This window comes from Gallinula chloropus (genome assembly GCF_964237585.1).
Source record: "Gallinula chloropus genome assembly, chromosome: 5".
NCBI classification, from domain to species: domain Eukaryota; kingdom Metazoa; phylum Chordata; class Aves; order Gruiformes; family Rallidae; genus Gallinula; species Gallinula chloropus.
The window spans coordinates 39,665,435-39,809,121 of NC_140090.1; the positions used below are offsets into that span (position 1 = coordinate 39,665,435).

The 143,687-nt window shown below is 40.4% G+C and overlaps 6 protein-coding genes and 2 long non-coding RNA genes across 10 annotated transcripts in view; 4 read left to right on the forward strand and 4 right to left on the reverse strand.

The window, feature by feature from the left end:
• Window positions 1-7,204: 7,204 nt before the first annotated feature.
• Window positions 7,205-22,907, forward strand: WDR75 (WD repeat domain 75; the record flags this gene model as incomplete). Its single annotated transcript, XM_084264582.1, has 20 exons — window positions 7,205-7,228; window positions 7,329-7,394; window positions 8,063-8,156; window positions 8,777-8,901; window positions 9,240-9,310; window positions 9,847-9,963; window positions 10,477-10,565; window positions 11,374-11,532; window positions 11,860-11,919; window positions 12,006-12,121; window positions 12,593-12,765; window positions 13,557-13,720; window positions 14,979-15,162; window positions 16,814-16,908; window positions 17,324-17,419; window positions 17,994-18,163; window positions 18,762-18,821; window positions 19,900-20,043; window positions 20,123-20,214; window positions 22,179-22,907. 20 exons carry the CDS (start codon window positions 7,205-7,207, stop codon window positions 22,384-22,386), a joined length of 2,307 nt encoding a protein of 768 aa, XP_084120708.1. The 3' UTR covers window positions 22,387-22,907.
• A 1,834-nt stretch (window positions 22,908-24,741) lies between these two features.
• On the reverse strand, window positions 24,742-29,639 carry LOC311191922. The gene is made up of 3 exons (XR_014617313.1): window positions 29,508-29,639; window positions 26,480-26,558; window positions 24,742-25,493 (listed from the first exon to the last, which is right to left on the reverse strand). It is a non-coding gene; the product is annotated as an uncharacterized lncRNA (long non-coding RNA).
• Window positions 29,640-29,962: 323 nt separating this feature from the next.
• LOC311192286 lies at window positions 29,963-42,700 on the forward strand. The gene is made up of 3 exons (XR_014617326.1): window positions 29,963-30,200; window positions 39,092-39,136; window positions 42,622-42,700. It is a non-coding gene; the product is annotated as an uncharacterized lncRNA (long non-coding RNA).
• Window positions 42,701-54,034: 11,334 nt separating this feature from the next.
• Window positions 54,035-69,090, reverse strand: SLC40A1 (solute carrier family 40 member 1). The gene is made up of 8 exons (XM_084264933.1): window positions 68,972-69,090; window positions 68,644-68,711; window positions 64,197-64,356; window positions 63,264-63,379; window positions 62,808-62,934; window positions 59,408-59,650; window positions 58,290-58,955; window positions 54,035-57,225 (listed from the first exon to the last, which is right to left on the reverse strand). The coding sequence occupies exons 1-8, from the start codon at window positions 69,012-69,014 to the stop codon at window positions 56,906-56,908; spliced, it is 1,743 nt and encodes a 580-aa protein (XP_084121059.1). The 5' UTR covers window positions 69,015-69,090; the 3' UTR covers window positions 54,035-56,905.
• Window positions 69,091-94,909: 25,819 nt separating this feature from the next.
• LOC311192345 (asparagine synthetase domain-containing protein 1-like) lies at window positions 94,910-102,524 on the forward strand. 2 transcript variants are annotated; one of them, XM_084264805.1, is made up of 5 exons: window positions 94,910-94,985; window positions 96,721-96,774; window positions 97,323-97,398; window positions 97,905-98,004; window positions 99,233-99,300. In XM_084264805.1, exons 1-4 carry the CDS (start codon window positions 94,911-94,913, stop codon window positions 97,973-97,975), a joined length of 276 nt encoding a protein of 91 aa, XP_084120931.1. In that variant the 5' UTR covers window position 94,910; the 3' UTR covers window positions 97,976-98,004; window positions 99,233-99,300. The 2 variants fall into 2 exon arrangements, with proteins under 2 accessions (XP_084120931.1, XP_084120930.1); XM_084264804.1 differs by lacking the exons at window positions 94,910-94,985; window positions 96,721-96,774 and adding exons at window positions 101,108-101,289; window positions 102,195-102,524 and having other exon boundaries at window positions 97,386-97,398; window positions 97,905-99,479.
• Window positions 102,525-110,292: 7,768 nt separating this feature from the next.
• Window positions 110,293-114,729, reverse strand: OSGEPL1 (O-sialoglycoprotein endopeptidase like 1; the record flags this gene model as incomplete). The annotated part of the gene is made up of 7 exons (XM_084264396.1): window positions 110,293-110,446; window positions 111,394-111,465; window positions 111,609-111,739; window positions 112,199-112,347; window positions 112,424-112,628; window positions 113,506-113,893; window positions 114,518-114,729. 7 exons carry the CDS (start codon window positions 114,727-114,729, stop codon window positions 110,356-110,358), a joined length of 1,248 nt encoding a protein of 415 aa, XP_084120522.1. The 3' UTR covers window positions 110,293-110,355.
• A 907-nt stretch (window positions 114,730-115,636) lies between these two features.
• Window positions 115,637-122,982, reverse strand: ORMDL1 (ORMDL sphingolipid biosynthesis regulator 1). Of its 2 annotated transcripts, none has more exons than XM_084264789.1 (4): window positions 122,792-122,982; window positions 121,657-121,837; window positions 118,527-118,678; window positions 115,637-117,086 (listed from the first exon to the last, which is right to left on the reverse strand). In XM_084264789.1, the coding sequence occupies exons 1-4, from the start codon at window positions 122,881-122,883 to the stop codon at window positions 116,951-116,953; spliced, it is 561 nt and encodes a 186-aa protein (XP_084120915.1). In that variant the 5' UTR covers window positions 122,884-122,982; the 3' UTR covers window positions 115,637-116,950. The 2 variants fall into 2 exon arrangements, with proteins under 2 accessions (XP_084120915.1, XP_084120916.1); XM_084264790.1 differs by lacking the exon at window positions 122,792-122,982 and adding an exon at window positions 122,549-122,626 and having other exon boundaries at window positions 121,657-121,850.
• A 604-nt stretch (window positions 122,983-123,586) lies between these two features.
• The window catches only part of PMS1 (PMS1 homolog 1, mismatch repair system component), a 47,741-nt gene continuing 27,640 nt past the window's right edge, over window positions 123,587-143,687 (forward strand). The window contains exons 1-6 of the mRNA XM_084264851.1: window positions 123,587-123,606; window positions 124,402-124,520; window positions 126,222-126,376; window positions 130,699-130,881; window positions 132,943-133,045; window positions 134,655-134,818. Of these exons, the coding sequence (XP_084120977.1) occupies window positions 126,245-126,376; window positions 130,699-130,881; window positions 132,943-133,045; window positions 134,655-134,818 (582 nt within the window). The 5' untranslated portion in view covers window positions 123,587-123,606; window positions 124,402-124,520; window positions 126,222-126,244. The remainder of the gene's footprint in view (window positions 123,607-124,401; window positions 124,521-126,221; window positions 126,377-130,698; window positions 130,882-132,942; window positions 133,046-134,654; window positions 134,819-143,687) is intronic.

Genomic DNA, 143,687 nt, shown 5'->3' on the forward strand with positions numbered 1-143,687 from the left:
TTGCATCAAATATCTGTGAAACTCCACCAGTTCTGTAACTCCTAAGTTTCTTTTACAGTGTGCTTGTCCAGAGGGACCAGAAGCAGGGTTTGCAGCAACCCCAAGTTCTTCCTACAAGCAGACATTTCAAGACTGTCATGAAATAAGTCCAAAGGTCAAGCAAGTACTTGCAGTCTGATCCTTCAATGAGACATGCCATCATTTGGTGACAACAAAGATGTTGCTACTTCTGCCTGCAAAAATATGGTGATATGCTTATTAGCTGACTAGAACAATACCTTCCTGCTAAGCCATGAAATCAGCTGGAGTTCATTAGTATGAACTTTCTACTCTGCCAATGTCCTGCAAGCACACTGTGTGGATCAGAAGCACATTGTGCCAACATAACATCCAGACTCCAGAAAAAAATGTACCAATAAAGATTACAAAACATTAGCAACATGAATGATAACAACTGCTAAAGGCAACAGGAACCTAAACCCAAAGACAACCTTTGCTCCACCAGCTACCAAGCTCCAGCAAACTTTGGGAATGGGTATGTAAAGTATGCAATGGATTAATAAGTGAGTACCATTTTATTAGGGCCTTTAGATAGAGTTATGGCTAATGAATTAAAGCTGTGAAAAGAGCAACTGCATCTGGGTTAGGTATGAGAGCACTTGGAGGGTGTCACCTCACACATTCACATAACCTGTTACTTGCAGGTAAGCTAGGAGGTATTCTGTTCCCTTAGGCGGGTCAGTCCAGCAAACTTTAAAATACAAAGCTACCCCATCATGAATGACTGTTGTTTCTAATAGTTAAAGTGCCCTGGTTCAGAATACCCCACAGTCTGAGGTGTTTATGCTGTTTTTCTCCTGCTACTTAAAGCAGCGACGTTTACTCAGAATAATAAACAACATTGTGCATTAAAAGACACCACATAACTCTGAAATAAACAGTAAATTTGGACTCTCCCCTCCAACATCTTTCTCTCAGTAGAGATCATGGTAACAACTAGTTGGCAATGAAACAGTTTTCCCTGCTATGAAACTCAATACAACCGTTCAAAAAAAATTCACTCCGCAGCTGCTGCAAGAAAAAATACAAACCTTACCAATAGGCATCTGTACTTGGCCATTGGAAATAGTTCAGCAAATCAGCTTTACCTCCACTTGATAAACTAGAATTCTGTTGGCATTCTTTGTCTCAGAGGAGACCTGTAAATAGGACAGGGTACATACCCTTCAGCAAGCATCAGCCCGTGTGTGTCAGACAAATGCCAAGGCATGAGAGAAACATCTGTGCAAAGTGCAAGAAGAAAGCAGAGAATACATTTCTCACAGGAAATAGGTTTGGGAGAGGAAAAAACATGTAACCCTACTAGTTGCAGTATCAGACAATGGGAAGGTGGATGTGACCTGACCTATTATACTACCTTACCTAGGACATACCTAGGAGTTCTTTCCCATTAAAGATAACCACATCTCTCAAGAAATACTTTTAAAAGGAATTAATGAAAATATTACCAAAAAATAAAGTATCTGTGTGCTTTCTGGATTGCTTCTCACAAAATAGCACAGTTAATCATAATGAAGTAATGCAAAAAAAAAAAAAAGTTCCATTTTTCTCTATGAGTTGCAGATTTTTTTACAATGAGACTTTTCACAAAGACACTTAAAGCTGCACCAATACCCCAGTCTCTTTGACCTTCATCCTCACAGTCACTAGGTACATAATCCACTGCTGGGTCCTGTTCTTGCTGGTTTCAACAAGAACAGGATGGGATTTTAAAAAAATGAGTGATTATCCGTCACACAAGTCAGTTGAAAAGAACAGCAAAGCTAGCAATCTGTCGCTTTGTGGTTGGAATCGCTAAGAGCAGGAGAACACTGTTTACACACAGTAATGCACAGTTACAGCTGGTTTGTATCAGAGGAAAGGACATGAACAGTTGTTAGACTACATACACAGAATTTCTAAAAGACTAAGACTCTCTTTTTAATCCAGAATCTTTTTTGTAAATACTGCAGTATTCACCTTCCCTAGCTGGACAAAGCTTGGCCTCCTTTGCCATCAGGAAACACTAGAGATTCAGCAGCTGCTTGAGGTAAATAATCTCACAAGGTTCATTCAATCCCCACTTCTCTGAAACCATATACTTGCTTACTAACAGCCACTATTTAAAGAGAACAAAACCTCAAAGCAAGACCTTCATACAAAATACCATGTTCTCAATGTCTGTCTTCCTATAGATTCCCGGTTTCAGTTCAGAAAAAAAAAAGTTCGAGATGCAGGCTCAGTTTTGCTTTACTAGGGTATCTTTGCAATACTCAACATCTGTTTAGGAAGTTATAACTTGCTCTGTTTTCATTTTTTGTGGAAAGGAAAGAACATCCAGCAGCAGCCAATGCCTTATCAATAAAGAACTCATTTAGTGTCATGCCTGATTATGAAGGACTTGTTCTCATTTATTTCAGAGCTTCTTTTTGTTTCCAGAATAGTGGAGACATGACAGACCATAAAACCAGCATTGCACCTCTACATCTGGCTGATAGTAATAAGCAGTAAATAACAATGGGATTTGACTGGCATTGCCCTCACTGAAGCATACAATACATAATATCTATTTTTCATTGAGCAAAAATGAGCTGTAAAATGCACATGGATAAACACTCTGGCTCCACTCTCTACTAGGTCAATCTAGAAGATAGTCCTAGCACTTCTCTATCAGGCACTTGTTTGCTTAGCTGAAGCCCTGACTCTTCTGTGATTGCACTGGTATAAGGTACATGCAGATGCATAAAATGGGGATGATGCACTGCTTTTAAAAGCTGCCAGATGAGACAACACATACATAGGAATGTATACAGGTCCCATACAAAGGCTGGAAGACTATTCACATCCTACATTCAACAGCACAGCTGTACCTGTATGAAGTTCAGTTGGTACAGTATGTCTCTTCCAAAGGCAAAGGCACAATCCACTGAATGAAGGAAAGGCTAAGTGTATCCACACCACCAGAAGGTGAGCGAGGTTCTTCTGGCCTATCACAGTTTTTTCTATCTCCATAAAAGGAACAGATTAATAGCTACTAGAAATGGCCAGAAGACAAAGCCTATTCCCCTTCTTTCCCACCTTTGGCTGTAGCAGATGCAGTGGCTGCAGACGACAGGGCTGTTCAAGGCAAGACCCGGTTGGAACAGAGGTCTCCAAGGGACATCACAGCTCGAGCACGGTCCCCATTTCAGTTGGGCTAGGCTTTAAATACCGAGTTCTTAGCGTTGCAGTCATTCTTCTAGCACCCTCTAGTGCTCACTGAAGCTACGAATCACTATCGTAACAAGAACGTGATCTCTAAAACACGACGTTCCCCTACAGAAGAGCTTCTTTACCAACTTGAAAACTACCGACGTGCTCCACTGTAGGAGCTTTCCATCACACACACTCAGTTGTAAGCTCTGTCATCTTACATTTTCTTTCAGCAAATAAATGAGATTGATGCTGGTTTTCATGTACCACAGAGCAGAAAAAAAACCACATTTTTGCTTCAAATAAATATATTCCCCAAACATGAAATTAATGTATCATTTCACTGCCTTTTCTTTAAGCATGTTTACACACACAACGCAGTAATCAATTACTTCAGTCAGTAACATGACCTTTACAACGTAGAAGTTGACAACCCAGGCACAGTACATAAACATAACTAGTAACATTTACCTAGAAAGAACTTGCCTCAGCCTGGAAGGCTTTCCTTCTAAGTGTAGAATTTATTTAAATGTAGTTCTATTTTAATCTACAAAATTTAAAATAAATGTTTCAGAAGTACAAATCCATTCTCTTCAACTAGTTTGCCTGCAACTACCTGCACAATCACACAGTGAATTCTAAACGTAAACAAATCCTTGGCCAATACACCGATTATTTGCTTGATTCATTGCAATATATTAAAAAAATAGTAGAAATTAGACCTTGTAGTACTTCTAGTCACTTTTGAAAGAGTGAAAATGAATTCCTCCTAAATAACCACCAGGCTGAACACACTAGAATTCTTACTGAATCAAAACATTACTTTGCAAGACACAATGGCAAATTTCTTTACACTTACACAAACACATAAATTTTATATACTGGAAATGTAAATTTAAACAAACAAACCAGAAAAGCACACAAAGCCCCCACTTCAACCAAATGAAAACAAACAACATGTTAGCTTCATTTTGCTCCTTAGTCATTTGAATACCACAAACCAGATACTTTGAGCATCTCCTACTACCTCAACCCCCAAAATTGCTGCAACTAAGTTTTGGATCTTTATACCTGTGCACCAAGATACATTTTCCTCACTTAAAAATACACTGCACTAGAAGGCAATGTGCATTTCAAAAACAAGAACAAAACTCTTTTTGCCTTTTTTTAAATACACACAGGACTGCAGGACTCCATTCTAACTCTGAATACAAAAAACTTAAATGAAACTCTGGCAAAACACTATCAGTTTTTTCCATTAAGTGAGATCTGACCATAAGCTGTCTACACAACCTTATATTCATTCAACATGAGACAAGGTTTTCAGGATCAAATTTCTTTATTTATTTATAACATCATACTAGAAAGATTCTCAGATGAAAAAATACAGCAGTACAAAGTTTAAATAAAAAAAAAAAAAAGGAGAGCAAAGATATGTGAAATAAACCATACACAGCCAGCACCAGTGCAGAACACCCTTCCCATCAGCACAGTCGCTGCTTTCAGCACAGGTTCCTCTGCTTCCGGCAGCACAATTAATTCATAGTTTCTTTGCCACACTTAAGCATTCCAGCCTGTTTACAATTAGTGTGATTTCAGTAGCAAAATACTATTTGGTAGTTATGATATACAGGCTTCTTTTCATTTGAAGGTGCATGGATTGTTCTAAGTAAAGCTGTCCAAAGATATTAGCAGCACTATCCTAAATACAGAGTGTTACAGTGACTTGGATTGTGTCACTGTAGCAGACCTGCTACTTACCCTCCTGGTCTGGTGGCAGCCTTGAGTTCTCTGTGATTTATTATCTTCAAAGTTTATGACTGACTTCTTAAAGTTTTAAAAGCAAATGTGCATTACAACAGTATAATAATAATAAATGTATTAAGACATGCAAGGTATTTGCCTTTCTCCTTCATCAAGAAGAAAGCTAAATGAGCTAAACAGGCCAAGTTTCTGGATATTAACTAGGTTTGACTAGATTTAGGGTAGACTTGGACTAAAGACTTATCCTACTTACATTACTGTGGATTAAATTATAGGGACTACCTCTTCCTAGAGACCCCACTTTCTCCCCCCCCCCCCCCGCCCCCCAGACAGATCTCTGACTTTACTCAGGATCTGTGCCTCAGAAATCCATCATGGCATGGTACCACATAGGAAAAGCACGTGTGCATCTGCCTTCACTTTCTAAAATACCAGAATGAGGGAATGGCACAACCCCTAAACCCCAAAACTGTGATTAGGCACAAATTGTAAATTCTGCCCCCGCTTCCAGAAAGTGCATACTGTTTAAACTGGTAAAACATTTGAGATTAGGAGCCATGTTTCCGGATGCATTATGCTCTCTTACACCCATACCCTGTTCCTTATAACCACAATACTCCAATGTATTTGCTACTCTACCCATATGATCCTCACTTAACTGCCAAACTAGAATCAAATCAGCAATTAAGAAAAGGACCTAATTGCTCTACAGCAGGATAACCACAGCTAACCACCAGAATGCACCTGTTGCTGTTATTTTAAGTGGGGGCTGTTAAAAATCAATTACAAGGATACCAAGGATTGTTTCAGCAGTGTAAACAGCAGCCAAAAATACACAGCTGTGCAAAAACTGTAACTGCTATTCTAAAGCAGCAGTGGGCGACTCAGACACCGTAAGCCGCACCTTATCCCACACCTTTTGATTGCTTCTGAGTATTCCTTCAGACAGGACCGCTCCATGTCCTCGGTAACTCAGCACACTTCAAAGTTCCCCAGCTCAGCCTTTCTGAAGGGCGTTACGCGTTTTCCCCCTCGGTTTTCTGGGGCAGTTTCTGACAACTCGCGCAGTCCCAGCTCCAGCGAGAGGGTTTTCCCTTGCAGTCACCCTGCCGCCCGCCGACCCTCCGTGGCACCGGCTCCGAAGCCGCCCCCCAGGGACCAGAGGAGACCCGGCTGCTCGGGTGACAGGGAGCAAAGGAGAGGCGGGGCGCCAGCCGCCACCGGCGGAGCCCAGCAGCACCGTTCCTCCCGGGCTCCCTCCGTCGGGGGCGGAGAAGCGCGGCCGGGGCCCGGGGAGGGCGAGGGGACATTTCCGCAGGACGGGCGGGCTCAGCGGACAGCCGGGGCCTCGCGGCTCCCCGCGCTCACCGCCTCCGTGAGAGACGCCTAACGCGGCCGTTAGCTGGCGGCGAAGCGCCCTGAGGAGCGACAAGTGCGCGCGACCAACTCTCCCATGACGCGAGACCAGCGAGCACGAGACCCAACCCGCAAACAGCACAAACCCGCCCCAGCTGCACGCACGGGAACCATAGAGTCGCGGCGGAGGGCGGGGCCAGAGCGGCCGCTCTCGCTGGGACAGGGGTGAAAGGTTGGCGGTTCCGTCCGGGAAAGATGGTGGCGCCGGCGGCGCTCCGCGTGGTGCGATGCGGTGGCGGGACCCTCCACGGGACCAGGGCCGTTTTCTCCGCCGACTCCAAGTAAGCAGCGCCTTTGGAGGGGGGGTTGAGCCCCCGATCTCTGTGTCGGGGGCGGCGAACTCACAATCTCTGTGGTGGGTACGGCTGCCGGCCGGCGCCGTCGCGGCCCGGCGCTCCTGGGGGTACCTGGGGCGTCGGGGTGACGGCGTCCCTCCCCGCAGGTACCTGCTCTGCGCCTCCGGAGACTTCGTGAAGATGTACAGCCTGGCCACCGAGGAGACGCTGCAACTGATGGGGGGCCACGCCGACCTGGTGACGGGCGTCCAGCTGAACCCGCACAACCACATGCAGGTCCCGGGAGGGGAGTGTCTGGCAGCGGGTGCCGGGGGGGTTCCCGCCAGCTCGGCCCGGCGTGCGTGGGGCCGGCTGGAACCTTGGGGCGACCAGCAGAGCTTGCAGTGCTGCTGATGGAACGGTTCCCTGGCATCTGCGGGAAGGTGAACTGCCTTGCCAGTGCCCTGTCCCGCATCGCCGTGAGGCAGCACTGAGCCGGCCTGTGGCCTCTGCTCGTGATGGCTCTGCCGCTCAGAATCATGGTTATGCTGTCCAGGCCTTCAGCTTTAAAGTCCTGATTTCGGGCAAAAGACAGCTTTGGTGTGTGACTTTAACTTACGTGTTTTATTTTATTTCTCTCAGCTGTACTCCTCCTCTCTTGATGGCAGCATTAAGCTGTGGGACTTCATGGATGGGATTCCCATTAAAGTATGTTGAGTTGTTCCTGTTGAGCGCGTGTTGAAGTTATTCTTGGCCCGCTGATAGCAGAATAAGGATTTCCACAGCTGTTACTAAAAGGGGGCACAAAGCAGTCTGAGAGGTGTTCTGCCACACAGCCTGCAGACCAGCTGCTAAAGGTGGCAGCAGGGTGTGGGGATTGAAGTTCATGGTGATGGACACTTGCTTTGGGGAAAAAGATGGGACATGTACTGACATACTAACTTCTGTCACTTGTGTGTGCGGCTCAGCATCTGGTGTGGCAGCTGGAGCGCGCTACAGTGTGCGATATGCCAATAGGAATCTGTGTGATGGCTTGAAAACGTGGGCTGATAACTGTCCTGTTGCTTCTGTTTTCTGCTACATTGAGGCGCTTCTCTATAGGGAGGGGGCTTCTGTTTTCTATTAGGGGCAAGATTTCTCCAGTTTTTAAGTAAACCTGATGTCTCCTGTTTTATTGGTACTGTTTTAATGTTTGTATCAGTCCTTGATAGAATAAGGGTCTTTCTGTCTGTCCTGGAAGTGAGAATTGTAATTGGTAAATCAAGGTTTTTTTAAAGCAACTGTGTTTTACTTCTTGTACAAACTCGGCATCGTTCGCTGCTGAAAACCGTGCACACGATAATCATCGGCCTCCTGCTCTTTCTTTTTTCCTTCAGACTTTCACTGTAGGACCCAGGATTTTGGCACTGTACACACTTGCTAGCTCCGAGGACTCAGTGTTTGTTGTAATTCCGAAGAGTGGTGAAAGAGGTACTGTGTGATGTCATTCTGTGTCTAAGATACTGTCGTGTCAGTGAATGGTATGCTGCAAGCACATGCTTCAGTATTTTAATTTTGATAACGTTTCTTCATTCCTGTGAGAGCTGTCTGCCTGTCTTTACTTTTGAAGCATATACTGCGTGTATCTGATGTTGTTAGATGCAACAAGTAGAGCTTGCCATGATACAGGGTATGCTGCAGTACTGGAGACTACTCTTCTACTTTAAGCTGCGTTAACATAAGTAGACAGAAATCCTATTTAACAGCCTTGGTACTTTTTCCTAGAAATAAATACAGCTTGACTTTACTCTTACTCTATAGGTACCAATGTTACTTCAGAGCAAAATAAATATTGTGCAGCTTTGCCTGGTTTCCGCTTATACCTGCACTGGTATCTGCTGTCTGGTCCTTAAGCTTCAATACTATTGTTTGAATCAAAGTATCTGAAACAATTGGTTTTTAAACATAGTACAAAGCTTTCCAAACTTATACAAAACACTGGAAGGTAGTAAGATTTTAGTTTTAAGGTTAAAGGGTTGTAAATCACCTTTGTAAGGGGCGTACATAAACTTGTTCACAAAAGCCTTTTGCTGATGGATTTTCTTTGTCAGATACATTCCAGCTGGTCTCAGTTAAGCTGACAAAAGCAGCAGGTCAAGATTTGGAAGCCAAGGAATTGTTAGTGGTTTTGGACGGTGTGGATGAATCACCAAAGTCTATCGCATTTGGAAGAGAAGTAAATTCATCCTTTGTTTGGGCTTTTGGTGGTTTTTTTAGTTCTGTTGCTTGTTGGTTGGGTTGGCGTGTTTTCCCCTGTCACGTGAACTCTGCTGCTCATGCTTTCATATGAGCACAGCAGCACTCTCACAAAATTGAAATGACAAGAATCCGTGTAAGACCTGTGCTTTCTTTTATTAAAACATAAGAAACAAGAGCACTTGTAATAGGAAAACATTTACTTACTTACTCTCACTTTATCTCCAGTTTTACGTACTTTATAGTGAACATGGGGTTTTTTTCTTTCTTGTGTAAGAACATGACCTGTGTGTACTAAGTTGTGTTTTCCTGTAACAGGGTGAATATGTGGCTTCAGTGAAGGAGTTTAATCTCCAAGTTTATTTTTTTAAACGGAAACTGTTGAACAGGTAAGAATGAAAATGTCAGTCCAATACACTGTAAATACTAGTTAACTTCTGATGTACACACCCGTTGTTTCATAGTCATCTGCAACCAGTTAGTTGTATGCCAGAGGGCCTGTAGTCAGCATGTAAGAAGCTTCCCGTAGAGGCAGACAGCGAGGTGCTGCGGTGGCACTGGTAGCTCATCTTGTCAGCTTGGGCATGGAGTTTTTTCAGGTAAATGCTTAGGCTGATGCTCGACTGAAACGAATGACATAGTTTGGTCAGGGCGGAAACAGGGGTGGGGAAGGAAGAGGGCTTGAAAGAAGTGAGAGAAGGAAAAATCTTTCAGCTTGATTGAAGACCAAGAACTGTTGAAATAAAAGAGAAAAATAGGCCTGTTACTGTTCTTTTTTTGAGGGTGTGTGTCACTATAAAAATTTGGAGATGTTGAATTCTGCTAGTCGGAATTACTATGTGCATTAGCTGATCCTTTTGAAGCTTTGTTTAAAAAGCAAAACCCAATTCGTGTAACTAAAGTTACTTTCTTTTAACTCTTGAAGGTTTTCTGTGAGAGCAGTGAAGATGAAAGGTGGAAACAATCGCTTCACTTGCATAGCATGCCATCCTAGAGAGGACTGTATTGCAACTGGCCATGCTGATGGAAAGATTCGCCTCTGGTATGCACGTTTTGATACTTCAGGGTACCCCCTGTGACCACAGGGATTAGGTGAAACCCAAGCAAAGCAGTCACAATCACAGTAGGGGTTGGAAGGGACCTCAAGAGGTCAAGTCCAACCCCAGTCCAAATCATCCTCAGTGTTGCCATTTTCAGGAGTCACAGTAGGCAGAGGAGGGCCAGCCCTGTGTGCCTGCAGTGCTGAGGTGGACTTCAGGGGCCAGCTTCAGTTTAATGCCAAGTGGGAAAATGTCCCTGTCAAACTGCTCCACAGTCTAAACTGTGCTTGAAAAAAACATGCAGGGGCAGCTGAATGACCTCTGTGTGGGCAGGCAGAGTCCTGGACAGAGCAGAGCAGTGGAATTGCATGGCTCACAACAGCATGCAAGTTGCTCTGCAGTGCTGAAGTCTAGAAGTTCGAGGAGGGGATGCTTGACTTTAATTCAGTATTTCATTTTATGTGCTGTGTTTTTGATGATGTGCATAAAGAACTGTTGTATTCCACCCCACATAGGAGAAATTTCCACCATAAGAAAGAGTACACGTTTTCCACACTGCACTGGCATCATGATGCTGTCAAGGATCTTGCTTTTTCTATCGAGGGTGAGTTCAAACAAACACAAAAACCTACCCAAAAAATCCCAACAAAAATCCCAAACCCTGAAAACCTTTTTAAGTGGAACAGTTGCAGTAGGGAGGGAAAAATCAACAGGAGTTAGAGTTTGTGCACTTACTAATAATTCATAGAAATTTAAATGTCTCCAGGTAGGATCTGAAATAAAAATAGAAACTGTTGTTATTTTTCTCTGTATTTTGATTGATGTTCATAATGTCAGATACCTACACCCTGTGGTAGAATGTCAAATCTGAACCTTCCTTTTTACCTCTTTCACTCCACCTCCACTGTCTCCTGCTTCCCCAATCCCCTTCATCAGTAATACTGACTAGTTCTTGCCAAAGTGTAATTTACATCCAAATAAAACAACCCTCTCTCTTCTGAGCTCGAATACAGTGGCAGGAATACAGTTATCTAAATTGTGTGGTCTAAACTGTTCTCCTTCGGATATTTCTTACTGCAAAGTACCTGTGATAGAAGAGCGGTTCAGCTATGTTCTGACACAAATACCCAGCTGATTCGGAACATGATTTAATCTACTACTCCCAAAGCATTGTTTAAATTTTACTGTAAGCACAATTTCCTGATAGTTAATCCAGTTTTCTTCAAGAATTTAACATGATAAAGGATTATATCTATGTGTATTGCCCATGCTAGATACAAGCAATAATTGCTCTGTGTGTGACAGCTCAAGAAAGGTTTCTGAGGAACCTATGCTTGTCATTGTAAATACATTTGCTGATGATACCTTTTTTAACCAAAATTTTTATAACTGCATTTTTATTACTGAAAAAGGATCCAGCCTACTGAGTGGTGGAGTTGAATCTGTTCTTGTACTGTGGCACAACGAATCACACTGCCAGAAGGATTTCCTTCCTCGTTTGGGATCTGCTATTGAGTACATCTCCATGTCACCTGATGGCGCGTTCTGTTGCACCCTGCATCCAGACAACAGTAAGCCAAATCATATTCTTAGTATCACTTAATGCAAATCTGTGTGAACTTTATTTTGTTCATTTCAAATTAATTAACTAGATACTACGATAAAGTTCAATATTGATCTGAAAGATGTTTGAAGAAGCCTCCTGTTCTTTCATCAACTCTGTGACTTCACCTGACAGCTGCTGTAACTTGGCTTTCTACCTTGATGCAGGGGTGTCACAGATTGAGAAAAGCCATGTATGTAGGATTATGGACACTTGGTTAAGGTCTCTTCCCCACCACAAGATGCAGCTACACTGCAGAAACCTTTTGCAACACTTTATCTGCTTTTTGTTTCAGGAATTACAATAATCAACAGCAACCTAAGATTTTCCAAAAGTATTCAAGGATTAATCAAAAGTAAGTGCAGTAAAATTTGTCTTCCACTTAGAGGGTAGAATGTTACTTCCCATTTTGTGTCATTTCTCACCTTACTTTGTTTCCAGGTACGGATGTCAAGACCGGACTAGTTGTTGATCCCAGAACCAAAGCTTTGGTCCTCAATGGAGAGCCTGGCCACTTGCAGTTCTATTGTCTCCAAAGTGACCAGCAGCTGTTCAGTGTAAGTTGGACAGGCTTTTGCTAAACTAGCCTAATCCACTAAGTTATGTATCAGAATTTATTTGAAGACTTAATATGGCATACAAGAAAAAAGCCAGCAGCTACACCGTGACACTCAAGTCCAAGCTGAGATGTGTTCAGCTTTATCGGAAACTTCTACTTATTAAGTATAGCTAAATGTTGACAGGTGCATAAATACTTTAAAACAGTGTGCTGTTCCTGTTAAATACCAGACATTTCTAGGTAAAATCCCTCTGAATGTCTTTTTCTTTTTTTTCTTCCTTCCTTCCTACACTTAGCATTATTGTGGAATGCACGTTCCTTAATTACTGAATTACGTTTTCCCGACAGTTTATTATGTTGTAGCCCAGTCAGTTTTAATCTGTGCTCTCAGAACATCTTTCCTGTATGGTTTTATGAGCAGTATCTCTGGGCTTGCGATTTGAAATTTAGTTTTGGTCTTGTTTTGCAGCTGGACATTGTGCAGCGGCAGTATGTTCATCAGGCAGGTTTGAACCAAGCTGACTTGGTAAAAGTTGCGTTTAGTGCACGTGGCAAGTGGTTAGCAACAGTAGAAGAGAGAGAAGAAGTAACTGACCCTGAGTTGCAGTTGAAGCTGTGGCTCTATGATGAGGAAACGCAAAGGTAATGATTGTGGACCTGGCCTTCGAGGTGTCAGAACCCATCTCAAGTATCACACAAACAGCTACACACGCTTTGTCTTGCAGAGATTGTCCACATCAACTAATAAAATTCTAGGGAAGACCCTAGGGAGACTTTACCATGCATCCTACGTGCATCTGAAACTGTGCCTACTTGAAGTAAATACAGACTGGAAATGATTGCCCTGAGTTTAATTTACTTATATGAACCAGACGGGTTGTTTTAACCATGGGACATAAATTCACATATTTGCTTAGTATTAAAAATCATGGCCTTGACGGAATGGTTCTATAGCTTGTTTAGTTTCCCCACCTCTATCTAATCCATCAGTAATCTATTAGTCCTTTTAGGCTACAGAAGATTATGACTTAATTGTGATTTCCCCCACCCCGATTTTTCGTATTAAAAAAACCTGCCTATAAATTGTTACTTTTCTTAAAGAAGCAGCAAAGCCAAATAAAGCTGGTCTGTGTAGTAGCTGTGCGACTGGTTGTCTACATACTAGAAAGACTGCCCAGAACTCAGGCTGAGCATTTGAGAGTGACGCCTGCTTAGTGATAATCCTTTCTCAGTGTTGGGCTACAGTCTCTCTTGGGATGTGGAGGTGATTAGGGAAATCCGATCTGTAAATGCGATACCATTTAGCTATGTAATTAGACAGAATTTGCTCTGATTCCTCTTTTCTCTGCCCTTTCCAGAGTCATCTTAAATGTAAATCTCCCGCAAGTTCAAAATGAAATAAAACATAAAGCTTCTGGTTTCTTTTCCTCTAGCTTCAAGCTGAATACTAGAATAAACGTGCCCCATGAGGACCACATAACAGACATGTGCTTTCGTGACATGGATGAACTGGAAGATGATTCTCTGATACTGGTAACAACTGGCAAAGATTGTGTGTTTAAAGTCTGGGTCATGGTAGAAGACACTGATCCAGAGGGTAAGTATGGTCCGAGTGGAACTTCCTCTCACTTGCCACTGCGTAATGTGCTATTAAAATTGACCCTAACTTCATCCTTTGAGAACTGGGCCCTCAGGTCCCATGCTTCTATCTGTGCTGTTGCACAGAGTATTGTGTTCTCCTGAGCATCCTCTGTGATGGAGTGTTCTCTTAGTTTTGCAGTATTGATAGGGAGGTTCCTGAAATAGCGAAAGACTTGCTGAGCCTACTGCAGAGGGAATGGCAGCCTGTGATGATTGTTTCTGTTTCATACTCGTGATTTTCCATGCTGGGAAAATGGATTTTTGTCATTCCTCTGTATGGTCTTTTTATCTGAGACTTTTGCTCCAGGAGACAGGATGATACAGCAAGGTGTTCACGGAATCACAGAATTGTACAGGTTGGTTGTGCTCTGTGGAACACGTATTAATTAAATTAGTTAATTCTGCTGTAGAATACACTCTGGCACGGTGTTATTTGTGGCACATCTCTCGCTGTGCCTCTAGATGGTGCCATGGAGTTTAGAGTCATGAGTGGTTTCTGCCTTTTTTACAGGCAGTTCTTTTAATCATCAACTCGTAGCCATTATATAAAGGGTATCTGATCATAGGGTGAGCTTGCTTTCCTTTCTTTCCTCATCCTACTCACATGTTTCCCAAACATGCTGTGTGAATTTGTTGTGTGGTAAGTACATCACTTTGCTGCTTCTTATTTTATGACAGTTATCACCGCTGGGAAAGGTATCCCAGCTAAACACACTGGCAGCTTACCCAGGACAGGGAAGCCTGCTGATGAGGATCACAGAGTGACCCAAACTTTATGTAAATGAACCATGAGCTTTGCTGGACTCAAATACAGCTTGTGCTCCAGTTTTCAGTAATGCTCATATTCTTGCTACAGTTCTAAAAGAACAGTGAGTTTTTGAGAACACTACATGTTGAGTCTACTTCAGTATCTTTTTTCTTCTTTTACCTGACATCTGCCTGTTTGAGAGCACAGCTAATGTAATTGGCAGAGTAAACACGACTATTGTACCACGTCACTCTTAGGATTCGCTGTTCAGATGCCAAACTGAGGACAAGAGGAAAACCTTCTAGATGTTTCCTGTACTAGAACAGGACAGATTCTCTGTACCTCTTAGTAATGTAAGCCTTCTCAAACAAAGCTGTCTTGCTCTTCAGCCTGTTTTGCAGCCCTAATACTCAAATGCTTTATTCTTATATAGCCTTTAACTAACTAGTTTATTTATTCAATGCAGCACAGCAGAGTGTGAGCTGGAGCTGTGACTTCGTAGGGAGCTACCACAACTACCAAGCTACTAACTGCTGTTTCTCAGAAGATGGCTCGTTGCTTGCCGTTAGCTTTGAGGAGACTGTCACTGTATGGGATTCAGTTACTTGGGATCTTAAGTGTACATTTTGCCATCCACCTGGAAAAATAAGGTATGGTTTTCATCTGGCTTTTTCTGTCTGTCTGCCAACTCTAGAAACAGAAAGAATCAATTCATAGTAGTCCAAGACCTCATGTATGTTTATACAAACATTGAATTCAAGTCTTAAGTTCACACATAGAAAAGACCATAAAATGACTCTTAGGTGGCTTTGAACTTAGCAGTAAAAATAATAAGGTCAAACTTTGCAATTTCATCATCGTCTTTCTTATGACTCCTTTACCTCCCATACTCAAATATGTATCCCTGGGCACACAGTAGTGTGTTAACAGCCTTTCTTTTTCCCCATTACACTGGTGATGAATCAGAGTACTGAAAAAGCATGAATATGAGAAGCTTGTGCTTTATTTATATACCCATGCATGCAAGTAGAAATTACATCAATAAACAACAAAGCCATATTGACCTTACCTGCATTTTATGATATATACCTTGCTCCTTGGTAACCTCTGTTGAAAAATCCATACTTGCCTGGCAGACTACCCCAGCATGCTTCATTGTATACTGTCATGCTGAGAGACATCCTGAAGCTCTAGATACCATTCTGTTGTGTAAGGATAATGAGGGATGGCATAGGTCAATGGTACAGGTCAAAGATAGAGGCACAAAGAATAGAATGGCCATAACATGAGACTCCTGGACTGTGCAAGTATACAGCAGTTTCTGATCCAAATACAGTATCATTTTTCTCATTATATTCTTGGAAAAATAGGGCAATAGGTGATCTTACTGTTTCCTGTGCTTAATCTCTGTGCCACATCTCTGGCAATTTCTAAAACAGGAAGATTCTACAAACCTACTGTAGCATTCCCTTGCAGCACTAAAGTTTTCCAAGTGCTTCGCAAACTTGTCTCTCAAAGTCATTACTGCAGTAATAATTAGAGGTACTTCATACACCCACTTCCAGGCTGGTTTTAGAATCGTGTTTCCTGGAGGAGAGTCGTGGGATGTCAGCAACATTTTTACTGTATCTATGGAGACTTCTCTTGACAGCTTGGCACAGCAGCAAGCTTTTCCCACGCAGCTGCTCCTTCTGTGGCCCTTACTATGTGCTGGATTAAAAGGAAATAAATTACCTTAGGACTCCGATAAATGACTGTACTAATTACACTGCTTCAGAGGGATATGTTTTAATAGAGCAATCCCATCACTTACAAGCTTTTTTTGAAAATATTCTATAGCATTAGAAATCAAAAGGCCATTCTGTTATTTTCAAATGAGAATGAGAAATAAAAGTGAAAACACATCACACACTTCCTTCAGTTGGGGCAGCCTGTATCTTTCTTTTTTACTACTCCTCCCTTTCTAGTGCTTAGAGCAGCAGTAGGAATTCTTCAGATACGCAATTTGTTTTCCAGTCCAATATGAACACTTACTAGTACTGATGGGTTTGTAACGTGTAAGAGCTTAAAATCACTCCTTGAAATGAGAATGTTGTAGGAATGTGTGCTCCGCATAGGTTTATGTGTACTTTTACATCTCCCAGACAGATCTGGTGGTTGGGTGTGAAGTGCCGTACCACAACAGGTGAAAGCAAAACTACATCTTAACCAAATGGTTTTGTGACTTGTCAGTCATTTACATAGAGAAGCAAAGATGAAATCTGAAGGTCATTAACTTGTTTTCACTTTTTACTTCTGTAGGAACATCTGCTTTGGGAGACTAACGTGTTCCAAGTACCTTATTGGCACCACGGATCACGGCTTCCTGTGTTGCTGGAACCTGCTCAGTTGTGCATGTAAGATCAGCTTAAACGTATGCTAGAGCGGTAACGTGTTAACACTTGGGTTTACTATGAAACCTTAAAATCATTCTAGTTTGATTCCAGATTGATCCACTACAGAATGCCCTGTGGAAATGTAACAATTTTCATGTGTCACTCAAGACAGTATTCTGTCCAGAATGAACATCCACTTAGAATGTGCCTGGTAAATTCTGAGTGAGATGAATGATAACACAATAACCACTGATATTTCCTGCATTGATAATATCTGTGTGTTTGTTATTTAACTGGGAATAGGTGAAGTTGCTTGCCTCTTGCAGAGGTTAAGGCCCCATGTGTTGTTCCTGTTTGACCCTTTGTTTGGCAAAGCAGTGGGATGGAACTGAATGCTGCCTTGTCATGTCTGGCTGTTGCTATGTTTGCTTTTCAGTGGAGTGGAGTGCCCATCTCAACATCTTAGTTCTGCAACCTGATCCCCTTTCAGAATACATTGCTGCTGTTTCGTGGCTCTCAAAAGAGTCCAGCTGTAAGTACAAAGGCTTCTTTGAGAAGTAACAGTCAGTGGAATTTAAAACTGTGAAAGTGTAATTTCTGGGAGAGGTTTTCTTAGAATTCAGGCTCGTGAAAGCTGGGAGACAGACGTGAGTCTGTTTGCACCTGTGGAAAGCTGAGCCATGTCTGACAGCAGCAGTCAGTAACGCAGGTTGGTTCCCCATCACTTCTTCTGACAGTTTGCAGTTCAGGATGCAGCGCAGGATTAAGCCTTCTCAGGGGGAGGATCTTAAATGTTCTTGACCCTCCCTGTAAATTCAAAACTATGGTGGCACTGCTGAACTAGTTATGTTCTACAGCTTTGTCTAGAAATCCTGGTTACTTTTCCTAGAGCTACAGTGAAGAGTTAACATCCAGGTGTGTTGTCTGGAATACTGTGAAAATTACCTTCTATCATGCAGTGAGGTTATGTGCTTACAATTCCTGCAGACTAGTGCTTCAGGGGAAGCCTGCCCAGGCCTTGCTGGCTGTGATACATGGGGCTTTGACAGCTATGCAGGAGGGTAAGGATTTCATAATTTAAAGATAAGATATTCTTGGTTTTCCAGTGTTTGTGTTTAAACCAAATGAGCCACGGCCAATCTATATCCAGAGAAACCTTTGTAAGGAAAAGATCCATCTCGCTGCCTTCGTTCCAAGAGATGAACCTGAAACAACTGGCTCAGAAAAATACCTTTGGCTAAGAAGATCCCAGTTATTTTTTCTTACGGATACACAAGTAAGAAAATAGTGATTGGCAGGTCCTTCCTGGGGAAAAAGTGTTTTCCTGAATGAGGATTGATGTAAATGCAGAGTTCTGCTGTTGATTGTAAGAGGTTTGGGTTTGGTTTCAGATATTTTTGTTATTTCAGCATGTTCTTTACTAAAAGCTTTCAACTGCCAAAATGGCTTAAGTAAAAGATGATTTTTTTTTTAATGTGTATTTTTTACTGTATTTCTACTGCTGATAGCTTTTACTGCCTCAGTCGTACAAGAAGCTAGATAATGTGGGAGCATGCCTCTGCTGCTCAACCAAGCACCAAGGAGCTGTGTCATTGCTGATTATACAAATGCTTCATACGATATTCCCATTTTCCCTGTAATATGTGGGAGAGATTTTGCTTGTTTTCCCAAAAAGTCTGTATAGATACAGACTCTAGGTCCACTCGTGCTTTCTTTCAGTTTCTTTATAAGATAAAGAAGAAGAGATGCGTTTGCCCTTTCAGTTGACTGACAAAGCTTTTGGGCCAGTCTGAAGCTTCTGTAGTGCAATGCATGGAACTCTGGAAAGCAAGTTCCACGTACTATCACTCTGTTAACACCGTTGTGTCTCTTAGGAGCTGATGACGCTTAGCGCAAAGTCTCTAGAAGAAAGGCTTACGCCATCAAGCAAACAGGTACCTCTTCCACAAGCCCTGGCATGTACAGAGCAGCTCAGATTTCTGTTGGTGTTCGGTTTGTCAGGTTCAAACTCCCTTCCAGCATAAAAACGCGCACCAGATCCTTAGGTGGAGTCAGAGGAACTTAGCTGAAGGGGCAGTAATCTGTGTTTCCTTATTTTTTGACAGAATTGCTGTTTGTGAAAACCTTCACAAAAAGAAGCATTAGTAAGCTTGTCCTTTTCTCACTTCCCCTGAACAAAACCAAAAATTATACTTTTCTAAAAGGATTAGGTCACACAAATGAAGCCAAATCACTTGACACTCCAGTAAGCTTTTTCCTTATCTTGGCTTCTTCAACATTCAGAACCTTGAGTGCAGCCTGAACTGCACGTTCTGCTGCAGATGAACAGTTGTCAGTCAGTTGTGACTTACCAGTGAGAAGGAATTTCAGAATTGCATTCCAGTATGTACTCCTGTGGAGAAGTAGTCTGGGAAATTCGATCTTTTAAACATGTTGAATTGTTTAATCCCCACTGAACAGAATAAACCAGCAGCACTTGATTGATTTGGTTGGATAAAACAGATCAACTTGGAAGTTAGGCTCTTTCTAATATGAAATCCAGTGGGAGTGTGGTCATAAGCCATCAGTTTCTTTGAGGGCAGGGGAATAGTTTGGTTCTCAGAGTAAGTTATATGAATCTAGGGAAGTGTCAGAAGAGAACTTGTCATGTTTTGTTTCCAATTATATCATTAAATCACTCAGCAGATGACCTTTTAGGCATTAAGTGGAATCTGAAAGCCACACTTCATTTTTCTGGCACAGACACCAACTTCTGTATTGGGAAGTTAATTGGTAAGTGAGCAAACTAAAATGTGGTGTCCCCAAATCCAGATACTGGAGAGTGTTAATACCTCTCTGTAGGACTCTCTGGGGATGCCTGATGGAGAGTGAGAACAAAGAGCCATCTGCCTCAGTTGAGTTAAACTTGAGTGTAGAGTTTTGTCCCCTAGGTTGATTCAGAATTTTGTTAAAATGAGATAGAATTGTTTATGTGACACTAAGATTCGACATTAAACTTTCATCTTTTTCAAGTTGGCAGTAGAAGAAAGTCTTCCTGTGACCCCATTTAGCTTGCTGTTGGGAAAGCACGGGCGTCAGCAAGCACAAGAGGATACAAGCCTTGGAAAACTAGTTGTTCATAGTAAGCATGAGCAAGAGTCACCTGCTGTCAAAGAGGTAGGTGTAATTACAGTAAGTGCACAAACAAATACCGACAAACAAAAGCTTTCATAAAGTTTCTGTTTTATCTTTTCAGCTTTTGCACACTCCAGCACATGTTTTGCCATCCGCTTCCTTCCTCTGTCCTATATTTATTAATTCGCTGCTCCTCTCCAAAGAGAACAAAAGGTAAGAAAAGTTGAAGAACTCTCCTTGGTTATTGACATTATTTTAAATTACATACGTGATTGTTTACAGAGTAAAAAGAGTTTTCCAAGGCTCTCCATTCTTCTGTTGACCTAAGTTAGTAGAACATTTTATTGTGGCAAGATTTTTTTTCATAACCACTATTTTTTGGCGACCTGGGGACTGGCTGTTCAATCTGTTGGCTCTTCTTTTGCTGTTACCTGTACTGCTGTTTGCCATAATGCACTTATAAACAAAGTGTCGCCTTTAATACTCAAATGTTCTTTATGAATTTAGCTTTATTCCAGGGCTTTAACATTTTTAGGTGTATTTTTGGATAAATGTCAGATTCTCACGTTCACTTGATGTTAGTATGACTTTCTGCATAATTCTTGGTTCAGGTTTCTGGGTACGCGGAGTTGTTAGTCCTTCAGTTTAATCTTAACAGCTCATTTAGAACTCAAATTTCATTCCCAGTTAAGCCACAAACTACGAGTTTGTGCTGTGAACACAGCCAAGCTTGTCTTGCAGCGTGTTAATCCCAGTGTCGTTTGATGGGTACTTAATGTATTGTAGCCTCCTCCTCTGAGATGCGTATGTGCTGCTAGAAAATGAGTGCAGGCACAGGGGTTATGACTGCAGGCTTGTATTAGGGACAATTATCTTGTCACACTGAAGCCAATTAAATGCTTGCATTTTTCGTGCAATCTGTTCTTGAAAGCGTTCTTTAAAACCTCTGCCAAGGCTTTAATGTGATGAAAATGTGTCATTGGTATCAGCTGCCATTCTGAACGTGCAGAGACAGTGAAAGGATGGTTGGCACTGCCAGGGCTTACCCAGAGAAGACCAGACCGCTTTGAGCAGTTCTTTGCACGTGTGTTGTGTTCTACCATAGCAGCAGTGCAGGCAGTTCTGCTACGTCGTGCTGGCCGGTGTTGCTTGCTTCCTGGATGACGCAAGTAGAAGTTGTTTTGCTACTTCAGCTAAACACTGGCTAAAAGTCTCATCCAAGGAACACAGAGAAACCTGCATGTTGTTTCGGTACTGAAGAATTTGGGAGTTAAGTGGCCTGTGTCAATATTTGCATGTGTAGAGCTTGTACTTTGACATTGGTAATTCCAAGTCCCATACAAGGGCTGTAGGACTGGGCTCTTCAAGTGACAAGAATATATCCACGTATAGATGAATTCTCTTACTCGTGTTCAGTCATTGTGACATTTTACATTATACAGCCAAGAAAAACAATGTGTTACACATGTTTCACCACTTACATTTTGAGTGATAATGATCATCTGTCCGAATACAGACTGTTGAGGAGAACAGTGCTGTTCTGCCACGCACGTCGTTCCTAATGAGATCCAAAATACTTATACAACAGGCAGTTGAACTAATGCTGATAGTAGCCACGTTGTAAATGGTAAATGCTCTATATAATCCATTGGAAGTGGACTTTCTAGCTCAGTGCAAGTTCAGCTCCAGAATTCAGAAGGGAGCAGCCATTTTTTAAAGAAAAATGGAGGGTTTTGGTTGGATTTTTTTTCCTCTAGTAACACTCCAGGCACTGCAGCAACTCTTTAAGATGAAGTAACCTTTTTCACATTTGAAAGAGAAAATGGCCTTCGTGACTATGAGCTCATCTCCTGTAGGAGTGTGAGACACTTAGGGATTTGCATCACGCTGAACTACCCATTCTGACACTTTTTGACATTATTATTTGGAAAAAGAAAAATATTCTAAGCTCATGTAAACCAGAGGACAGCTATTTGAAAAACAGCTTGTAATGGAGCTGGGCAGGAGGAGTAGTTTGTAAGTAGCCCAAGACTAAAAAGCCTCAATGAATCCAATGTTTATTTAGTTATTTGCATGATAACTTGTGTCTTGCCTATAGCATGTGGCACTATAGTATGTGAAAGTACCCATTAATGTAATTAATTGGGTTGTTTCCAATTGTCATCATCTTGTTACAGTGCTGAAGAAGTTGCTGATGAAGTAGAAATGGAAAGTGAAAAAACAGAGGATGACTCGGATGAGGAAGGAGATGTTACTGAAATGGAACAAGAAGACACAAGTCCTGTGGAATTATTAGGAGAGATGACTTGCAAACTGTCTAAAGCCCAGGAAAAAGAGCTACGAAAATTAAGGAAAATGGACTACAGTTGGGTATCAGCATTCTGAACAGACATCTTGGGGGGTTTTATACTGTATGGTGGATAAAATATTTAAAAAAAAATCTTCTGTGTCCTTTGGCCATAAATTTTAGTAGCCTTTATTTCTGTAAGAAAGGAGAACCGGGGCCAGGGATTAAAGTTTTGATAAGCTGATCTGGCTTGTTACTCATTCTCTGTGACCTTAGAAAAGGTTTAACCTGTGGGTAAACAAAAAAAGGCAAAATTTGTCACTTCCATCTGCATCTAGGAAGCAGTGAAATTCACCCTTAAGCATCAAGGAAAGCAACTCCCCACAATGGTACAGGAAGGTTCACCTCTCAGGCTTTCAACAGGAGTGTGGATGTTGGCTTGTAGGAAGCAGCGCTGACCCTTGACATATGGACAAAGCGGCCCTCGTTCACCCTCTGTTCACAGGCTGAAAGCTAAACATGAATGGTGTGACATAGCAACGATTTCACCTGTAAATTTAGCAGTGAGGTGCATTGTCTGTTGGGGCTGCTTCAAGCAGGGCTTTAATGCACCTCTTACCTGTACAGGTAAGAGGGGAGGGTGGAGATACACATGCAGCCCCCCTCCCACCAGAGGCGGACTGACCCCACGAGAGCTCAGTCCAGTCCCCCATCCAGGGGGTTCTTGGATCCCCAAGAAAAGGAGAAGCTGCTTTAGGCAGGCCAGCCCCTACCCCTGAAAGGGGCCTGGCTCCACAGGGGTCAAAAGAGAGCGAGTGCCTCCTGGTTGACCCAGCTCCTGCCCGGCCAGGTTGGGAGCCACAGACGAGGCTATGTGGATGCAGCTTTGCCTGAAGAGCCTTACTTAGAATTTGTTTTGTGTAACTGAGAATGAACTATCCACTGTCATGGCACATGACATGCCCTTTGTATGTCCTTCTAATCAGACATAATTGCAAAAAACACATTATTGATATAATTTCATATTGAACCAGTTAACCCTAACTTAGTTATGTGGCAGCCAAGGGCAGCTGTGGCTCTTCATAAAATAAAGGTACCTACCGTACTTTCTTCAGACGACTGCTTGCAACGTTTTCTTCTCTCATAATTACCTGCATACTAATATTACCATGAATTTTAAGGAAGGGTTTTTATATTGTAGGCATTTTGGTTTGTTGCTTATACAGGTCTTGGTATGACAGAAAAATGTTTTAAAACCTGTAAAGATTTTTCAAAAGCTGTTTGTCTGAAAGTTCACCTATCATTATTTCCTTCCAGCTTTCAGGGAGAGGAGGAGGAAGACAAAACACTGCTGCCATAACTACAGCCAGGTTTCTGCTTTAGTGTTTTTCTCCCTTTTTATAACAGCTGTTTAGATAACCTTCTGGTATACATAACATAAGGAGAAAAATCACAGCTCCCCAAATATTATGCAATTTTTATTTCCATCCCTCTTATCTACAGATCCAGAACTGATACAGCCTTTTCAGAACCTTGGACCGAATGGATTTTTCCCTAAATGAAAAGAGTGTACCCGGCCAATTTTAAAAATGCAGATGTTTTAAAAAATAGAAAGTACAGGGGAAAAAAAAGATAAGTAAACAGACCTGGTTCTCCCCCTCAAAGCAAACACTCTACTAGGAAAGACACACGGAAGGTTTTGTCATTTTTTGAAGAATAACATCTGACTTAGCTCTGTGGAAAAACAAGTGGAGTATCAACGTGCTCTATATGCACGTTGCTTCAAAAGCACTGGCAGCACCAGAACCTGGTATTGCATTATTGTGCCAGCAACACTGAAACGCAGCTTTAAAGGTAAACACCAGGATTTGTTAGCGTGGGGTTTTTTAAACTTCACACTTCTTCTGAAAGTGAAGCGCTTTACTGGAAAACAAGCAGGTACAAGCAAGAGACCATTTAGATGCAGTAGAATTTTGTGCCTAGGCAGTAGAGCAGTGTGTGAGGAACCTTCATGAAGAAGACAGAGTTGTGAGAGTTCTGTTTTCTGACATGTATGACATTTGGTTTGTTTCACTCAATACTGAAGTCCTTCACTTCTTAGCTTTGAGGTTTTTTCTGCTCAAGCAGGAAACACATTTCTGGTTAGAGTTTTACTACATTTAGCTGGCACATTCTGACCAACCATTTTGAAAACCTTCTGGAAGATACTGCAGTAACAGCCATGAGGAATTCAGGAGGGAGGGCTGCAACTCCTCTGTGCCTGCTTTGGAATGCTTTAAGAACAGCTGTTTTCTGCTCTTTCTCGATATTTCTGTTTGGTTTAAAGCCTTTTGTATCTCACGGGCCATAAAAGTTCTCCACCTTTACTGCAATGCCCCAAGTCCAATCTTAATTTGATTTTGTTTCTGCTTCTTCCTTCTAAAGGCTACTTTATAAGAGTTTTATCAGTCTTTATCATATTTGGCAAAGATCATAGAGAAAGAGATAGAACTTAATCTTGTGATCCTGGTTTCACGATAGGTACAGCAGGTAATAAAACACCCTGCAACACGCAGAGGCCAGCGGTCAGTAACTACAGATGCCTGGTGCATCACCACAGGACAGCAATTTTCACAGCAGCAGTCCCAGCTTTATTTTGGCTGAGGAACCAGTGCCAGCGGCCCAGAAGGGGAATTGCTCACTTCCCAAATCTTCCACTCAGACAAGTGGCGAGATAAACATGAGGACATCAAGCTTCAGCAGCTACAGCAACAACTATCAAAAATAGGTAAGCAAGGCCTTATGAGGTATGTCACAGCAGTGGGATTTGACCGCAATGCTGGTCCCTGTGACGTTGCTCTAAATGCAATTTAACCCCATTGGTTCCAGTCAAGCTCAGCTCCACAGACACTGAAAATCACTGCTGGGCACCAGCATTTCATGGCCCCAGACTGGTTACTAGTGAACAGCAGCTCCAAACCATGCCCTGATTCTCGGTGGGCAGCCTCGGCAGGAAAGCTGGCACTGCCAAACAGGGCTGGAGATGTTTTTCAGTTGTTCAAGAACAGGGGAAAAAAATTAAACCTGCCAGTTGCGCAGCGTTGCTTCAGCATCACCTGGATCTCTGAATTTCACCGTAGTTCTGCCGAGCTGTCATTTGTCTGGCTGCTTTCAGGGGAGCCTCTTGCAGATCTCTCAATCTGCCAAATCCCAGCATGTGGTGAGCCTTGTAAAGCACGTGGTAACAGCCAGAATTAGTATCAGCACAGAATGGGACAGAGGAAAACGGCAACAGCAGCCTGAAATACAACTCCAAGGACTTCAGCAGACCCTTGAGTCCTGCCCCACCCCTTCTGCCCCAAAGCAAAATAGGGCAGGCATACCTATTCCTGACAGATATGTGCCTGCCTCTGTGAACCTCTGATAAAAGCCATGCTACCATCTGTGACCCCTGTTCACTGCCTACCAGTTCCAACAGTCACCGTTTGCCCAAATAAAAGCAATCTATTTTTCCTGCAAAACTCCTATTATTCCATGCTTGTTGTAAGCTTCTGTGATAATAACCTTCATGGAAAAAAAAAGCGAAAGCATGTTACTCCATTTCCTCTAAACAGATGACCTCCTTTAACCTTTAATTTCTGCTTTTCGCTGGGCCCTCGGACACATCAGGATTATTATCCCCCAGACCTTCTTTGGGCTAACTGCTTACACATCTAATATTATTCTGACTGATTTATCATCATTTCAAGAGCAAATTTTGTCAGGGTCAGTTAATGCTGATGGTTTTGGATAGTACCAAAGCCTGTTCTTTCTCTGTTTTGGCTTGTGTTCCTTGTCCATTACCCTCAGTATCTACCACAGTCTTTTTTTTTGGGTGCACAGCAAACACCGCTTCAGATGCGGGATCCCTGCAGGGCAGCATTCCCTGTTCAGATGGAATGGTGTGGGCATTAGTATTGGCCTCTGCAAGGCATTTCTTCAGGGAGTTTAGTAGATTATAATTACATAAACTGGAATTTAGCCGGGGCAGCAGGGTCACTCACCTCTAGGGTTGCAAAAAGCATTTCCATAATACCCTGAACAGCTCCAGATTTTAAACACTTTACAAACTTAGCATGTCAAGGGGAGAACTTGTCTCAGAGCATCTTCACAAGAAGAAATCATTATCAGATAACAGAAATCATGAATGAAATTTGTGTTACCAGAAAGTACCTCAGCGTGAAACCGCGACTCTCCAGAAATCCCTGGCAAAGCACCTTTGACTTGGTGGTCCGGTCACAAAAACACACACCTGACAAGATAAAGTGCTAAATCTTAAAATGCTGCTATAAACAGTGTTCTGAGTGGCAAGCCAGGTTTGAAAATGAATATAGTCCAAACTGGATACGAACAACATCAAGAAGAAACTCTTTACAGCAGAGGGAATGAAGCCCTTTAGGTAAATAAGGGCATGTGCCTGGAAGGAAGCCTTACTGTAGGGCTCGGGAATGTGCGTATCAGCGCTTTCTGAGGCTGCAGGTTTCTCCAAAGCTTTGAAGGCGTAAGTGGCCACCTTGGAAAGCAGCATTCCCACCTTCCAGCTAACATCTGCTGCTGCTTCTGCATTGCTTGTGCCAACACAAGCCTTTGTGGGGAAACTGGGCTGGGGGAAAAGTCTGGCTTGCAACGGAACCAGATCATACGCAAATAAATAGTTTAAGATGGTAACCACAGCCAAGTTCCACTGAGAACAGGGAAAGACTTCTTCAAGAGGTTTTTGTACGCTCAGGAAATGAGGTTTTCACATTAACACACACAAAATCCCACTCTTCTCACAGAGCCTTGTCCTTTGTGCTAGGATAGGTGCAACCACAGCGAGAGCATTCCTGAGAGCATGTTTGGTGTGATACATGGGACACTTCCACTCTGACATGGCAGTTCCCGAGTTCCCCTTATGCTCTCTTCCTCCTCTCCCAAACTAATGGGCCAAACAAACAAATGTCCAAGAAAGCAGTGGCCTGCAACTCAGCGACAATGCTGTTAGCTCGATACCAGCATGGCATCACACTGTTGAGGCAGAATCTTTTCTTAGCTTCCAACATTAAATCAGTTACAGAATTACGAGGTTTTTAACAGGCAATAGAGTACCATTATTGGAGCCATGACCTTCAATCTCTGTTGACCTTCACAGATACAGCTGCGTTGCTAAGAATTAGGCTTATCTTTCAAGAACAGACACTGCTGCCATGAACTCATCTAGTATCTCCATGACAGCAGGAACAAAAGAATAGACTTTGAGATGGAAAAGTGAGATTTTTATTTTTTTTTGCAGGTTTTTCCAAATGTTTTCTGACCCTGCAAAAGCCCTTATTTAAAAATAGCACAGAATTTACATTATCTCAGCCATAAAGCTGGTTATCGGTTTCTGTTATTGATGCCTCAACTTCTGTTTGTTTGCAGTGCTACTTAGTTTATTATATTTTCAGATTTGAGGCTGGGATCAAAGCTTCAGATATCTTTGGGTCTTTTATTTCCTTTAGTGACCAAAGGAGTTTTCATTTCTCCCTCAAACCGGTATAACAAACCAACAATCTCAGTCCCCAGCGTTATCTGAGATGACATCTCTTTCATTTTTAGCCACCTACTTTACAAATACTACAGAAAAAGTAACCTGCACTCTTGTAACGTTTGTTACTCAAGGGCAGTACGCAATTTTCACCAACAAAGGGGAGCGCTTCTGCAAGGAAAGGTTTTGTTCAGGTTAAGCTGCCTCCTCTCCTGCCTTCAGTCCTGGGCCCTGCTCCTCTCCTGCCTTCAGTCCTAGCTCTTCTAAGGGAGACTTACAGGGAAAGCAGAGAGATCTGTCACAGTCCTTTTAATTTTCCACTTGAAAATAAAGATCATTGTAGCAAGAAGTTCAGGGGATTCATTAAAATAAAAAGAAAAATGTCTTTTTGGTATGAAAGAGAACTAAAAAAAAGACATCAAGGACCTGCCTTGGAAGAAGAGGAGTGGGTTTGTCACCTGCTGCATGCACGGCAACCCATCAGGAGCACACGCTCCGCTGCAATCAAGCCTGCTGAGACAGTGATGCACAATTCCAGATCACATTGCTTTAGTCTCCTTATTTTTTCCCCGCAAGCTGACAGGGGCTGCAGATCGTGTCACTTACAAATCATGGAAGGAGAAAGCTAAAAACAAATGACATAAAAAGGAGGGTGCATACCCTTCATACAAAGAGACCATTTAAACCCTGAAATATCCCATACTGAAAAGAGCCCTTTTGCAATGGCACAGTGCAAACAAAAGCTGGATTTCTGAGAACTATCACATACACTAGGAAAGGGAAAACTTTCATAGTGCTTGCTCCATCAGTCAGCACAGCATGTTATTTCTGGACTGCACATTCTCTGAGTAGACTTGGGATACAGTGACAGTTTATCTTTCCTTTTCTATGTGAAATCCAGTAGCTGATCTCAAGAATTAAATGGAAAGAAAAACTCACATCACTTGCAAAATAAAAACCCACTTCTAAATCAACTGGATGAGACGAAGCCAGCAAACCACCCTGAATGCAGATCAGTGCACATCACCTGGAAGCAATAAATAAAAACTTCCTGGTTAACCAGAAAGGAACGTTCCAAGAACATTTCAACCTTGAATCATGCATTGTAAGTAGAACTGCTTTCAAAGCAATCAAAGATGGGCTGGGGTATACAACTGGTAGAGGTTTCCTGCTGCCCTTCTCAGCTCAGTTATAAATCAAGCAACTTCCATAGCGAAGGCAAAACAACACGGTAAACCCCATAGAAATGCTGCAGAGACACATACTGTAAGTACACGGTGTATGCACATAGTATATATATCTGACTTGAGATGCAGATGTTTCATAGAGAAGGCTGCCTAATTACAATGAAAAAAACATTCAGAAGTTCTTGAGCAGTTTTTCAGACTAACTAAATCATACCACTGGATAATTGAGAAATCCGACATCCAGAGAAATATTTTAAGCAAGCTTAGCTCTTTGTTACTCAAGAAACCCTGAATCTACAGAAACTCACAGGTACCTGCTCAAACTACAAGAGCAGTGCCAGCAAAAGAAGGAATAGCAAAGGGGAACCAACAAAAGAAGAGGAGCATGCCTTAAAACTTTAGCAAAAAGAAAAGCAAAAAGGTTCTAGCACAGCGCAGTGTTGCTAGTTTCCCCATTATTTCATGGCTTTGGGTTTCGCTTGATCTCCAATGACTACTTTTTATCTACCTGGAGCATTCAGGTGTCTCTTCCACACAAATTCTCTGGTGCCAAGCCACAGGCTCCTCTTCAGCAGAACACACATGGCAACTCTCTTCTCTGACCAAACACATTTCTCAAGTTTCTGAGTGTAACCTCTTGATCCAACAGGATTAAAACTGACCAAAGGGTTCAAAAGTTATTTGGAAGAGGAGGGGAGGTGAGGGAGACACACACAGACAAATTGCAGGAAGTTTAATTTTTCTAATGGAACCAACCTAGAAATCAATTCTCTCCTTTTGTGTAACTCTCTACTAGACAGTCATGCCAAGTCGGAGAGGCAGCTGCTCTGCCTTTCCTCTGTACTCACCCACTTGGCCACCTCCGGTTCCAGGCAATGGAAGTGACCCAGATGAACACGCGCTGATGCACAGGAATCTCTCATCTAGGTTCCCTTGACCTATGGACTTTAAAAACATATTCAAGAAAAAGAAGCCTAACAAATTCAGTGGAGATTGTAATTTCTAAGTAAGAATGATTAGGAGAAGCAGAAAGGAGGCTTCCTGCAGCCACATCAAATGGTCCTGAAGAGTTAGGAAAATTTGGTCCATCTTTTTATTAGAGTAGTTCAAATGAGTATAAAGATGTTCAACCAGAGACGACTTGAAACAGCCCAAGTGCAACACAGCAGATCACGCAACACAAAACACCGCTGTACAACAGGTAAGGTTTGCCTGTGGGCAATGGGCAATGATTACTTTTTTTATTAACAAAAATTTCTGTTGGCACAAAGCTCTCAGATCTGTGAATGTGGGGCAAGCTATTCAGGTAATTCAAACAGCAACAACAACTGAGATCAAAACGCGTGAAAGTAACTGGATGGCAGATGCAAAAGAGCACTCAAAGAAGAAATTTATGAGACTTCAGTAACTCTGCAGGAAATAGCTGTCAGGTCTATAATCCTCCAATTGATAATCACAGGAATAAAGATTAAAACAAATAGGGATCTTAAAAAAAAAAAAAAAAAAAAAAAAAAAAAGAGCTTTACAGAGAAATAAAGGGTCCCCAAAGGAAGATATAGAAGATATAGATAGCATCTGGGAACTGTTGTTTTTTGTTTCTGTTTTAATTTCCACATATAATCAAGCTGTAGTCCTCCCAGCTGAAGCACGGTTTGATTTTGCACATACAAAGTCCTGGCGGGAAGGAAGATCTGGGGCTGTTTCCAAAGCACCCACACTTTTCCCACTCACAAATACAATGCTACAGCCACGAAGCAGCCACAGCTGCTTGGTACTGGCTCTCCCACGTGAAATGTGGAACAGGCCACTGTGCTCCTTTAAGATGCTAAGCATTCACCATGAGAAAATAGAATTGAGCTGTAGCAGGAGGGCACTTTCACTGCAGAATCTAAACCATATCATTGGTTTAGGCATTTTTTAAAAAAAGATTCAAGAGTTACTAAGAAGCCACATCTAGACCTGTGTAAGCGAAGTTTTAAATATTAACTGGTTGACAGAAAATTAAATTTTTTTACAAGTCATTTGTTAAAATGCTTTTCTACATAGGCAAAAAAAAAAATCTGTAGGGATTAGGTTAATTTTCTTAACATTTTACTGAAGTAATCACTTTAATTGTAATTTTCTTTTAAGTTTCAAAGTGGCTGTAAGGTCAGATCTATAGAATTTAGCAAGAATGATATCAGCAGGGCTCCACAGAAATTATATCAGAATCTTTAGGTGTTGTTATTTCTCAAGAAATTAAAAGAGTAAGGAATTTCATGGTAAACAATCAATCTAAAGTGATAAATTGAAATGTCTACCTTTTTATTAGATCCAGTTAACAGTAATTATTTCTTAAGTAGAATCTGAGAGGTACAAAGCAGCTTTGTTTTATCCCGCGTTCATTTCCCAAATTCAATCTGACTATTCATTAATGGGCTCATGCTGCAAAGAAAGAAATATGAACCAACCCATTGTGTGAGTTTGCTAATCCTGTGTTTACTACTTGCTCAGACTATCAAAACCATTAGGCGTTGCACATTCATAAAGAAAACCCAGCACAAAATGAAGGAAACATATATAAAGAAGGAAAAAACTAGACTATTATAAATCTTTGGAAAAACTTGAATAATTGGAAAACATTGTAGGAAGGCACTCTTGAGGGAAATTTGAAAGAATTGGGTATTTCTGGTGCTATTTTCTGTAAAGTAATAGCAAAATTGGGCTACATTGTGCAGATTTCAGATGAGAGGGGTTGTATTGCCTGTATACAGGGCAAGTATTATGTTGGTCCAAGTTTTTCCAGGGAAAAAGGTCACCATTGCTTCTCCTGACTAGGTGAAGCTGCCTTGGGCTCCCAGGGAGTGGCTGCTGCTTAAATACAGCCCAAACAGGGCCCAGGGCGAAGGGGGGTTTGTGGATGGTTGCTGACACAAGCGGAAATGAGAGTCAAAAGCACTGAGATCTGTTGGGTTTTTATACTCACTTGGGGCCCATGAGGCCAAATACATACTCCAGATCCAGCTCAGAAGGGACCCTGGAGAGACACTCACCTGTGCATTTTGCTGTCACTCTGGCAGAGACAAGATATATCTGAAAATCAAGTACTGGAAGCTCAGTTTTGTTAATTTTATGGCTCCGGGGGCAAGTTACAAACCAGAAGGCAGCAACATCAGAAAAACCCAACCAAAACCCAAGCCTATTTCTCATCCACCTCCCCACCCCCCATTTGGAGAGCAAGAATATTTGTCATTTTTGCTTATGGGCTTTGAAGAAAGAACGTTTGCCAACCCAATGTGTTTTGTTTGCTTGCTTCATGAGTCCCTCATGAGAGGGGTAAAAAACAAGCAAACATATGAAACAGCTGTGTTTGCATTTAAACAAACATTAATTGATTGAAGTAATGAGTAACCTCCAAAATAGTTTAGAAAGTTCATAGCTTCCTCCAAATATTTGTATACTATTAGAATTTAACTAATGTAATTATGTATGTAATCTTTTATTACAACATTATGTGGAAACAAGGAGGGGAAGGTGCACCACCTGTGTCTATCAAAGCATAAATAAATAAAAAACGGTCAGAAATAAAAGAGGTAATGTTTTATACTTTGAAAACTTTCTTGACAGTAAGTCTACCTTCAGTCTCAAGTTTCCAGAGCACCCAGTTCAGTTATACTTCTGCTCTTTCAAGAGAAAAGAGAGGGGAAATATTGTAGAAATCCGACAGCAGTGTCTCTGGCTTACTCCAATACTCCACCTCCTGCGGATCTAGCAATATGTCCAACAGATACATGAGCAGTTGTTAGTATTTACCCCATACTCTCCGTAGAGAAAGATGACAAGTCCTAACTGGTAGCTCGGAGAAGGCCTGCAGACACTCTCTGGAGCCCCAAGACTGGCTGGGAAGGAAACACTGCACCCATTACTAATACAACACTATCTCGTGGCTGTGCTCAACTAGAGAAAACAGAGATGAAATGAGAGCAAGAACAGATTTCAGGCATACACAGTGCATATTTAAGGGAATTTGACAAACCAGTGCTAAATTCCACAGAAGACAACAAGTATTTCTTTACCATAGCCTTTACCGAGCATCATTCCTGGGGTGTCAGATATCACTGCTTAGTCAGATTTTAGTAATCACTTGTGCCATTAAACTCTTTCAGTAGCATACACTATTGCACTCAGAAAACAACCAGTCATTTGGAAAAACAAATGCGACTTTTAGGACTTTTTGGTTTTAATTCATCTACTTTTCTGAACATCTTAGCCAAGAGAAGCTACTAGGATATAGTCTTCTATTTACCTTAAACTTCATGCCTATAATTCATTTCTATTCCTACAATGCTTGAGCCACTTATTTCTGACTTTCTCCTACAGAAATCATAATTAATGTGGAAAGGTCTTTTAAACCCTCCATAAATGCAATGTGGGGCCCTGTTCCATAGCAAAGACCCTATTTCCTTTCAGTATTTTGCCTTCTCTGTAGTTTAATGAATATCAAATCCCAACTGTGTGCTGACAAGGGAGATCAGGGACCTCTGCAATGCACCAGTATGCTCAGAAACCACTGACCTATATGGCAGGCAAGTCAAAAACATGTCTCTCATTAATCAGTACCATGTTTCTGGACTGTTCGTTTGTTTGCTGAATAAGTTCCACCACTATTTAGAAAATAAAATAAAGTAGGTAATCAGAACCAAATGAAATACACAGAGCACTTATGATTGGTTTAATTTTTCTAAAACTCTGGAGCAGATACTATTATTTGCAAGGATAAAAAGGATGCATTTTAATCAAATTTAGCTTGCCATGATGGTGCTTTAGCACACTAAATAGATAATTCCCCCCAAATCAAGCCTGAACTGCAGACACAAAGCTGGACATACAGGGAATGCACACTAGATGACTGAGGGACACTGCTAACTAAATCTACTCAGAGAAACTATCCATTTTGCCAGACACTTAAAGTTATTCCTAGAATACTAAATGTAGTTCTAGCGTGTTGATTTTACCAAAGATCAGCCTTTTTCTGTTCAGAACTTTAAAAGCATTAAAGTTACAACCTAAAAGACGCAGGGCTCCCACATGAGCTACAGCATGAGAAGTCAGACTGATTTAATTTATTGAGACAATTTAGATGCTTTAGAAATTACACACTCGTTTGCAAAAATCAGACTTCTAGAACCCTGCAGAGCGTGGGAAATGGAAGCAGAAGAGGCAGAAAGTCCATGTCAAGGAGGTAGATACCACGTGTTCTCCATGAGCTCCTGGTTTCCAACACCACATCAGTTGAAGAGGTTCCAAAACATTAATCATGTGCTACTGGTCTATTAAGTTTAATGGCATTCTAATGACATGTTTAATGACCCAAATTTCTGGATGTATCAGAAAAGCTTATTTGGACAGCACTTCAGCTGCTTGTGCATACATCCATGTTTAAGATTACAAATAAACCCTACTGAAGCCCACAAGGTGAATCAGGTGGAAGAATCAGGCAGATTTTTTTTGCTAAGCAAAAGTCCCAACTGAATAACCATAGATAGGATCTTCCTGGGTTGCGCTGTATAATAACAACTGAAGATAATCAGGCATGTAATTATATTTGTACTTTGTATCTTTGCATTTCCTAAGGTTGCATGGCTTAAAAGAATTTACAGCTTTCAAACAACTGCATATCTATAGATGCTTTCTCACATTTTCCATTGTAACATACTCTATCTCTGTGCATACAGACTGAGTCCTGCTGTGGTAACATCTAGAGCCACTTCTTGGAGTCATGAAAGATACAGACTGCCTCATGTCCCCAGGCTGCACTGCCTCACTGTCACATGAAGTTAGGCAGTTTTAGGTCATACATAGATAGCTAAAAGCATGAGCCATGATTTAAGCTACCAAGAATGCTGATCTCACACAGGAACGCTATTACTTCTGCGGACAGTATACCAAAGCAGTTCAGGGTCTAGTTTAATATTTGTAATTTTTAATTTTTCACTTTACCTTAATCCCAAGAATATATTCTCCAGATCAAAATCATATGATTAGAATCATATGATTTAAAGGTCATTTTTATTCCTCAACCATTAGCTGAGAAACATCTGGTCATTGAACCAGTCACAAGTTATAGCACTTCTCCTACCTAAACTGGTGAGAAAGCTGACACAGCAAATATGCTGTGGCTTGGATCGCTGACAAAAGGGGATCTTTCATGCTTAGCAATCTTCACAGATGGGCAGAGAAAGGACAGTTTGGCTGGCCACAAAAAAACAAAACAACTATTGAGTAATGCACTGGCTTCATTTTAGTGCTTTCATGGCCTGTTTTTAACATGCTTTTTCAGCTTTTCCTTTAAGTTTTCATACACCATTTATTTATGTGAATTATTCTGCCAAAGAATGAACCACCCAGTAGATAAAGCAAGGGACCCAGTTTTGTGGTTTCGCTGAAATATATTCCCACAAAGACCTGCAGGGCCACAGAAAGGACCAAATCAAGAAACAGAAATAGTCCTTAATCATTTACTTCCCTGGAAGCATAACTTGTGCCATGTGACCTCATTCTGGGGAAGCATCTTTTAGGCTGTCTCAAAGTGCAACTTTTGTCCTAGATAAAAATCTATTTTTAGAAAAAAATCTGTAAAATACCTACAATGGAGAAAGCATAAAGCATGCCTCTCACCAAGTGCTTTTGCCTTCAATTTGTGATCTACAGCCAATGATGTGACTTGAGGAAAACTAGACAGGTTTTCTTGTTAAAAACCAAGCCCATTCCAAAGAGGAAAGGCATTCAGAGATCAGCAACATTCACATCTCTTCATGCTGACCAACTGAAACTTGGTTAGATTAATCACAAAAGTAACTTTAGAGTCTTTGGGGCTAATATGAAACAGGAAAAGTATTTCCTTCCTCTAGTTCCTGAGAGCTGACTTCCCTTACGAGATGAAATGTATTTCATACGGCTGGGCACGGAAGCAGCTCTCCTGCCCTTGGCTGCACCATGTAACCGTCCTGTCAGAAAGTGCCTTGTGGAGTAGAAAAGGAAAAAAAAAAAGCAGAACATACAAACAGACTCTGTCTGCTACTGAGGGAGAACAAGGGAGAGAAGACTTCCCTTGGGCTCCAGTTGCCTGAAATTATTTCCATCTTCAAGTTGTTTCTGACCCTTACTGTGCCAATTAGCTCTCAGACAGATAGAGCCATTAAGGGATCCGACACATGGGAGAATCGGACTATGCATTGAGGTTAACAGAGTTCATGTTATTCCCCTAGGATTTGACCGCAGCAAGTCTGGCAATCTGAACAAGCCAATCTGAAGGCAGGCAAAGATGTCTAAAGGCAGCTGAGGAGATAAGAAGAAAACACAATGTCTAAATTGGACTTCTTAAATATGTGATTTTATATCTCTTTCCAAGACTTGCGCTCTCCTGGGAAAAAAAAAAAAAAGGCATCCTGCTGAAGGGGCTCTATAAGCAGGAATCAAAACCATGGAGGCTTCAAGTAAAAATATAAGATAGAAATGTCAACAGCACTGTGTAACAAGTAGTTAGACACTAGGAACAGACATGTAGTTGTTAGTCCTGACTGGGATCCTGCCCAGACTGAAGTCTGGGGCTCAGAGGGGAGGTTTCCCAGTTCCCAGAGGAGCCTTTGCCCATCTAGGTCACACAGTCAGAAAGACAGAGTTATTTATCTACAACAGCATACATCTCTGCTGTTTCTGTTACACTGGTAACAGCAGCCTGGAAACCAAACTCTTTTCCTACCTCAGCTCCTGACCACAAGGAACCACAGTACGAACAAGAACAATTTCTGTCCTTGTTTCATTCTTGAACCTAACGAGGATGTGACTCCACTTAAAAAACTTCACGTGAATTTCCAAAGCACAATGCTCACGACCAGCTTTCTGCAAGCAATCTGCAGAAGCAGCAGTTTTCACTGACAGAGTGAAGAGTCCCACAGCACAGGGTGGTCATGTCACCACAGTGCCAAATGCTGCGTACACAGTTACACAAAGCGATCACACACGAGGCTTTGAGCTATCCAATGGCTCGGTCAGCACAGAGGCAGTAATATTACTGTCCAGGTTTTTCACTAGCTAACACTGAGCTCTTATTCTGAAGTTGAAATAAACTGGATCAAAAAAGCAGGATTATCATGGAACATTGTCCATGTTCAACAGGTGTCTATATTGACAGAGTCTTACAGTCCAATATGCAGAAACCATTTTTATAATATGGTTTTAATTCATTTTTTTCCTCTTATTTTGGCTGCATCACAAGTGTGATGTTAAACGACCTCTCCAGACAGCAGTTTAATCCACGAAGCATAAGACAACAGGCCTGTTTCTGTTTGGGTTTTGGGTTTTTCGGGGGTTGTTTTTTTAAAAAACCTCTTACCCATAGGAACACCACAAGCAGCATCAAGGGTATGATCCTGAGAGACCAAATTATCCTATATAGGACCAGGCCACCCAAATGCTTCAAGCTGAAATACTTGGAGGTACATCAGACTAGAACCACACCACAGTCACACAGCGAGTTAGGCATGGACGTGGCTGCTTTTATAATTCTTTGCCAAAACAGAAGGAATTTGCACTAACTAGCAGTGGTCCTAATTCTGAAGCAGCAAACAACATTTTCTTTCTGGCCAGCAGCTGAACTTATTCACGTTTGTAAAGTATACCGAGATCTATCAATAGAAAGTGTACTAGGAGCGGAAAACCCATCGCCACCCGAGTGTTACACTGGCGCGCATTAATTTCACTCCTTTGAAACCTAACTTGAATTCAGGGCTACATAAAACTTTGATGTAAAGAGACTAATTGTTCTGCTCAAAACACAGGCTGCTTCTGTGCTTTGAAGATGCGTAGCAGTAAAGAGAGGGAAGTCACAAATGATTTCCATGGGAAACAAATGACTCCACAGTACTCCTATCATTGCTCAGGCATCTACTCCTGGGTCTTCTGATTATGTTGTGAAAGGATGTGAAACCTCAGAAGTATTATTTCTTGTATATTTTTACATGTCACGAGCACAATGAATGTGCATGCTCCCAGGGGCAAACCAGAGAGCATGCTTATTGCTAGAACCAGAATGCACCTAACTCAGGGTTTGATCTATTAAAATAGACTATTTACAGCTAGGGTTTCCTTTATGAAGAAACTTCCCCTTCTGCAATCTCAATTATATTTTTTTCTTTGCACATTTAGAGTTGGATATTACTAATATGCTTACGTGAGGATGTACTGCTCGGCACGGTGCACATATTAGGTTTTTTGGTACCAAATATCCAAACCTGATATTGCATAATCTGTTTTCCCTTGAGAAAGGAGTTCTCCAGCAGGGAGAATGATCAAAAATTTAGCTGAAAAACCAACTTACCCTGTTTGTAGAGGCTTTTTTCAGGTCTTAAAAAAAAAAAAAAAAAAAAAGCATTTCTGATACTACCATGAATAAATTAAAGGAAAGATATTCATTCACTAAAAGACAGAAACAACACCTAACTTTAGCAGATGACACCTAAGAAAATTCAATCTTGAAGCTTTTTAGGCATACTATACCCTTTTATATACCTTAATGGATATTATCCCATTTTCTTAAGTTTTTATCAAGCACCTCTCAAAGTACCTGAACATCTTTGCAGTTCCCCCCTGCACAGTGTCTGCTAAGCAATATGCAGCCATTTCACACCCCTGCATTTCTGGCGAGTTCCTCTATGATGTGAGAAACAACGTTTGACCCATCACATCAATTCTACAAAACCACTTTCTAATTCAAAGGTCTTTTGAAAATCCCTTCTTATCTTATTACCTGGAATGACTTGAAACTAATGTCAGACATATGTAACTCATAAAATATTTATCTTCAATTTTAAGCTTCTCCTTTTAAAACAATTTTATTTAAAGTTCTAGCCTGTGTTAGGTAAAAAACCAACAACCCTTCTCTGAAAGACTGTAAACAGGAGCTAGAGATTCATTCCAGACCACATGTAAGGCAAAAGAGCACATTAGCTCTTTTCAAGGTTAAAATAGAGATCATGTGAGGAATGTACCAACTTTCCATAGATAACCAATAGACAGCAGTTCGACTTCCTAATTGCATTTCTGTTTTTCCAGGGACAGAGGAAAGAGAAGAGCTTCAAGGAAATGAAACTACCCAATGTCAAGTATCAGCATGATTACATTTGCTATATCTGTCCTGGGAAGCATGACTTTTCTTTCTAAGTACAGAAGTAATAGCAAATACTCTAACAAGTGATCCTGAGGCATGGGGTACCATGTTAATTTTTGGTTCATGTAGACATAATGTTAGAGTCGCCAGATCCTTGCATAGTCATAGAAAGCCCTCCTGATGTTGAATAGGAGGCTCTTCAATGGGTGAATGCATCCTTACTATTGACACTCTCTGAGCAAGATCAATCTGCTCTCCAGCACAACGTTCCTTGGTATCAGTGGCTGCATGGAAAACTTATTTCATGGCTGAGGTGAAGTTCATCATATTAAATTCAGCACAGCCTTGGTACACTGCAGATGGTGTTTTATAGTGGCTGACCTCATACCCACATCTTTTTAGCATGCATAGCAATGTTTTACTGTTCCCTGCATCTCTTTTTAAGGAGTTCTTTCCACCATGGTGTCAATAACTTAGTATTTGAAGCCTTACAAAATATAATGAAGAATTGTGATTTTCCATCAAAAATGGCTTAAAAACTTCCAGTAAGAGATGCACTATGGCAGAGCTGGGGCATAAAAACCGGGCCTGTGTCACACTGTTCAGATGCGGTGCTCTAGGGAGGGTGGAAGGGAACGGTGAAGCTGTGGATGGGCTGTGGGCTATTTCTTAATGAATCCTATTAAAGTGCTACCACTGAGATGGAAGCTCAGGGGAGGAACAAGCTCAAGCTAGGATATCAAGCTAAAGATGATCAGCAGGTCCGAGCGTTAGAGTAACCTTTAAAGTTGGTCAACAGGCAGTCAACAGAAAACCTTCTAGGCATATTTTTCAGCTTAGAGTGCATAGATTTCCTGGCTTCTGTTTAACTCAGTAAACCAAACCAATAATGAGCACTATTGTAGGCAAAGGGAAAAATAACTATTTGAGTTGGAGTGCCACTAAGTTCGTAAAGCTTAAATCATTCTCATGATTGCTTCCTCTCATTCCTTGTATCTGAAGCCTAACTTAAAAGAAAAACTTGAACTTGAAAAAAATTTTAAAATCCTAGCAACTGGATTATTACTATTTTACCTCACAGCAAGGAATTGTTTCCTACATAAGGGAATACATTACTGTGTTCTGCAACAGCTGTTTTGGGACTTGATAATAAGAATTCGGGTTTGTGATTTAATGCAATTCACGATAGTAGACAACACACCATTTCCTGACCCTGTGAGTAGAACTTCTACTCATGTCAGTAAAGAATCAAAGTCTGCAGTTGGAAAAGCAGACTCTTACTCTGTGATCAGCTGTAACTGTCATTCTGGTAACACTTTACTACTAAAACAATGCTTTTAGTTCCTTCTCATTCCTAAAGGCAATATTCCACCTAGGGAATCAATTTGTGTAAAGTGTTTGCTGCAATAGTTTAAAGTGAAAATGTACTTGAAATGTAAAGTTTTAGACCTGGAATCAACAGCCTTACCAGGTTTGTGGCATCCAAACTTTATGTTTACATCCTTCTCGTTTTAGTAATAAAGCTTTTCAGAATCTGAAATGAAAGAGAAGTGGTAAAGGTAATACTGGTTTATCTTTTAAATGACGGAAGGTCCTGTGCAGATTTCTGTTTCCATTAAATGGTGTTATCCACGTGAAGTGATTTCAGAGCCTACTTTAAAAGGGTGCTTGGTTTCCCAGGCATACAGAATTGCCTACATGTGCAGTTTGAGTAGCACGATGAAGAGTGAAGCTAAAGCATGTAGAAGCAGGCCATATCTCCATCCAGAAGCACAACATGTGTTGGTAAAGAACTTTCTTACACAAAGAACAAAACCCAGAAATAAAAGGCTGTCACCAGCTAGGAATTTCATGAGAACCTTGCCTAAAAGAATCTAAAATAAATACAAGATATCATAAAATTGTTACCTTTTCTAATGCTCTGGATTGCCATGGATTTCCCTTTAATAGAAGAATGTGTCTGAAATGCTTGGAACTTACAATCAAATTTCAGTATCTACAAATTGCTCAAGAAACAAACACAGCAGTTCCAAGAGTTGAGTAAAATCCCACCCTCCAAAAAACAAATAAAAAATAAATACAGGTATAGCATCAAATGTCTCTGTCAGCTTCTCAGGGACTAAAATAGGGAGACATTCAAAGCAGCCGCGGCAGGGCTCCAGCAGCGATATGAGGGAAGCTCTCTCACTCCTGCCAAGAATCTTAGCGATGGGAAGCAGAGCTGAACTTTGCCTTACATAGTGTCGGACAAGTCCAGAGGTCTGTAAGGCTTTCATATTCTCATTTGGCTCTACGTGCTTACAAAAATTAAACACTGTGGGAATCCAGGGAAAAAAAACAGTTTTCATTCTAAGTTTCATAATTCATACTGCGTTAAGGCAGCAGTTACAGGCCAGCTTTTGCAGTGGTATCCAGCTACTACAGATTTCTTTGAGCATACCTTCTCACAAACACTCCCCCCCCCCCCCGCCAATATTTAATAATAGGGTGGCTTTCTTCATCTCTTGCCTAAATGGCCCTGCTTTGCCAGAAACAGCCAAGAGAAACTCACGTGACATGGGCCACGTTTGCATCTTGCTGCCAAAGCGTTTAACCTTGCCCATGAACAGCTGAGTGAACACAGGAGCCGCCCCCCAAACCCTTCATCTTAAATTCCCTTTGCTGAAGGACATCTGATTTATACTTGAAGGGGTTTTATTTTGTTAACTCTTTGGTTTGTTGCTATTCTGGTGCCTCGATGTGAAATAATATTCATTCTTACCATTTTATTTTCACACATCTTATACCCCCTAAAATACAAGCCAGCAGGCTGGGTTTATAGAGTTAAGGAAGTTTCATTGTGGATTTGGTTTAAATCACAGAACAGCTTCAGCTGAAACAAACAGATTTTCCTCTTCACTTGCATAAAAAAACAAGTTGTTTGGGGTTTGACATTTAAAAACATTTTAATGTTCTATTTTGCAGAGGTAATTTTGTTTAGAAAATGTTGCTTTTTAAGTCATGCTTAGGATAAGGCTAAATACTTTGGCTTTCTCAAAATATATTTTGGAGTGTTTGTTCTTTTGTTCCTAATTTTTTATTGTTTTTGCCAAGAACATTCAAGCTTTGAGCAAGACCCATGTTCAGTGTTTGTTTTTTTTTCCTTCTCAATAAATCTTTTTTTCCCAGTTCAGTCACTGAAGCAATATCCAGTTTTATCGCCTAGATAGAAAGTTTACTTTAGTTCTAGATCACACACCGACTCTGTGAAGGCATTTAGGGGCCTAACTCCCATATCAACAGCTAAACTCCACTGAGAACTGAGCTGATTGTTGGTAGCAAGCCCGATCCTCTCAGGTTGGATTCTTTTGGCCTCTCATTCCTGACCCCTCCCTGCAAAGGAAATACCATGACATTTTTCTCTGAAGGAATATGTTTGATTTCACAGATACTAGAAGCTGCCCTTTACAATCCCACTAATCTTCATTCCCCACAGAAGACAAATGGGCTGGCCAGTCTCTGGCAGGGACACTTCTGTGTGGGACTGGAAGGCCACCTCTCAACTCTATAGATTGTAGCTGCTTCCAGGGGCAACACAGACTTTTCCTCTCCGTGCAAGGAATGGAGTGGACATGTCAAGGGGCATGAGATATGTTGCATCCTATTTTCTCCTGCAAAATTGAAGGGGAGCCACAAAAGCCAAGTTTATGGGACAGTGGGCTACTGTAGCAAGGAGGCCAAAGTCCACTCCCACAGTAAAGCACCATACAAAGATTCCTCTCAGGGAAGCTGATGGAGGAGATGCTCCTGCACGTGCTGTAAGCTAGCTACCCAGTGAGGTGGCAGGGCAATGGCAGGAGAGCAGCCGAGCAAAGTGTTCCTGTGTGAATAAAGAAAGGGGATTTATAAATTGCTAAAGTGTCCATCACACTTTTGCTTCCTTTTTAGTTCTAATAAAGATTTTTATGGCAAAGGCAGCACGGACATTGCTTCCTGTTCATGATGCTGTCTGCTGCCATACAGAATGAACCTCCCCGTGTGCTGGTTGCAGTAACGCACACCTGACAGCAAGCTAAGAATCACAGAGGAGTTTACATATTTGAACTGTTAGAACAAGTGCCAAGATTGCAATTAGGCCTTAATAACTAGGAAATACCAGAATTGCATAAAAATTCTCTACAGCCTCACAGATGTGCATACTGTACTTTTATTCCCCTACTGTGCATCATTTTCTCACAGGACCTTTACAAGACTGACTCTGGTGGCAAGATATATGCTCAGGATGGACTGTACAGTGAAGGGTGACTGTTATTTATTATCTCTGCCTCCTACACTACGGAAGCAAAAAGATCTCCACTGATCCAAGGAGAGGAAAGCTTAATCTCACAACTATATGACTGAACATTGCTCTGTAGAGCTGGGCAAACAAGAGCATCTCACACACACATCCCATACAGTTGAATCCTACCCTCTTCATTATGTTTATGTTCACACGTACACTGTCAGTTTGTATTTCCAGCCTTGCAGCTGACCTCTGATCATTGCATGTTTTTATTTTCAATGACAAATAACTACAACCAGAACCCCGATCCAGGAAACACATACAAGTCGCTTCCCCTATATTAGTAGCCTCAAGAAGATTACTAATCCTCCTACATGTGTGCAAAGTGACATATAAGTAGTATGGTAGAATACAAATGAGTTGACCTTGCTGTGGTTAAATTTCATGGGTTTCAGGTCTTTCTAATTCAAATTTAATTTTCTCATAAGAACTGAAGTACCTTAAAGAGTGCCACAGATAGTTACACGCTATGGAGCACCTCTAGTGTTCGCTGTACCCATTTGCCTGAGCCTTCTCACTATATTCTTTAGCCTAACGTGCTCCTATACTTACTGAGTGATACATTAATAGATTTACCATGGAGTCACAGATAAAGTAAGAGATGAAAAGTGCTATTAAGGAACACATGACAGCAAGTCTCAAAATACCCAGGGATAGGTTTGAACTACTAGCTGGCTAGCAAACTGCTGAATCATGCCCTTAGGCTGATACCAAAAATAGCATTTCATTTGGCAAAGCACGTACAAGCTATTTATTAATGGTCCCTATTGTTGAAAGCCTGCTGAATAGCTGCTGATCACAAAGATGAAGCAGCAGCCTCCTAACTTTTCTGCCTCCTTGAGAGCGAGAATGCAAGTGTTTCCTCCAACCATAGGTCTCCCTTTCACATTAGTTTTTAACAGAACAAAAAAGCCTTCAAAACACTTCCAAAGCACTCTATGGGATTTCTGAGTTTAAGACACCCTACAAGAAACTTTACTTGCCTTTTTACACACATAGCATTAATAAGGAGCATGTATCTCTCAGTTGTAGTCCTCTCTGGTAAGAGCGTGATGATCTTAGTATGTGGCCTGGAAGTTATTTCTTAGATGTAATGGGAGAAAAGAACCTTTCCTGATCATTTACAGAAGACAGAATTAATACAAGGAAAGTAGCTCTCTCTGAGGTCCCAGAAAAGATGACTACTTAATGCCCTTAACAAGAAGGGAGGAGTTTTAAAATGTTGAGTTCAAAAGCTGCAGCTAGAGTTACTTATGTTCTCTAACAGGCTTTGCAATGACTGTTTCCTGGCCTTCAGCATGAGAGTGCAAGGAGAGATGAAAGCTGCCCTCTGAGTTTTTCTGGGTGCCTCCTTCCTTACCTTCTCCCTTATTCCTTCTGCCCTGGTGTGATGGAGTCCTAGACTGAAGTACTGGGTTTATCAGCAGTGCAGTGCAGGCTGCTGGTATGAATTTGGCAAAGTCCGTCTTAGGTGGCTGGGCACCCCTCTGTCAGCAGCATGAGTTTCATCCTCTCTCTGGCCCCTGTGCTGGTGTGCAGGGCCTCTTGCCTTGGCCTTAGCACATGATGGCTGCTGATAGCCTCACCCTGGGAGCGTTAGCTGTGCTGGAGGGATAGATCATGCAGAGCCACCCTGCCATCAGAGCTGCCAGGAGATGGGCACTGGGAAATTGTAGGGAGAAGCCTAAAAATGGAAGAAATGTCGTTGTAGTTCTCTCTGCTCAGTCTGGGGGTATTACTTCACACTTGATCTCCGGTTGACTTGACTCTCTGCAGTGGCTGACTGCTATCCATGCAATAATATCTGACCATTTAAAATAACACTGGTGTTTTTTAGAAGAACAGAAAGTATATTGCCATGTAACCACCTGCCCTGTAACCTTTATACAGAGTTTGGGTATCATCACATAATGAAACATTCTCCTGTGTTTTTATCACAGGAGGGGTAAGAGAACTGTCTGCGGTGACACAGCCACTTGAAGTTGCAGCTCTCGCGTTCTGTCTGTAACTGACGTGCAATCGTGTAATTATCCTTGCAAAGAAAATCCATCTTTGAAACGCAAAATAATCTCCCGGCAGGAAGCGTGGGAAGCCTGGCTCTCCAGTCTCTGTGGAGGGTGGTATTTCCATGCAGGGGCTGTAGGTACTTTGTGCTAATTATTTCTGCTATGTGGAACAAACCCGCAGCACACAGTAACTGCAAATGCCTTGGTGCTATGTATTTTTTGCAAGTTTGTGAGTAATTCACTGAACTCTTGTGCATAGCTCTAACAAGGTCTCTTCATCTCTGCCCAATAGGTTACTCTTTTTCCTGAAATCCACAAACTCATTTTGCTTCTTGGTCCTATTTTTTTGAGATTCCAACAGCAAATGACTACCAAGAGTCCAGAATTGGCGGTCCCCTGTGTTCATCAAGCCCAAGATACAACCAGCCTGTATTAATTTACCTTCAGTCAGTATCATTAGGCTCAACGGCACAGACCCGTCTCATTCCAGATGACTTCGGGTGCAGGAGTAAGATCTAGAGGTGGTTTACTGTAGTGTGACTAACAATGCTTTGGGTAAGGCAGCAGGGAAAGCGGGGAATGTCCCCTGAATAAATGAAAGCTCTGAAGGTGCAGGGATTTAAAGGACTAGAATCATAGAAGCATCAAGGTTGAAAAGACCTTCAAGATCATCAAGTCCAACAATTAGCCCTACACCCCCAAAACACTAAACCATCTCCCAGTGTGCCTCGTCTACCTGTTTTTTGAACACCCCCAGGAAGAAACGAGGTAATAATGTGACACCAAAGCAGCTCATGCTATATATGTGCGTACCTGCCATTCTTCCCATTTCCTTACTCTTCTACACACTTTTATCACCCCAGTCTGAGCTCTCCAACATGCTTTTCCATGGGTGCTGGACAAACATGCCTTTACAAGAAACTGCTTTCTCACATGCTCCTCTTGCTATCAGCCAGCTGCTCTGTGTATCCCAGTCAGAACTGTCTTTTCAATTTCTAACCACGGTTTGTACTTCAGGCTTCCAGAATTGTTTTTTTTTCCCCATCCTATTGTGTGACCATAGCCAAACTTCTAGTATAATTTATTTCACATGATGTAAGATAAGAATTGCTGACTCATGCTGAAGCATATCTAATAATGCCTTGTATCGCTTCCTCAGGATGATCTTGTGAAACTGGTCTTTCCCTTTTTTTAACATTGTTATTCACAGCTGTAAGCAAAGTTAGCTGAAGAAAAAAGGGCTGTAAGAACTGCAGTTAGTACTACTGAGATGAGCTACTCCTACCTGGTTTATTACTTAAGCTTTTACTCAGTTTTCACAGGGATATAATGATTGAATTGGTGTTAATTAATCTAATAAGCAGCAGAATACCATACTGATAGCCTTTTAATTTGAAGCATGAGCAAGGAGGAGGAGAACTGCAATTTTTTGCTCATGACCATGTCTTTTAATGAGGAGGATTAGATGACCAAAATGGTTATCAAGAAATCATTTTCTGAATATATATAGAATCACAGAATGCTTTGGGTAGGAAGGGACCTCAAAGGTTATCTAGTTCCAACCCGCTGCTGTGGGCATGGACAATATATCTTTATTAATTCAGTACAGTATTTACTTGTTGCATGGAGGTCTGCACAGAATGACCTCAAGTTGTGCCTGAGTGTGATGCCACAAAATACTGCACACATTTAGTGAACAACTGAAATGAAACTTGTGTATGCCTTGATCATCTTGGTCGACAGCAGGCTACAGGTAAGGCCTGCACCCTGAGGATTAGTCCAAAAGTACTGATAACCATGCTGAAGTGCCACTGACTGGGTAGCTCCTCGGAATCCCTCTCTTCTGATGTTAAATTTGTCAATCAATACAAAATTATCTTCAGCAAATAGGTAATGCATGAGAAATGTACAGACCCAAAAGTCAGCACCCATCCTGAACACACAGGTGCAATTTCCATGGTTCAGAGCTCTGTGGATGTGGAGGTATGTGCCTAGGGTTGAGGACAATGCTGATCTGTATTTCAATTCCTTTATCAGATTTAAGAGGACTTACAATTGCCAGAAAGTGCTGAGGTTATCCATATATCTTCTAGCACTTCTGTTCCCATGCTCTGATACTCAACTAGCCTACGTCCCCTATGGCCGAGCAGGGAATGCCAACTAGAGAGCAGACACGGTGTGGGAAAGCCATCCAAAAACCAGCCTGAAGGGACAGCTTTCTGCCTAACATCCAGCTCTCTGCCTTAGTCTCTTCTGTTTGCTCTGATCCATTTAGATAAGACCACATTTAGATTTTACCACAGCTATGCAGATAAAATGAAACCATATGTTCCTCTATAGCCCTGAACTTGAACTGGTAACCTATGTGAATAACCCAAGTAAGGAAATCATGTTACCGTATTGTTACTGAAAACCTAGCCTCAGCTAGCAAAGCAGAACTGGAGACCAATTCATTATTTGTGGAGGGAGGACATACCTAAGCATTTTTCTTAAAAAAAAAATAATATTTCTGTTATTGTCTAATCAGGCTGCTTTTGCTATGAATCCAAACATCTGATTCCTCTAGGCAGTGAATTCCTCTTTTCAGAAGATCTATTCCTCCTTGTCAAACAAAATTAAAGAAAGAGAGGAAACAAACAGTGGGAGAACAGTTTCTTTTCTCTCTTTTGGCTGAGTATGAGCCTGATGACACAGATTCAGAGAAAGGGATTAAAGGTGATGAGATATATTTTATTCCTTTGTAGACTGTGGATTTTGCACTGAGGCTGATGGTATCTGCCACCTTCAGGCACTAATTAGAGCAAGCAAGATAGTGGAAAACAGAAAAGCCAATTCATGACTCTACTTATTTGACTACTGAAAAATCCTTGGAAAGGCTATCCTGGGACAGTAAAGGCAGTAAAGAGGTTGTAAAGATAAAGGTCCTTGACATGTGCATGACAAAAATGGCTGTTGCTTCATAATAAGACATCTAATAACAGAAACATTCTGTCTTAAAAAGTAAATAAAGGCTTCTCAATACCCATAATGTTTCTGGTATTTCAGATGGGGAATTAACGTTTTAAAAATACATTCAGGAGACTTTCATGTACGAAACTTTTCACCCTTGAGAATTTATTTTTTTAAACATTCCTTCCATGGGTATCTGCTACTTGTAGTGCTATTTCGTGTATTCTAAATGCTCCTCAGTGTGCAGGGGTTGCAGGGGAGTTTGTTCTTGATCCCATCCACTCAGCCCACTAATACCTTGAGATTACGCTACTGAAATTTGCCGCGGATTTCTGCCAAGTTCTGCCTGCTCACACCAAGCTTCTTGAAAGAAAATATTTCATGGATGAAGTTACTTTTGTTTAGACATCCACCAAGGAAGCTCCACAGCTCTGATGGGCTGTTTAGTGTTTCTTTGGTTCCCAGCTGTTATCACAGTTTGCTCTTTTTGGGCATGGCTGAGCAATGCCAAGGTCAGTACAGGATGACATGCAATAGCATAATGCAGCCAAGCAAATAATAAAAAAAAAGCTCCTGAAGTTTCAAGTAAATAATTTTGATTCCTCTGAAACTTTTGTCAAAACTGTCCCAAAGAATGAATTATCTTGTTTTGTTATCTTTAGAAGATAAATCCACTGCAGCACACTTCATACTGTAAACAGTGACTGACTGGCCTTATTCCAGTAGCAGCTGAGCAAATATTTCTAACACAGACAACTCCTCCTCCCTCTTTCTCAGCTGGACAGACCACATATTTTTATAACTACCTGTCAGTTCTTACATCTAATATGGTCAGCCAGGGGATGGAAGATCCCAGAAATAATGGAATTTAAATATTGCATTTACCTTTACAGCAGACTTTGAACCAAAAGGTGCCCTAAAAACACATGGTCCAAATTCTCCAGGTTAAGGTCTGCAGCACTTTGTTAGCAGCCTGCAAACAGCTAAGAGAGCTCAAAGCAGCAGACTGTAGAGGATATCTGAATGGGAATATTCCCTGTAAACATGTTGGGAAAGTTCTGTCAAGTCTGCTTAATAAAAACACAAAGATTTGCACTGTTGTACGACAATAACTTGAGGGAAAATCTATTCCTAACTGCCGTGCTAAGTAATTCAGAAGACTTTGTTTGTTAAAGAAGATTGTCTGCAGAAATTGCATGAACATTAATCAAGAGGCATCAATTTGATTCCTTTAGTTCAAGAAAAAAATAATCTGAAGTGGTTTGAGCTGTATTAAAAATGTTAATGTGAGGAACGTGTGCTTTCTTCACTTTAGGTGTCACACTTAAGAAGGAGCCTTAGATAAGAAGGTGCTGAAACTGGTTTACTTATACCTTCTAAGAATAAAGAGGATTTTCAGATGAACTATTTGTTCTTTCCACCATGTATTTCAGCTTTCTGTCTTCAGCAACATGCCTCTGAAGATGCACTGTATCACTGCTGTATGAAATCTGACTGAGGTAATTGTGGAGTTTTGACAGTACTAAGAAAAAAGCTTTCATTCTTATACAAGATGCCTGGACACTTTACTAATCCTGCAGAACAGCTTGTAATAGTGAATTCAGAGATTGCTTAGAAACTTAAAGAGCAAACATCAAGACATTAAATGAAAAGATAGATGTATTGATGGACAGGCTATCCATTAGACATATCTCTGGAGGGCAATTATCTGGTGGTTAGCTGGCGTGAAAAGTCACAGTGGACTAGCCTGCTGTCTCAGCAGAGGTTCCAGAGGCAGTACAGTCCTGGAAGAACCACGGAAATATATTCCATGCAGTTGGAGGAAAACAGAGCTAGGAGAGCGGTACCTGCCTTTGAAGACATTCAGGATTAGAAACTCCACCACTTCCAGGGTTTCAAGCATGCTGTAATATGACTTTGTAATGCTTGTCTTCTCAAGCAAGATTACAGATTTTTCACGTCCCCTTTTACATGTCAGGTATTGTTAGCATGACCCTAATTCTGCCACTCTTGTCTCATTTCCTAGAGCCCTAATTACAACTGCTGCATTCCTCTCATTTCTCTCCACTTAGTACAGACACAAAGGAAAAGTGGGATGCTGGCATGCAGTACTCCATTTTTCCCAATTCCAAAGACAACAGCAGCCTATGGGATTCAATTCATGACTTGTACATGCTATGGATCTGTTTCCATTTATTTTTTCATGTTATGTAGTAGTTGACTTTAGTTTGTCCTTTGCTGTGTAACAACCTCACGGTTCTTCTCTGCAAAACCAGACAGGTGTTCCCTGTCCAGAATTCAAGCAGTCAGCTGGTCGTGCCTAGATGTAGTGAGTGCCTGGCACTTGTCTACTTTGGATTTAATGTTTTTTCTGGACCACTTTATCCATATGTTAAGATGTGCTACTGGAAACAGACATACAGCTCTATCACACATCACATTACAGGCATATGCCATTTCACCTGTGTGTTCTAAGGACACAGGACTACTCAATCACACTGTCCTCTGCCACCTCCATCTCTTCCCGACTAAGAGTTTTTGAACCACTTGGTTAATTCCATCCAAATGTCATGAAGGAGGAAAGGTCTCAAAGTTTCACTTCAACAGTTCTGTGAGAATCGGCAGCTGGGTAGAGAAGTCTGAAATGTTTTCCCTTGTCTGAGGGAAAAGCCTCTGGCATGAGCACAAGTCTCATGTGCTGTTTGTCCTGTCAGCTGGCTATCAGTCCCTGTGTACTCATGGGCCCCTTGCACTCACATCACTCCTGAGGATCGGGCAGAGCTGATAAAAGAGGGGAGAGGTGAGCACTGAGAGGACACCTCATGGAAGAGCTGGGATTACACAAGACAGGGGTAGGAGCTATGGTTATTGCAGCTGTGGGTGTGTAAGGACTGAGAAACACGTAGATGGAGAAAACCATGCTTTGCTAGTTCTGCTGCTCAAGGAAGAGCTTATTTCCAGACTCTGGTGTGGTGTCACTGGGATGCGGATATCCTGTATATTGTCTTCCCCTGACTGAAGTGGACAATGGCTTATGATGAACAAAGTGGCTGCATTTTCTGAGCCCATCTGCACAGCTTTAACAACTGTTTTGCTGGTTTGTGGGGTTTTTTTGGTCTTAATGGGCTATGCTTAGATATCTACTGAAGTTTTAATATCAGCGTCTACTGTACATTCTCCTCTTATGTGCCAAAGGTGGGGAATTTCTAAATATAAGGGATTTTCTAAATATAAGCAACTTCCCATGCATTTACAAAGTATTAAGAATTCTTAACACTCTATGTGTGAAAAAAAATTGCTCCATCACCCTGAATCTAGAATAAGAGTGGAAAGCACATGGTTACATGCTTCTCTTTTGACCAAATACAATAAAGTTTAACTAGAAAAAAATATTGACCCACACAAGGACAAGCTAAGTATTTGAAAAAGCATTATTGAACAGCATGCACTTTGTTCATGCACTTTGCAAGTCTTTAAGCAAACATCCTTGTTCAGGTTTTTGTGCCCTTCAGAGTTGCAAAACATAATCTCAGTCAAAGCAAAAGCTAAAGGCATAGTTTTACCCCAGGAATAAAATACTTTTAATCCTGCAGTGATTATTACAGCATGCAGTTAACAGCACCCACAAACAGGAAAAAGAATGTGTGAGTACAGAGGGCAAGGTAATAATTACTCTAATACTTACTACTAGCTTCTCTAGTACTAACTACTTGAGAAAGATACAAATTCAGAGTATGGCACAAAGTATTCCTGGAGTACCTGAAAATAGGTTAATCTTGAAGCAGAAGAAAAAGCATTATCATCTCCACAGTGCGAGATTTAGAAAAGCTACATCTATTAGTTACACTCTTCTCTAGCAGAAACAATCTTACAGACTGCTTGGTTTCTTTCTGAAGCTTTACCTGCAAAGTGCTATCCTTTGCAGATTAAGAGTTTAAGTCCAGGCTTTGCAAAACTCCTTGTGTAGGAAGCTATGAAAGAAGCCCGAGTCTATCAGGAAAGGAGTGTAACACTGCAGTGTGAAAAGATGTGATCTGGACAGGGACCACTGAGCGAACACTCAGCCAACTCTTAAAGGCAATAAGCTATCTCTGCTAAATTGGGACATAGACATCACATACTCTGTAGAGGCAAAACCAGCAGGAAATGTATTATTTTAAACCTACTAGATATGAACCTGCTTACTCTTGTGGAATTTTTAAAGAGACTGTGTTCTTAGTAAAGAAGCAGATTAGGTTTTTTTCAGATCAAAGGGACTGTGTTCGCTCTACGCTTTTTCCTTTAATACAATTCAATTTTCAATGCCTGCATCATCAATGCTCAGTTTTTTAAAAAAAACCCTTTGAAATTAAAAGCAGTTAAGTATTACAGAGCAAATTAGTAAAGTGTAATAATGTAATATGTATTGCCTTCCACGGGCAGGGTTGTTAACTCAACTACCTAGTAAGTAAAGCACTGCGACAAGCAAGTGACCAGAGTGGTGTGTGTCTTTAATCATTCTGCCTTTGGCTGCTGAGCACTGAGTTCCACCAGGTCTTAGAAAACACAGCACTTCGCAAAATGTGAACACCCGAGTAAAGGAAAACCACCAAGTGGCCAACTGTGCAGGGCCTTTTTCACTCAAAGAGTGTTCTTCATTCAGCAAGTATACTACTCAATACCATCCACAATTCTTTTTTCTTTGGACCTACAGGGGTGGATCAGCGTAACTGCATTTTCAAGTGAGTATTCTAACACTCCCCTTAGTTTGTAAGCAGCAGTGTCAGAGGTAAACATTCCTAAAAATTAAATCTGGAAATCTCACGTTGACATTTTGGTAGCTCCTATAAGAGAAGTATATGACTTAACCTAATGATACCAAGTCTAATTCATGCAACAAAGCCTGTAGGTTTTACTCACCACATTCTAATTATCAGATGGCAGTAACTAATTATTACTAACCATTTTAATTCCTGTGGGGGAATAACACCTAATAAATTCGGGACCACCCATTAAAGTATTTTCATGGGAAAACCTCCAGTTCAAAGAGGAATCAGTTCAGGGAAATCCTATTGAATGAACACACTATTCTTCCAAGGACCGATTCACCACACAAACGTATCTTAAATACACATAACAAGAAGCAGTCCTGGATAAAATCAAAAACCCTTAATCAGAACATTAGAAGTATCCTATTTCTTTGTGACCATTCCGATACAGTCTTCTTACCTACAGGTAGCTGCTACAGAAGGCCATCATCTCAACTTCAATACAGTAAAAAGATGAGTGGGAAGATAAAATCATTTGCTTTCTGCTGCTCAGCAAACCAACACACAAAGCTGCGTATGACCAACGCTGGTCCTCCTGAGCTGAGGCTGGAAGACTACAACTCACACCTTTAGCTGTTTTACCGTAAGTTACCACTGTGGATGCTAAACAAAAGTCAGTTCACTAAAGACAGAACTACAGGGTCACTGAAAGGCTTTTACTACTCTTCTTTCCTGTCTCCTCACTGCTATTTGCCTGCAATTCATGACTGCTTCCACCCCATTGTTACAGAAAACCATCAGCTACAGGATTCATGCTAAATACAGCATACCAAGATGTCCCCAAACTCAATAATACAGGACAAATGAAATTTTATGCAAATTTATTCATTAGCTTTAACAACAGTAATACATAAAATCAATACTATGTCCAGCATAAGGTTGTATAATAAAATATGCTATTCTGGCAAGATTGATTTTTAGTGCGCACATTTTAAGGGCAGTTTTCATCCAAATTGGACACATTTTTAAAAAAATAAATAAATACAAGGCCAAAAATGCTTACTTAATTAAAGTCCTGCTAAGGAAGACTTCAGGCTCCACATTGCTTCAAAGCACTACTCAGTACAGGTGTCTGCATACATCTTAGACTTACACACAAACAGGCTGTGCTCAAGCAGCGTACATTTTTGGACAGCTGACTCAGACCTATACATACAAGACTTCCAATTCAGATTTTCCTCTTAAAGGTAACATTCACCTGTCTTCCTTCTTAGGATTGTCTTGCATTCCAGCTGTGTATCTGCACATAAAGAACCTAGAAATATTAGATGTACAAAGGTCCAGCCCCTTCCCAATACTACTTTTTTGTCTTGAGATCCGGATTGCACTATTTAGTGAAACTATTTGTGAAAGAAGTTGCTACTCAAATAAGAATATACTGCTCTTGGGGAAAAAAAAAAAAAAGACTTTGTGAATAGATGGGAACGTGGCATGCTCCCAGCTCTACTTGTTAGGTTTTTGGAGCTCTCTGGACTTCAGGATGACTGGTGCTGAGTGCTTCAGCATTAAGCTGTAGGCACATCAGGTTCTGCAGGCTACAGCTAAAAAACACAGCTTCTTGTGTGCTGGCTTCGTTTCCCTGATGGCCAGCAAGTCCAATATCTACCAGTGGCATTCAGATGTTCAAAGTGCAGTGTAGAGGTATTCATTGGTATTTGGGCTACCTTTCATTATATTCAGCAACATTAAATCTGGTCCCAGTTTAGATTAGATACACATGAGAAAACATATTTGGCAAATCAATTGTTTTATTTACTAGTATACTTATCACATACTCTATAGGCTATCCCTTGGGCGTATTTATTCTACAAATCTAGATAAGCTTGTTTTATTTATCTTCTGACTTTAATTCTGTTGATGGCAAAATTCCCTTTTTCTTAAGAAGTTACTCAGAATTGACTCACAATTTTAAACACTACTAATGTAACATATTTTACTTCATTATATCAAAAAACCCAAAAGCTTGGTCAAAGTATAAACACTTATAAACCTAGTGAAAACATCCCTGAGAAGCTTTCAGTAATATAGCAGTAACCATTAGTTTTGGTCCATTAGAGGAGAAAAATCGTTACATCCAGTTACTGAATACTGAGGGCTACAAGTAAGTTGGATTTCCATTCGTTCACCTTCACTCTGCTTACAAAATGCTGTATCCGAGATAAAAGCCACAGGAGGCTTTTTACATTCTGTTTAGCTTGACATACAGTGTAATGAGTAGGAATTTTAAGACGAATGGCCTATATTCAGCTCTGGGGTAACGCCTTTAATTTGAATGGAGTTCACACGCTTACATTCCAGGGTTGAAGTCTGGTGACATAGATGACTGTGTGAAGGACAGTACCTAAAATAAATAAAGCCTTAAAAGTTACAGAGGATATTTCTCACAAATTCCTGATGTATGCTTTCTCATACTACTTGTTTTGCAAACATTTTACAAAGACTTAAGTTTAGAGTCATACTGTCACGCCACAGGAAAACTCAGACCACTACCAGGTTCAACTCTTAGAAAGCCAAGTGTGCAAAGTAGTTTCCACAGAAGTAGACACAGGGTTAATGACTGTGGAAGTATGGTGGTAGTACGCGTGCAGGGTCAAAAAAATCATGCCAGAACCTCTTGAAAGTCAGCAGTATATGTAATTCTTCATTGCTCCAAAGTTGCTATAGAGGGCCACACAGTCCAACATCTTACTGGCTTAGCTGTATTTTAAAACCGAGTCAAAATCTGTATACATGTAAACCAGATGAACCCAAGCAATCCACTTTTTTACTTCTGCCTGGAATACTAATAATTTCCCAACACATCAGGCTCCATCAATGTTTCTGAAAACTGTAGCATTCAAAAATAAAGCTGCTTGTATTCTGAGGCAAAAACTAAGTTAGCCCTAGACTATCTTTCTGTACCAGTGCTCCTGACCTTATCACTCTCTGCCACAAACCCGAGCAGACCTGTCATTTGCAATTAAAAAAGCCGTGCTTTGTGTTACATCAATAGCTTCTGCAAAAATGAGGCTACGGTTTACTTTATGAAGTGCAACAAAAGTGTAATACAATATGTACCTAGCACTTGCCTAACTTGTAAAAAAAACATGCAAAAACCCAACAAAGGTGTTTCTGTAAAGTTAAACCAGAACAGACAGAAAACTACTAAGGTATTTTGGGGAAAAATATCAGACCTTAAGAGTTTGCTTCAGGAATCCAATATGGATGTTTCTACCAACTTGAGAAAACCGGAGAGTAGAACCGTTCATAGAAAGGAAAAAAGAAAAACCCCACAAAACCAAATACTGTATAGGAAGTTATTCTGAAGCAACTCAAAAATCCTCCTCTTTTGGTCTGCAGGCACAAGAATTATTGATTATGCAACACCACTGCACAGTATCACTGCGGGGTGCGTGTATGTGTATGACAAATTCAACATTATTTTTGTGATCAAATAGTAGATGTATTGCTTGCGGGGATCCTTTGAAACACTGTCAAGATCCAACTAGACTATGATCTGCCAAACATGAAACATTTCTTACAGGTTCTCTGTAAGATCAGTTTTATCTCTCTTGAAACAGCTTCCTCAAGAAACTAAGGTATGCATTCAACTCTAGAGAAACACCTTAAACAGGGTCAGAAAAGGCAGTAACCATGATACTTGTGTAGCGAGTTAAGAGAAGCGTATCCTTCCTTTCAGACAGTAGATGTATTACCAGGTGGTGAACTATCGGGGACTGCTTTGGGATCAGGAGTGCAACAAACAAAAAGTTGTTTTCCCAAGGTTTTTTGGGCATATCTGAAGTACATCATGTGGCCCATCGCAACAAAAGACACAGAAATAAGCACCAATAAACCAAAAGCTTCAGGGTTTGGGGCCAAGATGACCATGATGAAGTGCAGCAGATCAAGAAGATAATTCATGGAGTTTTGGACACCATTTATGATGCCTCTTTCAGACTCTATCACGTTTTCTTGGAGCAACTGTGTGACAGTCAAATCAAAAGACCAAAGGCCTGTGGAGAGAAAGAACAGTTAATCCATACAACGGGGCTTCTCATGGAAAGCTTTGTTACTAACACAACTTCCAAACATTCACTTCTGCCAAAGACACATGGGAGAGGCTAGCCTGTTGTCAGACTAGAACGGTGTTCACACTGACAGTCAAAAGCAATTTACATTCTCTTTCCTATTCTACTATTTCCTGAAAGAATATATACAGCTTGACACAGTAACTTGCCTATCACATCTTGCTTCAACATGTCTATCAAATTACCAATGTTTTGCTCAATTGTTCCTTAAACAGCTGTAAAACAGATATTTAGTGTATCCATGCCAGCTAAAATCAGTTTTGTGTGTTTGAAAAAAACCCTTAAATTATGCAGAATACATAATTTCCAGTCACATTTGTAAATCATGATGCTAACTTCTATACTGTATTGATAATATTAATGATTCAGTTTTAAAAGTTTTCTTCAAAAAAACACGACAAGTATTTTGTTCCTCAAAATGTAGCCAAAACCACAGAAATTGAGTACAAAATTTCTACAGGTAAGAATTTCTCTTCATTACCATTTAAATAATTGACTGCCTCTTCTGTTGACATATATTAATACCACATTAACCAAAAGATTCAGCTGCCATCCAAAGGAAAATCTCTGCTGGTCCCACATTTAAAAGTTAGATAATTTATTTAATGAATGGATTCACTGTAGTAAACTGCTAACTTTGAAGGTTTTAATAGCAGATGTGTTTAGTTCTGTCTCCTATTAACAAATGGTTTTATTTGTTGGTGAACGAAGATCATTGGCATCCAAAAAGGCCAAGTTACGCTAATCTCCAAGCATGATGACTTCTCTTCTATTAGTCCTATGGAAGAAATTAGTACTGCAGTGTCTGCATTGGCTTGCAAGATCATTTAACTTTCTATGTGAACTGTAATGAATTAGCCTTAGAAAAACAGCACTTCAACTGTAGCCTAAAATTCTAAACTCAAATTTGTCTTCAGTTGACAAGCACTGTAATTTTTACAATTAAAAGCAGTGAATAGATCAGATTTTAAGAGAGACATAACACTTACCAACTCTAGCAGCAATGACTCCTGCAAACAGGAGACTAACAGAGATTAAAGGCACAGGCTCAGGACTCATCTCTGGGTCACCGTTAGCAGGAGTAGTAGACCCGTTTAACAAGTTGGGCATTCCAGTTGCAAAAACCATTTCAGGCTTATCTTCTGGAGATGCTATAGTAGGTAATGGTTCATTTTCAAACAGCCTGGCACTGATGTCAGCAAATGGGGAAACAGTCAAATCCAGAGGACTTCCAGGCATGAACACAGAGATGGCACATAAGACCAGACAAGCAAACTGAGCAACTCCAGAAATAAGGCCCGTGCGAACCAGGCCACATTTGCGACGAAGCCAGGTGAAAGCTACTGTTCCCATGATTCCAGTGACTGCCGAGGCACCCATCAGGAGGCTTAGCACAGAGCCACTCAGACCCTGAGTGTATGCATAGCCTGTAGTAATACAATCAAAGCCCAGAACAGTCATATACAGAAATGCAAGACCCATGCCTGCAAGAAACACTGGCTGGTTGTAGTACGCAACCCATCCATCACGAAATGTGACGAAAGGTTCAGCAATCCGGGCAGCACAGCTGACTTCCTTCTCCTGTTGGGGCTCAAAGCCAGTTACATCTTTCTCAACAATTAACTGCACTCCTTCAGCAGGTTTCATGTCACTCTCTGTAAACAGAAATGCAACTGTTAGATACACTCCTGCCTGGAAAGTGCAGACTGTAAACTGCCAGACAATTGTTTGCAGTCAGCAAGTTTGCTGCTGCAGAGTTTATCAGTTAAATTCTCCAATCACCTTCCTCTGATTACTTAAATGTTTTGTAGTGTGGTCGAATCCCACCAGTACAGCAAGATCAAGTAAAGTTTATGCCTATTAATTTAAATTCCCACTTATTCAATGAAACTGTGGTACAAGAAAGCATAGCCTGCTTCTTTTCAACGGACTTAGGACTGAATGCTCCGTTTCCATAAAAAAATTTAATACCAACGTTAGTTAGCGTTTTAATGTAGCTCTTTATGTTTAAATGCACTAATCATGTCATGGTAGAACAACCAAAGCAGAGATATTTGCTGAAGCCTATCAACGCTAAAGGCTTTCAAAACTTCTGTGCTTTCAATACCTTTCTTTGCATTCAGCTGTTTCAGTTCTGATTCTTCAACTTTTGCAGCTTTGAGCGCCAGAGTAGGAGTTTTCTGATAAACCTTCCAGAGCAGCAGATATTCCACACACATTGACATCAGGTTCCAGCCAGAAATGAATCCACAGCCAATCATTGGGGAGCCAAATGTCATTATCTGACCAACTGCCATTGGGGCCAAGATATTGGTCAACTGATCAATTCTTCTTATTGTGGCATTCATATCTGTCAGAAATCATTTGATAATATGAAGTAACTGCTGGACATTTATAGCAATAACAGTCACTAACATAACTGAGGATTGCACATGTATACACATCAAACTAAGAAGTCTTGCTCAACTGAAAATGGTTCCAGCAGGATTTATGAGTAGTAACCAGAGGCACCTTTAGAGTGTACCACTGTTTAAGTTTTCTGGGACCAAGCATGGTGTTTGGAAGCCAAACCCCTACCCCTGCCAGTTTTGCCTGCACGAGGCCTTTCACCTTTAGCACGCTCGGCTTACTGTGGAAGCATACTCCTTACATCCTAAGACATTATGGACTCTTAAGACTATCTTTGTAACATTCAAAGGCAGCATGCACAAATCCAGACATTAAGAGGCGTCTCATATGGTGGAATTAAATTTTAGCAACCTTTATCTCCCAATACAGGACCATGTATTTCTTAATCTCCTCCATTTACTTCCAATAACTGGTGACCACAGTACCCACCACGATAGCAGCAGACCTTTGAAATGGCTTTGAATTTCCTTATCGAGTCACATTGCCTACAACTGCCACCAACCATTCTCTGATCTTACTGAGCAAAGTCCTCACTCCTTTCTGTTCCACACTTTGATGTCTACAGTCAAAACACGCAGTCCATTCTTAGCATGACAGCATCTTCCATTCGCTGGTAGGGGAGGTCTCTCACTCCCCTATGTTGTCAGCTTTACTGACATTACACCCTCTAGGCCCTTGTAAACCTCCAATTAACAGTGCCACTGTTCTAACCCTAAAAGTTGCTACCTCAACAGTTTTGCACATAAGGGCTTCAGGGTGCTTAGAAGTACACCTCAAACCCACTTTAAAGTCCAAATATTAAATCAGAGCTATTGAAGGGCAAATGAAACTGTATTCCAGTATGAAGCTGATTTTCTGAATCTTGAGAGAACTGTTCCTTGCCATTACAATAAATATTTAGGTTATTCTATTTAGAATTCAAAGTTAATTCAATGTTAGCTATCTGACTGATGGTTAACTAAGATGAGTAAGTTAGATACTTGCATAATGTTTGGTTTCAGATATTCCAAGAACTAAACTTTGTTTCTTGAGTTAGAGGAAGGCTAATGCTTCCACTCAAAAGGTACAGAGTTAAGACTGAATGGAAAAATTAATCAAGAACAATTAAGAAGTTGAGGCCATATTTTGTTTTCCTATTCCACTACCTAACTTAAATAAGGCTTCTCTTTGAGGAAAGGTTACAGTGCAGAGATGGCCAACAGTTAAATGCCAGTATTGACTTGGCAGCAAATATTTTTTAAGTTAAGGAATTTCAACAGTCTACAAGTTCCATTATAATTAAACATATAACAACCCTATTAAGCCTGAAAGAGATCCTTTAAACAGGTTTGTGCTTAGTTGAGTGGAGTTTTGGGAGGGATGGGGAGGGGGTGCAGTTTAAATTACATTGCACGAGAATTTAGAGTAACCTCTTGCCTTATTTCTCATTACAGAATGTAAGTGGTCATACAACTCTGAGATCATGAAGCAGTTCAGAGGCAGGACTGCCTCCCATGCAGCAGCACTCTGCAGGTGTGGTCTGCACCTTATCTCATGTGTAGTAAGTAGCACAAGGATTGGGGAGCTGATTTGCTGAATAAGAGCCGACACAAGAAGAAAGGTTAATGAGAACCACTAGGACTTTAAAGCTTTACACGTAGATGGCATTTTTTCCTACTTGTGATTCACACACAAAGAAAGTTCACCTGTACTGCTGCTCTACCAAAGGCATGACCTAGAAAGGCACTACCAGGTCAAAATATAAGACTAGGGTGGAAAATTATTTATATACTGGGAAATAAAAGCAAGACACTTCTAATGCATGTAATTAAGAACAAGTCTCTCCTGGATGAGATGGGGAAATGATTCCTTCACTGGAGATAAACATCAAGAATAAATCTGCAGTAAAGGATTTAAATCCCTAAAAGGACTCTGGCCAGTGAACTGAACTTTAGGGACAATTTAGGCAGCTTCATACAAAATTAAGAGCCCAGAAGCTGAAATGCTGTCCAGGCCTTAACTCCACAAGTACCTGACTTAAAACTTTAGTCCCAGAGTTACTTTAATGATCTATAAGTGGCTTGGAAATGTTAAGCTGCTCTGTGCCTTGTTTGCACTTCAGTATCAGTTCCTCTATCCAGGAAGGCTTTATTCCCTTTACAGGTTTGATTCAGAGCCCATATAGCCTACCCAAGTTCATCGCAAAAAATGCTGCTTCCCACACAGAGCAGCAGCACAGCCAAAGATCAGTAATACATCCCTTGGTGTGAACCCCTCAGCAAAGGAGAGTTAGGTTCAATACATCCTCGGGGTGGATCCCAAGCAATCTATCACATCCACGTAGTGTCACGACCACAAAGCTGCAGTAGAATTTGAATGGAAACTCATTCTCTCTCCTAGTAATGCCATGCTACTGTGCAAGAACGGGGAAAAGGGAAAAATATTTACTAGGCAAAAAAGATTAAGTCTGCAGTCTAATACCAAAGGTATCAGATGTCAAAGGAATGCACAGCTTTCATTTCCAACTGAATAAAAGTGTTCACAGCTCTATGTTAGACATCAAATGCGAGATAAGTGCAAGATTTCAAGTGTATCTGCATGCACAGCATTTCCTACTTGCAATTTCCTCATCCACCTACTTTACTGTTCTGGACTTCATTCTCTTCTACCTCTCTTTTTGATCCCTATGCGAGGAGCCCAGTTACGCAACAGTTTTCTGTTTCATTCCAGGGACCTAAAAATAAACTATTGCAACACTTGGCTTTAAGTGCCTGCAATTTAATAGTTTTCCTATTAAATACTGGTTATTTGGTTTAAGAGTGTGATATATATTTATTTGTTCAACAAGAATAAAGTCTTGCTGAAAAGACTTCAGTAGGACTAAAAGGAGGACCAAAGAAGTTCAGGGACACCTAACTGAACTGGAATCACAACAGTAATTTCTAATTTCAGTAAGTGCAGTCCAGAGCAGGCAAGAGGAAAATAAAGGTTTCCCTTTTTAGCTGTTGTTTTCTCATAATTTCTAGAGTTGAAAGATGTGCTGACCTCTGTAAATTCCAGTCTAAAGTGAAGCTTGGAAAGTAAGACATTTAAGGTATTAAAAAGGCAATGTATTTCACCTGCCAGTTTGCTTCTGTCTTCCCCTGCAACCACAACGATCCAGTCCCTCTGAATTGTGATCGCTGTGGCAGTGCTGGCCAAATTGGCAATATTTGCTATTGTGATAACCAGGATATAGCACACCGTCTAGAGAAATGAGGGGAAAAGTTACAAGGTGAGAAAATCGATCAAGGGAAATCTCCACTCCTACCCTGTACATCCAGAAAAGACACTTTTACATTTGAAATTGTATCTTTCACTGTTATTCTTTAGACAAAACAAAACCAACTCTACTTTACAATTTCTGACAGAAAACAATCACCTCTGTTGACCCAATTAGCTGAAAGTTTCATTTGCCAGTTCTAGCTCACAGGAATGTCTAAACAGACTAGAGAGAATAACAAACTCATCTGTCTCCCATGCTCCCCAGAGTTTCTCTGTAAGCTAATTCCCTATTAACAAGTTCAAGCACTCACAAGAAGCCATCCATGGTATAAGGTCAAAAGCTGTGTCTTAAACAAGAAGACAATCATCAGGATAATACCACACAGGATGACAGATGCGTTCTGTACAACCAAGGATGTCTGGGCAACTGTTTTAAATCAAAACAGAGACCAACAGTTATTAACATAAGAGTGAACTACCTATAAGCTTAAGGAAGTTATAATTAAGCAACATGCATAGATTCTTCAAGTATTTTTATTTTTCTATTCTCTCCTCAAAATATAAGTGGTAAAACTATACTTGATACCACATTTTAAATCTTCCATTGTCTTATAGAAACAAATTAACATCTGATGTAACTTCATAGCTCTTAACAACTCATAGCCCAAGTAAGTCTTTTCTCAATCAAAACCCAAACTGTACCCATTTAAATTCTCACACTATTTTTAAATGGATAAAAACAAGACTTAGCTCAAGTATCTAAAATTTATCTTTAGCATACCATGGAAGTGATGCTACTTTATAAGCTCTTAGAAAAACGTGTATGAAAAACTCGATGCCATGTTATTTACAAAACAGACTAGAACACATTTAAATATGCATAATGCAAATGCAGTGCATGTTTATATTTAACTGGATGTTTGTAACCAGACAGAAGACAACAACATGAGCTAAGTTAGTATTAACCTAAAGAACCTCATCTGTAGTCCTTAACATTAGCTTTTGCATTTCCACACATCTCTATACATCCTACCGGTTTAGCCTGAGTAGTGGACATAAAGCTGTTTTCCCAGTCTTTGACATTACCTCTGTAAACGTTACCACCATGAAAAATTACTCTTCTTACAAAAATCCCACCCTAAGTCCCATTCTCACATTTGACTTGAGAAGTTAAATCAAACAGCTTTATCTTTTACATTAATTGGATCCATGCTTAAGTAAATAAACTGCTCTAGGCATCTAACCTTTGAGCCTGGAGTTCTTGTCCACCCAGTCTCCAATAATGGCTCCCAGGAGAAGAACCGATCCCGCCACAACCAGTCCATAGACTGCAGTCAGGAGTAAGCTGTTTCCATACAGTTCAACCAGGAATACAGACACAGCAAAATGCCACATACGATCTCCCTTCAAGAGCAACACAAAGTACATACACAACATTACTATTTGGACTTTGCAAGCACACATGCTGACTATGTTATTAATGCCCTAAAAAAAGTATATAATCAAATAAATTTTTAATATATACCTTCTTTGTTTGGGTTCTTTTTAGGTGGAGGGTGTTTTGGTTAGGGTTGTGTGGGGTTTTTTTGATTTTACTTTTTGGGGGCTCAGCGTTTTTCTGATGACTATATCCTGTCACCATTTATTTTATCCCAGTATCACTAAATTATCTGTCCTAATCAAGTGCAACATGACTTGTAATACCACATCAAAAAATCCCAGATATTTTCTGTTATAATATTACAGGACAAAGTCCATTACCAGCCACATCCAAGAAGCCTCAGAAAGCTTACACAGACTGTCTAGCACAGATCAAGTATTAGCAAGAGATTTATTATCAACACTATTTAAATAGCTTTGCAAGGCGGCAGTTTGCTGTTAGATGATCAAAGTTTAAATGCTGCCTCAAAACGCAAGAGGCAGTCAAGCCAAAGCAAGTCAATACAATTCAGGACAGATATGGGTAAATCAAAGAAGGTGTTGTCCTAAATGCTAACAAAAGTTCAGTATTCTTGAGTAATAGGCATTAGCCTATTACTAACAGTAACAATATCAGAGCTCATTTAACCTACTGTGAACTCATTCCTAGTTCAACTGATTTAGCCTATTACTAGACTAACCTAGTGCTTAGAATGCAAAACTTTTATGTTCATGCTAAACAATGGCCAAGTAATTTTCATACTTTTCAAAACATTTTTAGGTTTGCTACTGAACAGACCTGTAGCTTGCTAGAGAATACATCGAGGTTTTTATGTTGTCACATCTCATTAATGAAACACACTACGGAAAATGCTTTATATAATCAGTAACAAAGCAGATGAACACAAGTCATACATACATTCTAGGGCACACAGTCCCTGATGTCAGTTGCTTTATAAGCCAAACATGGAACTGTTTTCTTGTCTGCCTTATCTTAAATAAGCAACTGCTGTGTGATACCAGGAACAGCACAAATTTCTAAGGACCTCAAAATATGCTAAAGGGCTGAGGGCAGTGTAACATAAAAGCACTTTAGATTTCATGGACTTTGCTTTCCTAACATATAACACAGCAATCAAGGTACACATAAAAAGCATGCTATTTAGAGGGTCAAAACAACTGCACATTTTTATTTAAGTCTTTAGTGTAGCACAGACACAGAAAAAGAATTTGCCTTTTAGTGTTATTGAAGTTCTCCAAAGTAGTTTTCTTCAAACACTTGTGTTTGTTTCCTTAACCACAGGCAGAAAAATAATTACATCCCGATCACATGGGAAGAAAAATTTCACCCATTCAAGGAAAAACTCTGAGTATCTTGTACTTTCAACCAGAGCCAATGACAAAATGAAAATACAAGCTCAATGAGCTTCAATGTGGCCTCACATACATCATTAACCAATTTTCACTCTCCAGAGATACCTAAATTCTTCTGTAAAGTACATTCCACTTTTATTCCATGGTTAGCCAAGTATATAGAAGTATTCAAGCAAGGAAAATACAGGGATATAATTTCCCATGTCTAGCATTCACTTAAACTTAGTATGAACTGTGGTGCCTCTTTACTGAATTGCACTTAAATCCATGCAGGTGGATTAGCTAAATTGTGATTGGTCTGGGTAACTTCTTAAACTAGAAAAATAAGCAAAAAAAATACCTTCACATAAAATTTTCATATCAGAAGTTTGTTGGGTTTTATTTATGCAGAGATGTTTCAGTTACTGAATTCTGACAAGATGAAAAAGGCGTTTTAAAAAAACCTAAGTATGTGAAAGCCAGTGGCAGCCACTGCTGATCTCACATGAAACTCACAGGAAGATCCTCTGAACTCCAGTGAGAGCATGAATTTATTATACAATTCATTTAAGGAGCCTGTAAACTCTGTTCAACCTTACCCAACACATTTACTCAAAATATTTTCATCTGGCCTATCCACACAGATAATTTAGGAGATAACTAATGCTCTTCTAACCTAGATGCACAAGTGAAGAATTAAAAAACAAAGAGCAACCACAGACAAATTTGCATTACAGAACAGTATTAGCAAATTAACAAAGTTTGAAGCAAGTATATAATTTCAAGCTAAAAACTGTTGAAATTTCAACTGCAAATACTGCCTTCAGAAATGAGCCAAGCCTTGGTCATATATACGTAACCCCCCTTTAAAATTTCTCAACACTCATATATAGGTATACTTTGGCCCTTTGAAATAACTACAGCTGTCTAGCCCCACCATTCTTTTAAAGTGGCTTTTGCTCTTCAGTTATTCTACCTATCTTTATAATTATTTCAGACTAAATGTATACAGTCAGAGCTCAGAGCTGAGGCCACCAGGGTAAGCACCAGTTGGGCTGCTTCCTACTGACAGGCATCCCGAAGTCTGAGTGGCACAGATAAGCGAGTTGCAACCGACCTCCTGGCAAGTATTAGGTCTGGCACAAACAAGGTGAAATCAGTTTCCTTCTGTTCTTTACTGCCAAGTGATAGGCAGCAATGAATGAAAAACATAAAGGCGGCAGCGTAAGGTCTGAGACTCCAGTTCAGCAGTGAAGTCCAGCCTATTACAATCACTGAGGCGAAGCACACATTCAAACGCTTTACTGAACAAGAGCCTAAAGACACAACCTAGACTTTGTTCAAATCTGACCATTTGTGGAGATGTAAAACATCATTTACAGCTTCTCTGTATTTGGGAATGGCTTAGTAACACATAAACCAAACTAGCTTTCTCAATTACAGCAAACCCACATTTCTTGCAGGTTTTGTATTGTGGACATAGCCATTTTAGAACAAAGATGATTTGTTACTGTGAGTTCTGAAGATTAAGGTGCTTGTTTATTGCTCCTGTTAGCAAAAACATTCAGACGACAAGAACACCAAAGCTTAGGAAATATAAAAGGTGCAGTCGGTCAAAAAAAGCTGCATTTCTGTTGTTTCAGCAGGTTTGGTTTTTTGGAGGTTTTTTTGAGTCAAGATTTTCAGCACAAAAGAAAGCACACTGAAACAAGGAGTATATTAATATTGCTAAACAGCTGAACTGACACTGCACTGTCTAATGTTTGTTACAGCATGCAACTGTTTTCAAACTCTGCTTTGTCACCTTTACTCATGGACTCTGAGAGCAGTTCAGATGAGCTTTGAAGCGTTATTCAGAGAGGAATAACTCAAGTTAGCCAAACTGCCAGTTAGGTACTTTGTGGGCATTACTGACAACTGTTGGAGGTAACAACCCTGGCCTCTGAAAAGCAGTGAGCCAAGCAGGAACATGACCACCCTGCTTCTACAATAATATAAATAATTGTTAAAATATTGCACTTGTTTAAACAAGCATTTGATATCACTCCAAACCTTCTTCCATTAACAGAAACACCAATATGACCTTTCAGGTTAGTAAAAGCAAGGAGCTGCCAGAGTTAGGCATGCAGTGCTGTAACTGTTTATCAGCCATTTGCTCAACACTATACAAAGCGCAAATTAAACCAGTCCTAATCCAAGATTAAAGACAAAACAGGGACTACCAGGGAGGAAAGTTTCCATTTCTTTTTCAATCAAGCAGTTGGACACAGCCTTAAAAGTGTATTATACATATGCCTAATTTTCTTACATGGAATAGACCCAAATGGTGTGGTTTAAACATTTTAAGACTTTCTTTTTTTAAGTATCTGTCAAGTGAGTAGAAAGTGTAGTAAGTTTTGTTAGCAAAGAACAGGAGCATTTCAGAAGGCAATTATTTTGACGGAAAAATAGACCAGTCCTGACACTCTAAACAGGTCTGCTAACAAGTGGCAGAAATAGGTCCATTACAGTATTTCCCATTATTAAGTGTAGTAAGTACACAAGTCCATGAAATACATAGCAGAATGAAAGAATTTCCATTGTGACAAGTCCCACGCTTACTTTTTTCCAGTCAGAACTCACTCTTACAGAGTCTCATGGGTTCTGTAATTACTTCAAAAGAGAAAAAAGGTATAGAACCAGGCCCTTTGGGAAACCAAGTACTGCACTGCTCTGTACGAGTGAAAACTGAGTCCACTGACACATATGATGGATGTAAAGGTTATGAAGGCTTTTAAGACCAAGGTGTTGTAACAAGACCTCTGTCTTTGTGGTGGTGTGTTATTTTGTGAAGATTTTTTAGAAAGTATCAATAAGGCTCAGGTACATCACAGGTAAATTAATGAAGACCTGCTTCTACCAGAGCAATGTTTTACTTACCCACGTGGACAGTGCGTGTCCGAGATAAAGAAGAAACTTCGCCGATGTAAAATAGGCAGCCACAGATCCTAAACGAGAAATAAAAAACAAATGCTAAAGGAGATTCGGGCACGCCCACCGCATTTCGGTACACACCGGGTACTATTCACTGCCGTGGAGCAACCCAACGCCGTTCCTCGTCCGGGAGACGCCGGAGCCCAGCATCCCCGGGCAGCAGGGCGCAGCAGCCTCGGCAGGGCCTCTCGCCCCCCGCCCCGCTCACCCGCACCCACTCCGCGCCCGGCAACCGGGCCGCCCGGCCGGGCCGCCTACGCCGCCGTGCACTGACCGCAGCACCGCCGCTCGCCTGCCGGCTCCGGTCCCCGCGCCATGCCGGCCCGCTCAGCTGTCGCCAGAGCCCGATACCGAGAGGAGGCGGGGGGACGCGCGGCTTCGCTCCGTGTTGCCTTCCCCGACTTAGCTAGCACTGTAGCTGAAGTCGGAAAGCCTTAGCCTTATGCGCTGCGGGCGGCCGGGACGCTCCGCCGCGGAGAGGCCGAGCGCCGCGCGACGCCCGGCTGGGTTTGTTTGCCCTCAGCAGCCGGAGGCTTCGGGCTGGGCGCTGCGCCGCGCACCACCCCTTTGTAAGCGGCTGCGGGTACCGCCCCCGCCCGGCCCGCCCCGGGGGCGGCCCAGGGCAGCGCCCCGCGGTGCCCCGCTGCCAGGGGTAGCGCCGAACCGGGCTGCCTGCCCCGTGGCTTCCTCAGCAGCCTCGGCTTCTTGCAGCCAGTTGGTTGCGTGGGCCGTGTGTCCTTCATTAGGGCTGGCTCTTTTTTGCTGACCTTTTATTTTATGACCTTTTAAAAAACGTGAAATTCTTGGCCCGGGTTGGAAGACCAGTGCCAACTCCCACACGACTCTGACTGAAACACCTGCGAATGGCAGTGCTCCTAAGTCACAGCTTTAAAAGAACCCAAACAAAACAAGGTACCAAAAAAGCAACTTATTGATTTAATTAACTGAAACAACCTCTGTTCTAATGAAGAGGGTGTAGAATTCACTCATTTGATGTTGGCTCAGGCTGGCTGCTTCAGATCAACTATCCCAGTTCCTGCTTGCACCCTATGTGACCTATTTTTGGCACTGACCACAAGGAAAAAAACCCCTGCATTTTTATAGCACTTAAAAATAGTCAAACATACAATAGGGTAGGGGTTTCTTCAGGATACTGTGAAAATAATTAAGAAATATCTGTCCTTGTGCTTTGGAAAATACACTGATTGCTCTTGGCTGCCAAGGCTGAAATAATTTCTTCATTGTATAATACTGCCAAGATCCCTCCAGTATGTATAAAAATGGTTTAGGTTCCCCCCCCCCCCCAGTATATAGGCCATTGCAGAAGCAAATGCCTGACGTAACAGACCAATAATCTGTTCTGGTTTTGCCACTCCTGTGATCTTGTTCAAAGTATTTCTTGTATTAATTAGATGACTTTCTATGCATGAATCATGGTTTATCCTTTGCATCAAGGGAACTATACCTTGGGGATAAAGTAATACAGAAATAAAAATCCATCTAAACATAGGAAACCTAAAATTACTATTTTATCCTAGGTGAACTAAGTGTTTCTTCTTAAGGTATGTTCTTTAGAAAATGCTCAAAATCTTTTCTCAGATTGGCACCAAAAGTAGAGCAGAATTTCTAGATATCTCATTTCATGATGCCATACTGCTAAAACTGTATTCTTCACTACCAGATAAAAAGTGGGGTTTTTTTTCACTAAACCTTAGAGTTATTAATATTATTAGCCCATATTAAATAAACAACCTACCTAAAATCAATGGATACTAAGTTGGTTTTATGTGTATTAACTGTCAGTGCGTGCATATTTCACGACAATTTCAGTGTATTCCACAAGTAAATGCACTGAGTTAACTCAAGTTTCTTTTGAAAATATTCCTACTATAGGCAACAAGGGGACACACAATTTCTAGCAGCATTACAAGATGCTGGTAATAGTCCATACAGGCCAACACATCTGACTTGCATCTTGCACCCCAACCCTGGTGGCACTTCTGGCCAGTGTTACAGTTTGGTAAATGGACTACAGAGATCTGGGGTTTGACCTCATCTGTCAGGTACCATACCTAACATGGCAGCGGCAGTGCTGGATCCCAAAGAGCCTTTATCTCCATATAGTAACACTAGGAGCACGTATCCAAGAAGCACTGCTGGTTAGATCTTTTCTTATAATTAGAGAACAACTTGGATAAATTATAGTTTAAATTACAATTTTTGATGGAATGCTTGCAGTACTTAACGTGTGTACACTGGATGATACAGCTGAAATCATCATTCTCATTTTATTCCTACTGCACAATGAGGGGTTTTTTTTTAAGGTACAAGGGCAAGAAAACATACCTACCATTTTTTGATGGGAGCAAAAGGTCCTATATCTCTGATTTCTCAGACAGAAGTATGTATTGTCTGTCCAGCACCTACACAGAGAATCGTGTGTCCATGAAGTACTGAATTTCTTGGACGCCAGTGAAAAAGAGTTAACCAGCACACAATAAAGCCAGCCTGTCCAGAGTGCACAGTGTACCATGCAAACAATTTGCATGGTGCAAATAAACCATGCAGTTCACAGGTAGGTTCTGTATGTCCCAGACACAACAGAGTCACTGCACACGTGATGCAGTCAGCCTACACCAATAGGTACAGCAGGTACCATCCAGAATTTTGTTATATCTGAAGGCAGTGACAGCACCTTTTGTAACAATTTTCCTGCTGAATGTCCAAAGGTCTTAAAAATACAGCTAAAAGGTCAGTGCTGATTGAGGAAGCAATCTATTGTCTATTTCCAAAAGCAGTGGAGTTGACAGGTAAGGGAAATACAAGAATTTGTCACCACTTTGGTCTACAATCATTCTCCGGATGTTTATTAACGTAAGTCTGTGCTCATATTTTTTTCCCCATCAAACAAGGAATAACAGAACATTCCTCACAAGACTGATGTTAAACCTAATAAAGTAACTTGAGCGCTTTGATTTTTACATCTAAGATGCTGCTAAAACAGTTCCAAATAATCTTACTAATACTCTACTACATCCAAATTTTATCAGATTGCTTTGTGAAGCCCTTGTGAATATTTTTTAAGAGGTAGTTCTTGTTTCAGGTTGGCTAGCTCACCACAGTCTTTTCACCACAATATTTACAGATTTCAGATGCATTTAGGGAGGTGTTTAATAGCTGGAAGCTGTAAGAGAGGAGTTACCAGTTTTACTCGATACAGACCGGACTCAGCAGTCTTACAGCAGTAATTTACATAATGGCACAGCATACCAGCTGTGGATTTGGGCCCAAGTCTGACTAATTGTCACTGGCAGAGTGGAAGTGGAGACAAAAAAAGTGGGATTTTTGAGACAAGTGTTGACAAAAACAGTAAGACAACCTTGCTATGCATATAACCCTGGGTTTACACCACTCTCTAGAATATAAATATTTGTAGGCAGCCCCTCTTCTAGCACAAAGCCAGCCCTAGCCTCCTACTTAATAACTTGATGTTTCCCATTCTTACCAACATCTCTCCTCTTCCTCAGACAAGGTTTAATCATTTCTTTTATTAGTTCTTTCCTATACTATTAGATAGCACAATTTATCTGTTTCTTTTTTCATGTGATGAAAACCCTGACAGAATATATACTTAGTTCTATCAAAGCTGTCATAAAGGTATTTTGTTCTCAATAGAAATTACTTAATTCTTTACAACCCATCACTGGAGATGCACAGGAATTAACAAGAAACATGTTATAGTCTTCCTAGCCAAAGTTTTTCGGTGGATAAATGTCTTACACTCTCTATATGGCATCATCTCTTTATTATTTGAGTGAAGAAACGTATCTACTGGATTAGGTTTTAGACATTTTAAGTTTCAGATTAAAATATAAAAATAATGTAATTCAAGAGACAAACATTTTTCAAATTATTTGAAACATCAGTCTATCACTGAAAAAAGTTACAGTCTATGTAACTTGTCTGACAACAAGGGCAACAGTTCAAGATGTAAACAACTGAAAAACTTTTAATTATTGGTAAGCACATAACTATGATGCTAAGAATATTCAAAGATACACTTCCAGGAAAGACATGTCTTGAAAAATAAAAGAGGATATATTTCGGCTTTAAACAACTGCCCACATCAGTGGCAGCTTCTTTATGCACAATGCTTGTAATAGAGCTGCTGAATCTAGAGCAATAGCAATTTTAGAAAATAATACCCACAAACGTCATCATGGTTTGACCAAAGAGGCATGAATAATAGTGAGAGACCTCATGTAAGCTCAGATGTACATGTAAGCTCATGTACACTCAGAAACTGAGATGTTTCATGAAGTTTAATTATGTTACCATACTTCATTAGGACACCCCTCTTGGTGCGCAAAGTGGTTATTTTTACTCAATTACCTTACACAAGGCGCAACAAAACTGGAAAGTATATATAATCTGCCATTTTTTGAGAGATGAAGTACAGAACCCTTTGTTGAACTGACCCCTGCTATGACTTAGGAATGCAAAGCTGTGGCTGTTACCCATAAATCCACACATTCAACTATCAGACCTACTCTCTCAAGTATCAGCTAACATTCCAAGTTCAGTGTTCGCAATGCACTTGCCAGGGACACAGGAAGAGACAGGATGGAGAAGTTTCCCAGGTTTCTTAGAATTCCTGCTTCCTTTCAAAAGAAAGGCTTTTTACTCTCAAGCTATTTCACTTACATGTAAGAAATCCGAGTACCTATACATACTGATCCTCATTAAGAAAATGTCTAGTTCCTCCCACTTTCTCCAAGATTCATAGTGCTATGCTTCTATTGCATTTGTTTTTCTCAGTCCTCCCACTTTCTCCAAGATTCATAGTGCTATGCTTCTATTGCATTTGTTTTTCTCAGTCTTCAAAGTGACAGCTACTGTCTCTCAGGGCTAGACGACAAAACTGCAGTCATTTTAACCTGAAACAATCATCATTTCCATTACCAGAGCTAGACTCCTGTGACAAAGTCTTGCAGGAAAACCATCCAGCACCTCTAGCAATTGAGAATTCATAGGTTTATTTGGAGAAGATAGAATTACTAAGCTTACACAAAACTCCATCTCAGGGGGCTAAACCAGCTCTGTGCTCACATGCCCAAACTGAATTATAATTGTAAAGTGATGACCTAAATAGTGAGCAAAATAACTTGCTTAAAATCCTATGCTATGTGTGATGACTTATTTCAGTAAGACTCCTTTTTTCTAATCTTCCTCAGTCATAAGAAAACACTGTACCCAAAACAACTATGGAAAGCATCTTGTACCAAATGAGAAAAAAAAGTAATTAAAGGGAAAGACCACATCTACTAGGAATAAATGGATGTTTCACACCCACATGTCAACAGCAGTATTTCTGCAAACTGCCTGTAGCATACCTCACATTCGTTCTCAAGAATGGGAATTACTAAATTGAACTGGAACACTGTCTAGTAAGGAACAGACTGAAATGAGTCTGGAGGGTAAGATAACAGCCTATCTGCAATTTAAACTCATTTTTTTCAGTTTACTTCATTAGAATTTATCACAGTTTTCCTCCTACAGGATGTCATTGTTCTGTACTAAGTAGTGCAACAATGCTCAATAAACAGTATTTTGTTCCCTGTCTGTGTTTTAGTGTGCAATATGACAAAATGGGGATTTGTTATTTTCCCTACAGCCTTCTAATACCTATGAATTTTGCCTTAATTTCTTAATTCAACATTCAGGAACTCTAATAGATAGAATAAAATCAAACGTGAAAGCAAGTCAGACAGCATTTGTATCCATTAAGAAATGTACCCTGTTGTACCATTGGACTTGATGATCTCAAAGGTCTTTTCCAACCTAGTGATTCTGTAAGTGGAAGGCATTTTTCTCTTGAACAACTCCTGCTGAAGATTATGGTTGACCTCTTTAATTGGATTTTGACACCCCTATTCACATTTTTGCAATACTCTATTTAGATTCTATGCCAATACTTAAAAGCATATTTTTAACTTTCAGGACATGTTTAGTTTCCACTGATTTCAACGAAATAAGTAAATCCTAGATTTAAGACAATCTTGAAATACTTTTTGGAATAACAATGAACTAGGGAATAAAAACTTCTTCTGACCTGCCATTAATGTGAACTGAATCTGTAGTATCAGTAGTGATCCTGTAGCAGGAAAAGGGAAATACCTTAGAAAAACTTCAGTTGCACTATCAATTTCTGTTTCTGGGTGTTTCCCAAAAAAGCCTTTACAAAAATATGTTTGTCTTTGGAGACCAATATTCACTTACAGTTAGCCACAACTGTTTTTTTTTTTAAGGTAAAGCAATTGCGTTGTGAAATAAGTATACGTCATAAAATATTTTTATTTGCTCTACACATACAAATAATACCCACCTCAACAGCCATCAGTTTTGTAGGCATTGATGATGTACACAGGTGAATGAACATGGGTGTAGCCCTTTGCCCATAAACACACTATCTGAACAGGGCTCTGCACTAGGGCATGAGACTTAGCCAAGTAAATCTTAAGCAAAACCTGCATAGATGATTCTGGCCAGCATTCATAGGTAGGAGACAAACCTCGTACTACTCTCTGGCTGTACTTGATGTTAGACATTGACGAATTAAGTTGCCGTATCTTACAACAAATTAATATACCAGTCTTTTCCCCCTTTGCATATCATTAATATAATCCTTTGGTGTCAGCACTGTATCGATTATGAATAACAACTCATCTAGTCATTAACCATCATTCTACAATTACTTAGTTTTCAATTCTCTAATTCTCACATGAGCCTTCAGAGGAGTTCTCACATCAGACTTGGCCTGATACCTTCTTTTCACTGATGCTCTGACTTCAATAATGCTAGTAAATATCAAGTATTGTTTCAGTCAGGTAAATCTGTTCCTAGAGAAAGCTTTGTCAATCTTATGGCTTTTTTCTTAAAACATGCTTAGCATGAATATGTAATTGAAAACTTTAAAAAAAGCCTGAAAAATGGAAGTTTGCTCTAACAAGGCTCTAACAAGAACATTCATATGAATACTATGTTAATTTTCTAATTACTTCAACTTTCACTTCAGATAAATACCAAGGGAAGCGCTCCTCTGTTCCACTAATGACACTTGTGGCCTGAGCTATATTACAAAGGTACTGCTGGGGTGAGCCCCCTCAGTATCGAAAGCAGTACATGGAATACGTTTGCACCACCATATTTATATAGCTGTGCTCAGTGAGGAGATATAAACCCCTCTACCTCAGGATGCTTTTCCAAGAGATAGTCTTTGACCACAATGATGGCCTTAGCCCTCAGGTTCCACTTTCTGAGAACACTGCTCCATCAAGGCTGAAAAAGTGACTTGCAGTATCTGCAGAGCTTTTTTTTTCTTCAGCATCCTAAACACGTCTACTCATTAGCTTAAATTAAGCTAACAAGAAACACAAATATGACTGATACTTTTCTGTTATCTTGCCATATAACTTGTCCACCCTGTTATTATGGCTAGCACTCCCAAATCAATGGAATGACCTGTGGTCCTAATCCAAATAGCTGGCTGAAGTATAATTTTCCATGGCACAATTACGCTTAATGGCCCAAACTGTGATACATTCAAATAATTAAGGAAATCAAGTAATATAAGTGTCCACTGAAAATCTAAAAAACAAGTGTGGTCAACATTTCAACAAAACGTTAATCAGAAACAAAGGCAAAGTCTTTTATCTGGGATGGAATAACTCAGAGTACAGACTCAGGGAACAATGGTATTAGAAGCAATTTTGAAGAAATGAATCAGGGAGGCCTGGTGGTTAAGTTGAACACGAAGCACCATGTCATTGTGGCAAAGAAGGCCAACTGCATCCTCGGCCATTTTAACAAGAGTGTGGTCAGCAGGCTCAGGGAATTGATCCCTCCCCCTGTTTGTCACTTGTAAAACTTCATCTCAAGTACTGTGACCAGTTCTAATTCCTCTGGAAAAAGACATTGACCTATTGCAGTGAGTTCAGCAAAGGACCATCAAGATGGTACCTGGAGTGCCCCACGTAAGATAAAAGGGAAAAGGGCTTACACCACAGAAGGCAAGGCTCAGGGCCCTTTTTTTGAACCACAAGGGTAGTCAAATACTGGAAAAGCTGGGTTATTCCCAATACATAACTGGGCAAGTCCCTGAGTAACACGCTCTGACACCCACTTTGAACAGGGCATTGGACTAGATGACCTCCAGAGTTCCCTTCCAACCTAATTTAAGATCATGGAAACTTTATCACCTTCAGTAATCAATACCTGAAGCTACAGGCTGTGGACCTCCCTGCTAGGGGAGCTGTAAATAAACCCCATTACAAACCCAACAATTAGAGTAAGTGTATGTGAAGAAATGGTCAAAACTTGATCCTATTCATTTGAAAAGTCAACATTGATTTGAATTTGGGGAAGTGTTGTAAGCTATTAGATATTACAGAAGAATTGTTCATGAAAATTCAGTCTGTATTCAGTGTCCATGAGTGAGTTCAATTTAAATCAAGGTTAAATGTGTATCATAAATACAATCGGTCTAAGATTTTGCACATCAGGATATCAAACATTAATAAATTAAAGGGCTGCTACATTAAGTTAGCAGCATCACGGAGCTCCTGGTCATATGAAGCCTAGCATGCAACTCAAACATGGGTTAGCAAGAATCCTTTGCTGACATATTAGTGTCAGGAAAAAGAGCTATGTCCAGAAAAAATAATCTGTCAAAGCCCATATATTACTGGTACTGCAAAGAGCAGCCATATAATTAGCTATACTCTTAAACTACAATGCTTAGGTTTACCAATGAAAAAGGTAAACCAGTGGCAAGATCAATGGATTTCAAATTGTCTCTTAGAGTACATTGATTTTATTTTTTTTTCTGTCCTCAGTTGGGGATGAGGCAGGGCTCTTGCTTCACTGCAAAAAACAGATTGACATCGGTTGCTTTTCAAGGTAAATTTCATGTAAGTAGCCTTTTAAATCTATAGGCTGCTCACTAATTACATCTTTAGTTGTATAAAAACACATAATTGCCCATTACTGTATTCAGCAGAAATTATTATGTATTTACTATGCACGTGCTTCCAAGTGTTTTCAGGGTGAGAATCCATGCCAAAGTCAATTAAGTACAGGGCTCCAAAGTGGTTAGGAAATTATATAGGATAAACAGGCAGAGGATGTTTCTTAAGTGAAGGCGCAATTCTGGATGCCGAACACGGTCAGAAGCATTGTTGTGATGCATTTAACCTTGCAAAGAGACAGAAGAGTTGTTGTAACATATAATTATTTAAAAAACATTGACACAGTTAAACCTCTAACTAATGTCTATTTACACAATATTCACATCCATCCTGCAGAGCACAGGTTTTTCATTTGTGAATTCCTTTCTTCTGTAGTCTTTCTGTTTTGACCACATTCTTACTGTTAGCAATCGATTTCGTACCTCCGGTTGCAAAATAAGTATTTTGTTTATACTGCTGTGCATAACAAGTTTCAAAATGGTGATTAATTTAGCTAAAAAAACTGCATAGTGACTACATGCTACGTAGGGTCAGAAGTAGGCATCTAGCTTGAGACACCACCGTGTCTCTGAAACACCCCAACAGCAAATACAGCATTGGTCCTGTAAGAGCCCTGTGCTCCTCTAATATATTAACTTGGTGGCAGACAGGATACCCTCTGTCACCTCAGCTGGTAGCAGATATCTACATTTAGAAAAACAGACCAAACCCTTACTTAGGCTGTTGAAGGCACATTAAATCTTTACAACAGCATGTGTTTATTAATATGGTAAGTTTTTAGCTTGTTATCCAGAGAGTATTTTGCCTGTATTTCTGCATTAAGACTCAGCAGCACTTCTGCTGTACATATTGCAGTTATTCTGTGAAAGAAGTGATGTTCAGGAGATTGAATGTGGCTCTCCCCAAATTCATTTTCCACTGGAAAAGCCTACAGGCGACGAACTGAAACACTACCACTTAGTTGCACTTTCAGAGGATGGGTTTGGGCTTACTCAGCTTCCTCCAGGATGATCACTTGGAGACATCAGAACCCTTGGAGGGAATCTTAATGGGGAATTTGTCCTGATGGATTTTCAGGATGCAATCTGAAAGGAGAATATGAGGGCCATTCAATACACAAATTTATGCTGTTGTAGTGAATATGAGGTTGTAGTAGTAACTGAAAGAGCTACTCACTAACAAGAGGAGAATCATTTCAAGTTGTCCAGCAGAACATGCTTGTCTTTACAATTATTATTCCTTAATTAAATACATAGAAATTGGCTGTGGGAATCACTCTTTGGAATAAAATAGTTCAGTTCCTTAATATTTTGTATAGATGCCTAGACTTAGAGATTTAAAGTAAGCCATCAAAAGATAGTATTTCATTAACTAAAGACATGAGATTCATTCTGTGGTGCAGCTCTGTTTGATACAGCCATATAATTAGTAAAGTTAAACAATTATGCTCTGATATATCAAAGTAACAAATGCAAAATACTTTCAACTCAAGGTTTAATACTTTCTCTAAAATGCACAGGCCAAAGACAGGACCTAAGAGAACCAGGAGGCTGGACATTTACATAATTATGAAAGGATGGGGGAAGAAAGAAAATTCAAGACTATCCCACCAACACAGACATGATTTGATCTCTAGTGGGGCCTTTGGGATTTAGAATGTAAAGGGGGGTTGAGGGAGGGGGCAGAGAGGCTTTGGCACACTGGGAGACAGGACTGAGAAAGACTAAATCCATCAACTGACCACAGGGCACTTTTGGATTCTGATCTCAGATTCATGGCTGACTCACCATGTGGCTGCAAACAAATGGCTCCACCTTTATGTTTCAGTTTCTCATAAGCAGGGTGATATTTATCTAGTAGTCTCGCGGAATGTTGTAAAGATAATTTATAAAGCACTTTGAAGATGAAAGGCCAAATCCACAGTAATGGCTAGTAGGACAAACTGACTTGCTCATTCCTTTTGAGCACAACCAGTTTATACTTACAGAAAGCATGTGAAAAATGCCAACTAGATTTGGTACTGTAGTATCTACTCTCTCCTTCACTTATTTTCACCTATGATTGCACTCTGTATTTAGCTAATGTTTGATTAGAGTAAATCATATGTGTACAACTGTTTATATGCTTTATCATGTGCCCAGCTGATTGTCAGATTAGATTCCAAAACTAAATAGAGGGCTCTCATATCTACAGAAACATCTGATAAACACTTTTTCAAATACAAGTAATAATAGCTGGTGAGTTACAAAAAAAAGTGATAAATACATTTAGCATTGGTCATCAACTCTGAAGTTGGGAGCACTTTAAGGCCTTTTTTGTGTCTAAGCATCAAAGTACAGAGTTGATAGTGGGTGTTTATTAGAATTTTATATTACTAAAATATACTAACCCCCAAAAACTATGTTTATTATGGGATACCTTTGTCCCTGCTCATGGCAGGGGGCTTGGACTAGACAACCTTTAAGGTCCCTTCCAACCCAACCATTCTATGATTATTTCATGTCACGTCAAAATCCTACTGCATCTTGGGCAGCTTTGAGTTTATTTGATCATAGTCAGACCAGAAGCAAGACTGGTATTTTGAGCTGGCAAAACTCTGGTTACTTTCCCTAATGATGCTTCCACTCAAGGTCTTTCAGGAAGGCCAACCAGCCTTAGCTGTTAAGCTATTAGCGTCTTACAGGTGCCATAAATCAACTGTAATTTCTATCCAACTTAACATGCCTATCCTCTCTATGAGTCTATCTCAAGTTGAACATGTCAGGCTTTTTATAATCAACTATCTATGAAGTCACAACAACGTGACCTCACTTGGCAATATTGAATAACAGCAGAAAGCCCAGCTGGGAAAGTTCACTAGCCATCCCTAAATAAAGTTTGTTTGTCAACAACTCAAATTGTTTAATAAATATTTCTGAAATATAGATTGATTGTTGCCAATTAAGATTTGCTGTGTTAAATCAGCAGCAGTACCTGACCCAAAGTCAATTGTCATGATCTGAATAGCAATTGTCTGCTGCATTAGTGTGAATTAGTACATGAACTATCAGACATGTCATACTAATTGATTAGTCCACTTCTGTGCCTAATCTGTAAGTAAACCATTTTTTTAATCTAAGGAGAACACAAAAACCAAAATATTAAATGTTGTGACAAAATTTGCTTTTATAATATACATTTTTAGTTTTGGGCAACCCAGTTAAAAATAAATTTATCATCTCTGCAAGGTAGGAAGTAGAGGTATGTGCTTTATAGCCAAGAAAAAAAGAAAGCTGGTTGTCCAGCCCATTTTCATATGAGAACACAACCACTTTTCAAGACCTGGGTCTGTGATTAAGTCAGCAAGTTTTAACACTTTAGTAAAAAGACAGCTGTTTTATAAACAAATGGGTTGCATTTCCAAACCACAGTACACAATTGTTAGTTTCAAGAACACCATGCATAACATCAGTTTAGAAGTTGCTAAAACTGACACAACTAAATACTCATATCTGAATATGAAAACAAACAGTATTTTGCAGCTTGAGCAGCTTAACTGAAAATTGGATGCAAACACTGATAAGGCACTGCTTGTTTTCTCCATCTGAATTCATCCTGTCTCTGGCTTGTCACTGATACAGAGTGCACATATGCTGTAGTCCCTAATCCCATCTTGTTACAGCAGCACAGAGCTGAGCAGAATCTATGCTGTCTGTCCAGGAAATGGGGTTATGTTCTAGTTAGTCCATTTTAAGCTTTAAACTGCATACATTTACAGATACTGAACTACTGCATATGCTACTTACTAACTCCAGGAAAAATAGGTTGAATTGAAAAATCAACAGGTGTCAGACTTTATGCTTGAGCAGCAGCCTTTTGTTGTACTTTGCTGTAAAGAGAAAGATCTTTTCTGAAGTGGATGAATAGTGTCCTGCACAGTACAATCAGAGAGCTGCCATATACAGTCTTGTCTAGTTACGTATCTTCCAGTTTCCTTCTTTATAGAATGAGGATTATTTTGTGTTATAATTAATGGGTCACCAAGAGGTTAAATTTATGAATGTTGGTCAAGTATTCTGAAAACATGAAAATGGAGGAAGCATTCAAAGAATATTATCATTAGTTTCACCACATGAAATTACATAAAGCTTAACTCTGCAGGCCAGGGTGCAGAAGACAGGGAACAGTGATGCTATTGTGCCCAGAGCATTATTAGAACAATGACTATTATAAGCTGATGATACTCTATCAACTGAGCAGAACAATGGCCAAAGCTTAGCACCCAGTATTCTATTAGTTGTGACATTATAAATCAAAGATAATAAAAAAATTAGGTCAGTTCTCTGGCCTAATTGTGTTTGGCTATTTGTTGAGAATTGTTTGTGTAGGTAAAAAATGTACTTCAGTACAGATCTACTGTACTAAAAAATGAGGCATTCAAAAGGGTTAAAACTCAGCTGAGCTCCTCAGTGATACCAGTCAGGTTCCTTGGTAGCAGGATGCTAAGCACTAAAGTCCTAGTAGCAAGTCTGCAATTTGCAGGATTCACATATGATTTGTTCTTTGGGAGGAAAAAAAAAAAAATCAATCACACACAAAACATACATTTACATACAGTCTATAGTATTCTTGCTCCTCTGGGAACAAAGTTGGACAAAGCAAGTATTGGAGCTACTGCTATATTTTCCCTCACCTGTTTGGTCACTAGATACACAAGTTTTGTATTAGATGTCTGGGTAACTCAACCACCATTAAATTTGTCTATAACAGCACTGGACTTGCCACATGGAAAACTATTAACCACCTAATACCCAGTGTGTCTAACCTTACAATAATTTTCCCAATAAAAAAATAATCCTTACACACATCCCTGTCCTTGAAGAGCCCTCTCACCACTGAGCATCACAGGAGCAAAGAATGCTTATCTGTTGCATGGAAGGAAAAAGAAGGGAAGCGAAATTAGTAAAAGTAAAATCGGCAAGGCAAGACGTGATTCATTTTAGTTGTTAGAAGAAACATGGAAGTTAAAGAACAGCTGGAGTAAAAGGATGAAAGTGGCTTAACTGGCCAGGTCAGAAAGCCTATTCTGTCACAAAGAATGAAAAGCAGGAAGATGGGTTAATTGATCACATACTATAAAGCATGAAAGCGGTAAGGAAATTAACTTCAGTAGTTGAACACACAAAAGAAAGTAGCAAACAACTTCCTGAAAATACAAAGAACATAGTAATCACTGTCCTTGTCCACTCCATTCTCCAATATAGCTTCATGGAAGCTAAACAGAAATTCTGTTGCAGCCTTGGGGACAGCTGATGAGCAGCATTCTTTGTCCTGGAGTCCCAAGCAGGTAAGTCAACACAGGAAATGGAATTTAGGTAGCATTCCACACAGATCAGGTCATCTAACAGAAGCTGAAGATGTGAGCAGCTTCACTGGAGAGGAAGATAGTCCATTAAAGGAAGATGTTGCAAGTACATATCAGTCTAGATTGTGTAAGGTTTTATGGACCTTCTGAGATACTAGACACCTCCAAGTGTTTCTTTATCTCAAAGATTTCAATAATGGAACAACTTAGGTTGAAAAGGACCTCGGAAGTTCTCTTGTCCAATCTCCTGCTCTAAGCAAGGTCAGCTATGAGACAAAGTTACTCAAAGCTTTATCCAGTCAAGTCTTAAACCTCCAAGATTGGAGACTGCAAAACCTCCCTGAACAACCTGTACTACTGCTTCACTGTCCTTATCCACATCATCTTTTATCTCATCTGAGAAATTAATTAACACTTCCAGTTGCCAAATATCTCCTGTATATCTGGTTCCTGCTTCACCCTCATTGATATTGACACTCTGGAATTGCTTTTATTCTGCTAAGGCAGTAAAACTAGCAGAATATATTTCCCCCCCCGAGTTCAAAAAGAATAAAGTACAAGGGAGCTGCTGCTATAAGCTTAAAAGCCCACACTTTCATTCAGTGTATTATAAAGCATTAGCAAACAGCACTGCCATGTTATGAACAATCACACAGTTGGCATATTTTAACATACCTACGTATCACTACACTAGAGTATCATGATTTTAGAAGCTTCCACCTGACTTCAGTACAAGCTGAAAACATTCTCACTGTCATCAGAACAAGGATTTCAGTCCCCATGGATGTTTTATGAAAGAAGAGCAGCAGCTGTGCAGGCACTCCTGCCAAAATAATCAACAAAACAGTAACCAACAGTAACTGGATTAAGTGGCTGTATGTTTCACACTGAGAACCACAGGGAGTCAAAGTGAGAGCAAGAGCTGTGGAAGAAGCAGAGAAACAGAAAAGGACAGTAAGGTGATAGAATATTTTTTTTATTCTTTGAGGTATGCATGCATGCCTTCTGAGAAAGGGGCCAGGATCCTCATTACCTCAGAGAATTAAAAAAAAAAAAAAATCAGCTATGTCATCTGTGTCCCAGACAAAGCAATGATAAATATTCTTTCCACACCTGTGCACAAAGGTGTGGCACTCTGGTCTTTCATCAAATCTCTGTTTGCAGGAAAATAAATTGCTAGATAAAGCTACTACATAGGAGTCTTTCATAACACACACTCTAAACCCAGCTGGATTACCTAAGAAGTTTACTCCAGTTAATAATCCTTCCTGTTTGAAGATGGTGCTTTTTTTATATAAATCTATGGAGACCACAAGTGTGCTCAAGGGCAGAGTATTGGCTCACTCTTCATCCTCAGACAAGATGCAAAATTTACAGTCAGGATGTTGCAGCTGTTTCACCCTTATGCACAGGAAATGGAGATTACTACATACTAATGCAGAGCTGGGAATCATTTTTAAAAATTCTCAGAGGTATTGTTTTATTGTGAAAAAGTTTTAAGTAAATAAAAACATGAAGTAATGGCAAAGTCAAGTAGGAATTTTGCTTAACTTTCAAAAATGAAGGACTAAAAGCATAGTAACATAAAATGACAGTAACACATGGAACAAATACAAATATCCTCAGCCTATTCACTGCCACTGCTGTTTACCAAAAATATCTAGCCTGTTATTGGATCATACAGAAGCTGCTCCATAGGCAGTAAGTGCTACTTGATCCAAGCACACACTACATGGTTTCTCATGAAACAAGCTATTAAGAATTAAATCATGAAATGCTGCTAAATCTACACGAGGTCATTACTAAAAAACAACTGCCATCTACTCTGCTAACCAGAAACTGACAGACATGTAATAACCCCTTGCCAAAAGACCTATTTACTATCTACAGCAGAAGTGTTACTTTTAAAGATGAACTACTTAGAAAATCATTAAACATTAATATGATTAATGCCTAAGCCAAATTCCCTTCTGTTCTCTCTCAGTAAAAACTGAAACCTTCTAATGCTAAAGAATAAATGCAAAGAACTTCAGTAAATTGTTATTTTTAATTAATCATGCCAATTAGCATGGTAAAAACCCCTCAAAATTGAAGATAAGCAAGGACTAGCCATGTCAACTGCACATACAAGAAGACAACTCAGACTACACTTGAATTTGTGAAACTGTTTTAACAGCTAGCAGTAGTTCAGTATGGAAATCAAGATTTGATAGCAGACCATGTCATCTCACATTCACCTGGTATCTGACATTCTAGCCTCACTCCGACCAATACTACAGAGCAGATTTCAGCAGATACACAGTTCACCACTGCGGGAGTCTTCAGCGCTTAAACTAATTCTTCTTTAACATCTGCTTATAGAATCACAGAATGCTTGGGGTTGGAAGGGACCTCCAAGATTAACTAGTTCCAACCTCCCTGCCATGGGCAGGGACACTGAAGCACAAGACTGTTCTCCTTGTTCTACTGTACTGTGACAAAAAAAAATATCAGTGCTTGTAAGTATCAAAAACAATAAATCAGCATTTTAAACTGACACTGCATGTCATGCACCAACTGTGTGCAACCTCAGTATTCTCAGTTCTAAATATTTTACAATCCCACCACCCATGAGTTTAAGTTTTATAACAGAAGGAGCAGAGACAAGGGCCCCTCCTTATATCAATTTTTCCTGCTCTTGTACAACTGTAAATAAATTCACCCATGTCAATCATGTAGTACCAGTGAAGTGTTAAATCAGAGAGATAATTAACATCAACACTGTTACCAATCATCTTGCCAATCATCTAAAAGTATTTCCTCATTGTTGTTCTGTGTAGGGCCAGATAGGTAGGCAGAATAGATGATGCAACCTGTCATTAGAAGCACTGCTGGGAAAAGGCTAAATGCCTCAAACCTTCCCCTGCCCCACTTCCCCAATCACTTTCCTATCTACATATTAAGACAGAAACTCTTTATCATCAGTATCTTCAGCTTTGTCCTGGGCCTCAGAATGAGACACTCAACTTCACAATTGTTAGAAACTGAGCTGCCCCGTAACCAGAGTTAAACATGCAGCATTCTTTAACAGCCATGTGCATGACATAGCAATGGGTTCTACCTTAACAAAAATACCTTCAGTTTTGAAAAAATCTAAAAGCAGTTTGAACAACATGAAATATTTGATGTAATATATTGAGGTATCTATCAAGTATTGAAAATATTTATCAAGATAAATATTCTGCATTGCTCTGGAGTAGTACCTGAGAGAAAACAGTCGACTGCAGTGATCTTAGATGCATATTTAGGTCTGATTAATTTTGTGATGTGGAAACTGCCCCCTTTACTATTCTACTAGTGCTTTCATTCATCTGAGTAGGCTTTAATGACTTCTGTAAAGTTGGAAAAATAATAGTTATCCATGATGAATTAAAACAGAATCTGGCATCCTCAGAGGTCATCAAACCCAAGATAATTTTTTTAATTGGTAAAGAAGGCAGATGAAAGGTAGATGAAGACTGGCTTCTATTATATATAAAACCATTTCAAATTCTTCCTGTGCTCCTTAAGTGGGTTTTGGTTTGGTGATTTTTGTTTACTGGAAAACCTAACTCTTCTCATAAGCAACTTCAAGATTCTTCATACTGGGAACAGCTAGCTGTCCAATGTAACACTTCTTGTCACTCAGGGCTTCATTCTGAAATAAGCTTATGCTCTAGGATAAGTCTGACCTTGTCACCTACGCAGAGCACCAATTACTCACATATATTCCACTACTCATACGATATTTTCCAAATAGTTTCCAGTACTTTTGCTTTTTATACGCAACTTATCAACAGAACCTGATCAAGCCCAAACTTAATTCTGAAATTAGTACAGGTTTCAACACAAGAGCTTGCTGAATCTTGTGGGCACTTTTCTGTGGATTCCTAGTAATTTATGCCTGGACCTATCCAAAAAGTCAAAAAATGTAGGACGACTTAAATAGGGAAGCTGTTTCACAAACCAAATCAGCATCTGTATTGCATCATCTCTGTTTTTTCTTTCCAAAGAGTCTCCTAATCTTAGTGTGAAATTTTAATACAGCTCAACTTCCAAACTGTTTTCTCCAAGATGATTCAGCTCTTGCCAATTGTTCCGTATGATTCTTGTTAGATTTTCACTACTAATTTCTTAAGTTTTTCTGTCTACACTTCCACTATTTCTGCTTCACTTTCCTAGGAATGACACTAATTTGGAATTAGTTGGGTTTGGGGTTTTTAACTACAGACTCCTCATATGACACCATACATACAAACCAGAATTTTGCAACAAAGAAATGCAAGCAATAGTTAGAATATCTAGGATTATTATCTAATACAGTATGCTTATAGGCATATATTTAAGTTTCTACTTCTGTACTCACATGTGCAAGTTTGTACAAAGGAGACAAAGTCCCATTAAATGCAGTGGAAATCCTCCAGCAGCAAAGCTTTCAAGACTGCGTTGTTTATATTCCCTAGAGATGCAGTCACCTAAGTAGGTCTTTACCAGATAAATCTTGTTAATCTTATTTTATAATCAACAGTCTTACAATTAAAGTTATCTACAAGACAAATACTGCAGTATTTGGCTTTGCATACTGTTTTTTCACTCAAGTAAGATGCAGATCACATAACCAAGCTGTTATGTAACATAATTACTTTTATTACAGTTAAAAATCAAATATGATTACAAACTAAAATAAACCCACATTCTGATTATTACTCACAAGAAATGCCTTTTATTTCCCCAATATCACATATGAACAAAGTCTTCCAGTTTTAGTCACACAAATGTGTTGCTTTTCTCCAAGGTGTTTGCTGTTAGCTCTTTTATTAAAAAAATAAGGTACAGCACTAAAGGAGGATGCATACAGTCTGGAGGAGTCTATTCTAGTACATGTTTGAAAATAAGTATGGCAAAGTCTCCTGGCAACACTTTGTTTAAAGACTCAGTAAACAAGTGTAAGTTACATGCACTGTAACTGAATGCTAGAGCCTTCATTTCTTATTGAAAAATATTTTGAATGATTCTGTGTACTGTAAAACATCAGGGCACTTATTTCAATAGGAGAGAATCCATGTGAAACTGCAGTTAGCAGTCTTAATCAAGGAGTCAAGTAAATTCTGTATATTAATAATAATCTTCCTCTGTCTTTTAAAAAGATCATGACCTCCTAGGTAATATAGTTCTTAAACAAATACCTTGATGTAATTTCTGTAGCTGTTTAACTAATACAGTTAATCTGACAGTTGCAAGGGCTATCTACAAGGCCTTTCAAGTAGGTATTTGACAAACCTGTCTGCTATACTGTATTTGGCACAAATAAAGCTGAAGTTCTTTAACAGCTGTGACAAACTTATCACTTAAACTCTGCTCACCAGTAAGTTAAACACAGCCTGTGACACTACTGTTCAGGACCTTGGGAGTGGAAGCTTTCCTCACTAGGACATACACTTCAAGAGTCCTTGCAGTCCAACTGTCAACATGTTATCCATGCTGTTTATGCCTTAATTGCTTTAAATTTTGGATTGCCTTCTTACTTTTGAATGCTATTCATAAGAGGATGTTGATCACACTTCCAGAAAACAAAGTGCAAATCTGTACACTTCTTCCAAGTCGGTAGCACAGTCTTATGCATTTTACATAGCAATAAAACAAGGACTAGGAATAATTTATTCCTTAAAAATGCCTCCCATATGCTTAGCAGTCCACCTATAGCAACTGAGAAACAAGCACCCCAGAGATTGTTACGTACTGTGATTCTTATCTCTACTCTGAAACAGAATACACCCAACTCCCAACTCCTCCTTGATCAAACAGTAGGAGACAAATCCATCTTACAGGTAGCAGTATGATTTCAGAAAACAAAATAACTTCTGCCACATTTATCACCTTTTGTAGTGTAATCAGCATTTGAAACAAGTTGAGGTTTTTTATAGTTCTTTACATGTCCTTTCCTGTCCTTCATTTATCAAATACAGAGAGAGACAACATATAGAGCTAGATGGACCTTTGATCCAACTCCATGCAGCTACTTGTGTGTTATCTTATATTCTAACCTACCTTTTCCCCCACACACTGACATGTATCAAAAGTATTTGAATTTTCATTGTACCAATTTGGTCCTATAATTCAGATATGAGTATACTGACAGTTTTATGACTGAGATAACATTGACTATTTTTGGTGCATTCCAAGGAAGAGTTCTATTTGTACAACATACATGTAGTCCACACTAGAAAAATCTGCCATGTTCAAGTACAAATTCTCAGCTTCCGTATCAAGGAATGAAATTCATTATCAGATTCATAGCAGTTGGAAGGGACCTCTGGAGATCATCTAGTCCAACCCCCGGCTAGAGCAGGATCAACTAGAGCACATTGCATAGGATTGCATCCAGGCAGGTCTTTAATCCAAAGAAAGCGACTCCAGAACCTCTCTGTGTAGCCCCTTCCAGTGCTCTACCGTCCCCACAGTGAAGAAGTTTCTCATACAGAGTTGGAACTTCCTGTGTTCTAGTTTGTGCCTGTTGCGCCTCATCCTGTCACTGGGCATCACTGAGAAGACTCTGCCCCCTTCCTGTAAACACCCACCCTTCAAGTATTTATAAGCATTGATGAGATCCCCTCCCAGTCTCCTCTTCTCTAGGCTAATTAACACCCCAATAATACATTTTTCAACATTTCACTGAGGATGGAAGCCTGCTAAAAAGGTAGAACAGATAGGAAGTAAAAAAGCAATTGGCAGTTTTCCCTTCTTTTGAGAGAATCTTTGGACTGGAATAACTCTATAAATTTATGTTTCTTCATTACAGTTCATTGTCATGCCTCTTTCTGGTCTGGAAAGAATCAAATGTAGCCACATCTTGGTCATATTGCTTGAAACTCCACCAAGAAAGGGTACCTCCATAGTTTAGATCCATGTGCTACTACTGCTAGGTCACTAAATTTTCCTCTTTTATGCCCATGTGAAGTGGACACTGACAATACTGTCACCTTCAACCCATTGAGACTGTAAGCACAGTTTGGCAGAGGTAGCTAATTCTAAAGTCTGCATTATTTCTGACTTCCAGTGCTAACCAAGGTCACTACTTTCAAGTATGTCTATCAAATTACACTAATACTAATTTTTAAGTGGTTTGAGACGCTTGCTGTAACAGCATTAGCCAAACATACTATGTGTGTCAGCTGAAATTGTTACTTTACAGGTATCTAATGTTAGTTTTCAGTTGTTTTTTTCCATACAGCTAGCTTACTGTCTTGATTTCGGAACTGCTAAATACTGGTACCTTTCATGAAAGAAATGCTGGAGTATTATAAAAATTATGTTACTCAAATGTTTCATGTTGCAAAACTCTGATTTACATAGGCTGCCCCCATCACATATGCTAATGTACATCACTGGCAGAAAGACCTTTAAGCTTTCTATTGCCTAGGTTACTGTTAAGATTCTGAGCCATGGTCAATGTTTTGCTAAAAATCTACCAGGTAGAATACCTGCCAGGAATTATGTAACAACGCCTCTCCCTCCCTTGTGGTTTTTCCTGCTCCAAAGGATGAACTGTCATATTCAATATCAGCACTGTGAATACTAAGAACTCAGTTAACATTACTGCATTTCAAGTAACTATCAGCTACAGATAATACCATTAACATTCAAAGCCTACCACATTTGCATTGCTGGTTTCTTAGCTTCTAGTGGTTCTGCCTTGGAAGAGACAGAAACCTGTTCAGGGCTATTACACTATCTCACTGTAGATACAGTGCTTTTACAATTAAGGAAGAAGGGCTTATCATAGTCTAACAACTGTAATTATAGCTGGTATAGTGGTAAAAGTGGGAAAGAGTCTAGGAGCAGTGATGGTGTTTCATACAAGAATAGTTAGGGAGAACAGTTAAAACTGTGACGTTTAAATATGACAATGACCACAGTAATGCATAGGACACAGCTACTTGCAGCTAGGGAATTTTTATGTTAACGGAAAAAACTGAAGATTCTTTCATCCCATGATTCCAAAATAAACATTTCATGAGATCTATTCTGTGAGCTTGTCTGAAAGAGCTCACCTGGCTGTGGAATCCTTAGTCTGCTGCCCCATGAGAACTTGGTGTTTCCCCCTCCAGACCTGCAAAAGCTGTTTCCTGTCCTTGATGTTAATATCCACTCACTAGTAGGTTCAAATATCTCTAGCAATGACAGTAAAGGGACAACAAGCACTTGTTAGCAACACATTTAATAAACCAATATATCTAGACAAGATCCTAATCCAACTGGGCATCTTTGGACAAACAGCCTTACCTTCACTGTTGCCTCAATCTTACAAAGTCCCATGGTCAAACTAGACAGTTACTGTAGTAAACCTGTGTTGATTATTCAAAGCAAGTTGAAGGACTGCCATGCCAGGTTATGAACTCTAAACAGAGTTCATAAACAAGAGACAAAACCAAATCTATTCTTACCTTTATAAGACAAACTACCACTAACACAGACTTCTCAATTCTTTTAAACTCTAGCAAATTGCACAATAAGGTGCTCTGCACTAAGGAAGGAAAGATAAGGGAATTAAAGGTCAAACTGTTCTCAGCTACAGCAACACAAGACCTGGAGAAAGGCCCTTCCATTCATTAGGATTGCTTCAGATTTGCATTGAAGAATAAGGACTTGTAAATCCTCCCAAAGACTGAAAAAATGACTGTACCTCAAGCTCATAGTAGTGCTCAGACTTACAGTTTTGTTTGCAAAAACAGGACTTATAAAGCAGAACAATTAGGTTTGTAAGGTTTCTTGTGTAACTGATAATCTAGACACTTAACCAGGGGAAGCAACCCACAACTTTACATAAATTCCAGTACATAGATCCAGATCCCTGGTTGTGGAAACTCACCTAACTGCCTTCAAACCCTAGTATCTCAATCAAATTAACAGAAGGATTACTATAAAGCAAACAAATCAAATTAGCAGAAGGATTACTATAACATTTCAGCAATTTGAACCTTCTTAGTCTGGTATAAGTTATTAAAATTTAGGTTCAACTGAAAAGTTAATGTTGAGATCGATGTTACATCTCAGAATTTTCTTTTAGAAATCCTGGAGTTAGTGTCTGAATACAAAATAACCCAGGATCAGATTTAAAAGTATTTCAAAAAAGACCAAAAAAAGCATAAATGCAAACACCCTCTGACCACCCTCTCTCCCTTCTAGAGACCTCATATACCTGTCTTACATCTCAGGCTCCATTTTTCTTTAACTATCTCCGGATTCACTGAACAGCCAGCACAGTTGCAGTTTGCTCTCTTGTGGCCAACATTAGAGCTACAATTGTCCTGGTATTGCTCAGTTCCAAGGACCTTCAAGACAGGCTCTTCTCAAGTATGACAAATTCTCTCAGGTGAATCTAGTACGACTCAAGTCTGAATCAACAACGAAGTTATTGTGGCTTAACATGTTACCCAGCTTCAGCTCAGATACAGAACTGAATACACGCAGTATTCTACTGACAGCAAAGCTTAGACATATGACACCACTAAGCCCCGAAGACATTACCAGTGCTGCCCCAGACCTCTCACATCCATGAAGTCATCCAACACAAATGTACTGACAACATCTTGAAGAGAGGCCTTCAAGACTGATAGTTTTCAGGATGGCCTAACATTTTCAGCATGCTTTTAGCAAAAGTCTGTCAGAGCTTGAACTAGGTTATTTGAGAGTACTGTTTTGGTCATGTGTTTGCTAACACGTAACACGAGCTTCAAATATTTTTCTGGCAACACTTAACAACTGTCTGCTTAGTAGCTGCTTGCACTGCTTGTCAGGTAATTTGCATTAGTTAGCATATCCTTAAAGATCCCCAAAAAGTGATTACTTTAAAACTAGACTTGATATTATGTTAGCATTGTGTCAGGCATCATTAACAACACAAAATTAGTTTTATGCCAGAAACAATTCAAAGCACCTGAGCTGGTCCAAAAGTGCCCAGAAACAAGCAGATTGACTGTAGATGTACCACTGAACTACACTGCTCTCATAGCTGTCAACCAGATCAACACCTGAGTCACCTCACTACCACCTAAAGAACAGTACAAACACATAGGAAAACAACAGAACTGCAGTAGCCCTGAAATAAAGTTGAATTGCAATGTCATAGCTCTTAATGGGGAGATAAAGGGCATTGACCTTTTATTTTGTTGAGATTTAAACACAGCTACTCTTACTGGGGCTAAATTCAGTAGCAATCATGTCACAGGAATCCATCCTTTTTATGAAGGACTTAATAAAAGCAAATTCCATATCAGTAAAAGAATCAGCAGTTTGTGGCAATTCCACATTTGCTCTTATGCCTCAAGACCATTATCATCACTCTCATGAATCAACCAACAAAATAGCTGGCTTGCTGGGGTGCCAGCACATATAGACATAATGTTTGAAAGTTACTGGGTTATTTTTACAATCAATTTACCTTTCTTCATGCTTCTGTAAGAGCTTAGTCTACCAATACCACTGCCAAAATTCCAATCAATATCACAAGACAGTCCAACCAAGCTCACAGATATCACCAAAACAAAGCGTAATCTTGCTCTCAAGCTCTAAGTACTAACAAAATACATACCACACATGATTATGTGCACAACAAAGCAGCAAAAGTAAACATTTCCACTTCACTTAAGTGGCAAATATTTCAAATAAGTTGGGGAGATTTGCGCAATATTTGCAGTGCATAAGGACCTGTAGGATTTTATGAGGTTGTGATTCCATCCCAACTGAGCTACCAGTAGTAGCCTGTAACATTTAGAATGGTTCATAAATCATTACAGTAATCTAGAACAGTATTTCAAAAGAGGGAAAGGGATAACATCAGACAAAAAAAAAAATGTAGTCTTCCTACATTAACCACCTTGACAAAGTATTACCCAAACTCCCTACTGATAACCATTAATAAATATATGGTCTATTTTCCATGAAAAGCAGGAGACCTCAAATTCTCTGAGACATGCAGGTCATTTACCAATTAGTTCCATGGCCAAGGGACATTATTCCCTTCATAAGAAAATCAAGCAAACTTCTTGCTCTTCCATGGCGCTCCTGGAAAACATTTTCAAAGCTGTCTCATCACAGTAATGTGCTCACTATACCCCCTTCCATGCTAAATTTATTTATGCTGGTAAACCATAGTATTTGTCCTTGTGCTGTTGTCTTAAATAAGATCTTCCCTAACATATTTATAAGGATATGGAGACAGGTGTCTTTAGTGTGACATCTCTACAGTAGAAGAGACAAAGAGTAAGCTCATCCTACCAAACAGAAAGATAAATAATATCTGTAAACACTATGTAATTCCTGTGCTCACTGGAAGACCTTTTGTATTTCCTCTGGAGGGCCCTCTCCGAAACAGCTTGTGCACAGGTACTTCGGAGCAGGCTGCCTGACCAGCCCCGGGCTGCCAGCCCCCTCTCCGAGCAGCCTTCTCACCTCAGCCTGGCCAGCGCTCTTGCGAACAAGGTGCAGCTCACCGGGGCACACAACTCCCGGGAAGCCTCACGGCCCACTCGGCCAGCGGGCCAGTGCCAGGAGGGGCGGACCCCTTTATCCGCTACCGCCAACGGCACCTCCGGCAGGTGCGACGGCGACGGCCCCACCCGCCCCGCCCGCTCGCGCCTAGCAGGCCGCGCGTGCTCAGTTACGCCGGCTGGTTAGCGCCACGCTTGGCCCTACCGCACGCATGCGCTGGCTGCTCCTCCTGCGCCGTCTGCGCATGCGCCGCGGTAGTTCCCGGCGCTCGCTGGAGGTGGCGTGAGTTGGGCTGTTGTCGCTGTCGCTGCGTTCGCGCGTGTTGTCTCGGGGGGATGTCGGGCCGCCCGTCGCGGCAGGAGGAAGGGGAGAGTACGAAGCTGCGGCACAAAGAGGAGCTGAGCCGGAGGGTAAGCTGAGGTGGGCTGCTGCTGGGAGGAGGGAGAGAGGGCCGCAATGCGGCTAGCGGTGGCGCCGGAGGCCGCGTTCCCTGTCGTGTCGTCGTTCCCCCCGCGTATCTCCAGCATCGTGAGGCGGGCTGAGGCGCGTTCAGGGCCGTGCTGCTGGGGGGGGGGGGGAAGAGGGGGTGGGGGGCGGTTGCCTTGCAAAGCCTGTAACTACGGGTGTGATGAGCATGAAGAGGGCGAGTCCTGCCAGGAGGCTGGAGCGCCTCTGGTGCGGGGTTTTCGTTGTAGGGCTCTTAGGAAAGCCGCTGCGGCGCCTGCCTGTCGGCGTCACTGTTAGCCCTCTCGTCAGATTGTTTTTCTGGCTCTTACTGCTCCAAGATGAGCTTGAAATGTCAGGTAAGTCGCAGTGAGATTTTTCTCTGTAGTATCTATTTCAGCTGTACCTGTTCAGAAAGTGCCAAGGGATTTCAGTCATGGTGGCAAGCACACCTCGTAAATCTGCTCTGTTTTCTGTGGTGCCAGTAGCTTTATTTATTATGGAATCTGTCAGGTCCTTTGGAACTGCTTTCCCTCAAAAAATCGCTTTCTTTTCATGTGGTTGTATTGTATAAAGTCAATTATAATTTTGATTGTTTGGGAAGCCCTAAAACTAGGACATAACACTATCACTGTTGGAATTTACAACAATGGTTCCATGGCTCTTAATAGGCTGCCCAGGGGGGTTGTGGAATCTCCTTCTCTGGAGATATTTAGGACCTGTCTGGATGCTTATCTATGAGACCTGTCCTAGAGAACCTGCTTTGGCAGGGGGGTTGGACCTGATGATCTCTCAAGGTCCCTTCCAACTGCTACAATTCTATGATTCTGTGAATTTCTGTTATGCTTTAGTGGCTGGTATAGCATGTACCAAAAGGCTAAATTGCTTTTTTATTTCTGGGAGTTGTAAATATTGATGTAGCTGCTGGAAAAGCCGTCTTTTCTGTATGCCGTGTTCACCATGGCTAAGTGAGCTTTCTGTCAGCTTTGAATGTTACACCAGTTCCAGGAAGACAAAGGAAGAATAAAGAAAACCATATTGTTTCTTTCTAACAGAGAGCATTAAGTGCCTGCTGACCAGCTTTAGTTCTTTTTGTTGTCTTTTTTGACAGTCCTGTTTATTGCTCTTTATTATTGACAGCTGTCATCATATAAGAAAACAGGACTACTTGCCAGCTCTGCCTGTGCAGTCAGACAGAGCAATGAATTCTACTAAGGAACTTTATGAAAAATTCGAGCAGTAGAAAGGCTTCCATGGCTCTTAATACAGTTTTGGGGATTTTATTGGTTTTGGATTTATTTGAATCTGGAGAATACATGCAGTTATAAAGTGTATTGTAGGCAGTAGGCTAAATTTTGTTTTCTGAAGTTACTTGGTATTTTATGAGTTGCTTGCATGTTTTCTTCGGGGGGAAAAATGTGATCTCTGATTATAAATAACTAGAGTTACTCTGGCTTCCCAGTAGTGATTGCTTTCAAGGTTAGGAGAAATACCAATCCATGCATCACCTGTTTCTAGAGTGGCTATTTAGCATTTAATTTTATATTTGTTTCCACTGTGTCTTCAGTGATGCATTCACAGAACAGCAGCTACATATGTGTGTAGCTGCCTTAAAATATCAGTAAAAATGTTCACCATCAGGATTATAAAACAGTGGTTTATTTTTAGTTACTAAATTGAAGTCCATCTTTTGCCTTCCAGATTAAAGAGCAGAAAGTTGTAGTTGATGAACTTTCTAATTTGAAGAAGAACCGGGTAAGTATTTACAAATTTTCTTTTGACTGTTTCATTTTAGCCTCAGAGAAATAAGCATAGAGACAAGGAGGGGGTGTGGAAATATAGAGCATGCTGTCTTTAATTTGCTTAATACAGATTTTAGTACGGATGTGGTCTGACGTTCTTGGAATAATTTGTCTTTCCAATTATTTGATTATATACACTTGTCCAGTGTAACACAATATATTGTTGGGAGATTTTGCCTCTTTATGTTTCATCCAAGTTATTGCATTAAGATGTTTGAATTGATCAGAAGACTGCACGAGGTCACTTTTCCTGTCTATGTGTTTCAAGATAGAATGTGATCCCTCGTGTATGAGAAAACGAGAAATGCAGAATAGTCATGGGTTGATCATGAGCATGTTTTTCATGGTATGGCATCAAAATACCAGTGATGTCAGGGCAGGTCTTACCCTTCTAGCATAAAAGTGAAGGGATATCTCAGTGAACCTGCATCAGCATCTGCTGCAGCATGGTTGCCAGAGTTTGTTGCTTTGACTTAATGCAGCATTGGTTTTGTTTTACAGAAAGTTTATAGGCAACAACCCAATAGCAACATATTCTTCCTTGTAGACCGAACAGAAACGCTATCTCAATGCAAAAGTAAGTCTGCAGTCTTAAAGTTGATGAAACAGCTAAATATGTAAAAGCTGCATTTGTAGTTAATGATTTCAAAGGTGCATTAAAATTAAATACTGCCACTTGTCTATCAGATGCAATTTTCTGGGATGAACAATTGCTACTCTCATTTTCTTTCCTTTGATTTAATAGTGTTGACCTTTTAATTGACTGTTCGCTTTTCTTCTTGTTACAAATGTGTAAATCACATTGATTACATAGGCAACAGTTGTTCATCCCCTTTATGGTACTTAAGAGTTTGATTTTTTGGGGAGAAAAAAAAATCATAATCTTAGTATAATTAAGAGGAATAAGTAACAGTTAGCTATATTTGTGTTACATCAATACTATATCACTTTTGTTACTAAGCTTTTCATGTTTCTCTCTTGAACAAGCATCTGGAGTTACTCATTTCTTAGATATACTCTTAAACTTGTCTACTCAAACTTAGTTTATGAAAATGATTATTCCTGTCTTTTTCTCTTACACAGATACATTAGATGAATTAAAGAAGGCACATCAGGAGATGGAAAATTCAGAAAAGACTAAAATGAAGAAATAGTCCATAAGAATTCAAAGTCACGATGTGTGGTATTTGTTGCATTGTTACCTTGCGTAGCCAGCATGCTATTCGTGATTTCTTTAACGAAGACATACTCTGCCATCTTGGGAAAAGAGGACCAGACAGCAGTCAGCAGTTGATAAAAACTGCCTCTGACCTCTCTTATGAATGTCTGTTTTCTGCCCATGTACTTCACTTGAGGGGACTGATGACTCCTCAGCCTCTGGAAGATGCCAGTAACAATGTGTTTCTTTGGAATGGAGAAATATTCAGTGGAGTGCATGTAGGAGATCTAGAGAATGACACAGAAGTAATGTTTCGTCATCTTGGATTATGCAGTAGTGAAGGAGACATTCTGTCACTCTTTTCATCACTTCGGGGTCCATGGTCTTTTATTTATTACCAAGCATCTAGAGACAGTTTATGGTTTGGTAGAGATTATTTTGGTCGTCGTAGCTTGCTTTGGCAGTTCAATAATGAGGTTGACAGTGCTTTCAGTCTCACATCTGTAAGTGTTTGTTCTGAATCAGGTAATCAATGGCAAGAAGTCCCAGCATCTGGAATTTTCAAAATTGATCTCAAAGGTTGTGCAGCAACTAAGTCTTTGTCTTTAACGTTGTTTCCATGGAAGTACAGCTGCACAGAGAAAGCAGTAGAAGAAATATTCGTTAATGTTCTGGACCAAGTTTCAAAAGACTTACCAAATCACATACCTCTTGTGATGAATGAGTCAAAACTGTGTCTCAGAGCACCAGTTATCCCCTTAAATAAAACAATTTCTGAAGCTTCTGGTCAATGTGCAGGCACTAATACTAGCAACATAACCCATATGGTTTCTGTAAAAACTCTTGAAGGATTTCTTGCAGAAGAACACAAGAAAAAAATAGTCCATCAGTTTATTGATGTTTTAAATGAAGCGGTGAAGAGACGGGTTTTATCTCTCTTTAGACATCAAGATCAGAAAACAAGAGAAAATCCAAGCATGTCTAATAGGAAAGCATATGTTGCGGTGCTCTTTTCTGGTGGCATTGATTCTATGGTTATTGCAGCCCTTGCTGATAAACATGTGCCCTTGGAGGAACCAATTGATCTTCTCAATGTAGCTTTCATCAGAAAAGAACAAGCTAAACAAAAGGGTGCCACTAAAAAACATACCAGCCGTGAAGTACACTTTGAATTGCTTTGTCCTCAAGAAAGTTACAAAGATCTTGATACTAAAAGTGATGCTCATTTATCTTGCTTTGATGTTCCGGACAGGATCACAGGTAGGGCAGGACTGAAAGAATTAGAAGCCATCAACCCTTCAAGAACCTGGAACTTTGTGGAAATTAATGTTGTACCAGAGGAATTGAAAAAAATGAGACAACAACGTATTAATCACTTAATTTACCCACTGGATACAGTCTTGGATGACAGCATTGGCTGTGCAATTTGGTTTGCTTCCAGAGGAGAGGGTTTTATTAGTCAACACGGAGAACTGAAGCCATATAATAGTTCTGCAAAGGTACTGATTCTTTTCTGCCTTATGCTTGATCTGTGAATGTAAAAACAGTTCTATTGCTTCAGAAATCAGCAGGCATTGTTAAGATTCATAAGCCTTCTGAAATTCAGTGGCAGAATATAGAATAGTTCTGTACTGGTAGTTTTTGTGTAATTCTGGAATCTAAAAGCTGCATTGAGTTCTCTTGTCATGTAATGTGTGTGGCTTCTCAGTAAGCTTGAGTTAGCAGCAGTGCAAGTATGGGAAAAAACGTAAGAACGGTAACTTTCAGTGCTTTAACTCCAGTAGAGGGTAACTGCTATTCAGTCCAAACTGAACAGGTTAACAGACTAAGAGAAACATTAATGAAGTATTAAGTAATAGTGTTTCATGCCAGCATCCCAACTCCTGTAAAAATACTAGTTTCTTATTTAGGCATGGTATTTAGATGACAAAATAGCAAATAAAGATGGCAGAAAAAATGACTACTTGGAATGTTTTATAATAAGAGTTTGATTGCATAGCAGAACTACAAAAAATAATGCTTTCCTTTTTGTAACTTTATTTTCACTTATTATAGTGTTAAGTAAAATATTAGTAACTAGATGATTTTCTTGGGAATTTGATTTTTATTTCTCACTTCACAATTTCCTGATGGTTTACATAGGGAAGAATAAACTGTTTAATTTCAGGAGTTTGCAGCCCGCTGCTGCCTGTGCTTTTTGAGGCTTTTATTATTCTTTTGCTAATTGCTAGATCTTAAGAACAAGAAAACAGAACAACAAAAACTCCAACAAATGTAATAATTTGCTTTAAAACTACTGATGTAGAGCACAGCTGATTAAGATGACTGGTCTACTTAAGGACATGTATCTCAGATTTGCAAAACATACAGATTCATCTTAGGTCCAGAATATGTTCAAATGGCTCATGAATTAATAAAACATAAAGCAAAATTGGCATTTACTCATCAGTCAGTACTGTGCACAGGTTAAAAAATGAGTTGACCACTGTCTGGTGTCAGATTAGTAAAATACACTTGACCGTTGATGTTGAAAGACTTAACTACTGTTGAAATGAATTGCTGTTGAAGGCACAGTAACAGACCAGATGTAGTAGTGTTTTGCTCTTGATAACACTTTCTGTACTTACCATTGAGTAGCTAGAACAGTAGGACAGGTTTATTTTGTGTAATGCAGTTGTTGCTAACCCAGTAGCTGGTATATTAATAGTAATTTGGGTGTGCATGTGACAATTTAGAACCTATGACATCCCACATAACGTGTGACAATAATTTTTTTGATAAAGGCTTAAATTATGTTTATTGTAATAGAAATGAACAAAGATGTTCTTCAAAGATAATGGTGTATTTGTGACGCACACATTATTTTGGTGTTTTTTCCTTGCGTTGGTAGAAATATCTGTATGTACTTTTAGGTCATGTTGTGACCCTACTTCAGGTTTCCCATGGCTTTATTTTGAAATTGTTTCAGGCTTTGCAAATGTGTAAGGCACATCCCACCATGACAGGTAATTTAGCAGATGTGTATTACAGTTGCTCTCCTTACGATATAGTTGAATATTTAAGATCTGGTACGTACTGATAGCATGCATAGATTTTAAGAAATATTTCTTTTCTTCTGTTTTCTTAGGTTGTGCTTACAGGAATTGGAGCAGATGAACAGCTTGCTGGATATTCTCGACATCGTGTTTGCTTCAAAAAAGATGGCTTACAGGGTCTGAATAAAGAACTTGAAATGGAGTTAGATCGCATTTCTTCTAGAAATCTTGGTAGAGATGACAGGATTATTGGTGATCATGGAAAAGAAGCCAGGTATTGTTTTATCATGAAGCAAAACTGGTTCTGCCAGTTAGATTCTGCTTTTAATACTCCAGAAGAAAGCTTGATTGAAACTTCTATGCATTTTATTGTCTCTTAATTTCTGTTGCAGTTTCACTAATGCAGACTGTGTTGTGACACGTTTTCCTTTTTAAAAAGTGATCTGTAGTACTGTGGAAGAATTACTTAAAATCTAGCAACCTCAACCTTGCATTTCCATCTGGATGTTTTAAGAAGTAGCTACAAGGGGTGTTGAAACAGGTGAAATCAAGTTGGGTTTATATTAGATAGGTATTAGGTTTTGTCCAGTAGCAGAGGCCACTCAGGTGCACTAGAGGTCTTTTCATGTGATCTTTGTTCCAGTGTTTTTCCAAATCTGTTTCCTAGTTGCACATTTTGAGATCAACATAAAACAGTGGCAGTGGTGGATGGGCAATGATGTAAATCATGCTTGTGATTTAGATGTGAATGCCAGGACTTCACAGTGTTGTCAGAATTTGTTGTGTAAATAGTTTTGTTTCATAGTTACAGTGTAACTGTAATACTTGGAAGTTATCTTGGCAAGTGTTATTTTAAAATATGTCTTTCTCTTCCATTTTTTCTGATTTTTCTTTCTAATGTTTGAACAAACCAAATATTTCAGATGCCTGAGCTTTTTAAAATTTTTTAAATTTTTGCATTTTTAAAATTTCCAGGCTCCTGAGTTTAAGCATGTTGTATTATGTTTTCTTTATCCAAGACTGTGTAACTGCTTTGGAGTCTTGCCTCCACACTACAACACTAGTATGTAAGGTACAGCTCGAGTTAGGAACTGACACAGGCTCTGAAATCTTTGCATATGTCAAAGGGAAAACATGAAGTTTTTAAATAGTATTTCTGCTTTTGTATCTTTCCTTTAGGTTTCCTTTTCTTGATGAAGATGTTGTTTCATTCCTCAATTCTCTGCCCATCTCAGAAAAAGCTGACTTGACTTTACCTCGAGGGATTGGTGAGAAGCTGATTCTGCGCCTTGCAGCCAAAGAGTTGGGCCTTACAGCCTCGACCATCTTGCCAAAAAGGGCTGTACAATTTGGATCTCGGATTGCAAAACTAGAAAGCAACAGTGAAAAAGCATCTGACACCTGCAGCAGACTGAAGTTATTTTCGGTAGATTAATTTTAAAGCTACGTCTTGAGATGTTGCATTTATCCTGTATGAAAATTGAGTAAATCTTTGGAGTTTTCTTGGAATATTTGGTCTGTTTTGGTTTTTTGTTACACAGTTGGGCATTACTATGGCTCTTGAAAGTAATACATATAGCTGTGTACTTGCATTAGAGACTCAGTGTGAATGCATCCCCAGCAGAGAAGGGAATAGTGGATTCTGAGGAAGAGAGGATAGCGAGAGGTAAGCTTCCTCACCCTTCCAAATCAATGTCAGTGCCATAGAAAGTGTATTGAACCTGTCTTACCTGTCACGTATATTGAGTTCAATACAGCAGATTTTCCTCTGTTGCAGAAGAGGGCTGGTCTTCTGGCTGTGCTATGAGATTATGGTTTTACACGGGGGCAGGCCAGTGAGGAGGTGGCCTGGGTTGCCAGAGCCACAAAGAGCTGAGGATCACAGGCCTCCTTGCTTCCTGGAGATGAGCCCTCCTTGTCCTTCCGTTACTTAAGAAACAGACGCCCTACACACACTGTTGGTGTTTCGGGGCCATCCTGTGCAGCCTCCTAGTGTTGCAGAATGGCTTGAGAAGCAAGGCCATGAGCCTATGGAGCAGTTGTCCAAGCAGTCGCCTGTGTAGCTTAGTAAGACTAGGCCCCACGCCATCTTGGTGAGAACAGAAGGGGCAACAATTGGTCAGCATATTCTTGTGTATCATACAGCATGGTCACAAAATGTGGGAGTAGGAGGTGTGATAAGGATTCAGTGTTCCTGCGACTGAGAAGAAGACATGATTCCCAGGCTGCAAGATGGGTGGAGTATGCAAATGTAACTTTTAATTAAGAGCCAATTAGAATACGACAGGTATAACACATGGTAGGAATAGTATAAAAGGAAGTGTGTGCTTGCAATAAAGTTGAAGTGCTTTATCAATCACATTGATTGGCAGCATTCTTCCCTCTTGTTGTGGCATCCTAGTACTTGGCCAGTTCTGCAGGGCTGATTGGTTGGTAGTCATCAGCCTGAGGGTGCCACTGGTCCTCATGAAAGTGGGAAGCTTCCTTCAGGCTACGCTTTGCCTCTTGTTGCTCCCCTAGTTTGCTTGCTCTTCGATTGACTTTAGCTCTGCTGTTTCTATAGTTGCAAAGCGTCCATTGTGTACTGCAAGGAAGATATCTTTTAAACAAAACAAAGTGACTCTCTAACAAAAAAAAATTCAAAAGGCACTCTAGGTGAGTATGTCGATGCACCTATGGGGTTGAAATAGAAGTATGAATAGACTTCCTTTGAAGAGATGCTTGAGTTAGCTTGTTTTTCTAGTTGTGTTTGAAAGGATTGCAAATTTAATGTTGCAAGAAAAATGGGATACATGCTCTCCAGTGGTTTTGATACCATTGGAGCATAGTACTCGATCTGCTACCTTCCAGGTCTGGTTTTTATGTTTGTCCAAGTAAATAAGGGAAAAATCATACTGGGTAAAAAAGAAGACCATCATACAAAGCATAATAGATCTACTCCTAAAAGTATCTCTGAGGGCGTAAGTAAGTTTTTGAAATAATTTTTCAAGTCTGTCAAGAAATAGTTACTACAAAAATTTAAGTTTCCCACTGCTTCAAAGATCTGGCAGGTTTCTTACCGGTGCTCTGAGGAAAATTGCCTCCATAGTACCTTACCCTGGAATGTTTGCAAAAGTTCTTGCATCATGCTCTGAAGCAAGTGGAGATTGGACCAAGAGAAACATGAGGCTGATGAAATGCAACCATTTTACATTATTTGTTATCTCTGTACTAATGTTGCAGTATTCTTACAAGTTACATGTCACCTAGGACCCTAAGAAAGAGTTGAGCTTTTTATACCTACACAGTTTCTTTTCCAAACTAAGAGGCCTCTGATACTTAAAAGAAATATGAGAAATAATTTTAGAAGGCTTCTGAATAATTTTAGGTAGTAGAAAGAAACAGTCTCATTTTGTGCTGCTAAATTTTTCCATTTATCCAGTTTTTATAGGAAATCATTTTTATGTTCTATAGTAAAGTTGTTACAGTTTTTTGACCAAAGGTTTGGATGAGGGGGACACAACACAATACATCAGGCATTTTAAAATTCTTGATGCATTGAAAAAACACATTCTATAATATTTTAGAACAGCCTAAAGGAATGTTACTTTAGTGTTAATCCTGTCCTTAAGAGCCTTGTTTTCTTGCAAATACTAGTGTAGTTCTTGATTCAGTAATATTTTTTTTTTTTTTTTTTTTTTTTTGTTAGCCACTCAAAATCCTGTATTTTAAAAACTGGAGAATATACTTGAAGAATGCTCAGGCCTGATAAAAGCATACCCTAGAGCTGAATAAGCTGATAAGGCAGCCTACTTGTCTAACCCAGCAGCACAGGAAAACACTAGTGCCTTGTTTGTGAAGTCTGATGAAAGTAAGTCACCAAAATTGCCTACTACCATGTCCTCTAGTTTAGCTGGCTTCAGAAGATGACATAGATACTCCAGAGAACTGCTTGGCCAGCTAAAAAAATGTACATATCCAGATGTGATGGATATGTCCTTGTATTAGTAAGAAGGGCATCAGTTTTTGAGAGAAGGAGCTGGTGAAGTTTGCTGTCAAAATCTTCCATCTGTTGCCAAGGTGCAAATTATCATCCCAGCACTTTTTGTCAACTTCCTCCAGCTTACATCGATACAAAGTTTGTCCAAATTTTGATCAGTATTGATTACGTGGCAGGATTGTGGGCTGTATATACATCCAAAGAGGAATGTGTTGGGCTCTTTGAGCTCTGGTGCTCTGAAAGGAACCTGATACCGATGGGAAAACCCGAACAGATGGAAACTTCATTTAGTTTTTGTTCAGGAGGTGAGTACAAAATGATTCCTATTAAAAAAATACCAGATGTTGCAAGTAGTTTACATGTGGCATTCCAACAAGCTGGGATTATTACTTGAAAAATACAGATCATTGAGTTCATATCATAAGATGATACGAAATACAGTAACACATTCCCAAAAGAGCTCAGCTTCCACTGTGGTAATTCATTGGTTGGATTTTCAAAAGTCCTCAGTACTCTGAAGCACTGTTTGAAAATAACAAGAACTGCAGGATTCTGAATTCCTCAAAATGTATCTCTAAAGACACACCCATTTATCTCTAAAGACACATCCATTATATTTTTTGTAACATTTTATATAGTTTTATTTATATTATTTACCTTGTCTTTATAATTAAGATTTAGAATCAGTTGCTTTGCTGTATAATATATAAGGTGGTGGCAGAGACTGAAGAATCTTCTTTCTGATGTGTAACTAATAATTCCCAATATATTAATAAAAATACTGTCAGGTTATATATGCAACAGCAAAATACATCTGCCAAATAAATTTTTAAAACTGAAGAATAATGCTTACATTTACTGGTATGAACATATTTTCGTGGCAGGCAACAATGGTGCTCTGAAAGGTTTCATTTGATCTGGTGGAGTTTTGTACTCATTCCTGATTTGCAGGTCTAGTTGATAGTTTCACTTACATGATTTTGAAGGAACCTGTGATGAAAATACAAAGATCCAACTAATAATCCAAACAGTGCAGAAATAAACCAGTATGGTTTCTGCAATATGCTGAGAACAGCATGATTTAATTTGAGACTTGGCACTACCACAAGTTGAGCTCCATAAAAAGTGTTTAGGTTTGATGTGTAAATAGGTTCAATGATAAGATCAGCAGAGTCCTGTTAGGATACAATAGCCCATCAGACTGCAGCAGAGGTTACCTCTTCAGCAAAAGCTGCTGAAGAAACGGTTGGAAAAAATTATAGCTATCTGCAGGAATCTGGAGTGGCTCCAGTTAATGCACTCTGGTTCCATTTATAAAAAGTCTTTATCCATATTCTAGTAAAAGAACTGTAACTTTACAGGGTTTTTTTTATAATTCAAATTTGACATCGATAGTTTTATATCTTCTACATATATATTGCAGGGTTTTTATGTTTAAATGATAAAAAGACATCTATTTTGTATATTAAATACTACAATACAGTGTTTTGAGCTGTTGTCATATTGCTATTTCTAAAAAAGAAAAAAACCCACGCCTTTTTATATCTTGTGGAGTTAAAGCTGAAAGAGAACTGCCACTGTTTTGTTCTGGGATTTTGGGGGGGGGGGGTTGTTGGGGTGGTTTCTTACCAAATTTCAAATGTCAACATTATAAGTATGCACAGAATGAGCTTTTTGGCTTGCTTTTTTTTTTTTTTCATAGGGGATCTGAGTTTGATGTTGATACTCCATCAGGAAAGGAGATCTTGTTACAGATCACGATTCCATGAGTATGCTGTAAGAGTATCTGCTGCTAATACTGAACTGAAGAAGCTGGCACAAGATACTTTAATTGTAAGGACAGGATTGCCCTAAAACAACCATGGTCTTTAGGTGGCATTTCTGAGTGGCACAATAGCAGCCTGAGAAATGTCAAGACCTAATGTCTCACCTAGTAAGGTAGAAACTATTCCCCAAGGGACACTTCCCATTAGGTGTGGGATTAATTTGCTGTGGCGTGTGCAAACAATCTGTGTAAAGAGGGAAAGTGCTTTTCAGCATGGAACAAAATCAGAACTGTTTTTCAGCTTCCATGTTTGCTGAACATTGGTAAGGCTTGTGAAGCTGCAATTCTGGTGGTCATTTTATTGATGTAAACAGTTGGGTATTGAGGTCAATAGTCCTTAGAGCTGATCGGCAACCGTTTTCTCATAGGCTGCCTCTCCTGCGTCAGATTGTAAGGCTCACTTGTTTGACATGGATGTGACATGGATGTGCCAGGTAGCCAACATTACCCTGCTCCAGTCCTGGAATTTCGCGGTAAGAAATGGGTTTATAGAGTAATACAGGTACCCTAGCAAAGTCTTCAAAATAATAGATGTCCTTTCTGATTTCAGATTGGCTTTTACTGAACTGAAACTGCTGAGTATCCTATGAGAATAATAAAGAGAAAATTATTCCAGTTTGTGGGGGTTTTTAATAGATGAAACAACACTCGCTATCCAATACTAGAAACGTTCTGTACATGTAGTACAGCTTCTGGCAACATTGAGGGCTGCTGGCTAAATATTTGTGCAGTCATTTATTCTGTACACTGCAGTTAATTTTCTGTAAATAGTGCAAAGTTCTCAAAAAACAACTGAAAAACGTCGTTTGTCAAAATAACAACTTGGGGGGGGTTAATGCTTTAAATACAAGTGTGTGTAAATATTGTTTAAAAAGCAGTATCAAACTAAGGTTTAAATTGTACACAAGTAGAGACTGTGGGGCTGGGGTGGGGAAAGCCCACCTATTTTAACACTGTAAAACTTTAAAATGCCCTATAGGAAGCAGTGGTTGTGTCATTTCATGTAAGAAAACTGCTATAGATGTATTAAATTCGAAGTAAATGTTTTCAATTGTACTAACTGCAATTAATTCAAACGTATTTCATGAAGATAGAACTTCAAGGTGGGGTTATTTTTAGGTTTAAAATCTTATCAATTGTTTAACTGTTACAATTACTGAATATACGTTAAAAACAAGATTACTCTGAAGGTGATCTATGGTGATTACATTCTAGGGGTTTTAATAGTACCCAGAAGATTAACAAGCAGTGAGGGCAAGGTGTGTATGTACTGTGTACATTACAGCAGTATTAGGGCTTCAAGGGCTCTCCAGAGGTGATTTAGTTTGCAGCCTTGTTCTGAGTGAAGAATGAAGTACTTGCAGAGCATTCCGACAGCTATTTTAATATATAACACGCGACGGTTGAGGAATCTGTTCTAATAGCTAACATGCTTCCATACTTGCTTAAAATAGAAAGCTTTTCCTAATAGTTTTAAGCCTGTTCTGTGAGTAAACAAAATACTTTAATCCTTCCTGCAACAAAGAACACTTGAATGCTGGTTTATAATACACTTTAATAGATTTGATTCAGTGTTGATTCAGTGTTATCACCTTGGTTCAGATCTGATTCAGTGTTACCACCTTTGCTGTTTTAGTCAGCATCCTACTGCAGTAAGAAAACCCAACCCTGTTATTCTTGTCTTTATTCCTGTAATAAAGACCAAATTTACGCCTCCCCTAGCACTATATTGTCAATTCATATTAGACCTGATTCCATTAGTCCTACAAACCTACCTCATTATCCCTGGCTGGCATCTTGTATTTGGTAGTCTTTTGCAGTTTTTTAAAAAAACAAACCCAAGATCGTTCTACTTGTAAGTAGGCTTTCAGAAGCATTAGCAGCTACTTTCAAAACAGTATAAGCTGCAGTTTTACCACTTCTTTTTGTGCTTTCAATTTTCAGCCACAAAGATAAAAATATGTACAGAATAGGACAGTGAAACAAACATTCCAAGGCATTGTGTGCTCTGTAATCACAGTTCATCAAAAGGCCATCAGGAACTACTTTCTGAGCACAGATTTTCGACCATGTAATCTGATTTCCTGAGATAGACCAGGAAATTGTCAGGATAGCATTTCTAATTCCCCATTACAAGGCATCTCCGCTTAAATATTTCAAAGTCTTTACTATAGTTACTTGGGCTATTGTTGTCCTGTACTTGTTCTGGAAGAGCTTTAAGTTTTTTAAATAAAAAATTAAAAATTTTGCTGTGTGTGTTCTCAAACACTTAACTGAGAGAAGATAAACGTATTTGTGACCCATTAACTGTATCTGTAGTATGAGGCAAGAAAGTTTCTGTGGTGTTAGAATCAAGCTCTCTGGTCCAAACAACAGTGGTTCGGGGAGACAGGGGACATACTGGAACCACTCCACCCCCAGTTCACAGGAAGAAAAAAAGATTTTGCTCATTGTTAAGTTTCACAAATTCCAGTCTTTTACAGATGTTGAAATCAGTGAGCCAGATGGATAAATGCCATGTTGGGTATGTGATAGTTACATTTATTGAATGTACTTTACCATGAAGACAGACTACTTAATGATACTGATAAATTACTTTACCAAAAGATACTTGTAGTTGAAATTCCATGAAAATGAGACTCTAAAAATGCTATGCAACAAAAGGCTAATACTGTGTAGTCTTCCATTGCTTTCTGTTCAAGGAGCGATCTTAACCTTCTTCCAGAAATTAAGTATTAGGAAAAAGAATGGACATGAAGGATTGTCTTGTCCTCAAGTTAAAAAAAAAAATGTAAAGAAAAATTTAAAAAGCAAATCCCAGTCACTTGCCTGTATTTAAATGGTGGCAATTTTAAACATGTGCATTATGAATTACAAATTTTTTGTCCTCTGAAATATTTTAGGTATTCCAGTAAATACCATTGCAATCGAAAATAATACAAAAATGTATTATACTGATTATCAAAAGGCAGAATCAGATAACCCATCAGACACATCAAAACTCAGAACTTGCATCTGAACAGCTTGCTCACACTGTAATAAGCTTCACTGAGATGTTTATAAAAAAAGAGAAAATTAAAAGGCATTGCCCTATACCCCAAAATTTTAATTTTCTGTAAGAATCAGCTTCTTGCAGCAACAGCAGAAAGCTAGGGGAATGCTGAAATTCAGTTGGACTGGCACAGCTAACATGTTAAGATCTTCTTGAACATCTGTCTTCTCTCATGCTCTCCTCCTGTAACTTTTCAATCATGGAAAGTATGAATTTAACAGGTAGTGTAAATTATACACCTTTCAGTAGCATATATGTAAGTTTTATATACAGTGTAAACAGAGAGAAAATTAGAAAGTGCACTTTTTAATTGCTTTCATACCTAGAACTCTTAGATGTTTGTAGAACAGTACCTAGAATCATAATCAAACAGCTTGTATTTTCTTTCAGCACTTGTAAAACACGTACTGTCAGTAAAGACAATAGCATTGAAACAGTGTTTATTAAACAATTTATAATTACATTTATTTTACCAAGTCATTTTTTAAGATGCCAACCACTTTAGCTTCTTTAATTTTGGCACCTTGATGGAATCCTCTTCAACTCTTTTTGAAATATCAATTCCAAGGGGAGCTCTAGAAAATTTTTAAAAAATGGATTTAAAAAAAATAAGTAACATTTTTGCAGTATTACACAGATGTGTAGATTCACAGACTTGTTTTGTTATTGAGTTTTTTTATAATGAACATGGGAGTCTCAGTCTTTTTGCAGATTCCCTGTGCTGTAAGACCATGTGACCATTAAAATGGTCCACTGAAGCCTCTCGTTGAGGAAATGTTTGCATTTACTGCCATTCTGAGCGTGGGAAACAGCTATAATTTCACAGCCATCTTTTCGGGACATTGCTTTATTTAGATCCTGATTTTAGTTGATAATTCATTTTACATCTCACTGATGAATGCAAGACACACTAGAGATTCACAGGTATCTCTTTCTATGTGGTAATCCTGAAAGGATGTATAGTCTACAGCAAATAAAACGTAGTATTTTATAACCTGAGATACATAAACCAAGTTATTTTTGAAGAAGATTATTTTATCATTTTTCTATGTGAAAATTATAAAACTGATTTTTTGGTCCTAAGACCTTCCAAGTCTGTTTTCCTATAAATGGAATTATGAATGCAGAGTTTAACTCGGAGCATTTTGAGTTATGTGTCCAATAACTTGGGGGGGGGAGCTGGGGGGTGGCGGGGGTGTCTTCCAGCTTAACTTATTCCAGCTTTCTCAGAAGGAGAGGAGAGTGTCTTCCAGCTTAATATACTCCAGCTTTCCCATACCACAGTGGTAATATAAAAATACATAGAACTGTTGTGATGTATGGTAATTTAAGTTTTGGAGCCAAAACAAACAGAAATGACAGACATGATCATTTGGATTTCAAAACAACATTGAAAAGGAAGCACAGGTTTAACTTTAAAGCAAATATTCACTGTCAAGACACTCTTCATCAGCTCCTGTTTGTCTTTTTAGTCTGCATGGACTGTAGCAAATAAGACAAAAGACTGAATGGAGTCACGTACTTGGGTTCATAGCGGATGCTATCAGTGCTGTGTAAAACGCCAAGTCCTGCACGTAACCTTTCAATGCCATTCCTAAGCAAGAAAAGAGTTATGCAGAAATGAACATCGTAACTATCTGAAGGTGTGTATGTGGTTCAGTCAGCATAAACGTAAGTTCTTGACTCTCATGTCAACTTAGCATTAGAGAAACACATGCAAAGAGAAACAACTCTTACCATGCAATCATAACACCATTATCAGTGCACAGTCTTGGAGGAGGACACAGAAAAGCAAAATCATTTGCATCTGCCAAAGCCTGTAGACCTTTTCGGATGTACTGATTACTTGCAACTCCTCCTGATACAACCTGACAGCAGTTTCAAAAAAGAAAAAAAAGCATTAACCCCAAAGTACTGATGGGTCACACTCAACTGGTGTCTGATGCAGTCTGAAGGTAGCAGTGCATAATGCATTTGAAGATTAAAATGTATCTTTGAACGTGAAAACGTATCAGAAAAGTGAGCATATAACAAGCTCGCTTATTATGCTAAAAGAGGTTCCTGAATACATGCATGCTGAAACTGGAACAGACATTCAGTAGTGGGGAGCACTGGGTTAAAGTATATGGCCTGAACTGTTATGGAAGGTCAGATTACATGCAAGTAAGTATCTTTCTAGCTTAAAAACAAACTATAAAAGACTTGATTGTAAATATTTATATGACTGTTACTGTGACTGACAGGGAGAAAGTAAAACAAGGCATCTGTGTCTTCAAATGATACTACACAGTCAGATATAAAAAGGAAAAAAAAGGCTGTATACCCACCAAAGTTGCATGTTTTGATGATAATATGCCGTTCTTTACGCAGAACAGCATGGCTCGATATGTCCGCTGGATAATATGAACAGCCACAGCGCGCTGTACAGCAGCAGCAATATCCTTAACGCAGGATAAGATATCACCTTCTTGAATACCTATAGGAATATATGATCAAATTCCTGAGATATGTCATCAAATACGTAGTTTATATCTGACTTTGAGTAAAAATACCTTCTTCTTTCTCTTTTTGCGTAATGGCTTTATTGACAAGGTGCTGAAGTCCAGAAAATGAAAAATCACAGTTACGATACTGTTGCATGGGAACTCTGAATGGGTGCTCCTGCCAGCTTCCAGTTTGCGCCAAGTGCTCTATCGCCTTCCCCCCAGCCATGCTGCAGCACTCTGGGTGCTTTCTCAGAGACAGTCGTCTTGCTACCTAAGCGGATAATAAACAACGGACTTGGGATAGAGCGCTGAATTAATTCCTCCTGGAACTGCATCACTGTATAGCAGTTCACAGAGCAAAATTAAATACCACAAAATCCCATCAAACATGAAATTATCAACAGGATGCAGTAAGGACAAGACATAACCTGGCTAGTTTCTTTTTTTTTTTTTCCCCTGGAGTAATTAAAAATGCAATTCTAGAACAATTTCAGCCGACCTGAGGATCAATGAATTTTGAGGAAATGTTAATTGCCCAATTTTCATGCTACAGGAAACACATGCAAGCTGGCATACTGTATTACTACATAAACAGGAACAAAGTTGGTTACTTTCTGGCTCCAGGTACTCCCCTAGATAACTAAGACACACAATTTAAGAACTCTGCTTGTCTGAGAACAAAACTGTAGCTGACCAGTATTACAAGCTGTAGTCAGTGAGCCACAAAACTTAGATTCTGAAAGCCAAACCAGGCCTTTCAAACTGCAAAAACCTGGTGAGAAGTGTTGTAATGTGCATTGTTTTAAAAGGGACGGTATTCAAAGTATCACTATCGATCTTCTTACATTCATACAACTCTTTTTTATAATGGGTGTCAATGAAACTTCAAAAACCAGTTTTGGTTATGTTGACTGTTTGCTAAAATACAGTCAATTTACATACATTACAACTGATGCTCTGCACAGATTTTTAACAGCCTCTTGTTCTTAAATCTGTGGTAATGCAAAACAGATAAAAGGAAACGTTAAGTAGAGCTCATATTGTGCTGTATTCCTGCCCTCGGGCTGATGATAATACTACCAGGATGTAGTGTAATTGCAATAAGAAGGAAAAAAACACCTGGAGTCATTTGCTTAAGGAAATAGTACCTTATCCAGCATGTCACCCGGTGCTATGTCTATTGACTGGCCAAGCAGAAGGAAATCTGCGACTCCTTGTGCTACTGCCAAGATACAGTGGCCTCCTGAGAGCAGAAGTACTAAGAAGGGAAATTCCACGTGATGGGTCAGTCTGATGGTCAAAGCATGTGCCTCCATGTGATGAACAGGTATGAACGGCTTCTGGTACCTGTCCACCAGGTTCAGGCTGTACTGCAGTCCCACTTCAAGGCTCAGTGCAAGTCCTGGTTTTACTGTAGTTGCAACAGCTGAAAGTTCGTGTACAGAAACTCTGCTGAGACGAAGCGCCTCTTTTACTACTCGCTCGATGTTTTCTCTGTGCAGTTGCTGTGCCACCACTGGAATTATCCCACCTGATCTAGTAAAACCAAAGAATTACAATGCACTTGTATTTCACAACAGGTAAGAGTGGCATAAAAATACATCTCAAACACCTCACGGTTCAAACAATAACCTTGCCATATCCTGGACCGTTTCCTTCCTCAAATACCTTGTTTGGTCTAGAGGGCATCTGCACACTGAAGAGAGCATAATCATCACTGGGAGGTCAGAAGTGCATGTAATTTGCTCTCTTTGGTAAACACACCTCTGAGAAGTATCTCAACTCTGTTCAAACACAATGCCTGTAACTTAATATTCACAACTCCTCATTTGTTAGTTCATGTACTTAGCCACCAGTGTCTGTATGCGATTCATTTTCCCTTTAAAAAATTGAGACATTTGGTGCTTTTAACACTAACGATGATTTCATTAATTCAAGCTAGATAAATTATCTGTCTCTTTTTGAAATGAATTCATGGAATTTGTTAAGTGTATAGCGTTTCAGATATTACCTGAGTAATATCTCAAACAGGGTGTTCTGTAGCACAAGAGATAGGTTTTTAGACTTACCCACTTCTGAGTTTTCTGGAGGGTTTTATTCTTACAAGTAAGAATAACAGTAAAATCGTCACTAAATCAAAAGGCCCAAGTATATTCTTACTGTAAATGGACATCCTTCTGACAGTGCAGTGCTTCCCCCAGAACATTGCCAGCATCGTCCACCACAGCAGCACCGGTGTCATCGCAGCTTGTCTCTATTCCCAGGACTAGTTTCTGAAGATACTGTTTTCCAGAGCGAGTGGAGCCACTCCTCCGCCACGCAGCGCGGCCACACTTAACAGACTTCAAAAGGCCTTTGGCAATGCTGTTCATTGCTTAAAATCTTAGCTGGTAGTTATGTCTAGGAAGGAACTGTACAGCTTATTATTACCAGAGAGTTTTCAAGCATGAGCTCTGGCTTGCTTTTCTGCAGGGGCGGGATTACTTTCAGAGCCGCAGGTGACCAGGTATGATTTTTAAGACCCTAAGAAAAAAAGGAAGAGCGGCTCCCGCCGAGCCCCTGGCCCCGCCTGCAGAGCTCGGTCCGCCCCGCCGAAGGGCCGCGGCTCAGACAGGCCGCCCGCGGCAAAGCGCCACCCGGTTCCCAGCCGTCGGTAGCGCTGGCGCCGCGTCCTCTTCGCTGCTCATCCAGCCCCCCGGAACCCACTCACGCCGCAAGCGAGCGGGCAAGGGCCGCAGGTGCCCGGCGGGCCGCTTCTCGGCCTGTACCCTTGGACGGTAATTTACCGCGCCTCATGGCACCCACCCACTCTCCCCTGCTCCCAGCGGCTCGTTTCCGCCAGGCCCCGCTCTCCCGCCGCGGAGGACCGACCTGCCTGCCTACCGCCGGGCTTGGCCAGGCGGCGGTGCTCCCCGCCCCCCGGCGGGTCACGGGGCGTGGCTCTCGCGGGGACAGTTTACCCGAGGCCGCGGTTTCGCCAGGCCGAGGAGGGATGGGCGCATTTGCGCGGGAGCGTCCGGCGCTCAGCACGACCGCCCAGCGCGGCGCCCCGCGGGGTCCGGAGGCTGCCCAAGACGCCTCCCCGCCACCCCGTGTCCGTAAACTCCGTCCGCGTCCCACATCCGTGTCCCCGGGAGCCACACCACGCGGCTGCAGAGACAGCCACCGCTCGCTTCGCAAATAGCGCAGTGACAGCCGCTTGCCAAACAAATAAATGACTTCACAACTCATTACCTTTTTATCAGCACTTTTATGCTCTCAGCAAGAAAAGAAATGTGCCACTGTGGGAGTCTTTATTGTTTTTTTTTTCCAGCTCGCTGGCTGCCACTGCAACCAGAACATGAAACAAGCCTTCCATGTAGTCTTTTCTTACATCCAAGCTAGTTTTGGCTGGCAGGCTTACATACAGTAGGCTTCAGAATTCATCTTTTTTCCGAGACAGAGAAATAAGCACTCCAGAGCTCTCTGTGTACCTCCTTCGCTCTCATCACAGAGTTATTATATATACACAAGATTACTCTGTACTACACGGTACCCACAAACCACGGCATTCCCCCCACATTTCCAAGACATGCAAATCTCCTCTACCTTTTCTACAAAAGCATACAGTTAGTCCATGTGATTTGCCTATTCGAACCTACTTCTGGTTCAGGTTCAATAACTTAGGATCCCACGCAGAGTTTCTGTGTTCTGACACTGTTGCTGTACGTTCCCACTTCTACAACAGCAGCAATCCTTTCTCCTACCATTGCAGGTTTCTCTACTGAAACGAAACCCATCACTCAAGTATCAGAGAAAATAGTCAAAAATCCACACCTTAAAAGAAATTTGAATTTTTCAGGATATCCCATTTACACACAGAAAAGTCAGTATTCTCATAAGCAAAAGGAAATAAACACAACAGTAGCCACTTGTAAAAGCATACATAAACTGAGCTACCAAGTTGACGTAGCAATCTCCTGAACTGCCAGTTAAGGACTTTCTTCAGTCTTTGTGACAAAAAAATCACATGGGTAGATAAGGCATGAATCACACCATCAGTTTATGCTAGCTGTCACAGTATTCACCGCGAGACAGACTTTTACAATGCAACAACAAGCACAACCACCTACACTCCACATAGCAGAAACTAGCTACTTTTACTTAATCTAAGAATGTGGCCTCACCAGTCTTTGGTGTCGAGAAGCCTGGATCTGTATGTAAAGTTACCATTTGCATTATGGTTGACTGGCTGTTTGTGAAACCCAGTCCCTCCATTTCAACTGTTCCTCACACCTTCCTCACAAGTCACTTGCATTAGCCAGGTGTACACACAATCTCAGTGGTGATCACGCTTTGGAGCTGGGCCTGCCCAGTTCTTCATAGAAATCTTTCTTCTAGTGGTTTCCAATTCACATTTAAGTATCTGAAGGTATCTTCTTACAAACTCAGCTTTAATCCCTGACAACACTGAAGGAGTCAGGAACTGTACCTCAGATGTAAAAGCATCTCTCATTGAATAGGATTAGATACATGGTACAGCAGATTTCGCGTTCCCTTCACCTGGGGAGCACCAGTAGCCACATCAGGGGCGGTCACTGTCAAACCTTTTCGTTAGTATTTATTGATGCCAAAGATTCGAACACCATGCAACTGTGGCAGCTTGGGGATAAGCACAGTCAGGAGAGAGGTTGTGTTGAGGATAAAGTGTGTTGGATCATACTTTGTGTAGAAACTTGCCAGGAAGTACCTGTAGAAGAAAAGGGAGCCAATTTAGCTGATAACACCCTTGATATAACAAAGCACAGTTGAAGAAAGTGATTTAGTAACCAGTCCAACTTTGCTGATGAACAACTGATCTATTCCTGCATTAAATATCCCCTCTGAGGTTCTAGAATATCTACAGCAAAATTATGGCCCAAGTCTCTTCTTCCCATACTTGTCAAGGTGCTAAAAAGCAGCTCTTGGCCAGTGTCTTCCTCCAGCAAGTTGGGGTCTGACTTCTGCAGCCATAAGCCCGCTTTATGATCCAGGTTTCAAATGGTATACGATCTGTTACCGAAGTACTCACAGTTCTGCTACCCTAGCAAGCTCAGTGACAAGGCATTTGGCATTTTTCATGCAAAATTCATTTATGCTGAGCGCATCTGTGATTTTAAAATGCTTGCCATCTGGCAGATGTTCTCAGCACATTTTTCTTTTAAGCTGGTCCACAACCTGTTCAACTGGATGAATAAGGAAACGTGCCTCAGAAAATCCAATCCACTACAAACTTCTTAATGCTTCGAGCCAACAATTTCATCTTGTTCTCTGCAAAAACTACTCAAAGAAATGAAGCTATCAGATCATCGGGGGTTTGGTTTCCCAGCCACAGATGTTTATTCAGCTATTTATGCATTATTAGTGCATAAAGAGAACCAAACTCAAGTGTTAAGAATACAAAATTCCCACAGGAAAATGGGAAGCTATCTTTGAAGAAAGAGAGGGGTTTTTTTGAGCAGTTATGTATATTTTTTCAGCTTCTATCCTATGTGAAGTAGCTTTCTAAACATGATGCAAGATCTTCTCCCTCTGCCCACCATGCAAGTGGACAACCTCTCTAAGGAAAAAGAAAGAAAGACTTTTTAGAGTTGGATATTAAATATGTATCTCCGTTTCCTTTAGTTACACAACCCTACATTTGTCAACAGACAGGCGGTGTACAATTTCTCATCTATTTACATAACTAGTGAGTAAACAAAAGACAGTCTGTGCAAAGCAAAACTGACACGCAAAATCCTGGACTCCAGTGAGGACTGCCACACTCCTCGTAACTCCAAGTTGGAAAATGGTTAATAAAATGCTGTCACGTGCACACGCTCAAGGCAATTAGTTCAGATTTTCAATATTTATGACAATATCTTAAAGAACTTCAAGAGTTAACAGTTAGTTTTCCTTGTAACATTTTTAATCTTTAAAACCTGCTCCATTAATAACTGTTTACAAACTTTGACTTCAGTGTTGAAAGCTGCAGGAAGATTGTTGGTTATCTGGCCTATGAATATTTACTCCCCACCTCTGTGATGTAGAAACAAACAAGCAACAAAAGAGAGAAAATACTTTTAGCATGTTCATTGCAACTCATCTGGTTGCAGCTTTTGAAATCACAGGCTTACAATTCCATTAATCCGTAATACAGTTTTGAACTCACAGAATTATAGGAGAGATTGTGAAGAATTTTCTTGAAGATGTAAACTGTACTCCATAATCCAGTTGTTCCCAGTGTGTTAGTAGCCTAGCTTTCCCCTGGTCAGGTGTTTCAAAGGGAGTTCCCTTTACTGCATGCAAAAACACGTACATTCCCTGGGGAAAACAAAAAGTGGCACTTTTAGCTGCATTTTTTGGGTAACTTACATTATTCAGTGCACTGAAAAAAAAATGTAAAAAAACCCCAAAAGAGTAAATGAGAGAATTCTCACCCAGAATAGTTGCTAGCCTGTGAAGACATATACAAGTGGAAGGAAGAGACTAGCAGTGGTTTGCCAGAGGTTATGCAGTCAGTGGCACAGTAAGAACTAAAGCCAAAGCCTACATGACATCCGATCCACTGCCTCGTCTTCTACATTGGATGGCAAAAATTCCATGAAATCAAGATTTTTAATAAGCACTGCAACGAGTTTAGGGCTGCCAATTTAAATTACCACTTTCCTAAGACAGAGTTAAATGTGTTATGAGGTAAAGTCTGCACCAACCAAAAAAAAAATCTAGCTGGCAATTTTACAGGAACTTCTGACAGCTTTCTCAGCCCCCCAGTATCTTCAAACACGTAGAAGCTGACTACCAGCAATCTGCTGAATACCATCTGTCCATCTCTTTGCTGCTTCTCCTTACCCACGCTGGACTGTTCTTTGCTGCTGTTTCTGTTTGATGGGAACACGCATACCACGTCTGCTCTGAAAGGTTAATTTGGCCCCAAAGATCAATCAGACACGGGAGCCCACCCTCTCCCAATTTTAACGAGCGCTTACTTTCCCTCAGAGCACACCAACTGCAAGCTAGAGCCTCTATCAGAAAACACAAGACACTTCCATTTTCTCTCCTTCAGGTGTGTTCATTTCTTACGCACACACGGAAATTGAAATATGAAGATTTACATTTAAAAAATCACATTTCTTCCAAATTCTTATGAAGGAGGTAAAAGTTAAGCAAGTCGCTTCACATCATCTTCCACTTTTTGCAATAGGCCCTTGAGCAGAGGCCTATTAAGCTTACTAAGACCATTAATTTTCTTAATTCTTCAATTCATGACGTTTGCAGTGTCTCAGTTTTAGTATCTTAACCAAAAAGGCACTTTTAGGACAGATCCATAACGCTTACTACACATTTTATTTCACACTGGTACTTTCAGAAGGAACCAACAAAGGTCACAGAATCACAGAATGACTGGGTTGGAAAAGACCTTTAAGATCATCAAGTCCAACCATTCCTGTCCTCTGTTAAACCATATCTCTGAGTACCTCATCTACCCATCTTTTAAAGACATCAACCCCCTCCCTGGGCAGCCTGTTCCACATCCCAACAGCTCTTTCAGTGAAGAACTTTTTCCTAACATCTAATGTGACCCTGCCCTGGTGCAGCATAGTGCCATTTCCCATTGTCCTATCTCCTGTCACCTGGCTGAAAAGACCATCTCCCACCTCTCTACACCCTCCTTTCAGATAATTATAGGAGGTGATAAGGTCTCTCCTCAGCCTCCTCCAGACTAAACAACCCCAGCTCCCTGATAAGATTTGCCCTCCAGCCCCTTCACCAGCCTGGTTGCCCTTCTCTGGACACGCTCAAGGACCTTAATGTCCTTCCTGTAGTGAGGGGCCCAGAACTGGACATGGCACTTGAGGTGTGGCCAAGTACAGGGGCACAACCACCTCCCTAACATACTGGCCACACTGTTTCTGATACAAGCCACGATGCCGTTGGCCTTCTCAGCCACCTGGGCACACTGCTGACATATTCAGGTGAGCTAAGAGGTTTCCATTAGTGGAAATCCAAGATTTGTTTGTCAACAACACAAGGATTTGTTTAAAAAACAGTGCCACTTAAATGCTGAAATATCCTCAAGTGCAGTTTACACTCTTCTTCTAGCGTTCCACTAGGATCTACTTGCCAGTGCATGCTCTCATCCCTGCTGTCATCACAGCTACTTGCAATGAATTCAGTAAGGCATTTGGGAAATATTTAGTAATGCTTGTGTCTGCCAACATCTTCTGAAGTCAGGCACGTCTGATGCTGCTAAAGATAATATACAAAATGCTATAATGTGCTTACAATCCCACTTAGTTGTAAACTTAGGTACAAAAAGCTTCAATACATACAATATTTTTTCCCAGAGTTCCAGAGGGTATTATCCAACCTCAGTCTTTAAACCAAAGTATCATTTTCCTAATTAAGGAAGAAACTATCCTTTTGTCAAGACTTCTTTGCTGTTAATCTTAAAAAGCTGAGCTAGGAAACCTCAAATGTGAAGTAAATGGCTGGATTACGTCCCTCTTTTCTCTCAGTTTGGCAGGACCAGCACACATACTCGCTTTATTTCAAATGATTACAGCAAAATTATAGCATCCTGTGGAAAGGACGCAGAAAGATTCTTAAGGTCTTCAGCTTCCAAATCCTTCTGCACATGAAGAGTTATCATGCAAATCACAATCCACTTAATTACAAAGAGTTTCAGGGTTTGGGTTCAATAGTCCAGTTTTCCCCACTGCTTTCAAGTAAGATTTTTATGTCATGTATAGTGACAAAGTTGTATGCTGAAGTTGTTCTGAGCTAAAATTTATCTGCCTTGACCAGAAACCAAAGCACGAGGAAAAAGAACACAAATGTTTCCGTCCAAAGAAACAGCTCAACTGCTGAAACGAAACACAGTGGGATGCTAACGGATTTATGTAGAAACATTAGCAGAGACTATCCAAGCGTTCAAAATGTAATATGCTTTATGGATTCAGCACAGCTCTCTAATAATATACCAAACACTGTAAAAGGCGGTTGGCATGGTGATTTTATGTTTGCAAGACTCTGGCTTAATGAAATGCCTTTTAAAAGAATACATCAAATGCATAAGGAATATTTCAAATCTTTTGTGTTTAAACTCAAAGTGATCATGTATCCCTCCTCCTCCCAAACCCAGTCAACTCATTCAACGGTGTGTAAGCCGAGTGGAGGTGGTCGTGTGGCTCGCTGGCTTTCATTATCCAGACAGCCTGGCTATTTTTCTCTTCTCCTGCTACTGAAAATATATATGTATGGACAACTTTTCAAATTTTCTTACAAGAGAGGGCACTTACCAGGTTGTGAATCACGTTCGTTAAAGTCCAGGCAACTGGGACGCTAAAGAAAGGAATGCTGAGCAAGACAATGTGCAGCATGCCGACTCCGAGCGCGTATGTCAGCCACATTCCACGACTGTTCATCACCCGTGTGTTTGGATTTACCTCGCTGTGGGCAACTCCTACGTTCATTTTTACCCTATAAAACAGAACTGTTCAAAGATTGAAACTACCACTATAGAGAAGCACTTAACATATGCAATTTTTTAATTAGGGAAAAGGCTGTTTTAAATAAGCAGGTCTGGAAGGAACACAGTGCACAGGCAAAAACGTATCTCAAGATTGTTCAGAGCATCGTTTATAGAGAAGTCAGTATAAAGGGGCAGTTGGGAACTTTTTTTAAAATACAAGTCCAAACAAATAAACCCACAAGCTTGCTACAGAACGGTCATTAAAAAAAAAAAAAAAAGACAATCATTAAGCTGTGCTGTTAGATGCTGAAGTTGCAAACCCTATAGAAACCAAGCTTTGTAACTTCTGTCCTCTAAATTCCTTCATCTGTCCACGATAACAGGCAAATTTCTTTTCCACTTCCCGTATCAGAGAACCTTCCTCCTGCTTCTTGTTCATGTAGCACCTAATGAAGAATTCTGCGTGCACCAATTGCCCAGCCACCTACTGCCAGAACAGATGAATAAGGACTAATTTACACTGACTTTTCTTGCAGCAAGTGCAGATTTCAGACTACCCTCCTCTCCCCATCTGTTAGATCTCAGACAGACATTTTTGTCTTTTAAATCTGGCTGAAATAAGCCAACAGGTTAAGAAGTTCTGTCAGCAACAGACATACAGAGGGGTACACAGAGCAATTTCATAACACTGATTTCTTCAGGAGGCTGACATAACTTACTGGAGGTGACACTCTTGTCCTGTCGTACTAAAATTTGTAGTGGTAATTGAAAAAGTCATCGCATGCTTCATATTCATAGAGTCTGTAAGATTGTTTATATTAATTTATGGGTCTGGGACGGAGACCTTTTAACTTTCTTTTAAATCAGCCTACAAAACCATTGTTTAACCAGCCAATAAAAAAAAGTTCGCTTTCGGGGAGAAGTTTGCTGCTCGTACTTTGCAGCTGTTAAGACCCACGTACTTTGCACTAGTAACAGCAGGCTGTAGAATAAAAACAGATATAGGCTGAACCCGAAACCGAACCGGGCAACGCTGGCGTGACTCGGTACTCATCGCGTGCGTGCGCGGGGCGGGCGCTGCTCGGGATGTCCCGGTCCCGGAGATGTCCCGCTCCGGGGGATGCGGCACAGGAGGCGAGCGGTCCCCAGACACACCTCTCGGCACGACCCACCGCCCCTGCCCCGCTCTGCCTCGCGTCTCCTGTCTCATCGGGCGGCCGCATCTCTCAGCTCGCCGCGCCCCACTGTTTTCTCTCCCATCACCAGCCCAGCCGCGAGAAAGAAGCGGGACGCAGCGCCCGCAGAGCCGGCGCGGATTGCACCGCAGCAGCCGGGGCCTCTCCGGAGAGCAGATTCCCTTTCCGGTCGCCGCACCGCGAGGGCTCGCCGGCAGACCCCCTCCCGCCGCTCCGGCCCACCGGGCTCCGCCGCTCGCCTCACGGCCGGGCCTGCCTCTAGCCGCCCGCTAGGCGGCCCGGGGCCTGCCGGCAAGCGCCGGCGCGCAACCGGCAGCGACGTCCCAGCCTGCCTTGCCACCCTTCGCCTCCCGAGCGCGCCCCCACCTTTCCGGAGACCCGCCAGCCCGAGCGCCACCGCCTGAGCTGCGGCCGCTCTCGCCAAAGAGTCGGAGCGGAGCGCGATCCGCGGGCCGCAGGTAGAGCCCGTCGGCCGCCCCGTGGGCAGGGCCGCCGGCGAAGGGAGGGGCTGGGCCGCCCGCACCACCCACAGGAGCGGCCCCAGTGGCGGCGGTGGGAGCGGCGGTGCAGCGGACGCGTAGGTAGCGCAGCTCCGGGGATCTGCGGGGCGGACGTCTGGGAAAGGCGGAGAGGAGAGAGGCGGTGCGGGGCAGGGCAGCGCGGTACATCTGCCCGCCCGCTGCGGGAAGCGCCGCCGCTACCGTCTGCCGGGGCGGGGACGCTGCTTCCCCCGGGCAGCTGGCGAAATCGCGTCGTGCACCGCTGCTGCCTCGGGCTGCTCGGGACGGGGCCTAGGCCCGAGCCTGGGCCTGGTGCGGCGTGGTGGCCCCCGAAGCGGGGCTGGACCCGGGCCCGTCCGGGGAGGGAGGCCCGCTGGTGGCTGCCCGCCCCTCGCTTCCCCTCGGGGAGAGGCGACGCTGCTGCCCTCGTTGTTTCGGCGCGGCGCGCCCCGTGCTTTTCTTGACGAAAAGCAGAACCGGGCACAGGGGGCCGTTAGTGCGGTTTTAGGTAAATTCACGGCTGTCTGTCCTTTCCTCCTTTTTTTTTCCTCCACCCTAAACTGAGGAATTCCCGAGGCTGTGTTCTGGTGGACTCCTGCGAAAGGGGCTGTCGGGGTGGGGTTTCCCTGCAACTCTGGAAATCTTAGGCTGCAGCTGTGAAGTTTAAAGAGTTTGTCTTTAGAGAGCCCCCTCCGGCTTGGTTAGAGGGATAAAAGGGTTCGTTGCATCGGCTCAAATACGGAAAATCCTGTTTCTCCCCCCTGAGCATCGATTATAGCACACCTGGTCAGTGAAGAGTTGTAGTGATAATGTGGCTTAAGCTGAAATACAGGTCTCTTGGCTGAAAGTAAAGGAGGTTTTGATGTGTCTCTTTAGGCAGGAAGTACCGGAGATCCTCCATCCCAGCAGGTGCTCCCAAGATGCAGCCAGCCCTGAACGCGCAAGTCCTGTGTAACATGTGAATGTGTGAGGAGGAAACCTGGGTCTGAACGCATGTACGTGACTAGTATTGGTATTCCACAACGTATGTCCTGTGCTACTCTTGTTTTCCAGTTAGTTTGGTGGAAAACTGTTTTATCAGATCATCTTAACATATGTGAAAGGCCTTCCCTTTGTAATGTAAAAAACAGATATAAAGAGGAAGCCTTTCTGTAGCTGCTCTTAAAAAAACTTTAATTCTGCTTTCTTTTCAAAGCACTGTACCATTTTTTCCCCAGGTAACCACGTTTTTTCTTTATTTCTTTATGTTTAAAAATCAGCACTCTTTAGAAAGGATATTGAGGCAGAGGAGCCTCCTGTAATTGTTGTATGAACTGCATTTACCCTTCAGAATAGTGGTCTCTGTGGCATTGGCCACAGTCCCCCACTGGAGGAAACGGGGTTTGCTCTGTTCCTCCACACCTGCTCATATCCTTGGGACTGGAGCTGTGTTCTCCAGCAGACAGCTTGGACTTAATTGATGAGGAAGCCAGGGCTGCTGGGATTGTTTGCCTGTCAATGTAAATAACGTTATATAACCTAACCCAGTGAGGAGTGCTGCTGTGGAGAGGAGATGTACCTTGTAGGGCAGAGAGTGAGCCAAGTCTAAACCGTTTTTGAGGTGCAAAGAATTGTTTAGCACTGCTCTTTCTCTTCCCCCCCTTTCCTCATGTGCATGAAAAACTGGTTGAGTTCTTTGCATCGCACTACAGGGATCAGTAAAGATTTTTTTTTCTCTTGGAATTTGTTTAATTGTCTGCTGGGGTACTTAAACAGAAACACGTGCAAAAATGTGCACATCCACTTACAATCTTTTCATGGTAGAGTGCTTCTGTAGTGCAGCAGGAGGTCTCTTCGGTGATTAAAAAAAATAAATCTCCATTGACTTATAAAAAGAGGCACCTCCATTTTCAAGTGGGAGATGCAGAGACATAGAAACAGACTGACTTGCCTGAGGGGACACAGAGAAGGGAACTATAACTTTGCCTTCAGAAGTTTTTTGCTGCTTGTTTGTTTTTCGTTGTTGCCGGTTGATCACATTGCCATTGAATATGGCTTTTACCTTAGCACCACCATGCTTCCTCCCCACTTCTGTTCCAACTCCAAAAGTTATCTTCAGGTCATATTTATTCCATAAATTTTTGAGTATTGGGAACCACACACACAATGGAGCAGCGCTGACCTTGGGAATTTTAAATTAGGGGCGGGTGGGAGGGAGTGATACAAGGAATTTGATTAAAAAAAAAAAAGGATTTAAAACTCTTTTGGGGGGTTGTTTTACTTTTAATCAGTGCTGGGTTTAGATCTGATGCTGGGTAAATATCTTATCTGAAAAAATTTCTCATTAGCAGTCTGGGTTACCATGTGGGCAATCTAGTCTGTTATAGTTGCAAGATCACTGCCACATGTTACAGTAATTTAGAGGATGTGACTATACACAAGTGAGATAATACACTATTTTGCTCAGTATGTTATGGAATTCTTGAAGTTTTTCACTAGAAGTTTAATCTATTCAAAGTTTTTTAGCCATGACTTGTGTTCTGTTTCTTCCACAACTCAAACTCCCACTGACTACAGAGGAAGCTGGGTCCTATTATACCTTGAGAATTTTACTCTGTAGCCATTTTGCCTACATTCAAAAGTTGCTGTAAAACAGTTACTTAAACATGTTTTTGTAATGTGCCATTTAACATTTTTTTTCTGTTATTTCTCTGCAGCTCCTCTCAATCTTAACTCCACAATGAAGCAGCTGTCGGCAGAAACTATTCGTCTCCTTTCAGGTTCTCAGGTGATTACATCAGTTGCCAGTGTGGTGAAGGAACTGATAGAAAATTCCTTGGATGCTGGTGCCACAAATATTGATATTAAACTGGTAAGTAAGTCCTCTTCCTTTCCTTTATTCATACTAAAAATTGGATGTAGAATAACATTCAAGAAAAGTGGTTTCACTGTAAATGAATTTTTCTAGGCTATTGTAGATTTGCAAATTGGAAAAAATATTGATAGTGTTTATGGATCTATTTTAACCTCAATTTAAAATGGATTAAAATCAGTTTACTTTAACATTTTGGAAGTGCCACTGAAACCGTAAGTCATAATTTGTGCTCCTGAGTCTATCTTGAAGAAACAGTGTCATCTTCTTTAATATTAACTTCTTTAATATTCTTCCTACTGAGACATTTACTTTTTCTGACTAACAGGTTGTTTTAAAAGATACTGGACTTCCATTTCATTCTTAGACTGGCATGTTTAATTCTCGTTACAAAATGTTGTCAGGAAGGTGAAAACACAAACAATGGAAGAGGTTGTTGATGGCCATGTCAGATGTTTTGGTAATACAAATTACCGCATGGTCCCTAATCCATGTGATGAGCTCTGGTTACTTCTAACGTTTTATATTTAGAAGATGTTTAAAAAAAGTTGGCATATGATTCAAGGATAGTTTCTAAAAAAATAAAACATTGTTTGTATTAAGAAACTAGTGCTTTCATACCCTAATTGGATAAAATGGCTGTAACTCATCAGCTTCTCTTGCTTCCGTGAGTATTTCTGGTTTAGCAGTATTTTTTTCAACAGCTACATGGTAGCAGTATCTCCTACATAACAAGGTGTGTTGTTACAGTCTATATAAATGGATTTGCCCAGAATTAAATCCAGTTTCCTTTCATGCAGTGAATATATAAGCTATTATCAAATTAAATGTTAGATAAATGCTCTGATTAGCAGTTCTTCTTGTTTCTTTGTCTATGTCTGAATGAGTTGCAAGTGTTACCCATCTGATTGTGATTTCCTGCAGATCCCAAGGAACAGGCTTATTTGTTATTTGCCTTAAGTGAGCTAAAGTTACTGACTTCTCTATGGTCCGTGTTGACCTCTATCTTAATATTTAGATATGCTTCATGAGTAGCTGCAAAGTGAGTAGTGTGTTTGCCATTCTGCGGGTGTGAGTATTAGAATCAGATCCCATGAGTCGATTGATAACTGCGAGAAGTCAACTGAAGGTTTTGGAGCCTTCAAAATGTGTCAGATCAAACCTTGTTTCTTACTGGTGTGGTGATACAGAGCTGTACAGGGAGGCAGAGGAGAAAGTCCTGTAATCAGCATGCATTTCACAGTGCAATTACCAGCTGTTTCCGTAGGGAGAAGTCCCAAATCAATTAAAAAGATCACTTTCAACCACTTCCAGTCCATGAGTCATCCACACAACTGTTAGGTTCTTTGTCAGTTCAGCCTAATCCAAACTGTGGCATTTCTAAAACAAATGGACTTGGCCTTACAATGAGTAAATAAGAGTTGCTGATTGGTCTTCTGTGGGTACTAGGGGAGAAGAGAGACAAGAAAAACCTGCACTTTGCCCAACTGTACACAGTAATGCTGTAAAACAGTGGAATTTTTTTTTGTGATAAGAATATTTTTATATGAAAATACTATTTTTATTGCATGAAACTTAAGTAAGGTTGACCATACAAAAGAGCTCGATGACCACATTAGCTCTGGATTAGTTCAAAAGCATAGAGAATGGAAGCTTGGAAATTTCATTTTATAGCTTGATGCTTTTCGACCAAAACTTGCAGCATTTTAATGGTTTTAACCTTTGTCAGGTGGATTAGGAAGGCCAGAGGATTCATTCAGGCTCATTACCTGGTTTGCCTGAAAAAGACAGGAATTTGTTTGGGTGGTTGGTTTGGTTTTTTTGGAGACAGACAGCAGTTAACCTGCAGGCAGAATGGTTTTTGGGTAGAAACCGTGGCAGTGGTCAGTTGCAGTGGAAAGCTTTAGCTAGTGTTTGATTGTTGTTAACTTACTGGTTGACCACACTGCAGTAGGGGATGTTGCTGAGCATCTTTGCACTGTGTATCAACTAGATCTTGCACAACGCCGGGAAAAACATAAGTTTATATTGCTGTTTTAGCTAATGTGATGTTGCTTTAATTACAATTAAAACCCAGTCACTTGATGAGAAACTGAACTGTGGCCTTTCCATAAGGTGTTGAGTGGTATCTACTTAATAATTTGAACCTCAGCTTTGTTGCTTTTCGACATAAGAACATGGTAGAGCTTGTCTTTTTGTTAGCTGTTGGGTCAACAGCCTCTGTAGCATGGCTGTGCATTAAGCATACGCAGAATGGCAGTTTTATTCTTGTCATTATGTGCTGGCTTCAGGTTAAAGTAGGCAAAAAAACATTGATATGGCAAGGCAGTTGGCGTGTGTGTGGATAAAGATGCTCTGCCTTCACCGGTCTGCCAGTTTCTCTGACTGACCTCTAACAACGGGAATTTATTGAAATTATCTGCACAGTTTGACTGTGACCTGCATTCTTAGTTGAGAAGATGAACAACAGGCTGTGTCAGTAGTTGGAGCAAAGTTGGGATTTGGGAAGGAGGAATCTTAGCTATAGGTTTCCTACCATTACACAAAATGACTGTTGTAAAAGGCAGGCAGTCTTTTCTGCCCCTTTTTTTTTTCTAGTGCATGAAGTGTGAGCTTTAATCCTTAGAACCCTCTCAGAGGAAGCTTAGCTCAGGCTGAGTTTCCACTGTACACCTGGTCCATCTCATAGCCTGAGAAGTGAAGTCCTACATCTATCTGCGTGGTATTGGTAGACGTTTCTGCCTCTCATGATCTGTTTATCTTGCTAATGTAAAAGAAAAGTATCCTGTCAAGAGAAGCGCTGGTTTAATAGCCTGAGTTGACCTTGGAGTTCTCATGAGTAACAGAGCTGTAGCTGAAACAAAGATGGGAACATGCAGTCATGAGTAAAAGAAGAGGGAGTTGAACTATCTGCTTTGGCATCAGTGATCAGGTAGAGGGATGGTCAGCATCTCATGGGAGCATGGCCTCAGTAGTATTTAGGCTGTGTCACATGGTGGAAGGTGTTAAAAAAACAAAGTTTAAGCTCCGTAATATTTTAAGTAAAATGGGTGCAAGTAAAAATGAATAATGTTAGGAAAGAAATAGAGAATCATTCATGTAACATTTTGATTCAAGTTGAAGATAACTGCTCAGAAAAAGTGAGATTTAAATGGTCTGGAGGTAAAAATGGATTCATTGTAAAATGCTCAGACCTTTCACTAGTGTGTACAGCAGCAGAGTAGAAGGTTTTGCGTTTATATCTCCTTTTATGTTTTTTGTGCTTAGTTGAGGCGTATCGCTTAGGTTCTGTTTTGCTTCCAAGTGGGAGGTGAAGTCGAGCATTAGCAAAAGCTATTTTACATCATAATCATTTCAGAGAGCCAGGTGTGCTTCACTTTAGTGATTCTGCAGCTCTGATTACGTTGTCCTCTTGGCTTGTGATTCTTTTTGGGTGCAGTTTACTTGTGCAGACTAGCAGCTGGAGGAAGCATTTATTTGCTGTGCCTGTTACAGAAGTTGAATTCCATGTGCCATTTAGCTGTCCTCACTAGCTGGGTTTTCAGTTTTACCCTATTTATGCTGGTGTTTATTGCAATGACATACTTCAATATCTTAACAAAATACGTATTGCCTGTAAGTGAAGGTCAGTCACAAAGATTGAACTTTGCTTCCTTGAAAGCTGTTTTTGAACAAGCCTCTTTAGAACCTTTAGTTTCTGTGAAGTGTTGTACCTCTCTACAGGCTTTCTTCTTTCTGCCTTCTCCCTGTTCATGCGCTCCCTCCATCGGAATTGCAGCTTCTATATATCAAGAGACAGTACAGAGACTGGAAAACCTCTGCAGCAGTGAAATCACATAAATAAAGAGTGAAATTGAAAACGATTCTCAGTGAGGGCCCAGTGAATTCAACGGATACAAAGCTGCATTTGTGGCGATTTGAAAATGTTGCTAATGCCCAGATGGGTGAAAAGAGTTGAAAGGTCTTTAGCTTTGAGCTATAGATCTTTTTCTGAGCTTAGGTTTTTTTTTCACATTTCATCATAGTTAAAAAAAAAGTAGTTAATTTCTTTTTCATTTGACTGTATTCATGTGCTATTTCCAAACCACAGGGTATGGAACCATCTCTGCTATCTTAACATGATGGTTTGGGAGCTTTGTTTGTTCTTTGTTTTATTGTTTGTTTGTTTCTAAACAGACACTTAATGGCTGCTCAGTTTCTTCAAGTAAGCGATTCTCCTACTTCTGTCTGGACAGCTAGAAGCTGTAACCTTAGCTGCATCAAACTTGGGTCTTAATTCATTTGGCTGGTTTAGCGCTTCTTAATGTTTTGTTCTTTTTTAGGAGAATTATGGATTTAACAAAATAGAAGTAAGAGACAATGGCAATGGGATCAAGGCTACAGATGTTCCAGTTATGGCAGTTAAACACTACACCTCAAAAATAAGCTGTTCTGAGGACCTTGAAAGCTTGACAACATATGGTTTCCGTGGGGAGGCTTTGGGATCAATTTGCTGCATATCAGAGGTGAGCGGTTGCTATAAACACATCTAGTCCTTTGTGTTATGATTTCTCTCTGTGTTTATGAAAGTTTTATTAAAATGTCAGTGTAAAGACTTTTAACTTTTCCCCTACAGCCTTCCAGGACTGTCTTTTCTGAAGAGCTGGGCTTGTGTCTGCTGCTTTTCCCCTCCTCCCCAGAAGCTACGCTGTATGGTTAGGAAGCACCATGGGTTTCTTGTTAGTGCCAGCCCTGCCTTTCTGTCATACTGGTCACAGCAGCGCTCTATTTATTGTCCTCAGCCAGAACAGGTCAGAGACAGATTGCTTAGTGTTCTTTTGTCCCAGGACATAGATACATGATTCCTTACACATACACTTATAGATACATGAATCCGTAGAACACTGGTTCTTTAGTGTTACCAGCGAACGTAGTGTCAGGGAATGGGGCTGAGTTTGCTACTTGAATTAGGGTGAATCAAAATGAGGAACAGTAGATGGTGGCCAGGAGAAATCATTTCAGGGAACTGATGGCCCACATAGCTACCATTCCAGTAACAACTTCTGCCTTGATGTTATCTAGGTGTTCAGCAGTCATGGGATCTTGCTGGGCTTGATACTGCTGCTTGACATGTATATGACTGCAATTGCACAAATTGTTGTCAGTATGAGTAAACAGGAACTTGCTCCCTGGGCTGTCTGAGTCTGATCTGTATGTTTGTGTTCAGAGGACACTGTACTGCTATTTGGGATTTAACTTGTTGACTGAAAGTAAGTTTATTCAAAGCCATCTGAAACATGTTCAGGCTGTTAAGGGCGCAACATCTACTTCTACCATTGTGCTCTGCCAGTTTGTACTGTGCCAAGGTCAAGTTTTGTATTTGTCTTTCTGAGTTTGCCAAGGATTAGAACCCGCAAGAGCATATTGATATCTGTGCCTGATTGGAGCCATCAACTGTCGAGGTCAGGAGAGGTGTTAGAGCTTGACTTCTTGCTACCTTGGGCTACATTCACCATGCACTGGGCAGGAGTGAGTTGTGTGTTTGGATGGAGATTTCCAAAGGTGCTTTCCAAAGTGTTGGTGTTTTGACAGTTGATGAAAGACCTCAATCACTGGTTCCTTCTAATGACTTGTCAGAGCAGGGTATCATCTGCACTGAGCTTTTAATCAGCTTTCTGGTACATTTCAAAAGAGATGGGAGGTGGCCTGAGTGTATTAAGTGGTTTAATAGGTATTTAATTATTGGATCTGTAATTATGTTAATTAAACACTCCTAACACCATTTGTTTTCTGCCTACCCAAATGTCCCCCTGAAGTTTCAGTTAAGAGGTATGTCACTATTGGCCCTTAAGTAGGTCTGTAATACAGCCATATACAATTAATCAATTACTAGTTTTTATCTCCAGAGGCATGGCTGAACTCTGAATGATTCATGAGACACTAAAATAAACCAAAATATCCCGAAGCTCTGTATGTGTCAACCTTTAGGTCTTTCAGGCGGTTAAAGTGCAGTGGTTCTATTGTTCAGAATGTTGATACATGAACTCAGGGAACTGTAGTTTTATTGAACCTCTGGATTATGGCTGGTCTTGCTAAAGCCGATCTGGGTATTACTTTAATAGCTTATAAAACATGCTACTGCTGATTGCTAGATATGTTTGGGTGTGGAAAGATAACATACTGTTTGTTTGATGGCAGTTGTTATGCTTTTGGAATCTCACATGAATTTAAGAAGTTGTCATAGTATGCCTTCTTTCACAGAGGACAAAAATACAAAACTATCAATTGATTTAGTTGTATTTGACCTGTGTTAGAATAGAAGGTGCAGGAGTGTGTGGTGTAGGTAGTAGAGATTGCTATGCTTTACATATTAGTGTGGTAGAAATGTGTAGCTGATATTTAAATGGGTGGGAAAACGAGTAATAATGTAGAACACTTCTGTGACTCTTAAAGATTTTATAGACTAATTAAGTGTAATTGTGGTGACTAAGTGTACTGGTAAGAGTGGCAGCAGAGCTTATGTAAACTCATTCTGAAACTTGTAAATTGTTGATTAACGTAATTTTTCTTAAAATCACTCTTTCCAGGTTTTGATCACAACAAAGACAGTTGATGATGATGTCAGCATTCAGTATGCTTTGGACAGCAGTGGACACATAACTTCTAAAAAGCCTTCCCATCTTGGGCAAGGTAAGATGTCGTTGTTCTGGTGTTGCCTTGTGACAGAGGTATTTTATGATTCTCTGAGGCTCTGTTTGATGCCATAGTATCTGTTCTGTACTTGAAGGCTGAGTATGAAGTTTTCGCAGCTGACAATGTTTCTTGCCTTATGTCTCAAATTGAGAATGTGGTGTTGTCATAAGAAATAACGTGTCTTGGAAGTTATGCTAGATGGTAATCATAAACTAGGTTCTCTGACTCACTTCAAGTGACAGCAGAAATAAAAGCTATAAAAATGCAGTGTCCCAGGTCCAGGCAGACTTGCTGTATAAATATATGGAAGGCTTGTTTGGGACCAAAGTACTGTTTCTGTACACAGCAAGCCCCTTGCTTAAAGGAGGAAGAGTTGTCCTGCTTCTACACAAAGGAGTTGCTGGAAGCAACAGGCTATAGGACCAGACAAAGTCACAGTTCTTTCTGTCTGCCGGTAAGGGTGTGTCACTAGAAATCCTTCTGCGTGTCTGTGCAAGAGGGTAAAGGTTGCCCTCACTGCAGAGGCAGGCTGTGGGGGTTCAGGTGCAGCATAACTTTGGGGTAGCATCTGCTCTACTTGCTGCTCTGTTCCGCTAAGTGTTGCTCAGCAGGGACTGTTAAGACCACGCTGTGTCCTGGCGTTCGCACTCCAGCCACTGTGTATTCCCAGAAGAGGTGTGCTCCTTTCTTTGTGAGGAGGATGTGCTTCTGAGGAAGCAGTTGCAGCTTTCTGTAAAGCTCAGCTTTTCCCAGCTGCTTGTCTGTATTGTGCCCACAAGCAGTGCCCCAGCTCCCGCAGTGTCCTTACACCAACCGGAGCTGACGCCAACTCTGCCCCCTTCCTCCTCAGCACTACCTGGCCACAGGGAGCCATTAAGCTGGAAGCTGCTGAGACCTACACAGTAGGCAAATACTGAAGAAGAGCTGAAACTGAGAACTGCAATTTTAGCTAACTTTAACCAGGGACTCTCTTTAAGATTGACCCACAGCTGGAAAGCCTTTGGGTTGCGTTGCCTTGTTTTTTGTCACAGTTGTTGAATGATTGACTGAGCTCTGTGACATTTAATAATTTGCAATATCCTTACAGCTAGGAATTCATGATTGTGTTGGTTGGTGAATATTTGGCCACTTACAATGTACTGCTGTGCATTGACCAGAGGTATCAGTTACTACCCTAAAAGAAATACTTGTGAAGGGCCTTAATGGAGCTCAGCATACCTTTGCCTCCAGATATGTCTGGTTAGACTCTGATCTGTTAATCATTTTACTAATGAAAGTTAACTTTAATATGCACAGAAAGAGTCTTCAGCTTTATTTAGTGCTGATTCTCACTTATTATCTGTGTGTATGGAAGAAAGCGTAATGCTGCAACCAAAACTAAATAAAGGAGTGGTCTTGGGGTCTAAAAATACTTTTTGGGGGAGGATGACTGCTAATTTGGTATATTTCTTTTAATGCTAATACCTAATTTAGTGTTAATAGAGATTACTTTGTATACAGCAGCATACCTGCAGGTGTCTCAAAGTAAAAGTGAAATTTCTTCGATATCCAGTCAGTGCTATGCTTTTGGTGTAAATTCTACTTGTTTCTTGTCACCTGCTTGCAGGTACTACGGTAACAGTCCTAAAGTTGTTTCAGAATCTTCCTGTAAGAAAGCAGTTTTATTCTACAAACAAAAAATGTAAGGAAGAACTCAAAAGAGTCCAAGATCTGCTGATAGCATATGGTATCATAAAACCAGACCTGAGGATAACCTTAACACATAATAAGGTAATAATGAGCTTTTCTTTATGACCTATCGTAAGGATCGGTTTCTAATGAGTTTATGTAGTTCATGTAATACTTACATCAAATCTTTTACTCCTATGACTTTAGTTTCATTATATGTTTGTTTTGGACTTTTTTTTTTTTTCATTCATAGATGTCCCTTTATAATGGTTACAGATTTTGATCCTAAACTTCTAAAACTCAAGCTCTGCCTTTTGGCCTGCTCCAGCAGATGCCTGGTTGGATACATGAAGTATAAAAATATTTTACTTGCTAGTGGTTATTAAAGGTATCAGTGGTGTTCTGCAGAACAAAGCAGCAAGACCATGTCAAGCCACAGGCCTTAAACAAGCACTGGCCAAAGCCAACTGAAAAAACTTGTAACTCATTTCCTTAGACCATCTGTCTAGATAGGTGCTGTAACACACACAGGTAGTTTGCTGTATGTGGAGTCCTAACAGCTCAATACATAGTGACAGTTTTATTTTAAAAGGCTAGAAAATTCAAACCGGTTTGCTGTGTAGTGTAAGTTAGAGGAATGTCACAACAGGCTTTAGTTCTGCTAGCTGTTGTTTTTTTAGACTTTGGGAGGGAACAGATTCAGAGGCTGCTCGGAGGCTACTTTTGACTTCACAACATGCTGAACCATAAGTTTACAACACAGCTATGGAAATGACGCATTGAGCAGTTCTTTATGGGACCCGATTTAACATAGCTGTTTTTACTGGCTGTACTTCTGGTTTTGGTACCTTTGAGAGAAAAGCTACGTTAAAGGATTTCCAATTTGCCACCAAGTAGAGAGTGACATCTCGTGGCCAGAGCCCTCTATGGTTGCTCTTCTGTTAGAGAGCACCTTTGTTGGGTGGTGGTTTGGCCTGTTCATTGAGGAACTTTGGTCAGTTACTCTATCAACCATTCACACTTCAGTTCCTTCGCAGGGAGGGTGATGAATAATGCTGTACTTCCTTGAAAAGACAAGAGATTGCCCATACTTTCCCAGAGTGGTATAACCTGCTCTCATTTATATTTACATATGTATTTCTAAATATCAGAGTGTAGATCTTGTGGAAAACAAAAGCCTGCTTTGTGACTACAGAGCAAGTATGCCAAAGCTGAGCAAGCATAGCTACTTTCAGAAAGTCTTATTTCATTGGGGCTACAGAAGGTTTGAAACCAGAGATCTCAGGGTTATGTGCTTCTTAGTTTGTGTTAAATTCCCTGGCACGTCCCTGACACAGTGGTTTCATAGTATTTGGCTTAAATATTGCTTAAAATTAATTTCATCTTTCATTGGCGGTTTGGTTTTGGCCTGCCTGGGTGTGGTATGCTTTTTCTGTAGGACTTTTATTTATTATCCTTGCTTGCTGCAAGGACTTAGTACAGTTCATTGCCAGTACCTTCAGTGGACCTTTTCTCCCCCTCTGTGGCAACTGTAGCTTATCTTCTGTTACAGATCTTGCGTTTGATACGCTGTGTTGGGAAACATTGATTGTGGAAGACGGTTGCTTAGTTGACCTTTCTGAACTAGATACCTGTTGCAAGATTGCTCACAGAAGTGGTGTGAGCCCTTCTAGCCTGCTTGCAGGTTCCTGTTGACAGCTCGGGCTACTGCCAGAGATACATGGGAACGTGATTCCTGAGTAAGACAGTGGTGACTGGGAGGAAAAGAGGGACAAGGAGAATGGCAGCAGCAGTGAGGCTGCTGCTGAGAAGTTGTGAATATTTTTTTAAAGAATTTTGATTTCATTTCCTTTTACTAGACTATTACAAATCTTAGAATCTTTTTGGTTTCCTTTTTTTTTTTTTTCTTTTGCTATATGCTTAATTTAATGGCAATAATGTGCAAGAAATTGAGCATGTGTCTTTTTCACAATACTTACTGCAAAACTGGAATGAAGAGTAGTGTGGTAGTAGCCATTGCACACTGGTTTTGACTACCAATACTATTGATATTGACTAATACTGTTATATTACCTGCAGAGATAAATTCCTCAGTACACAGTTTGAGGAGGTAAAATAAATCAGTACAAATGGTATCTGCAGGCAGCGTTACCTTCACTGTAATGCCAGGGATGGTCTCTTCCTTGTGCACTGCTGGCCTTATGTTCACTTAAAGTATTTGGAGAAAAAGAAAAAAGGAAGGAGCTGCTCAGACACGTGTTAACACAAGAGGTCGCTCAGTAGCTGTCGCTGAGCTGGGAAAGTCAGAGGCTGAAGAAATTGTCTAGCAAGTGCAGTTTGTCTCTGTGCATGTGTAAATGCTTTAAAATAATCTGAAAGCATTAAAAAAATCCTTTGAATGCAGGTTCCTGTCTTTCTACTGCTGTTGTCACTTCTGGCAAATTAGAAATTACCTGTTCATGATATCTTCTAAGAAATGCGAAATTCTGAAACTCCACAACTCGCAGTGGGTCGACCTGCATCCCTTTTACCGCAGTGTCACAAAACATGAGTATTCATTAGTTCTTTTTCCTTCAGATGCTAAATATTGTTGTCATTAAGTTGGCTAGTTCAGATCAGAAGGTATTTTTCCTGCAGTGATACTACAGTTTATCTGTACTAGAGTAATACTCCATAGGGTTGCCTCTGTGTTGTTTGGGGTAGTTTTAACTTTTTTTGGTGGTGACTGTTGTATCTGTTTGAAATGTACAAGGATAAAGAACTTCTAGGAATGGCTTTATTTTTCATGGAGCTCATAGATTATGTATGAGTTTAAAAAACATTCTATGTGCAATTATTCAGAGGAGTTCCTAGAATCCTAAATTCTTGAGGTTCAGCCAATACTTTCTGTTGCAATGGAAGAAGATACATGTCAGGAGTAAGATCAGGTTCCGAGGCTTGAAAGAGCAAGAAGGTAGCAGAGGATGAGGTGTTACAGAAGGGGACGAAAAAAGATGGGTCAGAAGAGTAGAAGGGGTAGTGTAATACAGTGTATTTCAAAGAAGTCTTGGAAGTAAGTGACAAAACCAGTACATTTAAAAAAAACAACATTCTTCTAAGTCTTGTATTTTATAAGATACTGAGGGAAGAATATAATGACACTGAAACTTCTATGGAAGTGTCTGAGCTTAAGCATCTGAAAATGGTTGCATAATTGGCTCTAGCAGAAACTTATTTTGGCAATTCAGGCTTCTTACTGAGCTGTTTCAATATATTGTGCATCCTAAAAACATGTATGTATTCATGTTTTATTCCCACCACATGCTTTGTGATTTTTTCTAATTGTGTCTTGTGCTTCTGAATGAAACTTCTTCCAGAAATTTTTCTGCACCACATTTCATATCTGTGTTAGTTCAAATGAAAAATATGTGTCTGATTTCTGTGAAGAACCACGATACTCTTCCTGCCTCTGGGTTGTTTTCTAGTGATTAATAAAATAGATATCCTTGTATCAGTCATCCTAGGAGTCATTTATTGTGTATTCTCTGTCAGCGGATTTCCTAGATAGGAAATACTCGATTGCTCTTTCTGCTCAGAATGTTATTTTGCATTAGCAATAAATAATGAATCACTTTGCAGATCAACCCTTGAAGTACTATTGCTATTTTGACAACTTGGATTAGCTAGTGCTCCTTCTTTTTATGAAGGTTTATCCTGCCAAGACATTCTTTGAATACTGATAATGTTGATCCTCTTGCCAGTATGGTTATGTTAGAAAGAGGTATTTTTCTTCTTCTTTCATCACCATGTTCCTTGAAAGCATATTGAATAATGAGACAGCCAAATGGAAATAATTTACATGAGTATTCAGCAAGTTTATTTAAAGTTAACATTATCTGAAGGCGTGCTAAGAACATTCTATAGTCAGCTACCGCTTAAACCGCGTCAAACCCTTCAGCCCGAAATGCCATGTTCTGGCTGTCTGTGAGCTCAGGCTGTACTTAACTGAGGTAGTGTAGGGCTCTTCCCTGGAACAACAGTAGCCCTCGATTCAGTTTTAAAAGCCACTGATGTTCCACAAGTGCCTTTGTGTGTTGAATACTTCCATTCTGTTCTACTTGCCTTTATTCCACAAGTGCCCAAAACCTTTACCTGTTTTAACAATTCCAGATATAATAGGGCCAAACAAATTGCAGCAACAGGTGGCTTAGATGGTGCCTATGAGCAGGTCGTGCTATACACAACTGGTCCGTGCCTTGTGCAAAGGACAGGTGGGCCATAAGTAGACTCAATAAATCTTTCAGTTCCTGTTAAGGAAAAATCTTCATAAGGTAGTATTTTTATTTCTTCCAATGTTTTTCATGCATAATACTTTGAAGTCTTGGTCACACATAGTTCTACCTAGAACTGCATCTTGTTTGTTTCTTGAGAGAGGCATGGGTCAGGACTTCTGGATGCAGGAGGTCCATTTTAAAGCTACTGTTGTAACTGTGGATAGTATTCCCCAAATCGCTGTTGTGGTTGGCTTTGACCTAAAGCATACCATCTCTTTTGGGTTTGTGGTGTTTGGTTTTTTTTTTTACAGTGTTTCCTCTTATTTCTACAGTTGGATAATCTCCATCTATAGTCTGTATCCAATAGTCTAAACCCAGTTTGTTTTCTCTGAGTCATCTGTAATAAGTGTGGGGTTTTAGAGACAAAGTAAGTACCTTAGGGTAAATTTAACCATTTTTAATAATGGGATTATACTTTGCATTGATTCATTGTGCTTCCAAACTCTCCTGTAGCTGCATTTATAAAAGAAATCTGCGTTAAGCAGAAAGAGCAGCGCGTAAACTCTTTCTTGAGTTGAAAAGTCTACTCCATTTAATGTAATAATGATAAATTAAGTCCACTCCTAATCTGCATGTCTTAAAATATAAAGAGGAATTATGCTTAAGAATCTGCAGTGCTCTGCAGCCAGCATGCTTTCATGCTGACCTGGAATATAGCTCAGTCTTTACTTCCACGCGTTGTTGAGTGGCTTTGCTGGGAAAGCCAAACAGAGAGTTAATTATGGTGTTTTTTGTGCTCAGGACACCTGTCCACTAGGAAATGCGCTGAGACCCTCAACTCAATTTACATTAGCCAGAGAACAGCTGCCAGATGGTAACTACTTTTGGTCACTACCAACCTGGCTGAATTTGAACTGGTGACCTAGAGGTGAAATGCTTTATATCCTATTACTAATTCCTTGAGGTTTCCAGTTTCTCATCCATCACTTTTTTCAAATGACAGCACAGTATATGTCTGAAATCTCAAAACAATTACTGTTTCACATAGGCAGTGTGTGTTGCAGAATCAGAGATTTAGCTCCTGCAAGGCTTTCACAGTCACTTTGTACTTTTAAAGTTAGCAGAAAAAGGATGGTTTTGCTCTTCAGTACCAATGTACTTTGTCACAGTTAGGTGTGTTACTTTTGTTAACCACAGTTTTCCCTTAAAAGTTAAAAATAGGCCTTTTAAACTTGCCTTTATTTAACTGTTATTCACTGTGGTGATGTACATCCTCTGAATGACAGTTTAGGATTTGAAACTCTGGGTTTTGACAGTAGTTTAACTGCTTGGGAGGTTTTCTTCGATTTTTTTCCTTCTGCTACGGAAGCAGAATTTCTCTAAACATCTACAGCTGAATCTGTGGGGTTAAAGTAGGCAAAAAACATACAGATCTCTAGTCTGTATTTCTTGAAAGGCTCTGAAGACTTCTTGTTACCAGAAGTCCCTGGCTCCATATAGTAACTGTTAGCTCCTCTCCTAACTTATCTCCCCAGCTCCTAAATCCAAGCATTTCTCCACTGCATGATGTGAAGAAAGACATTTCGTTCAGAGGGTGCTCTTATCATAAAAGGGTAGTCTGAGCAGGAAAGATGTCAAAATTTGTAGGTTGAACAGTGCTGAGGAACACTGCTGTCTTTCAGCACATCCCCCTGATAGCTGTGATGTCTGATGCCCACGTGATAGACAGGTCTGTTGGCTACACTGATGCAGGGAGAAGTGGTGCCTTTTGTTTCTCTACTGCATACCTCCACTGGAAGTTGTCCCACTGTCACTTACGAAATGGATGGGACAACTGATTCCTTGTGGGCAGGCATAAAATACATAGGGAAAATAATCACAAATATGTAGAGTTTTACATTGGTTTTATTTAAGCTAAAATGAAAAACTGCTGTGATTTCTGTTTTCAAGCAAAGATTATGCAAGAGCTCTCTCTTAGCACTAAGACAGCTTGGTTTCCAAACAAGACACCAGTTATGGCACAGAGCTGCTAAACAACATGAATGCTTTTCAAAGCTGGGATGCTGAAGAAAGTGGTTAAGACTTCATCTTGATCTCTCCTTGAACATAACTGATAGGTTTGCTTTCAGTGCAGAGAGCGTGCCATCCCTTGCAGCTGGTTTCTCTGTGCATCATAAACAAAAGAAATTGCACACATTATACTAGGTGATGTCCTTCTGTTTCCCTTGGGCTTAATTCAAACTTGGGATATGGCTGTCTGGCTTTGTTCCTGTTTTCATAGGCTCTGAACAGGTAGGCAGCAACGTTTTCAGTTACTGGACCCTAATAAACTATAACGTTTTAAGTCAGGAAAGCTATGGAGGATACTGACCTGAAGAGTTAACTGTCTGCGGTGAGGTCTCAGATGCCAGGGTGACAGGATTTTTGAAGCATGTAAAACAAAATTAGACACTGAAATACAGTTCTCTTTTACAGAGCTAACTCGGGTTACGTTACCAACCTACAGTTCATGTACAGTGCTTGCTCTACTAGACTCTTAACCCCGTCAAACTTTATTACAGGATAAATAGCACAACAATTATAGCAAAACAAAGAAAATGGATATTTTCTGGGTAGCGGAAGTCCACATTTTTATGTTACTGTCATTATGTAGTAATAAGGTAAATGGGATGAATCCCATTAACATGTAGCATCATAGTTTTACTGAAGTAGCCACAGTCAGCAACAGCATCCAAGTCCCCAACTCTTAAGATTTTTCTTCTGTCTGTGACTGCAAATCATTGTAGCAACTGCTAGAAGTTCTAAAATATGGAGGACAGTTAGGGACAAGCAGTGGCTGTGTTTTTTTTCCTCTGTCCTTTCTTGGTGTCTTGAGGAGGCAAATAGAATGATCAGCTCTTTACTCCCCTTCATGCCACGTACTAGGGACCTCCATCGGAGGAAGAGGATGTGTACTGTTTCTCCACTCTGCACACATTTTTCAAGGAGCCCTTCTAGGCCATGTGTAAGCATCCTGAAATGAGAGAGATGCTTGCTCCATCTGTGCTAGTGTGTTGTCATCCTCCACAGAAGTATGCATATGGCTGGATGGGAGTGGAGAAATACATACATACAGACACACACGTAGTTGTCTTCTGCATATGTGCAATAGATTTTATATCTGTTATGGCATTTTGTAAGATCTAGATCATGTAATCCCCTTCAATGAAACAAGGAGGGAGGTAGGATATATTTGGCTAGCTCTAGCAAATCCTAAGATGGGCCATATGTAATAATATATCTTTGAGTAGGCTGTTTCTGCAGTGTCATCATACTGATAGAGTCAGATTCTTCCTTGGCTCATCCTGGACACCCGCTTTATGTGACCCAGAAAAAAATATGGGGGGGTGTGTGTGGGTGTGTATTTTTAGCTAAACTAAAGGGTATAAGCAAGGTTAAAAAAAAATAGGGTATTGCAGGAACCTCATAGAAACTGGCACTTGATAAAATAAAATCCATTGTTTCTTTAGATTTTTTTTGCAATGCCTGTTGACACATCTGGAGGGTCTAGTAAAATAATTTTACTTACTAGTTACTTCTGTTTCGCTGCTTCATAACGTGCAGTCAGGACTAAAAAATGAACACACAATCTATTCTGTGTTTATATAGTGTAGAAGTTTAGGAGTTGCCTGGCCTTTTTAATGTATAGGCTTTAATTTAACCTACAGTGGTAACTAGTTCTTGAAACAGTACTTCTGACTGTTAATACCTGGTAAATAGATGACTAGTTAAAAATACCCCCAAACTTATTAATAGTGTCTATTTCTGGTTAGTTTGTATTTGATAAGTTCCTATTTTCCACAGCTTTCTTAAAACCACCTTAGCGAGGTGATCTTTTCAGTGTCCGGAGTGTCAGCCGTTCAGCAGGTCAAGCAGCGTAATAACCTTGTGTTAATCAGCAGCTGAGATTTATAGCTGTACCTGTGGCATCACACTAGTATAAGCTAAAATAAACAGCACGCTGTTTATATTAGTCATGTAACAAGTGTCTTTCTCAGTTTGGTCACATGCATTTAATTTAAAACATAGCCACTAAAGAAAAATCTGCTTGGCACTCTGTGTTTCCATTTTAAGTAATCAATTTTAAAATAGAAGCAGTACAGGATATGTTTTATAAGAGGAGCTCTAAAGAAGAGGACAAATTCTTTCATCACTCCCAAATGTCTTTGAGGAGATTTACAGCAGGTGTAGAGGAGAGAGCCTGAGAGGCAGCATGCTTCGGGCAACCCCAGGCTGTCCTTCACTGCTGCCTGCTTCCGAAGCACAATGGAGACTTTTCCTGCCAGCTCTGTGGACACCTGGCCCCTGGTTATACTTGCTCCTTTCTCCTTGTCCTTTCTTTGTATTCGCTGCCCTCCTTGATGTAAATTGCCCTTTATGTTGGAGGGGCTTGCGTTCGCTGTAGCATGACCAGCCTGTGATCCAGCACGTGGAAAGCTGATGTCAAGGAGGTGGGTTAGTTGGGTAGGACTAAAAAGCCCCGCTTCACAAATGTTGCAGAGTGCACTTGGAAATAGAAAATGAAAGATTTGGTGAGTAGTTTTAGGCTCAACAGTCTCAAAGCTTTACAATTCCACCTGTCCTGTAGGAAGGGAATATCATTTTACAGGAGCACCGTGTTCTTCTGTGGAATTCACCCGTCAAGGCCAACAAATATCCCACTGGACAGGTGGAATTTT

Excerpts from the sequence above, each read along its gene's own strand:
- SLC40A1 (XM_084264933.1), bottom strand. The coding sequence starts at position 69,014 with ATGGCGCGGGGACCGGAGCCGGCAGGCGAGCGGCGGTGCTGCG. Across the intron at positions 64,357-68,643 it reads GACACGCACTGTCCACGTGG|GGAGATCGTATGTGGCATTT; the intron begins GTAAGTAAAACA and ends TTGCTCTTGAAG. Across the intron at positions 59,651-62,807 it reads AGACAGAAGCAAACTGGCAG|ATATGAATGCCACAATAAGA; the intron begins GTGAAATACATT and ends GATTTCTGACAG.
- LOC311192345 (XM_084264804.1), top strand. The coding sequence starts at position 97,998 with ATGTGTGGTATTTGTTGCATTGTTACCTTGCGTAGCCAGCATGCTATT. Across the intron at positions 99,480-101,107 it reads CATATAATAGTTCTGCAAAG|GTTGTGCTTACAGGAATTGG; the intron begins GTACTGATTCTT and ends CTGTTTTCTTAG. Across the intron at positions 101,290-102,194 it reads GATCATGGAAAAGAAGCCAG|GTTTCCTTTTCTTGATGAAG; the intron begins GTATTGTTTTAT and ends TCTTTCCTTTAG.
- ORMDL1 (XM_084264789.1), bottom strand. The coding sequence starts at position 122,883 with ATGAGTACCGAGTCACGCCAGCGTTGCCCGGTTCGGTTTCGGGTTCAG. Across the intron at positions 121,838-122,791 it reads CCTGCTGTTACTAGTGCAAA|GGTAAAAATGAACGTAGGAG; the intron begins GTACGTGGGTCT and ends TCTGTTTTATAG. Across the intron at positions 118,679-121,656 it reads CGAACGTGATTCACAACCTG|GGAATGTACGTGTTTTTGCA; the intron begins GTAAGTGCCCTC and ends TGTTTTCCCCAG.